The sequence below is a fragment of the Diprion similis genome, chromosome 4 (genome assembly GCF_021155765.1).
Source record: "Diprion similis isolate iyDipSimi1 chromosome 4, iyDipSimi1.1, whole genome shotgun sequence".
In the NCBI taxonomy this organism is placed as follows: Eukaryota; Metazoa; Arthropoda; class Insecta; order Hymenoptera; family Diprionidae; genus Diprion; species Diprion similis.
In genome coordinates this window covers 21,519,724-21,638,937 of record NC_060108.1, presented here as the reverse complement: position 1 = coordinate 21,638,937, position 119,214 = coordinate 21,519,724, and the positions used below count along the sequence as shown (strand labels likewise).

Sequence of the window (119,214 nt, the reverse complement as noted above, 5' to 3'; positions counted from 1 at the left end):
GCGTATAGTAATATGTTTCTCCCGGGATGCATTCGCGAAATATTTAATAATGCGTATCAATCTGCGCCAGAGATGGAAATTGATCCTTGGCCACAGTTTGATGTTGTCGGCTGCAGTTTTGACCATATTAACTTGCAAATCGTACAAAAAGAAAAGAATCGCCTCAAATTATTCGCATGTGAGGTTATACGAGAACAATACATATATATTGCCCTCATAGAGGGTAAAACTGCTTGGTGAGTGCGACATTGTTACGAGAGATGTAAAGCGAATCGCCTCGGTGGATATTACGAGTCCCTAAAACGAAATGCGAAATAATAAACATTCAAAAGTTTTTGAGTTTGATCACCGAGCTTTGGCACCCTAATTTCTACGCCCGTTACACGTACAGAACTTGGAGAAACAGTCACTAATTCTCTCACTCTCTCTCCATCTCTCTCCCTTGTTACCACGCTTCATTGGAATAAAAAGAAAAGGAAATAATTATCAATTACATCCAATATCATGAAAATTCTAGTATTTAACTTTCGCAACACGTGCCTTTGATTTTACGGCTTTGAAAATTCGAATCCTCATACCTCTCGAGCCGAAATATCTAATGTAAAAAACCGCCGAATTAATAAATGTTAATTAATGTCATGTGAACTGAAATGGAATAATGAAAAATTAGAATCAGAAAACTTTAATTAATTCGTATCCAGAGGGTCTATTTTTTCAGCATTGTTCCGTTATTTGATTGCAAAATTTTTGAACATTGACAATTGCGATGATTTTTTGAAAATTGAAAAAAAAGTAGTACTAAAATTATTAAAAATCTATTACATTCGTTTGATTCGTATTTTATTGGAAAGAAAAAGGATCTAAAATTTCTTCATTGTTTCGAAGAGAATCTCTTGAGTATCTAGAGTAAAACGAATCTCAGAACATTAGAATCGGATCACAAACACCACCAATTATTGTAAATGAATTTGATCGTTCTCATTGTAAAATCTATTCTTAAATTATTCATAACATGCATCTTGTGTTATTAAAATTCTGCCTCAGACTCTGTGTCCCTGCACTCATCTTAAATTGAAGCGGGATGCGATGCTGTTCATGTTTTCTAATGAAATCCACCCTGCACTCGCTGCAGCCTCGTGGAGTACGAGGTCGCGGATCCGACGAGCAGCGGGAAATCAATCGGTGAACAAGTTTCCGTTCCCCTTGAAGGTCTTACGTGACTTTACAGCCTCTTCAAGCATCCGCGCCGTTCTGCATCGGTCTTTAAATGCAGTCAAGGTCTCTCAGAGCTCTGGAATAAAACAAGGACCATTCTCAAGCAAACTCGAACCTACGGTAGAATAGTTTTTTAGCTCGTCATTAACAAGCAGGGTCTCATCTTCTTACTGATCAACCTTTCAGCTTCTCGTCTGCAAGTACAAGAACTTTCGTCTCGTCTCCGTTCCGGCTCTCTTTCTCTCTCTCTCTTATTCTTTTCTTTGCCCTTTTTTCTACCCCTGGCATCGTTTCGGCGCCGTGGGCGTTGCGACGTCACTTTAAAACCAGCCTCGGTCGCTTTTAAAGATGCGAAAGTGATCTTCTCTCTGAAGTAGGTAGGTACTCGAATGACAATGAATTGCAATCATAAAAGTGTCTAGATATTATATATATATATATATATATATATATATATATATATATATACCATTATTTCGTTTCACTTGAAATTCCATTATTGTGTTGAATTGTGCACAGAGTAAGAGCAACTTTAGTACTGACGTTACATAACGAATTAAGCTTTAACCATAACACTTACCGTCTCGGCAAGTGCCCGCCCAAGATATCATGAGATTGCCAACAGCTTTGGTAAACTAACGAAGCCTGAAGTGCTTTTGGAATCATTTTCCACCTCTTTTAGGTCTGATGTGAAACCTCAGGTATTTGAAAAAGTTTAAGGCCGAAAAAGATCGGCTCATTGATAATTGATTCGTCGACAGTTTTGCCACCCGTGGAGGGTGAACACCGAAAGAAGGTGACTCGATGAATGAATTCCATTGGTCAAGTTATCGCACGTACATACGTATATATATAAGGTACTTATACGGATAGACGATAGAAAAAGTTTGGCTGATTGATCTTCACACAAATTTTCATACAACGTGTTAAAAACATTCAAGATCACCCCAATTCCGATGCTATGTCCCACGTACCTTCTTCCAACATGGGTAGGTATAGTAATAACGAAATACGCCTGATGGATTTGTTTTCAGCGATTGATGATCGATGGCAACCTTGAGGTCCGTCGATCGTTACTCATAACAATTATGCGCGATTATTTTTCGGTTTTAGGACAGGCTACACATGGCATACATAAACCATAATAAGTGGCATCGATCAGTCGTAACCATTCGCCTCTAACCGGATGCCACTCGACACTAATCGCTAAACTATTCGTCGATGGATGAGACTTACTGTTTCAAACTTATACATTGGATCATGTAGTCGACCATGAATGCGATGTAAAAAGTAACTCGTCTCCTGTAACGCAGGACTAAATGGCTTGTAAAGTTGATGGGTTTTTAACGGTGGTTCTTCGCATGGCACCTACCAAGTGCAGTTGTTGTGCCTCAATCCCGGGTTTGCAGTAAGCAACTTACTTACTTCCAACTCGGACATTGGCGCGCCGAGAGAGCTCTACAAGGTCGCTTATTGATCTATGACCACCGAAGATGGTTGGTTGGTTGGTTGCTTGGTGGGTGGGTGGGTATACCTACATCCACGTATGGCGTCTGTGACGTCGCCGCACATTTCCTACCCTGCATCCTGGTAAAGGTAGTAGCTTAAAATTGCATTCGCATAGAGATACGGCACCGCCTCTTGGTCGAGTGTTTTCGAAATTTTTAGGTCACCACACTTACGTGGATCAGAGAGATAAAGAGAGAGAGAGAAAGATTCACCTTCGGGTATTTTCCGAGGTCTGTGTTTGACACCTTTGGCTGTAGCTGCACATCCACTCTCCCACGGGAAATACGAGGAACGGTTCATTTCTCAATTCATAATTTTTTAGCGCACTGCAGTTTGCAAAGACAAAAAAGTGGATGCTGATTGATAGAATAACGATATTTTATAATACAAAATGTAAAATGCACGAAGCGTGGGACGTTGAGTTGCGACTGAAGAGACTGATCATTAGTCACTTCATGGGGCACGTAAAGCGAAAGGTATATATGTATGTATGTAGATATAAGGTGAGTTGGGTTCGGTGAGTGAAGAGTGAAACGTTGATAGAGTAGCTGAAATTCAAGGGTGAGAAACCCGTTTCAGGGGACTGTTTTACTTCGCTATTATACCCAAAGAGCTACGTTGAAGATCTTCTGTTCACATGTTTTTCTTTTGTGAGTAAAAATTTTCATCCTCAATCGATTTAGGACGTTAACCGTCAAAGATAAAATAAAATATATTACAATTAGTGAATTTTTAGGGGTGGATCTCTCTCTCTCTCTTTGATACTGTGACGCTGTCACTGGACGTATTGAATTTACGTAAAACTATGTAGGATAATTAGTCGGCATTCATTCCTCATTCGGATAATTATGGACCCTGTAGTCCTCCTCGTCAATCGCCGTTTGGATTCCCCATTGCACGCAGAAGCTGGTTGTTGGACGGGTGAGCAAACGAATTGCTAGACAAGGATCGCATTGAACAGATTGCCCATTCATGTCAAGTCCAGTACACCCCCGGTCTGGCACTCGTTCCTAATGCGACTAGCGAATCGCTGATTCTGCAGGCGTTCTTCATTGCAGCGAGGACTCGGCGAATAACGATTAATCGCAATCGAACGATCAAATCTGTTCGGAAATTCGGGGTGATTGCGGTTTTCGAACAGCGTTACGTTTCTTATCACGCGATTTTTACCCCCAATTTTTTGTAACGCTGTCACTTTTTTCATTCCGAATTTCGGGAAGATGGCTTCGTCGATTCGGATGAAAGTTGGGTGAACAATAAAGCAAGTATCGAGTGGAGATGATCCGTGAAAGTTTCCGAGTTTCTACCGAGTTTCGGTTATCGAATAGCGAATTTTTCAACCTTTCAAGAGTTACTTCGTGCATCTTAAGATACTAGGTTTTAGTGATAAATTTAGAGTTTCATTTAACGAACAGAAATGCGATCGTCCCGTCGTTCCCATTGCAATGAAATAGAGCTTTTTTGTTAATTCGACTAGTCTTTCAGCTTTTTACTTCAGGATAAGTTTCTTGGAGCAAAGTCTCGACACGATTGTGATATATAGATTTTCAATTAAGGTAGAAAGTCGGCGAGCGGACAGTTGTCTTTTCAAATCCTGTTAAATTTCTTCACCTTGCGTTATATTCGCTGCTCGAGAACAAACAGCCTTAATTAATTGAGTTTTCCGAGCTTCCTACCGTCTCGCCATTGAAGTTTTCCATTCATTTTGAGGTTGAAAAGTGTGAGATAGAAGAAGATTATATAGGAAAAAGGAAATGACTTGGAAAAACGGCGTACCTTTGAAAACAATGGACAGAATACAATAATGCCAGAAAAGTTCAAGACTGCTTCTCCATCTTTGAATACTCTTATATACCTAAATTTCTAAAATATATACTTCAAACATTTTCATACAGTTATGTTTCAGTTCGCCATCTTTGTCACGAAGAATCAGGAAATATTAGGATGAATGTTCACTCGATGCAAGTAGAAAAAGAAGATTACAAAACACTGAAAAGAAATTCGACCTGTACAGGTAAAATTTTCTTACAGCTACTTAATTGACAGGCACGTCAGTTGCACGATTTCTATAAGTCTTTAGAGTGGCGGAATAATTTGCGTTAGAATTTGTTTTGCTTGGTGAATTTTTCGCGTTAAGCTAGCTACGCAAAGCACGCTGGTGCGGTATTTTATTCGTATTATCGTAAGCGTAAAAAATATGGATGAGAACAAAAGGCATTTGCTGCTGCTGCTGATGCTGCTGCTGTACAGCAAGGACGCGACATCGTTGACGTGATCCTGCAGTAATCTGAAATTTTTATCTAGCGATTGATCGGCGCCGGTATAACGAACGAGTCATGCAGCAATTTATCACCCCATTAAGTCTTCCGGCGGTGGAGCGTATAAAGGATTTATCGTCACACCCCGTTGCTGCTGCAGCGTTGTTGCACTAGGGTGAACGGGCTTGCGTATAATGATGGAAAGATATATTCGTTGCAGTCTGTATGTGCTAAGAGCCGATCCACCAACTTTCGGACACCTTTTTACTTTGGGACTTACCGTTTTCGGTACCTTTGTCTTCGATTTTTCAGCGCTTCCTGTCGTTGGAAAAAAATATCATTCAACGTGTTTTTGCATAACGAAGTTTCATCTCTACGGACACATGTAAAATCTGTATTAAAGTATAGGATCTCACGAAAATACACGTGATTTATTCGTTATTTTCGGTCCCGCGTATGTGGGGGATCCGAAAATAAATTTCTTTCATTTTTTGTGTGAAAACGTTAACACTTTGAAGTGTACCCTGAAATTTTTAGAGTGGAATGATAATGGAAGCATAATTGAATTGGTCCAAATATTGCAGGGATACAGAGTATATTAAAAAATACTCGCAACCCCTGGAATATTTATACAATGAATTTTAACGATGATCCTATTTGATAAAAAAATAATGCATTTGTTCGTCCTTCGCGTACACAGGATTGATAATAATTATTGTGAAGAAATTTGTTTTTTGGTGGTTCCTAAGAATCTACCTTAAAATGGATTTCGTAGTCGGAAAGATCGGACGTTTTTGGAAAAAAACAAAAACCATTGGATGATATTTTTTAACAAAAGAACTTGCTGAAATTTTAATACAAAGGTTTAATTCAAAAATATGGTAAAATTTATCACCGTGTTTCTCGTAGATGGTAAGTATCGAAGGCTGAAAAACTGGAAAATATTCATGCCTTAGACTTATTGAATGACTTAATTGTTGTCAGAAATAAATTTGAGTCTAAAAAAGAAAGCAAAAAAAAAAAATTAAACTGATATAGTTTTGTTCCGGCAATCAGTGCATTAGGATAAATTTAGCGACTGACATGCTGTGCAATTTTTCAAGGATCAAATTGAGCACCTTGAACGATATTGCAAAATATGATATTCGATACTCTACGGTATAAAGGATACAAGTGAAGTCATACATTTCCGAAGGCCATGGAGTTTCCTGCTGCATCCTTGCAGCTGTTATACTGCAAGATGCAGGTTGTATTAGTCTACGTGTTTGCTAAAAATAAAACTCATCGGAGTTCACTCGTATAATTGCAAGGATTTTTTGCAATAGGTAGGTATCGGTCTATTCGAGCCGTGAGACCCTTTTTATTTGTCCAAGGGGTCTTATTATGTAGTATGCTAGACAAAATTAATTAGCCCCAAGGTTACAATTCCTACTTGTATTGCAGAGCCTTCTCGAGGGAGCGGAGAAAAGCCATTTTCCAATACATCCTGAACCGAACACCACGTTCTAGCTAACTGGTGTCCTTTTCCTTACTTTCTACGCGACCTGGAAACGGGAGGGAAAAAAATGATAAACAAATAAACACTAATGGCTGCAGTGCATCTTGGCTTGGAAGAAAATTTACCTATAACTCGGCTTTTTTTGCGCAAAACCTGATCATTTCCACTTCCAAGGCTTCTCCTTATCGTATAACGGATACTGTTTCATCGCGCACAATTTTCTCGCTATTCTGCCAATGGGAAAAAAGAAAAATAAACAAAACTGAAAAGAAGACGTACAACTCCGACTCTAATAAAATTCTAATTTTTCTTTTTCATTTTTCTCATTATCGCTATACTGCTTCCTCTTTCTTTCTTTCTCTCTCTCCCCCTCTCTCTCTTTCGACGCCGTCAACGTCACGTTTTTCATCTCCTTTTCTTCTCGGCTTTATACAACAACGTATAACGCGCAAGTCTCTTTTACTACGGTCTTTCACAGTTTTCGAAATCACTACGGATAACCACCCAAATCTCAAGCGATTAGTTCGAAGTTAGGGACGTGGAATGGCATTAAGGAACAACTTAAGCCCTCGTGTAGATGGATAGATATATATATAGATATATTTACATGGGGCGCAAGTGTAATAATCCTCAGTCTACAGATTACAGTTGACAATACTTACCGTTTGAATTTACGACTTGACGCCGATTATCATTACTATGATTATTATTATTGTTATTATCATTCCTTACTTAGAGCCGGTTAATCATCTCAAATCAGGATTACACAAGAACGATCTGAAAATGAATACAAATAATTGTGGAAAAAAAAAATACCAATAAACTTTTTTAACTAAATAGACAAATGTCGGTGAATCTGTTAAAATAGCGAGCATTTTCATTATTATTGTGCATCGGATATTAATTTGTGCATATTAGAGCCAAGAACAATATTTTTCGGTGGTGTTTGGTACTCTCCTAATTGTCTGCATTGTCTTCTCTGCACATTTCTACAGAACAGTATTGCGACTCGCCGTTGAGGAAAGTCGTTTTTGCAAAAAATCTACCGAGGCCATTGTGTCGTCTTATTGTTTCATTTCGAGCTGCAATATCTCAAAACGTCTGTTCGTCTCATGATTTGCAAATTTTGCAGACAATAATAATTGCGCTACGTCATTCGGCGGATTGAATTCTGGACCGTGGCTCACTACCGACAAAATTTTACGATCGCGAAAAAAATCTGTTTCATTGAATTTGTAGAAAATAGTCTTCTGCAAGAAATTATCTATGGTAGAATGAAATCCAACGAATCTACTGTATTTTCTACCAGTTTCAAACGATTCGAAACAGTTTATTATATAATTCTAGTATTTCATATTTTTGAATACTCGTATTACAATTATTAAAAAGTATCGATGATTGGTCGGCGCATTAAGAATAATCTGGAGCTTTCATCCCGAGAGGGGCTGATGATTCGGAGAAAATACGGCCGGTACATATTTTAATATGAGATCTATAATTCGGGCGTTATATTTTTACGAGGGAAGATATTCACGCGCAAAATGGGGCGAGGAGTGAACGAATGTGTAAAAAGAGATTAAAAAAATAACTGACCGACTCGCAGGGTAAAAAATGTATTCAGCTACTTTAGTCCTTTGTCGTGGACGTGCTGCTGGGAAGTTCACTCTGCATTTTCCAAGCACCCGCAGTCTCGCTATAAACTTCGGCCATAATTCCGTCTGAACGAGAAACTCGGCGAAACAAAAACCTCGGTTCTTGTTAGACACTCAGAAGGGTTGTATTCGAGCAGTGAATTATCGCTGATATAACTATAGTTGAAAAAAAATGTCTGAGCCGAAGAGAAATTTTTAATCCCAAAAATCGCGATTAAATACAATTTCTTTTTTCAATTTGCCAAAAAAATTTCCAAGCACATTAATTTCGAAAGAAAATTCACGCCGTTTAGGTCACGTGACTTTCACCCTATACTTATTTATAGGAAAATACCGTTTATTTTAACTTTGCATGATGCATGATTGATTTTTGACAAAATGTTTGATTATTTTCGATACCATATCCAAACACAAAAGATTCCTGATAGTCTTGGGAAATATATATATATTGCTGTATGGAATTTCACGCCGCGTTATTATACGATCCATAATAATGATAATAAATCCGCAGATCACACTTTGCGAATACATTGTCGACGGCTGCATATCCACCGATAATATTTACGGTGTGCATTATACATCCGGTACGTAAATACCTGCAACGAATATATTGTTCGCAGCGGAAAAATGCTTGCGCATTATACGTATTGTAGATATGAATAGGAAATCACTGCAGTTGGGGTAAAATTTTAGAGCCTCTTCGAATCGTCGTAATAAGCAAATCGCGTTATTCAATCAACGCCAATTCGAACGACTGGCAATTTCAATTGACGCGGATATTTTCACGATGGCATTGATCACAGGATCCGTATCACATAATGTTCATCCTAGATTGCTAATCGCGTATGACGTATCATCGCCGCTCCATGGGTGAAAATTGAGTAAAAATCTACCTGCGCCAGATTATTATAACAAGTATTACGTATCTGAGAACATGACCAGCATCAAGAATAATTCAATTAACTCTGCGCCATGATAGCGGCTCATTTTATTACTGACACGGACTCGACTGACTGACCTTTAGAACTGACCTACACTTCATTGCAGTCTTAACTCTGAAATATGTGCTCAGAATTATTTTCCTTGAACGCCTCTTTTTTTATAGACGCAGTTACGATTTTTTCAAACTTAACAAGTCCGTTTTGAGATTTTTTTAAAACGATCTTTAAAGTTCTGTGGGAAGTATTGATAATTTGGAAGTATTATATCTTCAGTTAAGTGGAATTAACTTTGACTTACGTTTGTTGAGACAGGTTGATGAATATTTCATGCACTAATTTAATCTGCAGTAAATTCTGTTTTTTTTTTTTTTATATATATATAGCATCGGGATTTATAACCTACTGACAATTCATCTCTCATACGAATTAGGTACATACATGAAATTTCTGTCCATTGTTTTCACCCGTTCACGCACATAATCTAAACAATCATAAGCCCCGTTCGCTAACTCGCTCTTCAGTTGGACAATAGGCATCCACACCTACGGCCGAATTAAACTTTTCGCAAAGTCAGTGGAGCGGAATTCTCGCAATGACACGGAGCTGGGCTAATTATGCTTTGTTTGAGGATCCATTTTCCTATTTTGATTTCAGGGCTTAGGGTAATAATGTAGAATGATCAGAAATTAGAAGCTGCACAGTATCGAATTTCCAAATATTCGCTAATATATTTTGAAGATTTTTCAACATATAGCAAGTCAAAATATTTATTCGAAATTCAAAATATCGGTAAACAAAATACGGTAACACAAGATACAAAATCGTCAGAATTCAACCGCATTATTATTCGTAATGTGGTATAATTTCGGCTTTATTCATTTGGAAATTCACTTATAAATAGACATTCCACGTCTTTAAAAATGAAATAGAGCTTATTTATATGTATTAAAGATATCTTTTTTTATTTATTTATTTTCTTTATCATCAGTCGATCGCTTTCGTCGATTTCCGTTTCTTCTTCCTTCTCGCCGTGTCTTCTTCGCTGCAGTATTCTGCGCGAAGAATGATCGAGACGCAGGTGACTCAACCCAACTTGCAACGACCCATGGAATCCGGCATAATCGGGTGAATTCATGAGGGGAAGAACTGACGGTGAGACGAGAACAACTCACCATTGGGATACAAAATCGTAGCACGGCCTGTTCCTGGTAAGTGGCAACAAACTGCGATAGTTCCCCTGGGATAGGGGGAAACCCTTTCACCGGGAGCCAATGACGACGCTACGACGACGATGTGAGTGGAAACTTTAAGGGTTGCAGTAGAAAAGGATACAAGAATGAACCGATCTGGTGTGGAAAGTGGGAAAAGGGGAAGAGAAGACGGAAGGAAGCGATAGTCGTTTGCTAAAAACAATCGATGCGTCGATTAATCAATTCCTATAAATAGTCGAACGAAGATTATTTCGTATTTTTTTTTTTAACGGTGGATATGAAACCAAAAATTCGTAAATTTTAGTGTGTAGTTTTAACAGCTGAAAATTTTTTGGATGATTTATATTATCGTTCAAAATGTATTTCAATTTTAGGTTAAAATATTCATTTATCTTTCACTAATTATATCACATAGGTATAATTAGTAAATAAGACAATAATAATACTTTATATTTTAATCAGATAAATTAATATTTTATTGCATCATTCATGGGAGTAAAAAAACAAAAACCGATTGCAAAGAAAAATAATCGAGTCGATCGGTTAATCGAGTTTCAAAAATAATCGATGATACTTGATTAATAGTGAAAATTTTTGTCACTTTTAGAAAGCGTCGCGTCGTCTGCAGCACTACTTTTGCCTGTCTGGCGGAATTAAAATTTTTTTTTTCTTTCCTCTCTACCTTCTTTTCACTGCTCCACTTTGACGAGAAATCTAGTTATATGGGACTTCTTTTCAAAGTTACCAGCAACTCATGTGTACCAGTAGCGATGATCGACAACCCTCCGTTATTTAATTTGCGTCATGATCGTAACGTTGGTATATATATATCGGTGAAAAGCATGCCGTAAAGCTTCGCCACGTGTGCTCTGGAGAATTTGTATTATATTATACATGTACAGGAATTACCATGCGAAGAAGTTTTTCGACTTTTTATTTATTTGAAAATAAAATCCCTATTCCCGTCGAATCTGTTTCTGGGTAAATACACCTACTTTGACATTTTCCGCCTGTAACTAGATTAGACGGCTCGATGCTCGCTATCGGTTTTTCACCCCCCTCCAAGCTTTTTCCCTGATATTAAACCGTTGCGAATACAACAGAATCGCTACGGGAAAAACAGTTCGCTAGACTCTTTTGGATTACGACAATACATTTTTCTTTTTTTTCAAAAAAGGTACCTTACAGTACAAGAATTTTATACATTTAAGTAGCATTTACTTATTAAAAAAAAAAACTCACGCACACACACACTTATCTCCGTTGTTTAGCTGAAGTTTTTAAAATAATTGCAAGTACGCATCGCTGTCTTTTGTGGATATAACCATGTAGATACTTTCGCAATCTCCAAAAATGTTAAGACAGCTTTTTTTACGTTAGACAGTAACTAGAGACCAAATTTCATAAAAATCAGTACTTCTTGTACCTTTTTTTTTTCAAAAGAGCGGATAAAAAACGACGTTCCATGGCCTTCGAAAACAAATAAGGTATCATATTATTCAAATCGAAATGAAGCCTGCAGTCCAATTGATAAAGCGTACTACATGATTATTTTGGAAAAACTCCCAGGATGAGACTCGATCGAAAATAATCCCTTCCGACACCTAATATAACGGCGAAAGAGTCGCAATATAATATAATGAGATACATCTTATCAGATTTGTGCAAAAAATCTTTACGTACTTCGGAAGAATTTTTAATTCAACGAAAGAAAAAGAAAAAGAGAAAAAAAAAATACATTTCGAATAATGTCATAATTCTAATTGAACAAATTAACTAAACTCCAGTGTCTATACGTATTTATACGCTTCGATAGAGTATCCGTGCAACGCGTCGTACTTTTCATCAATTGGTGATATCTGGCACATTGACTTTGGTAATAATTTATTCAAACAACGAGATAATTTTACACTTGACGAGTTTCAGATAGAGAATCACCGCTATTCCTGGATTCGAATTTAATCATCGCATGAATAATTCTGAGAGTGTGCTTCGTCGCTATATTAGAATCCTCGGGAGGTTTTATTCCCTGAGAAAACACCAGCTCGAGGTTCTAATTCTAAACGAGTTTACGGCTACGCCAAAGCCAGCCGGATGGAAAATACCGAGTAGAAGTCAGTCTTCCTTTGGATTCTTTGAATCAGCTCGAGGTGAAAGGTGTAATGAAATGATATCGTTCACAAATCGTAGGTATACTCGTGCAGATATATGATAATATTATGAGTATAAACAGAAGTATATACAAACAGCATTTCTTTCCACTGCTAATTGGCATTTTGTGGAATGGAAAATAAACAAATAATACATAAACAATATGATATCTTGAATGATAAATATATATTGTGATTAGCAAACGGTTGACTTCTGCAAACGCGAGATAAGCAGAATTTGTTCCTATTTCGCAAAATTTTGTTCTCTACCTTGTTCCATTTTTTTTTCTCTCTCTCTCTCTCTCTTATACTTCTTATTTTTGTTTCACATTATTCTTATTTCGCCCGCGACAACAAAATCGTCGTATTACAGCCCCTTTTCCATTTTCATTCTTTTATTCAACCGCCGACTTGAGACGTGAGATGTTTTTAAGCAGCTGTCTCATTCAAGGTTTCGTATAATCTTTATAAAATATGCGCATTATATATATATATATAAAATGTATATGTACACCCTATTCAATGCACGACGGAAACACTCTTTGGCAATCAAAATGTAAATCAAGCAATGCAATTTTAGCAAATGTAGGTTAAATTTTTTTTCACATAAAGGAAAATAAAAAAAGAAAAGAAACAAAAAATACACAAAGGAAAAATAAAGTTGACTTGAGGATTGAAATGTTTCTTTTATAATAATCTGAAAAAAGTTTGCGTGGGTGGTTATGCGAAACGTAAAAAATTTCCCAAAGTGAAGCCAAATGTCGATGACCGTGATTTTAAAAAATCTAGGAACATCGATGTTCGGATTCGAAGTACAGAGTTTCAAATTCGTCGACTCCGTTTCTCGATAATCCATAGAGATATAACGCGACATCAAACTCATCCGCGCCTCCGGTCCGATAAAAAGAAAATCCAATATCATAAAAACAGTAAGCTGAAAGTCCCTCCAGATGATAATAAAAATCTATAATAAAACGTGAGTGAAACGGGCGGCAGGATGAAGTCGAGTAGATAGTTTGTCTTATCGTGTGACGCAAATTTTTTACGGAATTGCAACTGGCAAAGGTATTAATGACTGGCTAGTAATTATTGAAGAAAAAATCTAGAAATCCGCACTTAAGGAACAGCTCTAAGTAGGTACGCAGCTGCTGCTGCTGTCATTGTCAGAAATTCATCCGAGCTACCTTTTGAATTTCAAGAGAGACTCACGTCAGGCTAAAGGAAAACTTGCACACCTTGAGAGAAGGTTCGATTAGAAATTCTGAGGTAACCGAAGGTTGGGCAGAACTTGGCCCTCTGCAAAGACTTGGGAATAACTTATTTTCCTTTCGCAGTACGTCAAGTTGGGATCCCTGCCTCTTGGGTAGACCGTGTAAACAGGTGGAGTATAACACCCGTGTTGCCGAAGCTGTTTGGCAAGTAATTTACCTCCAAATTTCACTAATTTTCCCTCCCATTTGCGAAACTTTCGGAAAATATGTACACGGACGTGTTTGATTTCCTTCCAAAATGAAAAATAACTTTACACAGTTTTCTTTTTTCAACTTTCCAACGAGTGACTTGAGTTGACTGAAATTTTGAAAATTAATACTTTTCTTAACTACGTATCGTCCAACGTTCAGCGAATGTCGAAACGTTGAGACGTTGATCATTGTAATCTGTCGCCAAGATGATCTCTAGCAACACGGAGAATCAGAAAGCGCTGCTAGTGTTACAAGGAACTGGTTGAATATTGATTAGGAGAGGAGCGGAATGAATGAGTGAAAATGCGAGCTATTGATGCCCCCCCCCCCCCCTCTTCGCCCCTGAAAAACTTGATCCTCGAAAGCTCTAAATTAATCTCGAATCCCTGATTGTTCTGCTGTAAACGGTTCGTCGTCTGTGCTTGTGCGGTGTTGGCGCTCGTTTTCCATTCCATTTTTCTCTCGTTTCATTATTTCGAGCGTGTATAATGTGTTGCCCGTTGAGGGAAAGAGAAATCATATATTTATATCGAGAGGCAAATCTTTGCCCGTGGGTTGGATTTAGGCTGGGATTTTATTGTTAGTCAACACCCAAGAGTGGAGAGAAAAAAATGAGTCGGGTTTAAAGATGAATGGGGCGCAATTTGTTTGAACCGTAAGTTAGGAAAAGAGAAAACAAAAAACGGTTGAAAAATCTATCTCAAGGGTTTTTTTTCTTTGTTGTTTTTTATTATTTTTTTTTTTTTACGCCAGTGATAGCGAACGAGAATTAAACAACATCCGTAAGATGTGATAAAAATGAATATGGACAAAATTCGAATAACATGTTAAGCTTATTTGAATAGTATCGTGTATCATGTCTCGGAACTCTGGTATTTTTTATTCGTTTTTTATGTTTTTAGGCTTATTTTGTTCAACATATACATATATAAAGATTTTCATACACGGCCTGAAAAAAAATTTCACCAACAGTTATTTCCAGAATGGATTGACATATATTTGTGCAAATGAGGCAAACACATATGTTCGGTGACAATTCCATTTGTTACGATAATGTTACAAACATTCCTCAATGCCTTCGTGCGGACACTTTGTATGAAGGATCTAGTCAGCGAAGAAAATGAGTCGAAAAACAGTATAATCGAATGAAAAACACGAGGTTTTTATGATTTTTAACGTTCCAATTACAAAACCTTTTCCCAAATTGTTGATTCCTTAGCCTGTGTCATCCGAATTTGCTTAGCTTCATTTCCATCACATGGTATGGGGATGTGGTTTCATCCGTGGTCAAATATAACAAACCGTACGGCGATTTTTTAAATTGTCTTGTATTCTCTTTCCTAATTTTCGATTCAGAAAGTGGATGCCGTTAATCCGTGAAAAGGTAGACTCGAATTGCACCCTGCAGTTTTGTCGGGACGTGATCCTGCAGCTTGAGTAACACCGAACGTGATCGTCTCCTCTTCTTATCTCGTTTCAAGGTATGTGTGATGCTGGCGACGTGGTGGCGTCGCCAATCCCAAGTCTGGCCCTGGTCCTGGAGGTGGATGCTGGGACAAGAAGATCAACCACGGAACAACTCGCGGCGAAGAACCTCGTGACCCATGTGGACCTACATGATGGCCGCTGCGAGCGCTGACCCCTTGGCAGCACACACGAGACGCCTCGCAGCCTCTCACAGACCCCATCGTGAACCCCCGAGTCAAACCTCCATCAGCAATCATGTGCCTCCCAGCGAATCCTGCAGCCAAACCACGCAGGTAAAATCAACCTTAAAAATGCTACGTTATTCCTACATTTGGAAGGTAGTTGGATTTTGCTTGTCCTTCAAAAGTCCTGCTAACTATCCTTGAATTTGTTATCGTGTCCTGGAAATATTCTATTTTCAATGTCCTTTTTGAGTAACCTGAAAGTGTGCTGGAAGCGTCCTTGAATTTGTTGCGGATTTTTTTATCGGATACCATGAATTGCCTACAGAACTTACCAAAAACGAATTAAGGAGGAAAAAATCTGCATTCTCGTTCATTCGTATCGTCAATTTCTGTACGTTCTCACGGCTGGAAAGGGAAATGTTAATCACAGTCAATCAAGTTAGCTGCAGCTGCATGGGAAATAAATTTCCATCCAAGGACAGAGCTGAGATACCTACCACCGTGCATGCACTATGGACTGATTAGATTCCGAGAACCTCGAGGAACGTGCATCTATTTATATTGTATATACATATCTATTTTCTCACAATAGAAAACTCGTTTCCGAGTCACGTGCCATCCCTCCTTTCTCCAGCTTTTATTTCCCGTCACCCATACCACCTGGAAGAGTAAACAGAGAATATCATGGCGTTTCACAAACGATGAGGGAAAAAGAAAAATAATATCATTCTTGTATCGAATTACATCGCGGATTTGAGAGGGCTGTTGAGGAAATTCGACGAACGTTATTGTTCCTTGGTGATTCGGTGCGCTGATAAGGCGACGAGATGATTATTTAAATATACCTGCTATCAAGTCAGGTTACGTTCAATATAATTATCGCTTTGTCAATTAACGCGGAGGTAGTATTGGATTATGTGCCCGTTAGATGTGTGTAACGACTCTCATCGACGTTGAAGCTGCTGGGCTTTCAGCTTGATTAAAACTTCCGAAGGGGATAAATTCTCTGCTCAATCCAAAGCCGTGTGCTTGCCTTAATATCTGCGCGCGTGTTGCTTTGTACGGAGTATTTCATGTTAAATCGCCTAATTTTTATGCACAATATTTTTAACTTTGCTAAAATTTTTATACAGGTGACAGCTCGAAATAAAAATTTCTTTAGGAAATCACTTTTGACCTATATAGACATTCAAATCTTGTCAAATATCCGACTATTTAAAAATTCACATTTTATACAACTTTCACTTGCTTTCCATAGAGTACGAAAATGTTTAAGAATTATTTTGAGATTTTGAATACATTAAACATTGATTTCTGTCAACCAAAATATCGTCAAATCAATAGATAATAAACGTCATTCCGTCATAAAATCCATCCCAAAATGATTCGCAAAAAAATAACTTTTCTCCAACTTGTCGGAAATTTAAAAATGTGACTTGACGCGGATTTGAAAATCTGTAACTCGAAAGCGGCAGAAATCGAAACAATTAAAAAAAGTACGTTCACGCTGATCTCGGAGATACAATTCCATCGTTTGAAAATGTTGAAAAAAAAAAAAAAACTGAATTTACCCAGCACCAAAATTGATCGATTTGGCATAGAATACCCCATACATACTTATACTGCAAATGTGTTGACTGTGAGAGTAGGGATCGTGCAGGGTAAAAAGTTTTGTCCGTGAAAAAATTTATACTAAAACTGCCGTGACGTGTGTCAAAGCTGGTTGAAATACTTTTGAGTGAAATATTGACCTCGTCTTGTGAATTTTCACCCTTTATCATCATTCCAGTTGGACATTCCCAGGCAAGATGGCGGGATCGCCCGACTTTCTGGCACGGAACGGTGCCCGGATACCGAATTATCGGAAGTCATTCGGATCTTTGATCCATCTCGCACCGATCAGGTAAGTCCAATGTTCCCAGTTTCGCTGTTTTTACTGTCAGTCGTTGAAAACGCACCTAAATTTTGATACACGGCCTGTCACTTACCAACTGACAATGACAAAAAAATTCCGAAACTTCAACAATTTCAGATAAATTTATCCGACATATTTTTACCTGTTGCATGTAATCATTTGTGTTTTCTGATTTCTTCATCGAGTGAAAAATCTTGATTCATAGATCTTTTTCTTTCTGTATTATAATTTCCTCGCAACGAGGGATTATATCGAAGAAAACTATCGGAATTGTCGAAAAATTTTCCGAAAAATATTTCCGCCAGTAAATTACTGATTATAAGACAGATAAACGAAAAAATTTAATAAAATAAGTTTCGCCTTCTGTCTTTTCCCTGTCTTGATACCGTTGTAAAGCCTCGTCTATATCGAAACGGAGTTCTCTTATATTTGCTGTAAAATTTGGAGGTAAGAAATTGTTTTCTTTTTTCTTTCTTTTTCTGTTTTTCACACTTTCCGCCGTGTTCGCGCGGTGAAAAACTGCGAAAATTGCGCTACTAAAAGCACGAGCCCCGTACGTGTTCGGTTAATAATTGGGCCGATGGGAAATGCCCTCTTGACCGATCGGCCGCTCGATCAATCAGTCCAGCCATCTAGAGCGATGGCCAAGACCAACGGAGCTTGGCGAAGAAGCGTTCAGGCGAAAGCGATAAGCCCCGTCTGAAACTCGGCGAGGCATTGAACGACGACATCGTCTCTTCTTCAAACGACGTCGCCTTTCTTTTGCTTTCATCATTTTTCCGCTCTCTTCCAGCCTCCGAATACGCGGAGATTATTACTCTGTACCTTGATGGGAACCGCGGGCTATCAACAAACACACCTCATCGTGTCTCTTTCAGGCGAATAGGGATCAGATTAACCCAAATTATAAGAATATTGGAGAAGAACTCCTGCTACGGGATTAGAATTTCTGTAAGATAGTAGAGAGAGACGGGGCGGCAGTGGGGGGGGGGGGGGGGGGGGGGAGAGTGAGAAGGGTCAGAATAGAAGAGAATAGAATATTATTTTTATTTGGATACATAACAATATTGCACAAACTTAGAAGTTAGGTAGAAAAGAATGAGTGGAATTAATAGAAGATGGTAGATAGATAGATAGATGGATAGGTAAGGATTATTATGCCCGTGGCAATGTTAAATATATAGAGAAGTTAAAATAAAAAGAGATGAAACTACATGTAGACGTATAAAGTTATAAAGAAAAATAGAATGACAGTAACGTGCAAGACGACGTCTACGTATGTCTAGAATAAAGTAAACCTAAAATATATGAAAAAAAAAAAACAAAAACAAATAACTAACAGAGAGAGAGAGAGAGAGAGAGAGAGAGAGAAATGTTCGACGAAATTTCCATATTTTCTCGTTGTTATGTATTTTCGTCGCGTAGCGCGTGGCTTCGTGGACGTATTTTTAACGAGGGTAATTTCCGCGATAAGACCACTGCGAAGGTTAAGGGTCACGGCTGAATGAGTGAGTGAATAGAACCGGGTTTAAGTTTTGGATGTTTAACCATGAGAAGGGAGCACCGATGTGCCGAATTTGAAAAGAAGTTCCTAAGTTAACTCTGCGGGATTGTTAATGCAGGCTATAAATTATATAATTGAATATTTGCATAAAATTTGGTTTTATTTGCATTATATATACATACATTATATTGTACATATATATAGGAAAAGTGAGAAATCGGATTATTGTTTGAAGATATATATTGCACGTGTCTTGTGCTGTATACCTACTGGTTTTTCGTGAACGTGCAAGTTCGTTTTTTTCTTTCCATCGTTTTCGACGAATCGACGATACATTATAACTAAGGATAGAAATTTCCTGGTGTATTCCAGGAGGTCGGTGCTATGGAGGATTCCTGCGACAGCATCCGGAATTCAGAGAAGCTGCATCGCCGCCTCCATCGTCTTACCAATCGTCTTCAGGTAATTGCGCACCGCATCCAATGGTTTTCCACCATTACCCACGAGTTTCCGTCCTGATTGATCGGTTCCTCTCAATTCGGGTTATTACCCTAAAATTAACCCCCGGCAACGGCAGCGGGTTGAGGGGTGTCGAATTTCATTCCCGATCATAAACCGCGATCATCGCAATTTCCGGGAGAGACCGACCAGCAGATGCCCTGCGCCTGCAGGGTTATAAATCGATTAAAACGAGGCGAAATTCCCCTCATCCATCCCGAAAAAAAAATACGGAAACCGGGTTTCGCCAAAAAAGGATCACCTACACATACAATTTCTGAAATATGAATTCAGAGCTCGTCAGAAAATTTACATGGTCAAATAAAGCTTTGTTTGATGGTAAATTTTGTATAAACTTAAATCCCGAACAAATTTATGTTTGAATGAAATCTGTCTGTTCCTAACTAAACTAAAAAAACAATGTAATAACGTAACAATATTTCGTCACCAACTGCACGTTGTATTTGAATCAAATAAAATTTCTCTAGAAACTTTCTTATTTAAATATCGAAGAGGTAATCGAAAGTCATATATCTTTTACCTCTTGAAACATTCGATTTTAATTTTACTTCAAAGAGAATTTTATTTCCTGTCGCAAAGGGAAGTAGGGTGGGGAGAGTTACGTGACGAGGTTGCGAAATTCGAAGAGAATAAGGTGGTGGTAATCAATTTGTTTTTTGGTTTACAGGGGATGTGGAAATGCCGGCCAAGGAAACGAAAAAAAGACCGGGAACCGGACGGTTTCCTAGCGAAGTTTCAGGGCAGCGGGGCCTCAGCATCCCCTGAACACAGCGCCACGTGCTGCTGGGGACATCGCCTCGCCATTGACCCAACCCTCCCGTTTCACTACAGAGTGAGTACCGGGCCATTATTTTCTTTAGCTCTTTGTCGCTTCCCATTACTTCCTATTCCCTCATCTCCGGCTTTTTTATCTCCCCAGCTTTCTGCTATCCCTCATTGACGACCTTCATTATTCTCACTCCCGTTATCATCGTTTGCCTGCACTTTTTATTCTCGTATACTTTTCCCATATTCTTTTGTAATTTTTTGGTATATCGTTTTAGTTTGGGGAAACACGAATGTCTCGATAACACGCGGAAAGTATCGTTGGAATTGAAGTATAACGAAAAATATATGCTCTCGTTTAACGTATTGCAATTTACTCGCCCACGTGCGTTACAAATTGTTTCTGTCACCGCCAACGGGCTGGACGAAATATTGGACGGACACTGTACGTCAGCCGATCAATGCCTATAGATCATTCGCACTCGACCCTTGTGAGAAGCGTGAGTCTTTATATATAATTCGACCAGAATTTCAGTCGAGGGGAGAAACGATAATGGCTAACATCGAAAATACGAGAACGAGGCGACGTAATATCATCACGGACAAAAAAGGGTGCGAAGATGGTTCGTTCATTCATTCATTGATTCGGGTGTTTGTTCTTCACATTTTCGGAACAGTTTTGACGGCGGGTAACGAATATCGCGGGAATGAGATGCAATTCCCTTAAATCATCCCCGGTCCGCTTATAAGACACTCCATACTACGTGTCTACGTTGCGATGACGTGGATGGAGATGATGATGAAATTCCTTGGAAAAGAGAGAATGTGTTTATTAATCCGTGAAGAATAGCTGCGAGTATATATATGGCGGTTCCAAAAGCGGCCGTTTTAATTATGGCCGCTTGAGTTTCGAAATTTCAAATACATCAAGCGCCGGGGATTAATTTTCCTTTGTTATACAACGCGCATTGAAATTAGTCTGTTCTCTTTGACGGTGCAGTTGAAATTTGTTGATTCATGGTTTTACTAGAATCTAGAAGAACTCAATATTGTACAAATAAAGCCAGCATTTTTTAATAAAAGCTGCACGTGTAATCCCGCGGCGAATTCGGAAATAATGAGCTTGCGAAACTCTCTTTTTCTCAAAGCTTTGATAAACCGTATCCGGGTTCAAAACGAAACCGTATGGCACGAGTGTAATCTACGGGTAATGATTAATCGCCCCCCCCCCCCCCCCCCCCGAGCTTATCTAAGAATTGAAAAAACAGATCATTCCAATTAACTGACTGATCTATACGTACGTATAAAAGAAAAAAATAATAAAAAATGCTGCATCAACGTCCTTTGTCTTTGTTCGGCTTTGACTTACCGCCGCTTATATATTTGACCTTTTTGTTCGAAATGACGATGATCATTTTGAGCGCATAATCTTCGACCTTGCGTAACACCGCTGAATCCTTTTTCTCTGGATCGATACAGCACGATTACCAAAATTCCCTCTCGGTCAGTTATCGCGGAGTTTATTTTGTCGCGGAGACTCGACAAGGGGATGAAACGTGACGTTATAATGAGGGGGCAAATGAATCGAAGAACCCTGAAATCAGAAGTCGATTCCCCGGCGTCGTCGACGTGCTCTATTTCCGCTGAACCTGCGTTTAGGAACCTCGTTGCTCGCGCCCACGCTTCTTCGAATTTCCACCCACGTATCTACGATAATCCATCGCCTTAATTCAAGTTCTGGAATCTTCTTCCTCCCAGTTGTATACATAAAATATTGTCCTTGTGCTCGATCCCTACCCTACATTTTCTCACGTAAGCTTAAGGTGTTTTAAACTATTTACATATCGAGACACCTTGATCCGGAAATCGTTGCTACTTCATCCTTGACATGAAATGATCATGCATGGTTGATAATAATGATGTGTTTGATTTTTGACGAAGGATGCTTCGAACGAAATTGTGTTACATATGTATATTAAATTATGTGACGTGTGGTACTGCGAATTAAATTGCGCAGAATTCTACCTCGTTTCTTATTTAATCTTTTGAGTTTTGTCGGATCAGATAAGATTTCATGAATCGATTTGCCTTCATTTTCCGACAAAGAAATTCACGCTCTCCAATTAGGTAAGAATCGAGATTCTTGACCGTTGATTCGTCCGCTGAGGTTTTCTTTACAAGCTTTGAACTTTTACCAATCAGTCGGAACGCCAAGTAATTTCAATTAACTTCTTGCAAAAATAAACCACGGGGTTTACATTGGCACGGATCGTATCCAGTTTCAATTTGACGATTCGTCAAAGTTGCATTGTTGTAATTGATTCAATGAAAATTGAGATACATGTTCTCCTGTAGGGGCTCGTAATAACTCTTATATACAATAACTTTTTGCCATTATACGGTGGTGTGTTTCTGGTAAATCTGGCGAAGCAAGAAAGGCGGCATGGCAATTGGAATACCCAAATGTTGGTTTAACGGTTGAACTTGATTTATTTACGAGGTAAGATAACGCAATTTAGTCCCCTCTCCAGACCAGAAGGGGTGCAAAGTCTATTCCTAACTTTGCGTAAATTTACTCTGAATATCGTAAGTAGATCTTATTAAGGACAAGAGTAATTGCGGCGGTGTAAAATATAGTCTATACCTTTAAGTTCTAGATACTGGAGTGAACTTTTCACCTTTTCAGTCTCGTCGCACGTCTGAACTTGCAAATCTCGAGATGAGTGAGAATTACCTCAAGTTTCCGGAAAACAGTCATACCTTGATTGCAAAAAATGTGTTACTTTTCCTCGCGGAAAACAACCGCAGTGGAAAATTTTAGCGAGGTTTCAAAATAATCTAGAAACCGACCATGAAGGATGATCTATGATAGATAACTCGGGTCGACTTTCTCCGCAGTGCTCTTGGAGTTTTTGCAACACTTTGTTGAACGGTTCCGGCATTCAGCGACGTGCACCTTTATAAATTGAAGCCCGAGTTTCAAAGCGTGGCTCGGCTACTTGGATCCGTTGATATTGAGCTCTCTAGATCTCCCAGCGGTAAACAAACTTCAATATCACCTTATTGCTGCTTTGGGCTAAAAATCGGTTTGACGGCACTCGGGTCGGAACGTGGACGCGGCACCAAATCCCTTCCATAAGTCAGGAAGAACGCCTCTGAGTATTGCTAAAAGATTTTAGATTTTCACCCCGCGTAGAAGGTTCTTTTGTAGGTTACTCAGATTATCGATTATGGGGTTGACTGCGGGGGCTGTGTGGGAGCGAAATTATCGCAAGTTGTCAAGTTACGAGGGACGGAGTTTTCGCGAATTGAACCAGCACTGCTTTTTGCCAGGAATAACGAGACGTCATTTCCAGGAAATCCTACTAACTAAAAATTTATTTCGTTAATTTTTGCTTCTCGTCAGCTCTATATGTGCACGCACTTGATGGGCGGCTAATTCCTCTTCCCCTACAAAGTGATTGATTACAGCTGGTCGGAAAAAAATTGGTAAACAAATAGCCATAGTTGGGGGGAAAAGGTTTTCAGAAATATATAAACACCGGCTTTCCCATTCACGTCAATTTCACCCTACATCCAGAATAGGCACATTGAAAATCAACCGCCAACTGGACCTTCACTGCTGCTACGGATTCAGTTCTCGATCAATGCAGGCATGGGTTTGATCGACGGTAAGGTAGAATGAAAAATAATTCGGAGAATTAGTCTTGGTCAAAAATTGGAACGTGGCGTCGGTTTTTTTTTTTTTTAATTTTTCTTATTTCTGGAATATTTGAATCATGTTAATTTTTGTCTGTCTATTAACGTAAGGGATGAACGCGACAGCTGCTGGACAACCAAGAAAAAAAGTTTCATTTAGAAAATGAATTAATAAAATAATTTTTGACGGCTAAAAGTTGTAACTTTTCACCGATATATCAAAAAATTTTTCGTATAAAAATGTTTAAACGGGGATATATATTCGATTCTATGGTTGTTCGTGATAATTTTCCGTGACAAATCATCCTCGGAGAATTTACTGCAGTTGCCCTTACGACCTTCCCTTAAGAGGAAAAGGTCAAGCCTCTTAAGCATAATGATAAAACGATTTCAATTGGTTATTGCAGTGGCTGCTGGTCGTTTCGCTGGCTGTGCTGTACAATCTGGTGTTTGTCGTTGGTCGCGCTGTTTTCTGGGAGCTGAACAACGCCGTCCCCGGAGTTTGGTACCTCCTAGACTACGTCTGCGATGCCATTTACCTTCTGGATATTATCGTTCACGCTCACGAAGGTAATTATCTAATTAATGTCACTACGATTCTGAGCCCTGGCCTAGAGGCTCATTAATTTATATTTTACGGCTGACTGCGTGTTTAGCTCGACTTAAAATCTATCATAGTTCATATATACGTATTACATGTATTATATCGATGTATATAAATTTTCCCCCATTGTATATAGGTACCTATGCTTTTGCCTCATTATATGATCGCACGGATTTGCCATGCTCCTATTTCCATTACACGAGTGTCCTGTTCAGATAAGATTTAAGGACTGCGGAGGCGGCGTGGGTCGCCATTTACAATAATACCGTTCAATTAAAATTCAAGGGCTCCGGGGAGAATATTGAAAATTAACAATCAGTGGAGAAGCTCGATACCCGGTACAATCGGCAGGAAATATGTTCTCGATTCTTGAGCATAAATTGATGCCTTTCATCTCCCATTACCATGTCCTTTCTCGTGAACTGCGCCTTTCAATTATTACTTTTTCTCTCGCTGTCCCCGTTAATACACAATTACATGTGTATCATATATTTTACTTTTTAGATTCACTAGTCTGTGGTTCGTTTAAAGCTCACTGAAAATACTCGCCTTATAACCACGCGGACGAATTAAATAGCAGTAAAAAGATATTTTTGAAAATTAGATTAATATTCTTTTATCGTAGCTTAAATTAAATTAGATTTTACACTTCCAGTTCTATTTTAGCTCAGATATGCACGGGCTGAGATATAATATAGTTATTAACCTGAGCGGCAGAAAAACAAAAAGAAGAAAAAGTACATTAGAAAATTTTATTCGCCTTTTATTTGGTACGAGGAGAATTTTTTCACGAAAGGATCTCCTCACTCGCTTAATAACGTCGTTTGTTTTCAAGCCCAAATTTTACTACCCCAACCGAATTCACGAGCACGGAAGTGTTGACGGCTCTTTCATGACCCGTTTATAAATTTCTTTTGCGTAAGGAGAAAAATGTACCAACTGGAACCTATCGTTATACCCACAGTCGTCGGAGTCCTTCTGCGAAGAAAGAAGATTTTGTAGGTATGAATTGCAGAATCAAGAAGACGCGACGTCACGTGACGGTGAAAAGTGAAGGGGCTGAAAATGCGGGGTTGTAGCAATTGTCCTTCTGCGGCGTGAAAATAAATTACCGGGAAAATTGGCTAACTCGGAGGTGATTTACAGACGAACTAAACGAACTTCGGGTAGATTTGTGCGAAGAAAGAAAAGGCGGTTAGAAAGTTGTAAGAAAAAATGCATCTTTTTTTTTGTTTTTTAACAAACTGGTGAAAATTTTCTCTACAAATTTGTCTATTATGTGATCACTCTTGTACGTCAAATCTAATATCCTGTAAATCGGAATAAGATACATATGCCGTACGTCGAAATCCGCAGAGAAAAAAAACGGGCGTAACCTTTTTGCAGAGTATTTTATACAAGTTGGATGGAAGAAATAACGTGTAATACTGCAGCGAGATTGAACAAAGTATATTCAAATAACTTGGAAAATCCTCGGCATGAACCGTTCTTAGGTAAAACCAAAGCAAGCATAGATTTGAAAAGTCAAGAGTTTCGGTTCACCAACGGAGGTTGGAGTGGTTGAGACAGAGATTGCGTTTCAGAAATTTTTGTGGCACATACCAGAGACCGAAAGAGGCATATTTTCTACGTACGAATGTCGGTATCTCGGATGCCTGAATGAGATTTCATTCATTTCTTTTAATCACGTTTTCAAATTCGAGAAGAGAGGAAACTCCGTTTCATATTCTACACTCGGGGAAAAAAGATATGCTCGAAGTTTGGCGATAGATTTGAAGGTGTTATTTTTTCCCGATTAAAACGCAACATCCGTGAACCCGCCTCGATGTAAGCCTAAACACTCTTGATTCTCAACGAGTTCGACGTAACTTTCAAGGAGACTCAAGGTCTGTCCTTCTCCAACCCATTTTCACGGAAGTCCGGGTCAGCCACGTGGATTAGGGTGAGCCAATGGGACCAAGAACGATCAACGCAAGTCCCGATCTACACTAGAAAGCAAAAGGGTTGTTGGTCCTGGGGGTTTCGGTAAATCCGTAGCATTTCAATAGTTACAGCACAACAAAAGTTTACAAACATGGGAGAAGATGAGGTTTTGTTTGTACATATTCTTGGAAATTACGATCGCAAGTATCTTGCAATATGGGCTGTAAACGAATATATTTGTAAAAATGCAGTCGCGAATCCTTGATGTCGCGATAAAATGTGACTTATGTATTATCGCAATTGATCGCGTGTTCAAGGATTGAGATACGAGGTCAGTCTGGACGGACGACAAAACGTTGCATGCAAGAACAATTACCGACCAATTTTCCCCCGGGTGTCATGAAAGGCTCTGCGTTTACCCTAATTGTATTGTTCCTTAATTACTTCGACGATCGCTAATGCTTAGAGTATACTGTACAACGTTTTCTCTCGCGTAGTGATCAATAAGTAACATAGTGGAGTACATGCAGACGCGAAGTAGCGAGCTGGTGGAATTACGTCTTGAGCTCGAGGGAGTTGGTAGGTAATTTAACTTGTACACGCACGCACACACACACAGACACGCAGAGACACTCCGAAGATCGATCAGCGCTATCAATTTCCTCGACACGTTCTTAACGCGGTTTACCATATGCACCATGATAATCGAAAAAGTTACAGCGACTGCACCCCGCAATCTCAACAGCAACAGCAACAGCAGCGGTCTGCAAATGTCGCAAATTTAAACAGCGTTTAATCCGTCAAGCTAATAGATTTTCCGCCACCCCCTTATCGTCCCAGGGCGAGGCTTTGAGGGCGCGATGAAAGGAGCGACCGGTGGTGTAATTGGTATTCGCACTATCGTCTTGGCTAAATTGCTTTTGAGCAAACAATTATTCATAATAGATAATGAAACGTAGTCGAGTCCCGGAGCCGGAGCGTTTCGTTTTTTTCCACCCTCTCCGCCCTCTTCGCCACGCCAAATGACAGACGTTTCTATCCCCGTTGATACTGTATTTTCCTTTATTGGATCTTTGACCCGACCTGACGTCGCGGAGGGTTCGTGTTCACCGGCAACACGTGTGTCTTTAAACTAACGAAATATTGCACGGGATGACGGAGACGGACAAGAAAAGGTTAGACGGGCGGCTGGCGCTGGGTTCGAAGGTACTCGGGAACTCCGTTTTCCTCCGCCTTATCCGCGGCTGGAAATTCTCCAGGAAATATGCATGTAACACCGGCGGAAGAGAACAGTTGGGAAGCTCGACGCGTCCCTCGGGAAGTACGAAACTTAAATCGGCTCGATTCTCGGCAGAGTGACTTCGCTCTCGGAGACGAAGGATGAAAAAGATGGAACGAAATGAAATTCTATTTCGAATTCTGCTCTCGGGATTGTTCGTTGAGCTGATCTATTTGTCTGATTTGCAATATTTTTCACTCGAAATGCTTTTTTTTTTTTTTCTATTGTTGCTGGCAAATATTCGGTGTTTTCATTAGTTTCGCAACGACGAATGGTCGACATTGGGACAGAGTTATGGCAGAAACAAGATACGAAATTCACATATACATATTATTATAACATACAAGGTATGTACTTAACGGCAAAGGCGAAAAGAAGCGGATCCTTGAAACTTTGATAAACGTTGAAAGCTCGGCTTTGTGTCGTACTACTCTACTTCCGTATTTCTGCAACATCGTGTAACCCTAAACAATCCATCAACCGGTTAAGCAACCTTCGCGCATAGCGGATATCATTTCCGCAGGTTGGGTTACCTACAACTGATAGAATTCCAGAAACGTTGAACGAGGGGGAAACCTGTTAGATCCGAATCCATACTGCCTCTGGATTACAGTTGGTATTTCGTTTGTTTGCGGAACTCCAATCCATCAATATGTATGATAGCTGGATGACCACTCCAGGCATCAAGGAGAGTGACCGCGAGTATGGCTTAAGCCTGCACGTAAGGGTCCTAATTGGGGTTCAGGACCGTGCGAGATGGATATGTGCAGCGATCCATATCCAACTGATTGTGAGGAAAGGAACCTCGAGAGGCTTTACGATTGGAGGGGGGGGGGGGGGGCAGAAGCGGGAGGCTTGCGAGCTGTGGCGTGATAATTTTTATTTCTTTCAGGGTACCTGGAGCAGGGATTGATGGTAAGGGATGCGAAACGGCTCAGACAGCATTACTTCAAGACTGCTAGATGGCGGCTGGATTTCCTCGCTATTTTTCCCACGGATCTCGCCTACTTTTGGTGGAGTCCAAGCTCCTGCCAAGTACAGGTAACCATTTGCCAGAGTATCTCCTTTTCTTCTTTCTCGTATTATCGGCATTGGAAACTCTTCGTAACGTCCTTAATGCCGATAGTCGCAGGACATTGATGAAGCTGGAACGGGAAAATCGGGGACTCGTACGAACGTTGGGTATCCATCGATATATTATTTCAAAGGAGCATTATTACATTTCGGGTCACGAAATTCGCGAGGCAATAACACTGCCGTAGTCACCCGATAACGTGGAGAGTGGATCTCTGCTTCTGACACGACTTAAGAACAAAAAGGTTGATTTTATCGAGACATCTGGCAGTTGTCTTGATTCCACCGACTACGCGGGCATGTACCTTGAGACCAGAATCAGGGGATATGCTGCTGCGATAGAAAATGGTACAAAAATATCGATAGTAGGCTTACGCACTGGATGGATGGGCGTACTTACGTCGATGGTTATAGGTCATGCTGCTCGAACATTTGTCTCTGGGTCGAGTAACATTGGCTCCGACATGACGGTGGTTATCCAGAATTAAACCACGAACTGCATCGTCTTGTTGACTCGGGGTTGAGCCAAATACCGATAAGCGGATGAATGGCAGAGAACCGTTTATATCACGTAAAGCCACGAATATCCTTCAGACTTCAAGACAAGCTTTTTGTCCGAGATTCTAATTTGTCGTTGTTAAAGTACCATTTCTCGCGTCTCTCGCTTAGCTTCGCAAGATCGCAGCCATAAATCAAGGGTCGCACTTTTTACAGAACTGTGCAGCCTGAGATTGTTACCGCGAAAGAAGTAAAGAAATTGAGGAGAGAAGGCGTTGCCTTCGGTATAAGTTCGACCATGTTGAAAGGCCGCAAAATTATTCCGGGAATTGAGAGCGAATCGTGTTTGCAAATCTTCATCGATTCAGAGCATTGCGTCGAATGTGTTTCAGGTACCTTGTCCCGTGATCGTAAGGACCAATCGATTACTGAAGTTGTCCCGAATGTGGCAATACTTCGAAAAGACTGAAACCCGAACCGGATACCCGAATGCCTTTAGGATATGCAAGGTAGGTGCGGCTACATGGATAAATTGACGACGAAATGGAGCCGAGGATGAAGAATCGATGTCGGAGGGTGTGAACGGGTTCTGGTTCCCTTGTTACAGGTGGTTCTCGCCATCCTAGTCCTCATCCACTGGAATGCATGTCTGTACTTTGCGATCAGCTACGTGGTGGGATTTGGCTCTGACAATTGGGTTTACAACCTGAATGGAGCCAGGAACGCCTCCCTCGCCCGACAATATATCTACAGCTTCTACTGGAGCACGCTTACCCTGACAACAATTGGTGAGTCCTCGAGAGTCTGGCTATGTTCCAACGAGTAGTTCATACGATATCTGCAGAAGCCGCGGGTAGAATCTTTACCTTGCCTTTAACCCCCGTTTAATTGCCCTGAAACCATTACACCGAGCGACTTTTGTGTACGTAACTTTGAAACTCGGGACAACTAACGCACTCGTGTACTTCTAACCGTCGGTTATCTGCTAGGTAATTTTTTGTTACAGAATGCGGGAAAAAATATTTATTCCTAGTTGCAGAGAGGAAGAAAATAAAGAGCGATAGCCGTGAGAGCAAGCACAGGAGAATATTCGCTTTCGTTAATATACAGCGCTGCGTGCGTACTTCGTTCAGTTCTAGTTTTATTTTGCATGAATAAAATCAGGCACAGTGTTGATCGAACCGATGCGACAACGAGAGAACAGCAGCAGTGAATCGCGATGAGCTTGATTGAAAATAGAACATAATCTCACAAGTTTAAAAAAAAAAAAAACTCTCGGAATCGGATCAGGGGGAAATAAATAAAATTTTGATCCGTCGGTGTACAAACTTGAATGAAAAATGAAAAAAAAAAAAAAAAAAAATCCGTTCTATTGGTATTACGTGCATGGAAAAGTTCCTTTGAGATCGATCGAGACAAACGAGAAGCCTGAACAAGTTGTTAGGTGCAGGAACGACGTTCAGAACCATGGTAAATTGGTTTTGACGTCAAGTAGCTCAGGAATAAAGTTCGTTGAAAGAGTTTTCAAGTAATATGGTATGAAAATCAGAGCAAAGGAAGGAAGAGGACTACATCCTCTTTAAATTTAGGAGCTTGTAGGTATACCTACGTCCCTACCTCGTGTACGAAAATTATAGAAGTTTGAAGCACCCAGGCCAAGTTGGAAGAACCGAATGGTAGGGGATAAATCGCGGATAAGAAATTTGTCAGGCTCATCGCGTGTGAAATGGTGATTTTTATAACCACCCTTTACGAGCGGTCTACGATTCTTCAGAAAATCGTGGAAATCCCGACGGTGGACGACCTTGAATTAATTAGCGAGGGTTGTTCGCTCAGCCATGATGGAGAACGCGACCTAAAGCCCGTAAAGAAACTTGCTGGCATGGCGGTCCTTCGAACCGAAACAATACGGCGGTACCTTATTGCATTTGACACCCAGCTGTTGCCATGCGGAATGCGGATCAGAACCTCTGTGTACGTACATAGATTCATCCACCCAGGCAGCTAGCTGGTTACGTACTACGTGCATACCTACATACATACTTACGTCCAACAAGTACATCCATAGGCGAGCAGCAGCCGTGCGAATCCATCCACGTGCATAAATATACACACGCACATCGAGAGTTTCTTGGTGGATGGAATAGTGGACAGATGGATACAATATACAATATACAATAGGTGAAATTGTACGAATAGATACGTATGCATGGCGGGTATTAGATCATCCGTTTCAAACGTAGTCGACAAATCAAATTGTCTTGTGATAGCAAAATCACCAAAGTTTCAGATTACACGATTTTCTCTGTGTAATCATTCTAACTCGGAGACTGCAGCAGCGATAACGAAAACCAATTAAACTTCGTCTGCCTTTCTCTCTCTCTCTCTCTATCTCTTTCTCTCTTTCTTCCTCTCTTTCTCGTAAAAAAATCTTCGTAGCAGAATTCGTAATAGGGTATCTTTTTGCGAAATACAAAACATAGTCCCAATGTTACTAGAGACCTTCACGTCGGTCTAGAGTCTGAAACATAACACGACACGACATTCGCGCACAGTTTTTTTTTCCTCACTGGTAACAGTAGGTGTTTTTGAAATTGTAAAAAAAAAAGGAGGAAAATCAATGTCATCTTAGGTAACGTGAAAAACTTTTTGCGATTGCAAAAGAAAATCAACGATGTAGGCAAAAGTTCGGTCCCATTCTATTCGAGTCATGACCAGCATAATTATTATTTTTTTTTTATAATCTCAAAAATGGCAACTTCCTCTTTCTTATCCTACGTATTATAATTGTGTAGCCGATATAATCGCACGTCTGTTGATGGAGAAACCATAACGACTATCCTAAAGACTTGGACCTTAATTGATATCGCTGACTTTCATCGTCGTACTTCAATCAGTTATCTTGTTTGAGAAAATGATCACGACGTGACTCGACCTTTATTGTTTTCATCTCTGAAGGGTGACTCCGGCTGGTTTTCTTAGCTGCCACCTTTCACCGTCGACTATTTACCGAAGAGAGAAATATCGGGCGGGATCAATTTGCCGGAACCTTCAATCTTCAACAGCGTTCAGTATTTTTTCCTCTTCTTCTACTTCTTCTTCTGCTTCTTTCTTTTTTTATCCGATATGTTTTATAGCGGTTTCGTATATCTACCTTGGGGGCAGAGAAACGTTTTGGGTAGACGGTTGTAATATGTATCGAAGTGCTTACATCTTCAGCCGTATCTGCGGAACACGCGGTAAACTTTCTTCAACGTGAATATATATAATATAGACACGAGGGGTAAAGGAAAAAGGGTCGGTAAACGCAACGCGATCTTTTATGGCGCCCGTTGGTTTTATACTTACCCCGTAGAATCCATCACGAACAAACGAGTATAACCGCGCGAACGTAAACGAAGTAATCGGTTATCCTTCATTTCTTTTCAACTCCCCTCATGACCGGAGATAATAATAACACTCGAATGTCTACGCCGATATAAAGCTCTGAGGTACTCGTTGGAATTTGTTTATTTTCTTTTTTTTTTTCCATTTTCTACTCGAAAATTTCACCTAATCTATACACGTCGTTGGTGTTGCAAAGTTGAGTTTGACCGGAATTTCTACTGCCGCAGGGGAAACACCGCAGCCGGAAAATGACGCCGAGTACCTTTTCGTCGTCGCTGACTTTCTGGCTGGAGTTTTGATATTCGCAACGATCGTTGGAAACATCGGTAGCATGATAAGCAACATGAACGTCGCTAGAGTTGAATTTCAGAATCGCATGGACGGCGTCAAGCAATACATGCAATTTCGGAAGGTTTCCACGGAGCTGGAGGCCAGAGTGATAAGGTGGTTCGCTTACACCTGGGCGAACAAACAGGTGAGCAGATTATTATACCCCCGAGACGAGTCGCCGACGCCAATATGGCACATCGGCCATTGTCATCCGGGAATTATTGCCGTCGCGAAAGTGTTAAGTAAGCTGATACGCGGACGAGAGTCGTTAAGTAAATGTCAAACGGGGGTGTGTCGAAGTGCTTTTAAAGTAGCGAAAGTCGAGGGAGGCTTTTCGCTACAATTCACATTTTGCGACTCTCGACCACGCCGCGAGGCGGAAGGCGTCTTCTATGGGGATGAACGATAGTATCGGAGGAAAATCGTCGCCGTAAGTTTTTCACTAGTTTTCAGCAAATTCTCGATATCTGAACATCGGCTATCCTTTTGTGTTCTTACCCCCTTTCCGTAAGATTACATTGAACGATGCCCGCTGTTCCACGAAGCAGACAAGTGGGCGACGGATTTATCTCCGAATGTGTCTTACGCGATCCTCTGTAACGATCCTGTATAACGTTTTCAAATTTTTAGCAGCAGCTTTCTTCGAGAGATGCAGTTTTTTTTTTTTTTTTTTCTTTTTTCACTAGAAGTAAGAATTTTGTCAAAGACTTTTTATCCGCACCCTTCGTAATACGGAACGTCGAATTGTCGATGGAGCAAAAGATCCTAGACCTCCACGATCGTGATCCGTTTTCTTTTCGAATATTACAGATCGAATTCTCTGATTTTCCAAGCCAATCTCTTTCTCGAGCTCAGACTTAAGTCTCTTCATCTACATTCTGCAGTAAGAAAAAAAACCTCAATTTCTTCATCCTGTTTCGGTGTCTGCAGGCTCTGGACGAGGAACGTGTACTCGGAGCTCTTCCCGATAAGCTCAAAGCGGAAATTGCAATTCACGTTCACCTGGACACCTTGAAACAGGTTCGAATATTCCAAGACTGCGAGCCTGGATTGCTGGAAGAATTGGTGCTCAAGCTTCGCCTTCAGGTGATTTAAATAAACTCAACAATAGTACATGTTTCGAGTCCATCGATCCGTGCTCCATTTTACTTTTCCTCTTCCTAAATATAAGTTCTTTCGTTCATCTGTTCCCAAATCGCAAAGAAAAAAAAAGATAATCCTCGGGGTGACTTGATAAAAAAAATTGATCATTATTTTTCAAATATAAGCTATGAACTTATCTGAAATCGTGATTGAAAAACAAATACCTTCGTCGTTTGTTGAAAGAATTTAAAAAATCCTCGAACCATATTCCGACCTCAAAAACGCGACGCGGTTATAATTTCAGTAAAACGTAATACAAATTTCTTGCGTTTCCATCGAAAATCCGGGAGCAGGTGTTCAGCCCTGGGGATTACATATGCCGCAAAGGAGACGTGGGCAAGGAGATGTACATAGTGAAGAGGGGGCGTCTGATAGTGGTGGCTGACGACGGTAAAACAGTCCTAGCGACTCTCGGGGCAGGAAGTGTCTTCGGCGAAGTGAGCGTCCTCGAGATAGCTGGTAATAGAACGGGGAACAGAAGAACGGCGAACGTGAGATCATTGGGTGAGTAAATCTCTCTAGCTGAGTTATCGAGGAGCCTCGCGGCTGCTGCAGGAGTATAAAATGTACGTCACGTAACAGGGAATCTACTTTGTACCTTGGCGCACGCTGTTACTCAGCATCGGCATTAACTCCGCCCTGCAGGATGTACACGTAAACCTGTTTCCCCTTATATACCTGCAACATTAACCCCGTCGTCGAAAGCTCACCGATTACATCCATATTTTTAACCTTCTTGGACAAATTCTTTTCCTCCAGGCTACTCCGATCTATTTTGCCTCGCAAAAAGGGACCTTTGGGAAGCCCTCGCTGATTACCCGGATGCCAGACACTCCCTCACGGAACGAGGGTGCCAACTTCTCAGAAAAGACGGTCTTCTTGACGAGGATGTTTTCCAGGGTGCCAAGCAGGCGAAGGACTCCATCGCCGACAAGATTGACCGACTTGGTGAGTTAATGTCTAGTCTTTGGATATCTCAAGCGCTCTTCAATCGAATTCAATTTTCCAATCTTTCACTGAATATGTTAGTGTTAGTGTTAGAAATCTTTGAATCAATTTTCTTAATCATTTTCGTGATTTATAGAACTTTTGAGCATTCAGGTCTTGCCAATGGTTGTTACCTTCATTTATTCATTGCATATCGATCCAAAAAAAAAAAAAAAAAAACTTACATGATCATTAGATATTTTATCACCTGTGTCGGAAACTCGTCGTAACGTTAACGAATTTTAGTTTTCACCAATGTAACGAAATGCAAACGACGAATCTCGGTGAAAATGGGGACAAATCGGTTGCATAAAAAATGCCAAGTAGGCGGTACGTGTTTGGAAGTTATAAGGCAGGGAGTTGCCCAAGTTTAATACTAATCTTGAAAGAAAGAAAAGTGAATGAAGAAATGGTTGAAAAAAAGAGACGGAAATAACGGGCTAGCCGTAAAAAGTCGATATCTTGACATTCGAAGGGGAATTTGGGGGCGGGGGACTTTACGAGAAGGTTTACTATAGCAACGAGATTCGTAAAGTGGGTTTCAATACCCCAGATACGATGCCACCCAGCTATCGTATAAAGTTATTGTAGTTTGGACGAAAACACTGGGATCAGTGAGAACGAGGCATCGTGAATCACGCATCTGCCGGTGGATTGATTGCGTGTATATATTGTACAGAAGAGAAAAATGCGATCGATCGTCGGTATGCCTCACTCTCGCAAATAACAGCACCAATTAGTCAAAGGTTACGAAGAAACCAGAGCCGCAGAAAAGCATTGTCTGTCGTCTTGGGGCCGCGCTTTTCGAACCCCTCGTTATAATACAGAATCATCGGAGCGAATTTAGCCTGCAAATGGCAAGTTTTCCATTTTATGAAACCTTTGACTTCGTGGGGTATGTCCATGAATGTTTAAACGCGTATCGGGTATTTGGAAGAAAAGTTTTTTAGTATTCCAAGAAATTTTTTTCTCCCTGTAATAGGTTCATTTCCTCCGAGGGGTGTATGTAATCTATCTCCTCGGTTCAAGTCACAATTTTCATCCATCCTTGCAACAAACGATCAAAGCCAAAGAAGGAGATCAATACGTGTGAACTTTAAAAAATTCGTGCTATACAGACTCGGCCATACTTCGAAAAAGAATCCTTTATACAGCATGAACTGAAATTTTTTTAATACATTTTTGTGTTTTAATGTACATTTTCAATTAAATTTTCAACATTTTTTATTCAAATTTTGCTTATGAATATTTTCTTTGTCATTAGAATGATAATTATAACACAGGGAAAAATGAAAATTAGACGAATAGTCAACATTGAATTGTGGACCAAGAACTTGATTTTGTATTAATTTCCAGTTCCAAAAATCAATTTGTCAGATGATTTATTCTACTCATAGGTACATTTGTCGAAGTTAGAATCCAGAACGATAATTTACGCGTACCAACAGTCGAAGACGTCGAGCTCGAACGATATAATTTATGGAATTCGGACCGCAACGTCAATAAATGTGATTTGGGAAGCTGTCGTCGAGTTCGTATATGTAATGTCAGAAGTGATTGGCGACCCGCGTCTCACCCTACGAGCTGTGGAATCTGACGATGGTTTGCTAATCGGAAGAAAGTATTTCGGGATCGAAGCTTCTAGCGTAAAAATTTCCATAGAATATATATCTATACGTTCTAAATCAATTTAAACAGTATTTTCGACGTGTTAAATTCCGAAACTCGATTTGTTCCTGCAACTTTCCATTGCACACAGAAACTGCATTGCGGAGGGTTGAAAAGACCAATTAAACGCCCCAAGTTCAAAGTCCTTTTGAATAATGAGTAAATTGGATTCCAAAATCCCAATAAAATTCCTCCTTACCCCACCGAGTCAAACTCTGCGTTGATAAATGCTCATCGATGCTCTTATTGATGGATCAATAAAGGACCACCGTCGTCGCAACCAAGTGCCGAGGGTCAATGTAAACAAGCAAAATTCCATCGTCACCCCGAAGCAGCTGGCTCGTGATATTTATCCAAAAATTATCCGAAGAGCGCAAACAACCCAAACTATCACCTAATCCTCTCGCTTCAGCCGCCGAATCGATAGCCTGCAGGATACAATTAAGAATTATAATCATTCCGCGAATATTTTCCGATGGAACAGAAAGACCTCATATTTTCCCCTGAGATTCGTGGAGGGTGATTTCCGTACGGTAAAAGCGAGAAATGTTTCGAATTTGAACTCCTTGCGTCGCGTTTGCCGATCTCATACACCGAAGGAATTTGTGTAATTCCGAGGTATCAGAGTAATTAAATTTTCAAACGTTCAATAATTCGTGCAACGCTCATATCAGACACCATTAACAACTGGTACTTATATAAAGCTCCGGTTACGCAAAACGACGACGCGACACCGATTTGGCTTCGATACTGCTGTTTATTAATTCACGACCACGTTGTTGGTCCCTCGTAATTATTAATTGACAAACTGTGATTACTATCAGTCGGCAAGGTGGACGTGAGAGAATGCGAGGCGGATGAAAGTTCCACTTTCGTGAAGGGAATTTTGTTTCAATCGTATCCCGAAAGACGAAATGAAATAGTAAATTCATGTGAATTTAATTCTTGTGCGCAATTTTAGGCCAGATATAAAAATTCATAAAGGTTTCGCATTTTTATCTGGACTGTTGACGCGAGTTGTCGCTACCACCAACAATTTGCAAATTTTGGTGAATTAAGGTATCAAAACCGTAATCCCACCAATTTGTTGGTCAAAGAACGTACGAAATTATCGTGTAGGTATCCATATAGTAGGCAAGAGTGAAATATGTGTCAACATTGCTGTTGGTGATCGTGAATCGGAAATCTGGATTACTCAACACGGTGAAATTAACATTGTATTTATTCGCTTATTCATTATTCACAATTGGTTGATCCCGAATGGTCTTTGAGTAGTGAAATTCTACGGGAAATTGGTTGTTGGATTAAACGGCGCACAATCAGCTTCGTTTTCTCCAGTCAACAAGCAATTTCAACTTCGAACAATAGACAAGGATATAACGGAAGAACAATTTGCAATCATCACTCAGGAGTATCGGTTCGGGACAAGTTGCGTTGTTCTGCTTACATAATGGAAGCGATATTCCGTATAATCGACGTATAATCGAGTCCTTAATTTGAGTATAATCAAATGGATTAAGGAAGGTCCTCGGTTTCACTACTGAATGATTACACTCTTTGAATTTACTTCCGTTATACTAATCGCGAGAAGGTCGTATCGCAACTTTGTCTTGGTTTCGACTTCTTTGTCTCTCTCATCAAATTAAAAAACAAAAATAAAAAAAAATAAAAATGTGACTCGCGAGAAGAGGTTTCTTTCAAAAATAACAAAATCTCCGGCCGTATAACGTACGAAATACAAGCTGCTAAAATTTTTTCACGATAGCGTTCATGCTCGCGAGAGATAGAGGGAGAAATTTCAGGGAGCTGTGACAGGCTCTCGCCGAAGGGACTCGGAGGGGTTCCCACGGAAAACTCCTTTATTTCGAAGAAATAAATTTCCTGCTATCATGCAATAAATGGAGAATTTACTGGGAACTCACGACGCGACTCCATATCTCGCTTTGAGGAATGAGACCGAATACCGCAATAGAGGAAAATGCAGCAAGTAGGTACCTACTGAGTCCATTCAAACGTGCAGTTTATTCCGGTTAGTAGCACTCGGTGATAAAATTTCAAAAATTTACACTCTTTTCTGGCTCTAAACATCATACTTTACGTGGACACCTAAATAAGGAATGAAAGTGTTTTAAATCAAAAAAAAACACGTCGTTACATATTAATCCAGACCCTGCTGAAAAATTTGTTATAATCTGCCACAGATATTTTTCACATCACATAATTGTCACCTTTCGTTACATTCCAACGAATTTGTTACAAAGAACGCATTTTTACTTATCTCGTTTCTTTCCCCCTCTTTTGTGCCCTTAAAAGCATACGCCGATCATGGAGTGAGTTTTTTCTTCCTGTCTCTCTCTTTTAGCAAAAAAATATAGATTGTACACGTATTATATATACTGCAACAAAAAAATACCAAGAAGGCGCCCTTGGGTCGTAATCTGAAACCGGGAATCCAGACTATATACCTACTGCTTTCGTCCGAATGATTGATTCGTGGGGAAAGACACTCGTTTAAGGTTGATAGAGATTGATCTCGAGTCAAATGACGTGCCTCGCTGAGCTCGCTAAGCGACGAGTAATCCAGCCCAGAAATCGCAATCAAAAACTGTAATCTTACGGCGTGGAAATTTCATTGGAAAAATTTGTTCGACGTACGTCGGTATGTACGAGAATTCAACCCTGTAGCGTTCTAAAAGCTTTTCACTTCTGTTATAGTTTACATTAATCCGATCAAATCGAATAATCAATTACGCAACTGGCCCTTTACCACAGTCTGAACCTTTTGATAAGGCTTAGTCTTGTATTTTGAGGGTGTTTGCAATGGCCGGCTCAAACGGCTTCGGTGTTTATGTAACATTCCTGCTCGACGAGGAGCTCAGTCGCCATCTTCCCTTCTGTCTATTCAGGGGAAATTAGTTATTTGATCGAATCCTACAGGCACTCAGAGCCGGCTTTTTTTTGTCTCCTCGCAGAGGGATGATCGGGCGAAAGATGAAACGGGAGTATGGAGCAACGGGTGTAATCGATGTACAGAGCTTGACTGTAAGCTGATGATATAACGCAGCACTTCCGGCAAATGGTTACTCCGAGCCCAGCTCTGTTCGGCCTGATTCATCGGTTTTTCTTTTCCAACTTCATTCAAGAGTCTTCAGCCTCGAAATTTATCCAGGAAATTTCCTCCGAGAGAATCTTTTATCGAACGCGTATAAGAGTATTTCCTCAAAAACGATCGAGCTATTCATCACTCGGATATGCGGGACCCATTTTTTCACAAAGGACACGCGTATTATTGGATCAAGATATATCTTGACCTAGTGATATTTGAGAAAAAAAATTAACATCGATTCTGTACACATGAGTTTTGCATATTATAGGCTTTAACAAATTTTGGATTCTGGATTTCGGTGCTCTTAGTCTCGTTTTCGTTGAATTTAAATCCAGAACTTTTCGCGTGTATTCATTTCTTTATCGACGCGACGTATAGTTAAACCGGAAGTGAAAGAATGAGAAGACATATGATTTATGGCCTTCAACGGTGAAGCGATACGTGACGTAGTGAAAAGCGAGGCGTTATCATGTAGCCAAAAGATAGTTTGAAGAACTATCGCAGAGTCGGCGAGGAGAACTTCCTCGTTTTCAACGGCGTCAAGATCGTTTGACGTCAAGTAGAAAAGTTCATCAAAATATCGCTACGTCATCCTGACGATTCAGGACATAAGCCTCGGTGCTCCCGTTTTTCTAAGCCTACGGGATGCAGCTCGGGGAGCAGAAAGTACTAAATCACCATCACCGCGTTATATCTCTCGGCTCTGATGATGGTAATTTCGAATATATTATAACAGTCTCTGGTAGTTCGGGCCTAAATGGATTACATCATTTTAACAGTGCAGCGGCCGGCGAAAGCCTCCAGACAAAATTAAAAATTTTGCACCATAGCCACGAGGTGTACCATCAAATTTTTCCAACGATTCATACCCATTTTTGATAATTAATATCTTTGCTTCAGAAAATACCGTCGACAACCTTCAAACCCGACTCGCCCGACTTCTCGCCGAGTATTCGAGCAGCCATGCAAAGATGAAGCAGCGTCTTGCCCGAGTCGAACGTCGAGAATCATCGTAAGTTACCATTCACATGGCTATAAACTGTGCAACGACTAGATATTGTCTCGCCTGCATTCACGGTGCACTTCCTTATAGTCTGTGAATACGTATTTCTGATGTCACAGACCATTTCAGGAGGTTTCAGGGTGTCTGCACACCCTTAAGTGCTCCGGACAATTTAACGACGCGAATGATTACGACGGACACACTCGTGATTCAGATTTTGTGTCTACTAGAAATTCGTTAACGCATAGAAACGTGGGTACCGTTTTGCGAACCGTTTAGTGCAGAGGTCCAGCGATAATTTTTAAGATAAATGAAAAACGTTTTTTTTTTCGTCCATTTCAAAGCGAAAATTTGTAATGTAGCTATCAAATGGATTTTGTTTTGTTCTATTCTGTTCATTAGTCTAGCCGCAATGAAACAATGAAATAATCATTTTCTACTGCTTTGAAATTTAAATCGGAATGCTGGAGGATCGAGGCGGGACGAGATATAGAAATAAATATAAAATGAAATATAAATCGCGAAGTGATGAAAAGGAGGAAAGTGTCAGGTCGTGTTTTTGCACTGTAGATATCCAAGCGACAGCTGCAGCGAGCTGGAACTGGAACTGGACGAGGAACAGGGTGCGGCTGGAGGCGCTGGCATATCCGTTAATCAACTTCGCCGTAGCTTCCAGCGGGCAAGGAGAAATAATTGTGCCAGAAGATACAAGCAAAACACGGTTTAGTCTCAACTTTGCTTGTTAGATCTCCGCTCGGAAAAGATTTCCTCGGTATAATTTGTCCGCGGAGCTTTTCTGCACGAGGACGATCGCTGAGTCGATTGTGAGCTTGTGATATTATACGGATTGCAAAGTGTATCGCTGCTGCTTTCCCTCGTTAGTTTTGACACTTTTTTGTATCCTCCTTTCCGTTTCAGGATATTTTCTTATACTCGCAAGCTCGACAAGCACGGCGGACGAAGTATACAAACAATTAAATATCTTGTAGATAATTTGAAAGAGGATTTTATTTTCGTCGATTTGAAGTATCTTGAATAATGTGCACATATACAGGTAATTTTTGCATTATCGAAATAACTGACATAAACTAAGATAAAAAATAAGATAACCTAGAGTATAATATACACGTATGGCCTAAAAAGAAAAAGAGGAAAACAACAAAGACGCAATTAAAATAATAAAAAAAATTGTTAAAACTCGAGGATTAAACCGCGGAATCGTAAAGTGCGCGATATAATTACGGATAATTTTTTGTGTACTCGTATTTATATACGAGGTGCGTGCGGAGCGTTAAAATATTATGCTATTGTTTAACTAACAATAAAATCGATCGAGCAGGTGCTAAAATATTTTGAACCGATCGGTAGCTCCGACGTACTTTAACTATGTGTTACTAAACACCTGTCAATAGGTGTTTACGTACCTGCAACAGAATTTTCTTTTCCACAAACTGTCACTCGAACGGAACACCAGCAAGTGGCAACTGTATTTTAATTACAGTTTCGTTGCGACTGACTACAGCTGTTTTGCTGATTCGAATAATTTTTGTTTCCGTTTTTCCCTTATTTTTACCTCTTGTAATATAAGACACATGCAAGGGGAAGAAAATTGCGGTACGCCGAAGAAAGACCGAAGAAACCGTCTTCATACTTCATTCGCGCCAGCAATCCATCTAACTCGCGAGTAGATGAAGCGAAAAATAAGTCTTCGAGAAAACGAAAGTCCGTGATTTGCGGTCAGGCCATTCCGCCTTTTGAAAAATGATTCAAACAACCTCGCCGTTCTGTTCGCGCTGAGTTGATTACGCACTCCAATATTTCCCAAACCCGCTGCCGCAAACGTCTGCGGAATTAGGCTGGGTACAGCGGAAATAGCCAGAGGATTTTAAAGTCTCGATGTCACGATTTATCGTAACGGAAATAAGATAACATCCTAATTCGGAGCATTTGCTACATTTACTCCGCTCACGCCAATGACTCAAATTATCTGCGTTGTAATATGTGACTTGCGAAGGCGAAGAAACCGCGAATCGAGAGATAGTCACGAAATAATTATCGCCGAGCGATTCCGTACAGTAGTTATTGTGAAAAGGAAAGAAAAAAAAAAAGGAAAATAAACGGAAATACGCCGGCGGATATGCGATTAAAATAACGACAAGTATAAGCGATCATAATACGCAATTGAAAACATAAATATTGAACGGTTAAAGAAATACATATGTATATGTACATATTAGATATTAAAATGTACACAAGGATACACCGTATTTTATAATAATAATAAGAATAGAAAGAATAAAAATAATAATAGTAATAATAATAATAACAATAATAATAATATATAGAGATATATATCTGGATAAGCGAATAGGTACCAATAATCCGCGTCTAAAACGGCATCAAATGTTTTTTCGAAAGATGATTACGCAAACATTGTGACTAGTTACATATCTATTTTCGTATGTTATACCGCCGTAAGGAGCGGCGATGTAAATGAATGTTGATGATTACATAGAAGATTTTTGTATTGGGCACTGTAATATAAAAAAAAGAAAAATCAATAAATATTAATATTAAATTGTATATCGTCGAAGTCGAACATTAAGTAATACGCGTCACGCGGTTCGGTGTATTCGATAAACGCAAACAATTTTAGCAATAAGTACGTGCAGGTCGATTAGACGACCAATTATTTTCTAATCTATTAAAAGAAAGAAGAAGTTTTCTCTAGGGTGTTTCCCAAGTTCATTGACCGTGGAATATTTAAGAAGCAGAAGACGGCGAAGACTGTATCGTACTTTTCCGAGAGGCCAATGAACCGCTAAAATTGAGCTACGAAGAAATTCCCATAGGATAGGTCTATGGGTATACATATATATAACGTATGTATAATTTTTTTTTTTTTTTTGGCGTTCTTATTCCCTGCTGAATCCTCGGGTATATTCACGTACAAAACCGAATTTATCAACCCTACAATGTGACGTCAATACACCCGTACGTATACGTATCAAATCGATATTTACTATCTACAAAAGTCACTGACAATAAAGAGCCTTCCAGGGGCAATTCCTTTGCTGATACTGTCAGCGCAGACCGCGAGGAAGCTGTGTGAGGATCGTGGATCTGGAGGAATTAGAAAAGGGCTTTGCCGAACCGAGAAGACAACCTATAATCGATCAGCACTGGAGCAGAAACGGGTTCCAATAATTCTTTTATATCGTTAAATGCGCTCGGACAAAGATGGCCGATAAATTTTTCCGATTATTGTTTGAACAACTGTTACAAGGTATATGGAATTGTCACATCGCTTATTATAGTATCAGAATCTATTGATAATTCCTTCAATTTGTTCACCGTATAAGACTTTTATCTCTATATATGGATTATTGTGTAACACGTCACGAATGGATCGATCAATTTCAGTTGTCAAAGAAATCTTACGGAATTAAAGAAAAGTTGCGATTAATTCTTTCTCTTCTCAACTATCCTCCTTAAAATTTAGCGGCATTTCCGTTATCCAGACTTTTCAAATTTATCACTAAATTCAGCTTCACCGTAATTCACTTCGATGACTGCGAGGATGATTTAATTTTTGCGTCAAAAAACCAAGGCGCCCACTTTAACTCGCAGACTCTCGAACCCCGGGGGCAACTTTGTTGTGACAATTTTTTATCGGGTAATAATCAGACAGTTATTTATTGTCTGCCTCTGCTGCAGCTGGCTGTGTGTCAAAAGTAACGAATTGCCGGGGGTCTTCGGCGCTGTGTGTAGCGTGTATGGCTCTATACATATATCTATATACATACCACACATGCGTGTGCGTATGTACATATAAATATATACTTGACTATAAAGAACCTACGCCACGAAGGAGTTTAACGGTGTCGGAGAATTCTAGCTACGTCTAACTTCTGCGATTCGTTCTGCAGCCTCTCGTGGTCGGGAATGAAAATCGTGCAGAGAATATCGTGCCCACGGTTATGATAAGAAAAAGTGAGACTTTCGCGATATTATTCACCGTATTCAATACCTGAATTATCACCAATCACATTACCTCGAGACGGGTTCCATCGAACGTCGTGGATAGTGATAATGGAGAGAGAAGATATCGTTTAACTTCAAACTATATACACACAGTGTACCGTCAATGCTCGACATTATTCGCGGTTCAACGGCGAGTTTATTGACGAATATCCTCACAGCGTATACCTACAACGCGGCTTTGACGCGAACGGGGCTGAAGGCAATAAAGAATTTACATCGAATCTAAATTCATCCACCACTAGAGCCGCATGCATGAGATATCCAACTAAAACGGAATCTCGCCGTAAACTCCAGACTCCGAATCGGTTCTAGTAATAAAAGCATTATATAACGTGGCTAAGAGATTTCGTTGACATCGCATATTGCGCCTGTGGTTGAAACCGTCATCTTTCGGACCTCTGACCTATGACCGGAAATTACTCAACAGCAGCTTCCCGTTTCACACCGCATATCTATCAGGATGAATTCCGAGCCTCCAGGTTTTTACCCTATCAATGTTGTTCATCCCGTTCTCGAAGTTCTTGAAAGGCCGAACCAGACGTGAGTAACGTCGCGCAATTTCGAAGCATTATGACAAAATTTTCAGAAAAGTTTTACATTTTTCTTGAAACCATCGTGAGTTATTAGACTTGTACGCGAGTTGGGAAAATACGTAATCGCAACTGTGCAGTATTGGAAAATCGAACTGGCAAATATTTGCAGCAGTTTGAAGCGTGGAAGTAGTTGAACTCGCTTGAGTTTTTCTTTTCTATTTTTATTACAATAAACAAACATGTTTGCTTCTGCAGATGGTGAACAAATCGTGTATTCAGACGTCTCTACTCTCCCATACATCGGAATAGTCGAAAACAGCTGCTGGTTAAGGGCGTGACGAAGTGTTCTTCTTTACGCTTGACTTCCTCGAGGCTACGCCCAAAGCTGAGATAAATCTTGATACAATTTTGGGGAGTTTTCCATATTAACGACCGAATCCCTGCAGGTGCTACTGCGTGCCAGGATTGCCATGATCTGAAATCGAGGATCGATCGTCGTAGGTATCCATTGAAACGCCTGTTTCGTGTCGCGTTTTTTAATGCCCAATAAATTAGTAACGTTCTCCTGCATCTCGTTGTTTGCGCAGCTGTCACACGACGGGGTGATTCTTGTGCAAACTTGATACGTTTTACCGTAAAAACGTTGAGAATGTGGACCAGAAAATCCATGACTACGCGCAAGTACGACACCATTTTTTAATCGTCGTATGTATAATTACAGGCTGAAAGGACTTTTTCCTCTTGATAGAAAGATTTTCTTTAAAAGTAATCCGATCACCGCGAATCTCATATACTCAGCATTTTTCTGAGAACGGGATGATCTAGAAGAGAGAATATAAGAGACAGAGAGAGAGAGAGAGAGAGAGAAGAAAGAAGAATAGATGGCACAGGGTTAAACGAGCGTTTGGACGAAATCGTCTGGTAGCATCCCGACAATTCAGTGTAAATTATTCTCACCCTGCCCGGTGGAATGACCAGTAGTTATATCCCAACTTTGGGAAATGATATCCTGCGTCCCAGTTCCACGAGTTACCGAGCGCAAAAGCGTCTGCCGATGAAATTAGGACATCCCTCATTTAGTTTGTGGTTACCTTATCCACCAGAAGTACCTACGACCGTTCACGTGAAAATAATTATTGTGCCATTATTCTTCAAGTCTTTTATTCTCACTAAGTAACATTTATTTCGTAAGTAATTATAATATATTTATATTAAGATTGGATTGGGTATTGAATCGTAAGTGTGTTGATGCGATAATTTAATGTATTTTAGCATTGGAACTGATCGACGAACCACTAAAAGAAAATGACTAATTATATCTAGTCAATATCCTGCAATTGGGATCAGGATCAGTGATGCAATGAAATTGTATCGCTCGTTTTTTGAGTTGACTATTTAGAGCCACTTTATCCGTGGTCAGAAAAGAAGGTTTTTGAGTGAAGCGAGGATTCACGAAATAATCATAAACCTAATTAAAGATCTATTCATCCAGTATAATCATTCGTTCGCGGATTTGTCACGACAGCATTCCATGCCGTTGATTCCTTTGGCAAAACAAGTACCCAAATAAACGTCACACATGGGACAGTAGTGTTCGGCGTTTCGAAAATATGGTGTGCAGTAGGGGAAAAGGCACAAACTGTAACAGAAGAGAATACCGAAGATTTAACGACTGACGTTGACTGACTAGGGTGGATTGCGATCGAATGATGTTCGGGGCTTTGGAAGGGTGAATAAATCCCTCGGGGGTATAAATTAATGAGCTGTAATACTTCTCCCCTGAAAACAATGGACTAAGGGCTAGTTTTTAAACTCTGCAGCGTTGATCGTGGTAGCCAAATATCTCTGGATTGGATCTGGCCCTTAAATTCTCTTCGCTTAACTTCCGGTCAAATCACAATCCTTACAAATAATAAATAAGTCCTGACCCTAAAGGAAATAGGCAGACCGCAACCAAGTGAGTTTGACTAGTTTCGACGTATCGGACAGCGGTTTGAATGGCCATAAGACAATTTGGGCAAGTCATTGTGGCCAGTCGTGGCCCAAGGGTTGTATGCTCTGAAAACAGGAAATTGAACGTACGGTTCACCCTTTGTACTCAGGATCCAATCTGGAAGAAAGTTCGTAATCAGGACGTTATTATTATTACCGTGCAAATATTTCCAGGACGAACGTGTTGAGAATTTCTTAAACCTCAGGTCGCCAGTCGAGGTATCGTTGTCGTTAATCGGTACAAATCCTTCGACGATCGTTTGACCGCCGCTCGAACTGTCAGCAGTTCCGGTTTCGGTCAGACTTCCCATCTCCTTGATCGTTTCCGCGGATGAGTCTTCTTCGGAGGACAGAAATTATCCAGAGAAAATGTTGTTAATTTTCTTTTCCGTACGTTTGTTTTTTTACCTTTCCACAATGCTAATCACAAGTTAACAACCATTCTGCATTCGCCGCACTCAGCCGTACACAAACATTGCTAATCACTGTGATCGAACATCATTTCTGGATATCACGCTTGGGTTTACAATTCTTTATCTAGATTATGCCAGCCTTGAATTTATACGCACGATAGCTGCTACCGCTTGGACGTACTTCCTCGGGTGTTACTTGTGACTTCATATCGCTGGAGGTCCAACTCGTCCGTCTTATTTACAGTCGCTATTGAATTATTTATGTCACGAGTTATAAATGACAGGCCCGTTTGCGGCTTCTTTGCAAATCGACGAAAAGTCGGAAGTGTGAAAATACCCTGAAGGGTGCCGCAAGTCGCAGAAAAATCTGTCGGGTTACGTCAACGCTGTTCTCACAGATTTCAGTGACACTAAATTCTCGTGGCAATGACTTCAGCATCGAGATGCAGACGTCTCGACACGTCTGAATAACCAAAGATAAATTCGAAATTAATTTAAAAACGTCCAGACACTGATTACACAGTTTCGAAATCATAAAATATAAATTAAAAATAAAAACACTTTCTTATCCTGTGACCAAGTACTAGAATCCTTCCAAATTCTTCGAAACTCTTCCGGGCTAAACAGGTTGGTTTCAATTCCTTTTACCTAAAATCTATACTGCTTTGAAATTTCCACCACACACACACACACACACACACATATATACGTATACATGTATATATATCTATATTTCCCGATCTACGGCATTATGCTATATCGGATATTCATATTGGGTCGAAATATGACATCCCTTGTCAATTACGTCATATAGTTTCCGTCAAGTTTCAGCTGCATTTCTATTGTCCTTTGGGGAATTGGCCACACACGTACCTCAAGAGTACATACATACCTATTAAAGCAGTGGTTTTCACGCTATAACAAATGGGAGACGCTGAGCAAAGTTCCGCTACGGGAAGTTCCTAGTTAATATTGAGTACTGGAAGGCAATATGGCGCAATTAGAACCATTCGATCGAAAATACTACGACTATTCCCAAGACAAGAATAAGAGGCGTGATTGCGACGAGTATCACGACAGATGCAGCTTGTGCGACGGAGAGCCAGGTAATCCATCGGAAGAATGGATATACAGCGACGAAAACTCTGAGAGTCTAGAAGATCTCGACAACTATAATCGGCACAGGGACGTAAACGATTGTAAGAACGTTTACTGGGAGGATAAATATTCTCCGGATAATGTGACAAATCGGCATATCAACGGTGCAACCTCCGCTGCAATACTTTGCCCACACTGCAATTATTATGTACATGCAGCAGCGGACCCAGGGCCAAAATGGTACATGTCCTTGCTCAGCACCGTTCTTCTACCATGTTGGTAAGCATGTTGATCTCTACTTTACCGTATATTCCTGCGTAGCTGGATGTCTGATAAGTTTACTCTCAAACCCATTGGCGGACGTAATGGAAACGGTGAATTTCCAAAAAGACAAAATTAACGTTAACCCAGTGTGAAGTGTAGCCTACAATCTGGTATTACATACATATACGTTATTCGTTGGTTGGATTCCTGAAATTTGGCCCCTGTGTGTTTGAGTTTGAACGATAGGAGCACCTCGTGAATACCAAATGACAATCACGTACTGACGTTGTCGCAGCTTATGTTTGTTACCACGTTTCACAAACGTGTTGAGAACTCCGAGGCACAGGTGTCCGATCTGTTCTCGTGTTATCCTCGTTGGCAGAACTTCGCCGTACGTAGCCCAGAGGCAGAATCACCCCTAGAACTACCCTAATGCAAACGTACAATTGGACTGCACACCAACTTGATCATCTTTAGCAGGTTACGTATACCATCAGTTTCTGAATCTGACACATATTCCAAGCATTTGTTATCGTTGATCTCATCAAACAGACTTTTTTTTCAAAATTTTATATAGTTTCGCGTACATCCGTTCAGCATGGTATCGTCCTGTCCAGATAATAGACTTGTTAAAATTCAACTTTCAATTCTGGAAGGCTAGAAATGAGTCGATCAAATACTTGTATTAAAAATGGGAATACTCCTGAAATTCATGCCCTCGTCCTACCGACCAATTGTGGTAGTTTGCCCTGTTTGTGAGGAGAAAATCATGACTATTGTTACGTATGGGTCATCCTCGTTCACCTATATCATGAGCAGGCTTCTGTGTCCATTTTGGTTATTACCTTCTTACGTTCTAATAACCGTTCCCTCGTTCCAAGCCTTTAATTTGATCTCTTTTTCTCATAATCGCCTAACTCTATGCCAATCTTTACACCTTTTCACAGTTTGTGTTTCATCCCGCATTTCACCGTGCTCGGCAAAAATCCGATACACAAGTGCCCTCTTTGCCTGATGACAATCCCACCTGAGATACTGACGGGTTCCGATTGCAACAAATTTTTGAGGCACAGGAAATGTTACAGGACAATTGCCTCGACTAAACTCCATCATCTAGCTGTTCGCAAAGTTCCTCCTGCAAACCACAATACCTGCATTCGGCAATGAATTGAAACCCGTATAAATACTTATGGAGGCCAATCAGGAACCCAGCGCCTCTAACAATGGCTCCGCGATTACCCAAGACTGCAACGAATTCTGTAACGCTGAAGCAACGGGTACTATAATAAAGTAAAGTAAACTGCTAGACGCACCGTGTGATGTAGCTGACGGCGTTAATTTCCAGGTTCAACGTCCACGCCTCCGACAAGTCGCAACTTCGATGCGGTGCAAAAAGTTCCTGAATCGTTAGAAGCGGTAATCAAGTACCCTATGAATCCTTCGCCAGGAACTTTCAAGCACACTGTACGCGGCACGCAGACACCATTGACGTTGATAGGGGTTACGATGTCCAAATCTAACGAGGAGAATCAAAAACCCCCGTTAGAAGTACCGGAAATATTGGAAGCTGAAATTCCTTCCAGAACGATAGAAGGTCCCGAACCTTCCACAAGTGTAGTTAAATCTGTATTCTCGCAGTTTAGAGTCGAGGCGGTAAGTCTTTGTTATCTTTTGTTCTGTTCCTGTAGATGATTCTTCCAGCATTTTCAATTCTTACAGGTGACTGTGAAGTTCAGCCACGAAGCCGCCACGCAGGCGACGCCCCCGCACCCCTCTTTGACATCGACCAGGTCCTCGACGCTCCCTATGAATGTCATGCAGATCGCTACCTCTGTCTCTTCCAACCGCTCTGGACCAAAAAGTGAAGTATTGACCGTGACCACTGACTATGGCACTCGGACTCCGGATGCCAGAAGTCTGCTGCTGGACGTCATTGAGCAGGAACATCCCATTCGCTACATCAATGTTGAACCGAGTAAAGATTTTCTTATGCAAATTTTTACTTCGGGGAAAACCGCCTGAATTTCACTGTCGCTGTATTACTTGAAAAATGGCAACGAATTAATTTAGATTGGTTATTTAGCAGTTGTTAGATGTTCAGAAGAGGCGAGTGTGAAAGGTTTTTGAGGTATTTTGAAAACGTTCAAATAGATTTAGGAAATGACCGAATCGCTGGAATCCAATCACGTTTATTGAAGGTGGTAACATTTAATATTGTGTTGACCTAATTAGTTGATACAGTTGGTGGTATTCGTTTTGTCCGGAATCAACCCCAAAAGCGCATCAACAGTCTATTCATCGTCGTTATTCCAAAGATGCAAAAATCCTCGATAGGTGAAATTTAGACGGTGTTCCCGTGTTAAGCGTATGGGGCAAATTGCGTATAATTAATCAACAGGTACTTCGGCAATTGCCGTGACAAGTTCGTCTCCTGTGACGACACCCGGCTTACCAAATTTTACAATGTCACCACCTTCAATTAACAGCCAAAGAAGCTTGCTGAATTTACAACGAAGGAGGCCAGAGAATCGATGGAGCTGTGGAAATTGCTTCCGACGAAACATCCCTCAGGGAGAAGAGGTATGGAGTAGATGGAATTAAAACGAGACTCGGGAGTATTCCTTGTTATTGTTTCTTCTTTTCTTCTTTTCCTCGTTCCTCATCCCGCAGCCGGATCTGATACCCTACACCATGGGACCACCACCAACGTATTCGGGAATATTTAGAGAGCAGAGATCGCTCTACACCGAATCAAGCATCCCACTACCACCAAGACTCTCCAACGACACGGTCACCTCATTCGTAGCACCAATACCTCCGCCTAGTTATGCCCAAGCCCAAGGTCTCTGCGTGTCTCCGTATTCGATGGAACAGATTATTTCAGTGACTCGTAATACACCACATTAATCTTCTCATTTTCTCATCACATATATTCGTAAAGCTTCAGGAACGTCAGACTCGTTGGAATCCGGGCATTTTTCTTTTCAATTTTTCCGTTTTGCTTTCCATTATTCCGACTTGGCAAACTCGCTTTCAGAAATGATATGAAAGTCCTGGTTCCAGCGAACAGGGGTGCCTGGCCGCCGAGGCCCACCGCAACCATTTGCCCAAGATGTGCGACAGTCGTTGTCACCGCAATCGAAGCTCGACGATCGGCCATCACCCATATCTCGGCATTGGTACTTTTTCTATGCGGGTAAAGTTGAACGCCCTTATTCTAACATTTTCAGTCAGTACCCGGACCATTAAGCCTACAAACACGGAACACCTGGTGTGAAAATTTGACGGCATATAAGGTTATAACGAGTCCGGTAAATTATAACGATTCGCAGATGCTGGCCGTGTTGTTTGATCCCGTACTGCATCGATTCCTGCAAGAGTACGCATCACCATTGCCCGATTTGTCGAACTTACCTGGGAACTTACACGCCTTGGTGATGCGGAAGAGGAGAGCCAACGACATGGACTCCTCATTTGGTGGAAAAAATAAACCTGAACGTTGAAAGTGGGAGCAGGAAATTGAATAAAATTTATCTGATCACACGCCAGGGCGGAAAATTACTCGTGTCATTTTGCCTTAGATTTATCCTTAGATTGTAACTCTCGTCAAGTCGAATAAAGGGACAGCTTCTAGTCCCTTAATGAAAAGTCTGCGTAGAGACGAGTATACAACTGGAACAGCTTTATTGCAGTCTCAGATATGTATAATGGTGTCTATAAATCAAAAGTGCCGACGTGCCTTGGCAGATGGATGGCATTTTCCTTAGTGCAAAACTTCCAGGATAGAGTTGTGAGATGCCAAATGAGTATCGCATTCCGGGCAGTAATGCTTTGCGGTGACGAAGCACATCGAGAAATACGGAAGAAGACAGCATCCGAGGAAACAGCTGCGATTATAGATGAAAAATTGTATCAATTGACGAAAGAGGATATTGGATCCCATCAGCACTTACCCAAAAATAACACAAAGGACGCAAGTAATGTGTGCAATCTTCGAATAAGATATTTTCACTTCGGTGATAACGTTCTTCCTACACGTTGGGCAGTACGCTATACTCGGACTATGGTGATTACCTGAAAAAAATCCAGGTAAAATCAAGGGTCGAATGATAACTGGTCAGATCGGTGATATAACAAACTTACGAGCCTCATTCCCAGTTGTGGATTGAGGTGAGGATCGATTTGGTGTGGACATGGCAACTCATCGTTCAATATGGTCATGGATATAGCTTATTTTGTAAACATTCATGAAGTACGTGAATTTCCTTTGGTGAAAAAACTAAAAAAATTGAGCCGAGCTTCACACGACGCGTTGAATATCCATGCAAAATCAATAAATAGTTTTGTAGAAAAGATCGAGCTGACAATTCTGTCCAATTAGGGTATAACGAATAGAATTTCGGTTCTACTGGTGAACATTAGGCGGATGCAAAACATCTTCGACTAGTTTATCACTGCTCGAATCAAACCCCAGGTTCATTTTCATAATGGCAGATAACCCTTGTCATGGATGCTCTACTGGGATGTCTACAGCCGCAGAATTACTGTCAAAGAAATAACGTGGGTCGATCCCAAATCGTCTCTATTCGCAGGGGAAGAAAAAAGAGAAAAGAAATTCAACAAAAAGAACGTTCCCGTTTCACAACAGCCGAGCGCAACGTAGCAATCTCAAAAGAAATTCAATACCAATTGTGGCCTCGAATTCAAGGGAAAAGTGACATACCGTCGTGGAGATGGTGGTATGTTACCATTTATCGTAAAAACAGGGTGTTAAATTCATTAACTTTTGGGAAACGATCTCTTTGAATAATAAATGTTCAAATTATTCGAGTAAGTTTCTTGAGCATCATATTCAAATTTTTCATCCGAACTTTTCAATTTCTCCAAGCTGGTGCGGTATGGTAAAACTGTAATCTCACAACCAGCAGGTAAATTCTGGTTGGCAGGAATTCACAATGTTTAGGTCGATACCAACAGATGGCACCATGTGGATGCAATTTTTGGGCTCTGCGAGCAACAAGTTGCTAAGCTCGAAGTGAGGAAACGGCTAATGTTGACTTGACGTGAATTGTTGATGAGACTCTTAACTCACTGTTGCAACAGTTGCGGAAAGCAAGATATCCTACCCAGTCATTCTGTAAATAGACCGTGAAATTAAACTTTATGCGGGTATTTGTATGAGTAATTATCCTACCAAAGACGGCGGTGAATGTAACAAGGTAATGTTACTATTCAGGTCACGTTCCACGCGGGCCTTTGATATGAAATATGACTCGCGTATTTTTGAAGAGGAATTACTGCGTCCAAGTTTATGGTAACTTTGCTATATCGTTCCAAATTCACGATCAGAATAGAGGAAGCCTTGAATGCGAACGGCTGAAAAACAAATAAATTGGAAACGGGGGTAGAATGTCTATACATACCAGGGTTACGGAATTTTTTAAACCTGTCTTATATATTCTATTATTAACTTCTTACGGTTCAGAATATCTGCAAACTTTTGTTACCTTTGAATAGCTCTAAATTATCAACTTGCAGCGTAGTTGAATTTAAATATTGGACTAGATCCAGCGATATTGTAGTAAAATACAGATAGTTATGATTGCAGAATCTGAATCTGACTCAGAATCAGCTGGGTATTATAAATAACCATATTATTCATTATAACCAGTTTGTTTGTCAATTGTTCAGTACAGTCGTTGCTGCGTTTTCACGTTTCATTAGTTTTTTTCATCGTCGGAATAGAAACGAATCAAACGATCCGATTAAATCGGGTTGATTTGAACACGATCAAATTTCATCGTACCATTTTATCTGCTGCTTCGATCGAACGAATAAGATAAAATAATGCGAAAGAAGCTTCGCTCGGTTATCTTAAAATGAGTCACTGCACTGACCAGGGAATCACCCGCAGTAATGTTTATATAAGCATTACAAGTAATTTCATTTTCAAACACAATTCCCACTTGAGAAACACGTGCGTGGGATATTGTGAAATGACCATTTGAAATACCGTGATTCAAAGTACTTATTGTATAACCGATGCACGTCGTCGTGAACGACATTCATCGGTGAGTCATTCTGATGGAAATAATCAGAGTCATGAGATTGTGAATAATTATCTTTCCAGAACTGAATATTTTTCCTTAATCAATTAATCTTAATCGATGCAACGAGAACGCGTGAATGCTTTTCTTCAATTGAATTTACTCTAATAGCAACAATTAAATGACCATATAAGGTGCGATGACATTGTTATCATCTCGGTCTTTAATCCTTCCTATCTTCGACCATTGACTAGACAGAAATCATCACTGAATTTGGCATGGAATTAAGTTTCATAGATTAGTTCCTCGCCCAACGTAATGAGATAACGTTATCTTGATATGGTTGAATTTTCACACCGCGAACGATCCAGTTCGCAACAACCATTCGTTCTTCGAACTTCGTGCAGCATTTGCATCGTCGAAAAAAATTCAAGGTACACGTCAAACATTCACAGTAATGGACAAGGAACCGCCTCCTCCTGGATTTATCAACCAGCAGCCACCCCCATATTCTCCACCGATGGGACAGACGACGGGAACCTCGGTACCGCTTTCTACGTTACCCCCGTATACTGAACAACCCCAATATCATCCTCACGGCGCAAACGTGACGTCACACGTCATCACCCAGCAGCCAGGTACTCACAATCAGCGTCGATTTTGTTAAATTTTTCAAGTGAAATGAATTTTTCAAGTAATATGTACACAGTATAACGACCATAGCAAAGGTACTTTGATGGCGGAAAAGTTATAGATGTGGATAACGGAACGGATGTAGGTATTGATCTTGGTTTCAAGGTCCATGAGATTTACAAACCGATTACCTACTACTCATGCCAAGGTGGCAAGCTCCTTTAGCATATAGTACTTGCAGAAATCTGGGTGAAACGAAATTTTTGTAAAATGACTTGTGGGTTTAGCTCAATTCTCGTAGGTTCATGACGAGAAATTCTAGAAATCAATGTTATCAATTATATTTCGATAAGTATTTTAATCAGATGACAAAGAATTATCGTCGACTAAGCGGATCTGTTTTTAATCCTCGATTAATCGTGAATGAAAATTAAACCCCGGTTGCAAAAATATTGAAAATAATAAGAGGTGTTGTTTTTTCAAATGATCAGAGTTACAAAAATTTCAAAATTATGTTCATTTCCGTCTCGTCATTTTCCAGGGACAACAGTTCATGTCATTACTAATGTATCCCCATTTGGACCGGAACCAATAACGATGACTTGTTTCAAGTGCAATCGCACGGTCAGCAGCGTAGTCATTAAGCAGCCGACTACTAGAACGCACTTGTGGGCATGCTTTTTATGCATGTTCGGGTAAGATGCGCTACTTGTTAAGATCACGTCAACATCTAATTTTTAATTAACATTATAGTGTCTTATTTTAATTGCCATATTTATCTCATCAAATCGCTCATAACTCTTTGACTCGTAGTTCGAAAGTACAAAGCATCCATTATCCATCTCCGAAATTTCTCCTTTAAACAGTCGTCAGGAGAATTATGCAAAAATTTTCATCCTCGTCCGTATTTCAGCTGCTGGCCCTGCGCTCCTATCGTCTACTGCACGGAATCCTGTCTCGACACTGCACACTACTGTCCCAGCTGTAAATCCTATCAAGGAAAGTATATACGTTAAGTAACGACTGAGGAGGACATTGAGATCGATGATCAACGGACCCAATCTAAGACTACGCATGGAAATGATTTTCGGACGTAAAATAAGGCTGATATTAAAATCAGTCCAAGTCTCAGACTGCAGACTACGTCTTAATTTAGTGTTTAATTTATGTTGTGCTATAAGATACTTCGACTTATTCTCGTTTATAAGACTAAACGTATATCCTATGTAGTATTTATTTTTATTGTTTCAAACCATGTGTCCCCTACTCGTGATTCTGCAAGCAAGGACAAAAGTAAAAAGAATTGAGGAAACAAACAGCAAATTACGCATAAAAAAAACCGCCAACTTCACAAGGACGCTTATCTTTACCGCGTGGTGCACGATGCAAGTAAAACAAATTAAAATTTGTTGATAAAACACGATGTGAACCAGAGACTCCTCCTTTGACATCGGAAGCGTTTCTACCTCGCGGCTGTCACAAAAAGCACGATTTTTTCGAAGATCGGCCTTTCGTAAACCTCGAGGTAAACTGCAAAAGTAAACAAACGATCGCGATAGTACAACTGATCTGTGATCGCAGTGCGGAACGTCCTCGACCGACATATCATTCGCACTCTGATTTACGCTGTCCTACAAAGTCGCTGAATCGGATCGGCATCAGTACCGATCAGAGCTAAAAGTTTATCAAAAAGTAACCGCAGACTGTTCATACGGCGCGAAATTCAATCACCTTGAAACACTAAACAAAAACTTTACAGCTCTATGCGTTAAAACTTGGCACGATCTTGTGCTGCCCGACGACGTCTCAACGGTTTTAACGTTAACACCGAAAGCCTCGAATAGTTGCAATCGTGAGCTGCATAGAAATAAAAAATAACCATGACGTACGTCATAAACCGAATAGCAAACGAAGAACAAATCGTCATATATCTAATCATACGAAGTGACGTCGAGGACATCGACGATCCGGAAAAGGTATAATAACGATTCCGCGATACCAGTACAAGCGGAGAGTGCCGTCGAGCGGCCGAAAGGCCTGTGAACAGCACCTCGTTACAACACCATTGCCAAAATGTAATCACGTGAATCTCCGGTTGAAAATCGATAATTTTTTGAGATAACAGAGTCTAATTCGCCGCGGCGCGGGGCGTCACGACGCGACGGAATGTTTTCCAACGAACGCTATCGCGTAGGCCGCGGTCTTGCCGCGCCGCGCCGCGACTCGTTGTCGCCAGTCAGTGTTGGCACTTTGGATCGTCGACGTCCGTTCATCCGTCCGTCGAGCAGCTCCTGCATACCGTTCGTGACTGCAGTTAACGACGCGTCGTCATGTACTCCGGGAATAACAATTACCAGTACAATCCGCAGTACGGCAATCAGCCGCCTCCGCCTCAAGGCTATCCGATGTACGGTCCTCCGCCGCCTTACGGTGCCCCGCCAATTACGCAGCAGCCACCCCCAGGTATCGTAATTTCGAGTAAATGGTGTTTGCACCAGGTCGATGGTCATTGATTGATTTCAAGTCCGTGCCGCGTGTCTACTATAATTTTTGCCCATGACAGGTACGACGGTTTACGTGGTTCCCGCCCAGGAACAGCAACGGTCAACGGGAATGAGTGCGGAGTCGGCACTTTGCTGCGGGTGTTGTTTAGGGTGGGTTGAAATTTTGGCGATTTTTACTCCGATTTTTATCTTGCTTTTATTTATTCATTCTTTTACCTGTATGAGCTTGAACCGTTTTATTTATTTTACTTTTCATCGATTCCAGACTCTGTCTAGGGTGCGGACCTTGCGACCTCTGTTGCTGCTAGTTCCAAATCAACGGGGGTAACAAGTGGTTGCCAACGACACAGTCTGTGCGATGATTATACCGATTTGTAATAACCGACGATGGATTTATCGACGCCTTGGGAAAAACGGAGCGGATGTTGACTAATTACCTTGCCATGTAGGGAAAATGTTGTCAAGAACAGTTGTGGACTCTTGTCAGTGTGTGAGAATGGGTGTCAGTGTGGGTGATTGTGCGCAGAGATAATGGATTCTTAAGATATGTGAAACCTGTTGTATAGATAAAAGAAATAAAATTTTCAACCTCGAGTCTGGCGCGATGATGCGCAGTCCGGGCTAATCGTGAATAACAAGACGCTTAAGTGGTTGGGTACGTCGGTAAAGTAATTAAATATCATAATTGTGTAAATATTAGGTAACGGTTAAAGGTGTTCAGTAAAAGAATTAACAGATACATGTGCCAGTTACACTTTAATTTATTTATTTCTCTCTCTCTTTGGATCCTACAAATACATGCAATTCTAAAATATAATATGACATCATCCTGACTCAACTGCGTTGAAATGCGGCCTTTATTCGATTATATTAACGTTTTTCGTCTTTATCTCACTCTTTGTGTAGTGCAGAAAATTTTGGTTTATGTTCAATTGCAAAACAGGATACCATACAGCAGTTTATTGTTATTGTAGAAGCAACGTGTGAATTAAAAATTAGTACTTCAGTCACGAAGAGGTTCTTACGCCATTGTTTGTATACCTACGCGAAATTGTTACAAAAGATAGTGTTCGCTCATGAGTTATTGTATCACCAACGACTTCGCTGCGTTAATGTACAATATTCAAAATTCTGAGAGCTTGATGGCGGCTGAATTTGAGCGACGATAACAAATCGCGATAATGATTGATAGCATCGGTTCAAAAGACAGTATCACAGGCCTTGCGATCCGATATTTTATACTCCTCTTACTGGTACGTCACTGACTGAGATACGAAACACATGTTGTCACACACTTGCTGCACGGAACTCACGGATTCCGCAGTAGACGATAAAACCTTGGCCGGTGAACACTGGCTGGCAATTTATTTTCGAACATAGGAGAACCGGAAACTGACTACCACCCCCTATACTTTGACTACACAGCAACTCTCGTTATGATCAACAAGGAGAAAGAGGCAACGGCAACGGCTGGCAGTTCTGCACCAAATCGTGAAAATCTTACGGACGATCCGCCACCACCTTACACCCTCTACAAACCGACAATGGCGGACGAACCACCTCCGCCGCCCCTCGAGCCTCCAGCTTTGACTTCGGGAAATCCTCCAGGTTGGCGTAACGACAGATCAACTTTATGATATTCAGAAAATCTAATACTCGTACCGACTAATTTTCCGGATCATTATTCCGATCCTACTCAGCTGTAACAACCCAAGTCATAACTGGTCCTGGTCCACAAATTTCGGAGAACTCTCCGAACTACCACTTGACGTCGGGAGAAAGCATCAAGGCTGCCTGTTGTATAGTGTAAGTCGTATTTCAGGTTTCGTCAATATCAGCCGTTGTAAATTTGGTAGTAAACTTTTTGGTGAAGTAAATTTTTTAGCATTTTATATACCTGTTTTAAAAGGTTTCAATTTTATTCAGGTTGTGCTGGTTCTGGATACCGTTCGCCTTCTGCATCGACTGTTGCTCCAGAAGTTACCCACAGTTGAGGCCCAAACGATATCGGTAGAGAAAACGCTTCCTGTTGCCTGGACTCGAATTTAAAAGGACGAATCGCAACTTTCAAGATGCCCAGCTCGTTTTCAAGAACCAAGTGAACCAGGACAAAACCTAGGCGTCAAACTCTGTTCCTGGTTTGGCCAAAATACGCGTGCGTGTGATTGGGACCATGTGAAAGCGATCGCTGCAAGTTTACAGTGACAACTATAGTACTACATAAATGCAGGCGAATTTGCTCTACGTTAAATTGTCCGTGAAGCAATTCCACGAAATAATCGTGGCTCAAGTCGACCGGTGTAATTTTAAAAATTGGGAGCAAAACAATTTTGCTTTTAACGTCGTAACTATTTTTTGAAGAAGTCAATTTCTTACGCTCCGTTAGACTTGTATCAGTTCATTGATCACCAGCAATTCGAACGTTCTATAATCATGTAGAACTGAACAAGTGACAATTTTTCAGTTGAATAATTTGCCACTGTCAGTAGGCAGGTTTGAAGTAGTTGGAATATATCGATCGTTCTGAAAATATTATGAAACTCTGACATTTGAAGTGAAATCGAAGATCGATCTTGAAGTTTTACGGTAGCTGGAATATGGTGCCAAGAAGAAAAATATTATTCTTTATTTTTATGTAACGATAATGAATTTTTGCTGATGAGTAAATTCAAATGATTTATCAGAAATTCTTCTCATAATTCGTTTCGTACAGTAAGCAGCTGAATCCGTTTTCTCTCCACTTACCAGCATTATCTCGTATTTATACCGGTCCCCTTGAGAACGTTTCAATAGTTTTATCTTAATCTTAGTTTGCAATTTTTATGGTCTATATACCTCAACTGTTAACTGCGGCTGATTAGACCTGACATATTTTACCGTACTATAGACACACATAAGTATAATCATACCCTTAGTCACATGTTCTAATCAACAAGACATTTATAATTGCTGTTTTCGTTCAATACGACCATCGCTATTTCCATTTATAATGTATGAGTATATGTCACTGAAAAAACTAAGACACAGGTCAGCTAGTACTGTGTGGGGAAAAAAACTGAATAGCAAAGGTGAACCCTTACAGGGTATTCATGGCGTACCAAGACGTCGTTACTTATACTTGTCACGTCGTGAAGCATGACATCCCATAAATGCGAATCATATCCGGGCCTCGCTTCCGCACAACGATTGACTTATTGAGGCCCTACAGTTTCTTTTTTTTATATACATTATCACGCTGTGCCATGTGTGTATCAATATGAATTCAATTTCAATACGTAAGGGTCTGCGGCTGCTTATGCTATAAATAATTCTAAATGACATCATGCAGTGGTTCGAAAACGTTGCGATTTCGTTCGTCACTTTGTAATTTCCAATCAATAATCGAAACTTCAATCCTTTATATATGATAAAAATCGACAAATAAACAAAAGTTGCCAAATTTACCGGCTTCATATATGTCTTCTATATATATATGTAATGGCAAAAATCACACACCACGTCGGAAATTTCGAATTATTGTCACGTGTGATCGATATCAGACTTGCATTGATATTAATTATAAGATACAGATGACAATTCTACAGATGGCTTCAAGGAAATTTCTTGCCGCACTAAAAGTTAAATATCGGGCTCAAAAATAAAGATAATCAAATTTCGCAAGCGCCTTTTCAGGAGGACAAATTTACCTTCATTTTGCTTTTTTAGAAAATACTACACCATTTTTTTTTCTCTGGCTCCGGTACGTATTTTTGAACATTGCCGTTTATAGGCTATTTTTTAGCCGACGAAAATTAACCACAAAGCTAAGAGAAGATTTTTTCTCCGTTTTTCTACGATAAACTTAGAAAGGATATCAAAACCTACATTTTCATTTTCTAGGAAGTTTCGTACGATTTTTTTCGCCCCGGTATTGCATTTTTAGATCAAAAAGATATGTTAAAAAAGAAGGCGTAATCCAATAACTATGGGGTTTTATAGGAAATGTCAAGACGGTAATAAGTCCAGTTGTTGTGTCTCGAGAATTATCGGATTTAAGACAAGATATTAATAAGAAAAAATGTAATACTAGGGCAAAAAAAAAATCGTACGAAACTTTTTAAAAATCGTAAATCTAGATTTACCTATCCTTTTTAAGTTCACCATAGAAATAACGGAGGAAAATTGTTTCCCTAAGCTATGGGGTGAATTTTCGATGACTAAAAAATAGCCGAAAACAGCCATGTTCAGAAGTAAAATCGCAGAGAATTTTCTAAAAAAGAAAAATACAGGTAAATCTGTCTCCTTTATAATACCGCTTGGAAAATTTGATTATCTTTATTTTTGAGTCAGCCGTCTAACTTTTAATGCGGCAAGAAATTTCGATCGGTGTACCCAAACTTTTGGCCGAGAGTGTATAATTATGAAAAGGTGTAAAATCGGTATAGACAGGTATATACGAGCGTTCAAAGCGTGGAGTTTTTCCCGCACTAGAGGAACCTTCTATCCCCTCTATCCTTCCGCTTTTTCACCTTCCTCTCGAAATTCCCCCTCCCTCCTCACATTACTCACCTGTGTGACCGCCATGACGGTGCTCCTCCGATTCGCCGGTTGCCACGAGTGTCTGCAGCGTTAATCGTGCGCAAGTTTCTGTGTGTAACTGATTGCAGAGACAACAGGTGAACATAGTTCGAAACGTCAAGTGGTGCGTCGGGAGGATCAGGGGAAAAGCTTTCCCGGTTCATCGAATTTTCAACTTTAAAATTAATTAAATTCGCAACATGCATCATCAAGAGAATGCGTCGCCTTACAATCCCACGACTGAGCCGATCCCTCAACCAGGTGGTGGAGTCGCCTACACGCCGGCACAACCAGTCAACATTCAACCAGGTGAAACGCTTTATAATCTATAGTGGAAATATTTTCTTCACTTTAGGTGATATTCCACGATCGAATTTTGCTTCAGAAATTTCAGGTGATTTGAGGTGAGTGTACCAGTTATGGACCCTGTTCCAATGATTGACCTTTTTTGGTTACAAAGGTTTGATCCTTGTTTCTAAGATTACCAAAAAATAAATTTCCAGTGTCCAACCCTCCAGCAGTTGGTCTTTGTTATCGAGAAATTCACAATTTTCGACGTAAATTTATAATATTGGAAAATGAAAGGTTCAATAATTGGGTCTAAAGGTGACAATAACTGGTACACTTGGTTTAGGAGTTTGTATTATTTTTATGTATTATACGGCAGATCGTGTGCCGAATTGTTTTGAATTTTGAAACAACGAAACGGTTGTGGCGCTACCGTGAAGAAAGTAATCTGCACACTCATTTTTTACATTCACTTTAATTGTGAAACGACCAGTTTTTCCCCATCTGTGGTTGAGGAAAATAGTGTAAAAAAAAGATATTCCTACACGAGTCAGTTATACGATTCGAGAGCGTTAATTTCATTATTTATTCGCGGCTCATGGTATATTTTTTATTCACTTGGAAAAGATTGAGCGTATTTTCGAAACGGTATTCATTTCTGAAAGCCCAAGCGTAAATTGTTATCTAAAGTAAACCAGCGATAAGATAAAAATGCGGTATCTAACCGTGTTGTTTAATATCCTGATGTAAGTGTTGCATGACCGTAGTATTGTTTTCGAAATACTACCTACATCATTAATCGGCCCTGACGCGTCGATCGATGCCCTAGATCAGAGTGCTCGAAATATAGTCCACCCCAACAATGTATATTCTGCATATAATGGGTGTTTGGATTTTCCGAAATGCCCGGAAGCGATGTTGTGCCATTATATAAATCACGTACTTGTTTACCTACCGATGGAGGAAAATATTTCCAAACAATTTCGGCTAAATGACTAGGAAATGCTTAAGTGTCTTCTTGCCCAGCTCATTGTCAGTCTGAATCATGCCAATGGTATGTGGCATCTCAATAATAAACTGGGAGGATTGTATAGGCTGTACTTAAAATCAAGTGATAACTCATACGACTGACCAAAAATAATCGATTGTTGGATTAAATCAAATGACAAATGAATTTTTTCACCTGAAATTAAAAAATATTTTGAATGAAACCATAATTCAACAAAAAAAAATTTCCGCTATTAAGACTAAATACTGAAATGTACGAGACTTGGGTTTCACGTGCACCGTTTCATAAAAATACGAAATAATCGATTAATTTATACCGATTCAATTGAGTTATGTTCGATTATTTTTTTGGACTCGATTATTCTATGCACTGTGTAACTCATGCTGATAATTATTTTCTGTCGACGCGGTAGTAAATTGTTTTTTCGTGTTCCAATGGCGGAAGTCAGAGGTACGAATGAAGGAACAGGCTGCTCGAATTTCATCATCGATGATTTTGATTCTCCATCAGATTTTCGCCGCTAGAATGTGACAGATATCATCCTGTGATCGAGAAAAATGTCACACCAACTAATTTAAGACAATTTTTATACGCAGGTGCTTCTGTACACGTGTTCACCACCACTCCAAACGTGGGTCCTGATCCTTGCATGGTTACCTGTCACGTGTGCGGCCAGAAGGGTGTCACCAGAACGGAGAGAGGAGCTAGTGGCAGGACACACTTGATGGCCCTTGTCCTTTGCCTAGTTGGGTAAGCAATTTCTGTTAAAACCCTCTTAAGAATCTCCAAGATTCAATTTTTTTTTCTCTAAAGAAACGGATCAAAATGTATTCGACGAAACTCGGAAGCTGTGTTTCACGCCCACAAGCGGGAGTAATAACAACAGACCAATTATCGACAAAATATATATTTATCCAGCGTATATTTAACATTTGAAGATCCTGTTATGGGGCAGTACATGGGGTGTGAAAAACAAATATTATAGTTTGTACAATGCGTCAGAAAATTCTCATGAAACATACACGTATCGAAGTTCGTGCGGTCGACTTAAATTTCAATGAATTCACTGTATCATGTTATATTTATGAGTTCATATCTAATCATATTCGTAATTTTCAGATGCTGGTGCTGCGCGCCGTGTGTCTACTGCGCGAACAGCTGTCTGGCAACAAAACACTTTTGCCACAAATGTAACTCTTTCGTTGGAGTATACAACGAGCAGCTCTTTTAAGCGACATTTTGAGCCAAGATTTTCTTTTCTGTATATATTTATTTCGTATTCAAGGAGTAACGGGTGAGAATAAATTTACCTACGAGACCAGCAGGTTTTATTATATACACATACCGTCACTGTCTGGTTGAGTTTTCGACCGATTATGAAATTACAATGATATCAAACTATCATTTGACTTCGTTCCCGTTTATACGTACTGTCTGTGTATAAATTACATACATGTAAAATGTAACTGTCATACGTACGGGTACGTGAATTCGAAAACATCTGCTAATGAAAATTGTAAATACGGTTCATATCTATTTGTATATCGTTAACGCTCTTTGTGCTGTCTATTTGTTGACCAAAATACGATACTGACATATATGTATAAAGTGCCATAGTCTTATTAGGATTACGTATTGTGCAGCACATGCATTTTACACACAAAGTATGTATTATTAATGCAGAGGAGTTGTGGAATGTTAGGCTGCCCCAATTAAAGTAACCAGTTCATGCTTTAGACAGTATAACTGACTTTTGTTTGATATTTTTAAATAAAAACACCCTACGTATAGTTCGTATTATACGTATTATATACTACGTGTTAGGAACTTAAAAAAATAAGTGCATAGGCAGAAAATTGAAGGTATGCATTCCTATTCTGTATGTTATCACGTCAGATTTGTATTGTCTACTCATATCTCACGGACGTAAGAATAGTTTTGTGTTTAACGGTCAACCGCTTGCGATTAGCTTGTGGCGTACACCCAGCTATACATATATATCGTATGGGAGAAGACAGAAATGTGTCTAATAGGAAAATGTCACAAGTAATGGCGAAAAAGAGAGAACATCGCGTTGTTAAGGAGGTTCACGCAACTAATGGTGATTCCAAGAATTCCAAATTGGAGGCTTGAAATTTACAGCGTTATCGAAAAATGTGTCATACATCGATAGATGTATCCATAGACTATAGATAGGTAGGTTCTTATGGCAGAAGCCAAGAAGAATACTCCAGGTAGCGATGATTCGTATTTGTTTAACATCGATCTTTCCAACTTTTGATAAGTTTCTTTGGGTTTAAAGAAAGATTCTTTCAAAAAATAAGAGTTCTAAGATGGCGCTGATTCAATTTTTCGCTTTTTTCATATTTCTTTCAATTTTTAACGGGTTTCCGTCTCAATATGCACTGAAACGTACGCAGCCTTATTATTTTCCACATGGCAACACGCGGCAAAGGAGAGTGACCACCTCGTCCAAAAACATTGACCGTCAGAACAGAAGGCTGGTAGTGGTGTAAACTGTAAAGCTGATGTTTACAGATAAAATGATATTTGTAAATAATATCTAAATTCGAAGCTGCAAAAATCGGCGTCACAGCTTACGTCATGACCAGTCTTCTGCTCTGACAGTCAATGTTTTTGGACGAAGTAATATGATCATATGATAGATGAAAGAACGCTGTTGCCACATTTTATTTTTCGATTCTACTATAAGCAAGTTATAATTCAAATACTTTCAACGTTTTAACCATCAATTAATCTACACTAATAAGTTAGACATAATTTGAATAACACTCCCAAGACTTTTTAATAATGTCTAACGCAATAGAACTATGACTAATTAATATTCCACGAAGATATAATCTCGCGGATGCCACGACGGAACAACGGAAGTGACAAACCGCGATAAGCCACATCGTGACGGAATGCACCTCACTGATTGTGAAATTGAAATGAAATTATATTTCGATTCTCACTTGGATTTAAAGCATACCAAAGTCTCAGCGAAAAATCACTCAAACAAAAATTTTCCATAGTTAATCCTTAATTTAGGAAATGTAAAAATCAGTCAATTTCAACCATGAAATTTTATTTGCTAATTTGAAATAAAAGAAAATATTTTTATGAAATATCCAAAATGTGCGTAATTTGTTAAATAATTGCGTTTTATAATAGTAAAAGCAACTTATTTTAATTAGAAAGTGTTGAAATTTAAATAATAAAAAAAATAACGCTGATTTAAAAAAGTTTTAGGTTGTAAAAATTAGAGAAACAAGTAATTTCGGCTATAAATTATATCCCAAAGATTTGGGACTGAAAAATTTATACAAATTTTAGACATTTTTTTTTCTCGATACAAATTATTCGATGGTCATTGGTCAAAACCGTAAGTATTGAACTTAAAATTTGAAAATCGCCAGTGGATTAAAATAGTGATATTATGGTGATACCAGAGTGAATTTTCCGAGCGTAATTTTTGTAAAATCGCAGTAGAATACAGGAATTCGATTGATAAAGCTCAAACATTTTTATATACAACAGAAGATTTTTCAGAAATATCAGATTTTTAAATTGGCATTCATAAATATAATAACTTTTAAAATTTATAGCTGATTCAAAGTTTCTTAAGATCAATTTTATTATCAATTGGAAAAATTTCAAAACAATTCAAATGGAAAAAAAAATCACACAGAAAATCGCGAGCCAAATTGGAGAGGTCAAGGGTCAAAATCAGGTCGAGTTAGCATGGAATACTCTTTACATATTTTCAAGAATATCGAAGTTCGTGTAAAAAAAAGCGAACTGGCGACGTGGTTTACTCAAAGCCGTCGCGGCTTTATTGCAATTACGCCCATGTGCATTTGACCGTCCCAAGGTCGATTCGAGTTGAATGTATAACCTTAAAAAACAATAATAACAACGGCTCTGGCCGCGAGCCATCTCCTTGACCTTAAACAAACAGCAACGTGTAAGGAAGATCCGGGGACACGTTCGATCGCGTTGTTACCTCTACTACTAATAGAATCAATAAAATTAACAAAAATCCCCCCCCCCCCCCCCCCCCCCTACTGATTGTGAGCGTTATCGGTGCGATGATTCAATCAAACGTAGAATGTTACTGTATTTCAGTAACGAACAGACGTAATTTCCGACTGTCCGATCTCACGTATCCGGTGGCTCTTAGATAAGGGCTATCAGAAAATAAAATGCACGAGATCACGCAACTAGTAACGTCTATCATCTAGTCAGAGTGCATAAATAGACTTGAATAGTCATAAAACTTTCCTCGCAGTACATCGCTGATAAGAAAAAATTTACGATTGATATCAAAACGTGAACGAGTGTCTGACTTATGTTTATACGTAAGTATATTCATGTAATCATCAAATCCGCTATAATAATCATAGTTCGATCATCTCCATGGTAAAAGTTTATAGCGAAGAATATAAAAAATTATTTCGTCGTTGATCAAATACTCGCGAAATCCATCAACAATCCAACAGCGTTCTTAAAAGAAAGAAAAATGAGCCATTCACGATTTCTGAATGTGAAATTTCGTCTCTCTTTAGCTTAGATGATAAAAAGCATCGGATCGATGCTTGGCGTCAGCGCGCACGCTGGCTTCGTAATAGCTGATTCCGGAGTTCACAGGAGTTGCCAAATTTCCTCTGGAACCATGGCAACGATCTATAAGAGAGTGGCGCCACAATGGGGCACCAGATTTTCCCTTCGTCTAGGGTTCAGAGTGAGGAAAAACGGAGATAACACTACGTAGTTTCTCTTTCTATTCCTCTACCTGCCTATTCAGGGCCGAGTCATAGGTTGATCGTGCCTGTAGGCTGACACATTTCACAGGGTCTTGTTTCATATATTCCTTAATTGTGTTAATTGGCAGTGAAAATGAATTGGGTTTCACAACGACACGCTTGTTTTCGTATTTCTATTGCACCAAACATACGTGATCTAATTTTTTCGAAGTTCTAACTCTCTATCACTTTCGTTTGGGAACATCTGTCGGAATTGTAAGATTTTTTTAATGCAAAATTCTTATCTATTCAAATTTAACGTCATTGGTTGAAACCGCATACCTACTCAATTTTCTTTTTGTGGAATGCTTTTACGTTTAGCGTTAAAAAATTGTGATACCATCATTCTTATGTAGAAAAGAATCAAGTGACTCCTAATCGACGGCCGTAGACACTTCGTGATCCCGGAAAAAAGTTTTCATTTTAGTAAATAAAAATTCACTGAAGTTACAACTTTGTGATAAAACGCTGCCGAGATTTTAGTCTCAAGAAAACTAAACTCATCCCATATACTAGATCATCACCATACAAGATTTTATTCAATGTCTATTTATTGATGTTATTTTTGTTTTCATATGACCAAAATTATTCACTAAGAAATACAATTAGTTTGAAATAATTTTAAAAATATTCAACTAAAGAAGCAAATGAGGCCCTCTGGGCTGGGGCCCATAGACCGTCACCCAGTCCGCTCAGTTCATAAGCCGCTCCTGTTCTTGTCCCCCAAATCCCTAGTAAAAAATATGGGACTGTAATGTCATGCCGATGTTTCTCAAAATATGCCCGTATCTATGAGTCACTCCAGAGTAACATCGTCTGCATGAAATACTTTCGAATTGAATATCGTACCGAAAAAAAGTGTGAATAAAAATTGTACATCGGCGACTAGCTTCGGCATCATTGAATACAATTTGCATAAATAATTAAGAGCCAACGTATATGTATAATAACGGTCAAATGACGCAACGGAAGGACGATTAGATAATAACACATTCAAGGAAACGCAATTTGATTTTTTTTTAAACTGTAAGTTGTGCGGGTCTATAAACTTCCAGCCTTTAAACTCATTTCAATCTAAACTAATAATAACCTGAATGATAATGATAAGAATGTCACTATCTCATTCGAACTTTGCTAGCCGAATGTCGAGTTCACGATCAGCGACCCAAATAACCTTTAAGCATTGAATACTCGAAATCAAAATTCTAGAAATCTGATTATACATTCGCGATCAGTGAGTAAAAAACCTCAAAAAAAGTACCAATTTTCATTCAAATCCATTCATTCATTCTCAAGATGACATAATTTTTCTTCGAATGTTTGTAATTTCGCACTGAACAATTCAAAGCAAGACTTTCAAGATTGGAGAAACCGCGTAGGTTAGGACCAAAATCACAAAAATCCGGCAACACAACGACCTTGAACTAAGCTGAGAGGAAAAAAAGGAAACAGAAGAAACGGGACGTCAAAAATTCTGGGAATCATTGAAAGCCGGTTGCGTAGAAACAAAATTTCCCAAAGACGGTACTGGTGGCGATATTATCTAGCTCTGGTATCCCCACCATCCCGAGGAGGGGGGAGGACGACCAGCATCGAAGCAAACTCGCTTCATAGCCGAGCGTCGTCTCTACGATCGCCGCAACAGTCACTTGCAAGAACTACGCCGGTACGCACAGCTTTCGAGCGAAGTATTCCAAACAATTGTCCCAGGTTAGTGAAGACAAAGAAATCACTCGTATAACGAACGGCCTGCGAATTGCCTTCGGGCGCTAATAATAATAATAATAATAATAATAATAATGAGAAAAAAAAGAATCCCAAGTGTCTTTCATATCGTTTTTATTCTTCGAACATATAATTGCTACGCAGGACGGTAAAAATTCTTTCTTCAGCTAGGAAAGTGCCATCAAGATGAGCCTGCGAGTCGACGATCTTGTCTGTATACCGCATTGCACGGATAACGGTACGCGATTCGGGCAGAATTTGTTTCGGTACTCGGTATAAACAACTTTTAGAAATGCCAGCTGGCCGGCCGGCTTCGTTGACATTACGGCTTATGTGCATACAGAAATGCACCGCGGCTTTGCTGCGCTGGAATTTCCTTATCTCGTGCACGCTTACGACGACTGTAGAGAAGTAACTCGATGAGTCTCTCTTTGCCGAAGCACAACTGCTCCGGGATTGTGACGTTTGCTGGCGTACCTGCGGATGTATTTATTACGTGCGTAGCACAGTCTGTGTCACTTTACAAATTTTTCTCTTCAGTTGCCTCTCAAAGTTTCACTCGTCAAAGGCAACGTGCTTTTTTGTATGCACAGGGTTGTGGAGAAATTTTTAAAAGCTGTTCACATCGAGTACGAGAAACTTGGTCCAAAGTAGGTCTCGTTGACCATGCGGGACAACACGGGCGTCGGTTAAAATTATATAGATATGCAACTACATATGTACATTTGCAGAGGCATTGGTAGAACACTGGATATTCAATCATAGAGTGAGAAATAGATATATGATAGATAGATAGATACATAGATACATAGATAGATCAGTTTTATTTATCCATAACAATGCTGGATAAGGATATCCTTTCTTGATTTACAAAAAGAGGGAGACAGAGAGAGAAAAATGCTCAAATGCCGGTTTCGGGTGAAATCCCCTGCATTAGTGGCACTCGTTGACAGTATTCGATCATTGACCCGAAACCTAATATTATCCTAGATGAAAAATGATGATAAGAGATAGAAGTGGATTGAGAATGTTTTTCTCAATCGGAAACAGAATTGGGCCATCGATAACGGTATAATTTTCCTCACTATCTTTCTTTCGTCTTTTATACTTCTATGTGTTAATCCCTGCAACAATTTCGTCGGGGAAAATCGAGTTTTGAATGAAATCGATGCGTCTTGCTGAACGATGTTCATGCGTGCGCCTTCGCTCGCTTCGCGCTTACGTAAACAGCCGTTGTATTATTTTTAGCATCAGGTTGCCACGCCATGAGTTTTCGAACGCTACGCTTAGCAGTCGTTGGTTTCATACATTCGGTGGAACAGTTTTGAATTGCGATACACTTGTCGACTGTTGATTAGGTTGATTATGTAACCTGAGATGAACTGTCCGGAATATTTTCCGAGACTGTCAATTGTTTCCCTATAATTAATTGCTTCGTGAATAGTATACAGTTTGATCGTTTATTCGCCCCCTGCCGCGTGTGGATTACAACACACAACCGGGGTATGGGATCTATAGGCTGACAATGAATAATGAGCGACAACAAACGCGGGATGATTCATTTTCACAACATACGATCATCGACTAATTGTCAGAGTCTGTGCCGGCTCTCGGATAAAAGATATAAAATAGCGATAATTTCATCGTTTATCTAATGCATTTCTCCGAATCTTTGTACGTCACCTAATTTCTACGTATGTACTGTCATCGATTAAAATTAACAGGCATATAATGCGTGTAACGTTTGCGCTCGCGCGAAATATTCGATCATTCCAATGGTGGACTCACGAAACACGATGTTACCGGTAGTCGACGCGTGTTCAAGTAGGGCGGAAAAATTAAGGGAGTGCCCTCGACTATTTCGACGTTTACGTATATATCTCCAAACATCCATCTCCACGTATCTCGAACGCAAGAAAGGGCTTGACAGCCTCACCCCGTAAGCATTTCTAAAGGAAAACACTCCCAATACATTTTCGTTTGATGATACAGAAATGAAGAAATGAAGAAATGACAGGAATTCTACGAATTTGTTAATGCAATTCCGTAGAATCCTTGCGATTTCTTTATTTCTGCGTCAAATGAAAATGAAGTGGGGTGTTTTTCTTTATAATTGCGTATAGAACGGGGCTGTTGAGCCTTTTTTCGCGATTGAGATCGTGGACTTTGGTATTTGGATGCATATACGTCAACGTCGAAATCGACCAACGCACTCGTCATGTATCGTATGAACTGATTTCGGAAACCATTGGACAGACTGTCCTTGTGCTTATTATGAATTATCAAGTCGACTCAACGGAATGCCTCAGGGTTCTCCATGATTCCTATACATTTTAAACTCGCTGGTTTGTTGGTGGGAATGTATAGACAAATACGTGGCTCGACGGGATCATTGACATTAAGGCGTATATAGAATACCTAGTCGTGGACTAATCCGAGGATCTCAAACCTCACCTAGAACGTAATGAGTATTTAGATTTGCGGTTTTCCATTGGCAAGCCAAAATTCTGAACGTCCTGAGGGAGCTGCAGTTTTATTTTGCAAATTTAGCGGTGCTCAAGCTACTGACTTTTCCGACTTGGTAACCACCGACGTGGCTGTCGTCGTGCTTTCACATATCGACACGCATTTGTCACGTGTCATTCGTCGAACCCACATACACGCAGATTGATGACTGTAAATGAAAGCCAAGAAACGTTGGCGGCGCTGCAACCTAGTTATTTAAAACGGGAAGAATATACATTTGGTCAGATTAAACCATGGGCGGTTCTTGATAGGCCGAAAAGCGAAGTTCGATGATACAGCTACAGATGCTGTACCACGTGATCTCAGGCTGTACGGCAGATGAAATGTTGGAATGACGCATCGACCCCAATCCAGCAGGGTGAAAAATGCGCGAGGAATAAATACCAAGCGTCGAAGGAAACTGTTGATAGTTAGAATTCTTTCAAGATAAGACTGCAGGTACCCGAGTATCTCGTTGCCAACCACTGGTTGGCCCAAGATGGCCGAACAAGTCGGAGGTCACCATCGCCACGTGCACACGGCGGTGCGAGAGGAATTAAAAATAAAGCAAGCATTCGTGATTGGGAGAACACGCCCGCTGCGTAGAAACGAACGGAGCGATCCAAGCCGGCCTTGCCGAGCCGGAAAGATCGGGGATTCCATCTTAAAGTCGCCGCATGCAATGCGCGCGCATCGCGCAGAGTTTGGAATTCTTTCACTTCACTGATATCTCAGCATGTATGCATGTACGAAGCGCGGCTGAAATACGAGTAAACTGAGAGAGAGAGAGAGAAAGAGAGAGAGAGAGAGAGAGAGAGAGAGAGAGAGAGAGAGAGAGAGAGAGAGAGAGAGAGAGAGAGAAGGATAAAACCCGGCCGGGTAGCTCTTCTAAAACAGGTTTCTCCGTAACACTAGACAATATTCCTATATGCGGTTTAACTTGGTGTATACGACATTTGTATGTATGACACGAAATGCCCGAGCAGAGGTGTATACATATATATAGATAGACACGCACACAGCCTCGACAAAATATTGTATTCACGTGATATTTGTGTAGTGTGCATTATCGTATACAGTTGTACCTATGATACAACGTCTCGAAGCTACAGTAAACGAAAAAAAGAAAAGAAAAAAAAAGAAACTGTTGCGGCGGTGACGCAAGCGGCGGGACGTACAGGCGCCATCGCATCGCCATCATAACGAAGGTGTATGCCTCCACTATTTTGCCATACAGCAACCAATTCACAAGCTGATTAAATCGACGAATCCTTTTGACGAATATGTAAACCCCTACACCCGCCTAGTAATGTCAACTTTTCACACATACGTGTGTTTGATTTGAGAAATTTGTCGTTTATACTACGAGGCTAAAGCTGACTGCAGAATAGTAGGTCGTGAAGTTGGAATATGAAAATTTGGTGGAATTATGAGGGTAAAATTGAACTACATTTTTTTATTTCTAAAAATTTTAACACGTTTGCCTGCCAACTCTGGCTCCTGGCTCTGGCTCTTCAGCTTCATGTTTATTATACTCTGTGCTTTCGACATATGAGGAAAGATGCATTTTCACATGCATATATTTTTTATACATACGGTTAATAAAACGAGGATTAAAATTCGATCAGATTTATAGCTAAAGCTATATTTAACTGGCAAGAAATTTTGAAGAGATCAAACCATGTCACGTATATTTAAAAGTCACTCAAGTTAGGAAAAAATTTTTAACACTTAACATCAATCCTTTTCGTACTGAATTGGATTACCATTTTCGTCGAAAGACTCTTAACTTTAAATAAATTTCGTGACACTTTTGCAGTCTAGGCGCATTATTCTCATCCGAGTCGATTTTATTGGTTTTAAACGAATTGATCTTTGGAATATTTGAAGGTCGTACTAAACATTTCTTAACGAGTATCCAAGATTTATATTTATCAAACAGACTGAGAAGCGTTGCAGCACCCAAGTTTAATAATAAATGCATTAAAAATTGATGTAGGAGAAGAGCTATACATTTGTCTCTAACAATACAATAACAATTCGATCTGCCCAAGCTTCACATAATAAACATAACATCCAGTCAAACATCAGCGTGTTGAATGAGGCTAAGATTTTTTTTGTAAAAAGTAAAACCGGTAAATTAGATACAAATAATTGTTATTTTTTTTATTTTTCTTCACTTACATCAATACCTGACGACAATGCGAAGTACACACGTGTTGCGTATCTATAGTGATTTAAAACTGTAACTGGGTGAAAGTTTCTGGGACACCTGTTGAAGATTGCACGCGGCTAATATATTATAAGTATATAGGTATATAATAATACGTATGTGATTACAGGCTTTCGCTAACCCTTTACGTCGAAAAACAGTTTGGAATAAAGGCAAAGGTTTTTTGTACGGTCCTTCGTTAATCAGTTCAGAAATCAATACATTATTTTATTTTTCAATAAAAAATGTCTAATTTCAAATATTTCTACTAGAATGAATTTCACACTCCCGCGCTCGGGGATAGAAAACCTTCGTTAAGAATTGATTATAGACTGCATTAACATGAACTTTTGTCCCGCAACGAAGCGATACGATCTGTAATTATAACGACTCAGAATTTTATTTTTGCCCCAGGCCACTGCAAGGTATGCGACGATATTATCTATTGCAGTATTGCTTTTACTCTCCTACCGCGATTTATCCGTAGATGTTCGGGCTTATCGCATTTTTCCAAACCGTGATACTGCATCGCCGTGGGGACTGATTAGTTATAATCGCTGCAATGTCGAATGTAAAACAGAATAATAAAGGAAGAATCACTGCAAAATTGCGACAGACCGTGTATTGAAAATTTTATGTTCTATATGTTTGTGCAGGGGATTAATTTTTTGTCGGTAAATCCTACACTGTAAAATTGTCTTCTCTTTTCTGATAAACTTGCGCGATACGTTGTCGAAATTTTTCGTTTTCTTGTTTTTTTTTTTTTTTTTTGCCCTATGCATGATATACGTTGACGTAAGTTCTCATTAAATATATTAACACTTGTTTCAGATTCTGCGCGAATATTTTATCTATTATAATTATGCGTACACAACATGTAACGTATATGTATACGTACTTATATACATAGCACCGGTGTTCGCAAAACAAATCAGCGCGAAGCTTTATCTTTGGAAAAGATAAATCGCATGAATCAACAAATATAAACAGAGACAAAACTCCTTGGAGTGGTTATAATTTTTTTTGTACCGTATCTCTGTTTGCCGTATTTGCGTAGTATGTTCGACAAATCGCTTAGCTGTAAGCAGAATAAGCTGTGGTTTTAGTTATAATCGTTTTGATATCTTTTCGGTCCCGCACTGGAAACTAAATGGAAATTGCAAACGAGGGATATGAAAAAATGCAGAGAATTATTTGAAGTAATTCTTTTATTCGGTTGGAAAAATATAAATAACGAAATTATTGACAATCAAGTAACCGAGACTTTTAAATTTACTATACAACAGTTGTATTGCACGCTATCAAACTGGACAACCTTCATGCTTCTCTCGACATTTGCATAACGTGTCCATCATACGTACATACCAATAAGCACACCAAATACGCATAAGAATTTTATTCCCGAATCAATCGTAACTTTAACTTTTTTCACCTAAAAAGCGGGACGAATGTAGCATATTATTCCATCTTTAAAAGAAACTTAAGATCATGTTTCCCGCAAATCAAACTTATCAGAGAAAATCAAATCACATTTCCCGCAAATTATGTTTTCAGTATTCTTTCCATGTTTCTTTCTTCCCTTTCTTTTCTTCCTTTCTGTTTCTCTCTATTATATACTTCCCACAGTATAAAGATAATTATATAGGGATTGTCGAATCCATTTAAAATATGTAGTATAATTCTTGTTATTTTCATCAGTATTTCGCGTTACGTAATTCTGTCGTTTAAATTCTGCGTAAATACCAGACTTATATAATTTTTCTAATAATCTAAACTGTTTTAATCTTTAACCTCTCCGTACTGTTAAGAGCAAAGAAGAAATTTGTTTACTGATATAAAGGTTACGCGGTTCACTCTGACTGTATTTAACATACAGTTAGAATTTTCATGAAGCAACTACTCATCAACTAATAATCGAACCGGTCACATCCGCTTACAAAATATTCACGTTCGCTTGAGTGCAGTGTGGAAGATTGAATCGATGTGAAAACGGACGTGTAGTGATCGTATTATCAATCCTTGTCTGACACATTTCTGTGGAATTACACACTAAACACACTCGTGTCGTTTGTACCCCAGCGACAAAAATCATTATGAAAAATCAACTATTAAACATTATGATTTGAAATTTTTTTATAATGTTCTTGAAAAGTCACGTTTTCAAATTATATAGGTTATATGACAAAATATGAAAACTGCTAGATGGCGCTACAGACTAGATTTTTTTTAGATTTAGGTACTTTAAATTAACGAAAAAAAATTTTGGGGTCGTTTCTACCCCAGGGTGTAATTTTATATGTCTTAAAACTACGCCAGCGTGTAATTTTCACCAGTTTACTAGGTCACATGCCTACACGAATATGTATTCCACGAAGACGAAGAGACATTATCGAGTTCCAAAGTTCAATATCGTGCGATATTGTCGTCATCGAGTAATTCCCGAATTATTATTTTATTCAAATATACGTTTTCCCCGTTTGCTTCATAGTGTGATAAGCTGATACACGAGCAATCCATGCACGTAGAATTCTCGGTAAATCGATCGCCAGGAACTAAAGTGCAAACGTACTTGTATTTATACTTATACTGTATACGTGTGTATACATAGTATAACAATAACGCTCTGACCACAATGGCAATGGATTTGGCGTTGAAATTATATTTAATATTTTAATAATATTTTTTTTTTCTTTAGTGTAACCGAGATATGAATTGTGACCGCAATGACTGAAAAACGAGCTTTTTCCTGCCATATACCGTAGAATCGAGACTGCAGGTGTGCTCACGGTTTACCTTATCGCTATCGAAGAAATACGTATAGGTACATTCTCCAGCGTAGAAACGGGAAACCTGTAATTCAAAGCAAAGAATATACATCTATAGAAAAGCATTCTCTGCCCGAATGTTATATCTTGCGGATATTATTTCTCGAAGAGATTTATCCTTCTCGTTATTCCGACTAGGCATTCAACAATCACAAACGCGCGCGCTTTTATATCCTCTATATATGTATTATTCGAATGTATATGTACATCTGTACTGTACATGCAGGTGTTGAAAATTCAACTACATGAGAGGTATAACTGCGCGTATAAGGTTGCATTCTATTTTGAAGCAGTATTTTTGTCGGAAAGCGTTTGAAAAGTTCGATAAGCCTGTAGTGTCGGTCGCTTACCTGAAACTCAATCGCGTCGTTACGATGTCTAATTAAATATCCATTTGGAAGAATTTTACGGTGTAAGATTTTTTCCATTCTCATAAACACATTAATGAACTTCTAACCTTGCACGCATTCCATTCAAAAGTTGTTCTACGGATAGATTGTCTAGTAGACGATATCATATCTACACCGTAATCACTTGCTTATCTTTTATCAGAAGAAATTACGTGCTGATTTGTTTGCCTGTCAGATTACAGTAAATATCATTCAATATCTCTCGTTTTGAATTTTCATTACAATATCTATTTTGCTGGTTGTCTCCTGATGTGCGATGGTATAAATCAAGGATTTCCCACTCAATTGATCATGGTGTCAATATCATTCGAAATAATTTAGTAATCTCGGAAATCACAAAAAAAGTCATTAATATTAAAACAGAATTCTGTCCTAGTAGTCATTGGTAGTCACGAGCAATGATTTAGGAATAGACAAATCTTTCAATAATCTTAAGAAATAATAGGAAATCTAAAAAATCGTGAGAAATCACCTGATGAAAGTAAAATTATTTGCCAAGTAACCTCTCGTAATAACTATAAAATATAAGTAATCGTGAACTATGCAATCATGGTGTTAACTTTTGCTTCAATGAAACACCTCTTGGTTGAGGTAAATAATTGATAAATTTATTCACACGACGTGACATTCTATTATCATGACGAGATCATCGCCGACATTTTTATGGGGGCAGGATAGTCTGCACGTCAAATATATTATTTATTAGCTCACTGACTAAACCGCGTGAATAGAATAAAAAATTAAGCATCGAATCATTATTGATTTCACAACTCGAGAAGCAGGCGTGCAGTTGGGATTGCCCAGAAAAACAGAATGGCTTCATTTTTTACAGCCACATTTGAACCAAATTAACAACCTGTGAATAGAAACTTTAATTTCAATTCGATTTTTTCCAATAAGGTAAACGCCACTTATCCTGTATAATGCTTGATTTCATCCGTGATCTGAACAAGGTTACTCTTTTCAATCCTCAAAATCGTAGTTTCGAACAATTCGAACAACTCGAGTTGTAACAGCTTCTGAGGTTTCAATGGAATCGTGTGACGCATTTTGAATTTCAACAAATCAAAGGAAGGCTGTACTAATTGAGAATCACTGCATTATTAATCGTTTTTTCCATGATATTTGAGGAATAGAATTATCTTAGCATTTCAATTTTCCAGGCGTTACACATTTGTCAAAATATTCAAATTGCCATCTAACAATAAAATCAATTCGAACTAATCACGGTTGAGGAATTTTTTTATCACACTGTTCAAATTTTTTGTATGGAACTTCCTACACTGAATTGGAAGTTTTATTCGGATACGGAACACTGAATTCACCATACGGTCATCGTTTGTTCAATTTACAAATACAATAAATTTACTACTCAAATTAGTAAATTAAAATTACTTTTTTGTGATTTTGACATAAATTCAAGTGAAATCAAACATTTTTACTGTAAATTTAGAACAACTACATAGTAATTTACATCGCCCCACCGAATTTGTAAATTTGCAATCTAATTTTGTAATTCGACAACTATTTTACACGGTAAATGTATAGAAAATTCACAATCATTTTTAACAGTGTAATCAAATTCTTATCGTTCTCATTTTCTTCATCATACATTTTAGTTCTAAAAACATCTTGAATAGCTGCCGGGCCGTTTTCGGATGTACAACGTGATCTAAAGCAGACTCTGAAACACCCCTCGGTATTTTAGCTTGCTGTTTCGATGTAGAAGCTTAAAAATAACACTCGAATAGAGTACAGCGTTACACACAATATTGTACATACGTTAAACGTTTGAAAGGATAGAAAAGGAAAGAAGAAGAAGAAGAGAAGAGGGACGAGGAAAGAAATTTATATGTATATTTATAGCGTCTTACGCAATTTGCTGACCGCCGTACAACGGACTTTATTCTCGCAGAATTCTTATACGGGCATTTGATACAGTTCGCCGTAAAGCTGTTAGCATAATATACGAAGCTGCCGGGTCAATCGCGATAAACCATAGACCCAGCTGCCACGCCCTGTAACGAAAACCGTGAGATCGTTGCGAGTCCATCATGACACAATTACGCCACCCTCTACGTATAAAAAAAGTAGGGAAAATGTCCGCTGGCACGAAGGTCTCTTCCCATAATTGATTTTGTAGGTCAGAATGACGGCGCTGGGTGTGACCTTTGAACCCCGCGCCCAAATAATGTCTGCCATGGTTTAATTCGAATGGAAATATGGAGAATAATAAGTCAAAACATTCACGAAAATAATTTATTATTACATAACGTACATTACGTGTCTAGTGTTATCGACTTTATTCGAGTGAATTAATTATATAATTTAACTTGAATACATAAGTTCTATGGAATAATACGTCTGCGTAAAATGAATTTCTAGCTCGAGTTTCTGTTCCACCGTGATCTTATGTTGACCTAAAATTCTTGTACTAAATAGGTCGATCTATGAATTCTTAATATCACGTGTTTAATTTTTCTTACAGGCAATTTTCCTTGAACAATGGACAAAAACCAGATGCCTCCACCCGGTTTCGTGCCGCCACCCGCTTACGGCCCCCCACCGTCGACTCAACCCTGTAAGTAATTGGACATTATAACTAATTGCTCGTTGCTTTTCGTTTCTCAAATAAAAACGCAGTTGAAACGATTTTCTGCGGTACGAAGCACCGAATTGTTCAAAATTAATTTCGTCCATTATTGATGTAAGATTTAAAGTTGTTAAATGAATGCTTCTTCAAATTTCAGCCGTGGTCATCGTCCAGACACCGGCTTTGGGGCCCGATTCTGTATCTATGACATGCCCGAACTGCCGTGCCAATATTGCGACCCGCGTTGAACAGACTTCATCAACGAAAACCCACATAATCGCTCTACTTCTCTGCATATTCGGGTGAGATTTTCGATAATTCATTTTTTCCAATTATATTTCAGTGGAAGTCATAGCACAGGCATAACCGTTTGAAAAATTTTGCATTTAATTTCAGCTGTTGGCCGTGTGCTCCTTGCCCATACTGCATCGATAGCTGCTTGTCCAAGAAGCATTACTGCCCAGGCTGCAATGCATACATTGGAGAATACAACAATTAATCGCGTCAAAAGTCAAATTACTTTTCTATATCAAAAGTATCGCAGTGGATATTTCTGCTGAATCAACAAAAGAGAAAAACAAAAAATAAAAAAAAAAAACAGTTCAAAAATAATTAAATTACCTCTAGATTTATGTTATATATATGCCGTGTATATTTATATACGAATACAAAGCGCGTATAAATAATACACGAGCCAACACGCACACGCACATGCTTGCATATATACATTGAAACTTATATCTGTACATTAAGCCAACATAAAATCTTACGGAAAAACGGGATAATAATAAACAAATGTTACAAGTCAATTTTTGAGATATTAAGAGAAAAAATCAATATACTTATATTATATTATATCATATACAAACGTAATCAATTTTTGGTAAAACTTGATGAGATATTGCAGATTGCGCGTAACTAAAATATAAAAAATTATCTCGCATTTAGCAACTTCGATCGATTGATCTGTTCCATTTTTGTAAAGGTTTACAAAGTCATTATACGCATAACTATTTTGGGAAATTTCTTTATTTCCTACTTCAAGACTAATGTAATGAGCTTTTCATTAAAAAAATATCACAACTGCCTAGCTGTTGAAGGATTGTTCTTTTTACGTTTATTATTAAAACTATACTTGATATAAAAGAAACAGTGCAAATGGGCTTGTAATCTTATTTTCTTAACTATTGTTATTGCATTACAGCGTATATAGAAGAAGTAAAATTCAATCAAACCAATCTGACCAACAAAAGCATTTGCTTACTGTAATCGACGAATTTTAGTTTTTAGAATTTTTATACAATACATAAGACATAATAATTGTTAAACGTAAACAAGATTGAAAAAAATATTTTTATTCATCGTCCAATAATGAACATTCAGCAAATGAATTATGAAACCACATTTAGGTGTAATAAAATATCTATCGTCGCGTCGTCATTGCAATTTTTTACCACGGTCTACTTATAAGTAAAGCATTTGACATTCGACCCACTGGCTAGAAGGAAAATTTTAAGGCTGCTATATTATGCGGCGCAACGTGGAGATGAAATAGCCAAGTAATAGCTTTCGGTAATTATTTAAATAAAAAAAATAAAAAAACTGATATGAAAATCCGATGAGAGTCACAAATTGTAGATCGACCAAGGACACCTTTATTAACTGATTGACCACATTCAACTAATAAGTATTAATCTGACAATTTTATCAATTATGTGACCTTGAAAATGAAAATTTTTTCACGTGGGGTGGTTACAATATGCACAGTAATCATGAATCAACTTATTGTTTTGCAATCGAATCAGATTGATGTACTTATTTCACGTGAATAAATTTTGTTGGCATTCTTACAAAGCACTTCGTTCTATTGTATGTCCGTATCTCATATAAACGATGCAATATATACAATATAAATATATTTTATTATACTACTCCAGTATACATATACATACGGTCACGTATAATGACATTTCGGGATTCCTTGAGTGCAGAGGTAAGAGAAATCCAAAATTTTTTTGTAATTTGAATACCTATGTATAAACATTCATACAAGACTTATGCACTCTATTCATACGAAATCCATGATCCATTTTAATTTACGGTGAAAAGTAATCTCTAGGGCTAAATAATGGCGCTAACATTTGATAACGCTGCTATGAAAAATAACTAAAAATAGAAATGATGAAATAACGAATCAAAGTGTCCTGTTATACTGCCATTTTATATATGACAGCCTTATAAAGATTTATACATGTATAGTCAGTAAGCAGTTGGTTATAGTGCAAACCGTCTATAATTAATTCCGTTAATGTCAGTTAACGGTATTCGTATTTTATCGCGTTTGGTGTATTTCGTATTTAGCGACCATATATCCCAATTGCTGCATGAACTTCTATAAGAGAGAAACTTGAAGCATTTATTCTGTACAAGGTGTAGTGTATTCCATTAATATGTAATTATTGAGACACACTATTGTGTCTACATTACATTTAACTCAATGTCAATGACCAGAATCAAAATTCAAGCTGCAAAATATTTACATTCTGAACCTGCGCTTGAGAATTTCAATATCGGTTTTTTTTCGCCCGGATTAATTATGATGTTTGGAACTTGAAACGACATTTCAATGATCTTTGCGTAAGTCGTTTGGATTAAAAATAAGCGTGACGATGGTAAACTAAAGGTTTAAATAAGATGATGTTGAATATTTCTGACAAACTACAGACTGTAGCTATGTCTTTATATATTATATATATGTAACATATGTTACTTTTTATTCTCTACGGAAATATATTTAAAAATTGGAAAATGTTTTCCATGCAGACAGCATATTGTAATATTATTATCAGATGCGTCGTATGAATAAATATTTTCACGCTTGCCTAAATTTACACGTAGACAAATTCTTAATTCATCACAATCCCTTCAGACCGATAGAACAAAAGTATTTCGAAAATCAAATTGTTTATAAAACTAAGTAGGGTCAGTCGAAACGTGACTAAATTTTGAAATCTAACTTTAGTCTATCGAATTAGACACTCTCTTTGTCTGACCTACCTGCTCACTGGATTTGTGTAGATCCAAATGAAGTGCGCATGAATGGATATCATAGCAAAAAGTATATACTACTACGATCGTAATACCGTATCAATCAATATAAGTGTGACTGAAGATCCATATAGTCAACGATATGATTGAATCAACGGCGCATCGATCATCTGTTGATCGGTTCATTCAAATTATGCGCGCCCATTCTTATTCATCGAGTTCGATCTCTCGATTTTTTCGATTTATATCGCCATCTAACGGCTTGAATTGCGAAACACATGGAGAGTTGTCACTAGTGTAGATCGTGTAGATTTAGCACGCCGGCTGTGCGCGGTAAATTCTGGATATAAAAATGTCAGACTCGTCAGTGTTGTATCGTGTTGGCGCTTGTTAAATGTTCGTTCGTTGAATTCGGCATCGTATCATGTCAGTTGTCTATGTTGTATCGTGTGCAAACTAATAACGTTTCCAATCATGTGGTACCTAAAGAGCCTTAAAGGTAATTCCCTTCCTTTTCCCTTTTGTCGTTGTATAACCTACAGAATGACAGAATGTAATCATGCGCCATAACTATGTTTTTAGGTGATATTATTTATTTAAAACCGAACAAATTGATGATCGTTAGCAGAAAGGAAGGGTATGAAATTCTTCTCAAAGACGATGCCTCCATCAGTAAACTTCATGCTACCGTTACTGTCAGACCGAAAGTTAATTTCAAGGTTGTGCTTTGATCACTTACTTATCTACAAATTTTCATTTACAATTAGTATTATGATCATTTACAACAAGTGACAAGGCTCGTCGCTTGCTGCATCTACAATCGGATCCTTGTAACGGCATTATTTTATATTTCAGAATAATGAACCGAGCTCTACAGTGATTGTCCAAGACACCAACTCCAAGTATGGAACCTTTGTAATAAACAGCGAGAATCAACAGCGCAAACTTACACCAGGGGATCACGTTCTCAATGAAAAAGACAGAATCAAATTTGGCCTGCAGCAACACATATTCACGTGAATATTCATATCCTATGTATCGTACACAAAAATATGTCTTTTGTTTCTTGTAAAATATTTAACTACACGATTTAATAATATTTCAGGCTTCACTATATACCTCTCATAATATCGACATCGACTCTAAATTCTGAGGAAAAAGTAGAACTACAAAATATTGTTGAAACACTGGACGGCGTGATTGTTGAAAAATGGAAAGAATATTGCACGCATCTTACTGTGTCGAATGCCACACTTACTGCTCAGGTTAGATGGTATTGTACTTAAAATTATTGTGTAGAACCAAACTTATGCAGTACCCTGTCCAATACTATTTCCTATTTGCAAACATGTAGGTTGTGCAAGCCTTGGCTTTTGGTACTCAAATTGTTAGTATGGCATATTGGCGAGCAGTTATTCGTAGTGTGGAGAATAAGAAAGAGCTACCAGGAGTAAAAAATTATTTGCCCTCAATAAAAGAAGGATTGATTGACAGTGAATGTGTATCTATAGAAACAAACACCAGTCGCAAAGTTCTATTCAGAAATCTCTGCTTCGTGTGCTTATCAGCTTCTCAATGTGGACTGAAAGATATAGTTCAATGTGCAGGTAAATACTGAACCACAATTTCTTCTCTCATTCTTCACATGGTAATTAGGTATAATACGATGTATATTCCAGGGGGCAAATTGGAACTGTTCATTGAGGGGCAAAGGGATGTAAAGCAACTTTCGTCGGAAAATTTTATCGTCTTACAACTCGAGAACAGCACTTCACAGCCTTTGCACATCTCCCAAGCTTCGTATGATGAAATTCGTAAGTCTTCTCTTCACCAGCTTCCTTCGATAAGTCATTACTATTGTTCCATTTGTAACCACTCATTGTTTTTTTTTTATAGAAAGTACTTTGGAAAAAAAGAAACTAAGGTTGATTCCAGAATCTGAAATATCGCTGGCAATATTGTATTGCTCCACTGAGAAATACTGTAATCCGAAATTTAACTTTAAGCGATTGCTAGGTGTTGGTAGGCGAAATAAAAATGTTCAACTATCCAGCACTATTCTAGCACCCGACACGGAAGATATGCTGTCAACCATTCCTCGCCAAACAGACGTTATAATCAATGAATCTTTTACACCTTCGGAACAAATAGAAGAGGCAGGAAACTCAAGAAAAGGAATACCATTACTCGGAACAAAACAGGCCGATGCAGAAAATGTAAAAGATTCATCTCCGCTTCCAATAGTGTATAAAAAATCCACAGAAAGACCATCTTTTGGATCCGAAGAATCATCTAGAGATGGATATTTGATTATAGATGAAATAGGATCTGATTTTGAGTCTGATAGTAATGACACAAATGCTAAAAAAAGTGATGTCAATGAATTTGACAATGTGCTGAGTAAGTCTAAGGTTCTTACGAACCCAATAGTTGGCCAACGTATTACTCGTCAGCTGAAGTCACAACTGTCAGACAGATCTAAAACGAAAAATGTTCACGAAACATATGCACATGGTTCCTCAAGAAAATCTGGTGGTAATTTTCTTTCCAGTCCATCAACCTCAAAAGATAAGTCATGGAAAAAAGCGGCCCCTAATGATTTTGAAGATGAAGAAAATTTCTCTTTAAGGAAGCCCGAAAGCATTACAGGTAAACTCGGCAATAACTTTTCTTCTCAATTACACATCGGTAATAAAATGATGTACATCTGTAGATCAGCAGTCTAGGGAGGAAAATCCGAGGGGTGAAAAAATTTTGAGTAAAAAATTAGATCCAGATACCAAAATGTCCAATTCAGCCCATATAAGCGATAAAAGAAAATCACGTAAGCAAACCGACATGGATAATGACGATATGTTTGGATTTGTAAACGAGGGAGCAAGGAAAAAAAGGAACGTTATAAAAGTGGAAAATAACGAATTATTCGAATTACTCGAAGATCCAACCACTACAAATTCACCACAGGAAGACAATATATTTCAACAAGAACTTCAAAAAACGAAATGCAGAAACATTCAAAAAAGAAAACGCTCTGTGTCTCTGACCAGCAACAATTCATCCATTGATGAAGAAAAACCCGAAATTAAAATTGAGGCGATGGATACGGACGAGGAAATGATCCGTGCACCTTTAGTACTCTGCAAGAAGGAAGACATCTCGGTAAGATGTGATACCTTTGTTGCAACAGCTCACCCACATTGTCATATGAGACTAAAATATTAAATAGAAAATTTATTGTCAATCGTTTTGGCATATTATTACATATACGTATACATCCAACCGTATATTAGGTCATGTACATCATAAAACGGATTTATTTCATTATAGATTGATGAGACGTGTAATTCAACAGTTGTACCTCTACTTCGTACAGACATCGATGTCTCCCTGAACGCCACACTAGGCAATTACAAAACTTTTATTAAGGTACCCCTTGATCTTCGACATGGACCATGTTATTTTTACACGAATGTATTTTTTTTTTTATTATTTCATGTGTTTAGTTGGACTCCTACTAAAATCCCCCATTTTCCAGATGTATACATTAACTCCAAAAGAAAGAGTGAAGATTAAGAATATGTACGTATATGAGTCTGAAGACGACTCTATCAGCAAATCCAAGGTTTGTGAAGAAGAGATAAGCTCGAGTGAAGACGAGAACGACGACTTCAGATTTCACAGTAAACAAGTAGAAAAGAAAGTGAGAGCAAGAAGGTAGTCCCAAGTAAATGAAAGTTCTCCTTTTCGACTCTGTATATCATAAACAAACTATAAAACATCGTTGAAGTTTGTATTGTAAAGTTCTAGTACCAACATCGAAATACACGTCAACAACTGTCTTATCGAATAATATAGACAAACCGTGTTTATTGCAAAAAAAAAAAAAATAATAAACACTTATTCTCATTTTCTCTATAACATGGTAGTCAATCTTTTTCAGGAATTCCCCTGAACTATATTTACAGGATTACATCTGAAACTTGAGCAAAATCAGCGTATTTAATTAGTCAAATATCCACTGAGATCGTCGTCCGAATGTTTGCTATCTGTGATATGGCCGCAACTGTGAACCGAGTGCGGAGTTCGATCTTTTGGACTAGTTCCAGATCTAGGGCTATCTCTTGCACTTATCGATACTTCTTCCAAGACTCTTCCATACTGAATATTTTTGCCCTCTATCATTTCATCTGTGCTGTCTCTGCTCTTGGCAAACATCATTTCCAAGCTGCAGATTACATTAACTAACTCTTCTTCTAGTTGAGGGTCGCAAGAAAATGACACCATACCAGGCTCACACCCTGGAGCACCTGATAAAAAAATTTGAGTAGACAATTTATGGAGTTCATGGTATTATTAGAAGGCATGACTATCCTTTTTTTTTTATCTAATCAAAGATATGAACCTTGGGTATCCTGAACGTTTTCCCACCGGATTAGGGCTTCTCGAAGAGGTTTATAAAGTTGGCGACGACTGGGATTATACCAAGTACAAACTCTAGAATCTAGTTGAGATCTTTCTTCAGTGCTAAGTAGACTCCAGCTCAAGAATAACTGCTTCAACCGTGGGACTACCAAATGGGCATAATATGAATGTATAATAGGAGTTACATACATGACTAATCATGGGAGTCCATTACCCTCAGGTATCAACATAAATATTGCATCACAGATTTGTTCAAATACAACTTTATCCATCTTCTTTGCCCCAAGAGGCTCACCGTTGTCAGTAGAAGTGGATTTTGACTGCATTTTACATTTTACCCATAAAGATTTCTCTTGATTATACAGAAACAAACGACTATAGAAAAAAGCAATGAGGAAGGAAAAGTCAACTGCCAAGTTAATGAAATTCGGGCTGTATTCACACGTTTAATTAGCCAACTGCAAGGTATTTGTAAAAATTGTTTAAAGGGATATTTAACCTCTGGAATAATTAAACAGATAATATTTTTTATGGTATGGATTTATTTCGAAAGGTTGTACAATTATTTCTTTTCGGGTTTCTTGGCTGCAGGCTTCTTTGCGCCAGGTTTAGGTGCCGTAACGGCAGCCTTAGTTCCTTTCCTTGACTTTTTCTTAATCTTCAAGAACGCATGTGTCCTCAACTTATTTCTGACCTGCCTAGCTTTGCGCAGCTTGAATCGGTCGAAGTCACTAAGGGCAGCTCGCTGTGAAGTTATTATTAAATCACTTTAATTTGGAGAGTCGGTATTGTGACACAAGCATGGTCAATTTTAAATCAAATCAGACAAATAATGGCTTCATTTATGTGTCAGCCGGCAATTCCTATCAAGAATATAGGTTCATCATACAAACAAAATTAGCGGGCCAAAAGATTTTCAAAGTAATCTCCCATACCTTTTTCTTGGCTTCTACTTTTTGTGCCCACATGGACTCGCTCCATTTCTCATCAATTTTCCCATCAGACCATGCCTTGCGTACAACGCGAGTCGAGCCAGTGAATGGGAAACGTAGACGGAATTTTGTCAGGTGTAATTGGCTAAGGCGCATCTGACCTCTGGGAATATTTGCAGCCGGTCCATCAACCAACACCTGGAAATACAAGATTAAATTCAGAGCCGAACATTCCCACACAATGTTATTGTTTGGTGGATCAGAGTGTTTTCAGAAAAAGTGTGATATCTTCAATTATGTATCAGCCGGCAATTCCTATCAAGAATTTGGGATCATCATTAAGAATATTGACCAGACAAACAAAGGATTACAGTGAGAGCATCTTGATTTCGAGAAATACAATTCATAAATATTAATTGAAATTATTCAAATCAAGCGACCGGTTTCTTGCTTCAATGTAACCTCGGTTCTAATCATCAAGTCAAAAATCGTATAATTTGATTACAAACTAAAGAATCTTACCCTGTTTTGATCAATTATGTCAACAATTGTGACAAGTTTGCCTTCATGGGGCCCATCGCTGACATAGGCGACGCGGCCCGTTTCAACGAACCTCTTGAACGGCTGTAAATAACAATGAATGGTAAATAAGACTAACAATTGTGCGAGAACATGTAAAACGTTTACACAGAGTTTAAGTTTCGATCAAGAAATCTGTGGGTCGAATCGGGCTAATTGGATTGGAACAAACCGAGACTTTGGAATCGGTCTCAAATTATGGTTGAGATCATTTGGATTTGCGGCTAAACGTGTACGAAATAGTGGCGTATGCCATGTGGCTGGTGATGAGCCGCATTGTAAAAAGGTTATATTCCCATCAATAAACTGTTCTCCTCTTACACTCGGAACACAAATTCATTTTCACGGTTTACCCGATTACATTCGTGTTAGAATAATAGGGAAATTGAATAATATTCGATACTTTTATTGAGAAAACTGACGTTATAACAAGAGCCACAGCATGCTTACCATGGTTAACCGGAAGCGAAAGACCTGAAAAACTGAAATGGGAACTTGCCGGACATTCGCCCAGAGAAAAGTAGTCAAGCTCATGACTGTCTAATCAACACATTTACCTAATTCCGCAATCTCTCGAAAAGGAAAATGAAGAAAAAATCATTCAAATTTCAATTTTATAGAATGTATCCGCATTAAGTTACCATTAATCAATTATCAGAATAAAAAAAAAAAAAAAAAAAAAAATAGCCTGACAAGTCACAGTAACGGGAAAGTTTGTGCGTTCAAGACTAGATGGCGCTAATAGAGTTTTAAGTTGGGCCAAAGCTTATTTCATTGACAAGGCTTCAAATCTCATCATCGATTGGCTTATGAGGTGCTTATGACGCTTGAAAATGATTTGTTTAGACATGGCCGCGATAGTTTCGAGTCTGTGGTGAAACATTTATGAGCTAGTGAGCATATTATATTCGACGATATCCGCTGATTTGCAAATATGGTAATGTTGAATTTTCAGTAACAATCTTAATAAGTAAAATAAGTCCGTCTCATGTTTTCGACACTTGTGTATAAAATGGAAAAAAAATACACATCACCCAGCAACTGGGCTAGTCAATGCATAATTTTAGTAGATAGTAAATCATGCAATTAAAAATTTATTCACAGATACTATCCAGAGCTAAACCTGTCGTAACAGATGGCACCAAGAAAAGCGCCTCGAGAAAGGAGATCCCTAAGTTGGAGGAATTCCTTGAAAAGCGAGACTATACAGGAGCGTTGACGTTGTTGGAGTACAATGGAAATGAAAAAAATTCGATAAATACAGATTTATGGATTGGTTACTGCGCCTTTCACCTCGGCGATTATAAAAGAGCTGCCAAAGTATATGAGAATATGAGAAAGAAAGGAAATACTTCTGTAGATCTCGCTACAAATTTGGCATGTTGTTATTTTTACCTTGGTATGTACCCAGAAGCGTTGAACGTTGTAGAAGAATCCCCTGACAGCCGTTTGAAAATCAGGATTCTCTTTCACCTGTCTCACAAAATGGGTGATGAGAAAAAACTCATGGAATACCACCAAATGCTAGAGGATGTTATTGAGGATCAACTGTGTCTCGCTTCTATCCATTATCTCAGGGCTCACTATCAGGAGGCCATCGATATATACAAGAGAATATTACTGGAAAACAGGTTAGTTTTCAACTGACAAAAATAATCACATCATACAATTGAACGGAAGCCTACAATTAGCAAAGCAGCATGTTGTTGTAATCAAACATTGCCAGAGTTTCTTCTAAATTAAGTTGAAAGAAACGAGTTACTCATTTATTCTAGTAAACCGATTAATTTGAAGAACGAATCCTCGATGAGTGGCAAAGAATCCGAAGTATACTTGATAGCTGAACTCTTAAAGAATACCAGGTACCCCATCCATATTCCCACTATCCTTATGTCCCGCTTTCAAATCTTTGATTTTCCTGCATACCTAAAAAATTAAGCAAGTTATGCCAAATTAAATGACTAATGTGTTTTTGCTCATATTTTCATTAGGGACTACTTAGCCTTAAACGTGTATGTAGCTCTATGCTACTACAAACTGGATTATTACGACGTCGCTCAAGAAGTTCTTCAAGTTTATTTGCAAAAGCATCCAGACAGCGCAATCGCGATCAACCTGAAAGCTTGCAATCACTTCAGATTGTACAATGGCAGTGCTGCGCAGGCAGAGATGAAACAACTTATGGAACAAACATCAAGCTCTTTCAGCTTTGGGCATGATCTAATACGACATAATATAGTAGTACGTATTTAATACAAGTGAAAGATTAAAATTTTCAATAATTCCACTCCTTAATTATCTCGTTTCTGCATCGTTTCAGGTATTCAGAGGTGGCGAAGGTGCTCTTCAAGTATTGCCTAGCTTGGTAGATGTAATACCAGAAGCTAGATTAAATCTCGTTATATATTACTTGAAACAAAACGAAGTAAGAGAAGCTTTTGAACTCATTAAAGACCTTGAGCCAGCCGTACCCCAGGAATATATACTGAAGGGAGTAGTTAATGCCGCCATTGGTCAAGAAACAGGCTCTGTAAGTTTATCCACATTATGCAACCTGTGGATAAAATATTTGGAAAATATCATTTTTTATTTGTCATGGATAGATGTGCTATTTATTTATTGATTGCGTTTTTATTTTTTGGCTGGTTGTGAGTTTTTTACTTTCTTCATTTATTTTTAGTTTTCTTCACCTTCAATTTACCGTCAAACTGAGGGTGAAATATTTTTAGAGGGAGAACATAAAGACAGCCCAGCAGTATTTTCAACTAGTCGGATCATCAGTGTCAGAATGTGACACAATTCCAGGTCGTCAGTGCATGGCTTCGTGTTTCTTTCTGTTCAGGCAATTCGAAGAAGTCTTAGTCTATCTACACTCGATAAAGAGCTACTATTTCAATGAAGATGTATTCAATTTCAATTATGGCCAAGCTAAAACAGCTGCTGGGTATTTCAAGGAAGCTGAAGATGCCTTTCTCATGATTCGGAATGAGAGATACAAGAATGACTATGTCTACATCAGCTTACTTTCTTACTGTTGTAAGTATTCGTTTCTTTGAGAGAAATGTTGTATCTTTTTCATATGTGTTTTGTCACCTTTAAATGCCAAGTCTTGATCATTAACGCCATCCTCGAAAACATTCATGTCGAACTATGTCTACAGCAGATAAGTGTAGACAACTACAAGGAACAGCAGTGCTATCTCTGAAAAAACTGTAGATCTACATTTTTGGGGGATTTTCACAGGCAGCACAATGAGTCCTACTGGTCTAGAACTAGGTAGCAAAATACCGCGGCTGCATTTTGATGTCCGTAAAAATCCAGCCATATATTTCCTGTCACAAAATATGCACCTTTATGAGATATGAAGCCTTTACTAATGAAATTCTTGTGTTAATGACTGGTTTGGGGAAACCATTATCATTTTAATTAACTACCCAGAAAATCACTGTACTGCTCTGTATCCGCATAATCAAGGCTAATCACATCACCTCAATTTCGAAACTAAATTCTCCGTCCATAATATTTAAAAATAACATCATGTTGTGTATATTTAGATATAATGAACAAGAAAGCTCAGTTAGCCTGGGAGCTTTACCTAAAAATGGAAACATCCAATGAATCTTTCAACCTTTTGCAATTAATTGCAAATACCTGCTACAAAGTTGGGGAGTTTTGGCATGCGGCTAAAGCATTTGATATGCTGGAGAGAATGGACCCAAGTCCTGAGCACTGGGAGGGCAAGAGAGGAGCATGCTGCGGGACCTTTCAGTACATTGTAGCAGGAAAACAGCCAAAGTAAGTATATTAAAAAAAAAAGAAGTAATACGAAAAAGACGCACATAGGAAAACTGTAATAATTTAAAAATTGTGTTCTTGAGAAGTCGTCATTAGGTTAGTCACTAACCAGAAAAATTCCGAGACTCTTGTTTGCAATCCAGAATTTAGTTCACCAGAGAAGCAAAATGTTCACAAAAATTGATAATTTGTCGGAAATTTTATCCTTGATGCGGTAACTTTTAACTTTTAGTATTATTTTCCTGTATAGGGAAAGTTTCACCTAGTACGGTCTTACATCACTGATTTTGTTAGACAACTTTTCCCAAAAATTTGAAGTGACAATTGCATTTTATCAATCATTCTGTATAGTTTTCCAATTCACTAACCATAGTCACTATGGGATTAAAAGATTTCTCAGGTGTGGAAGAAAAATTTGATACATGTAATGTATAAGGACGAATTTATGCTTGCCATATAAAACGTAGCAAAAATGATGAGATCTAAAAAGTGACAGCTTACAATTACCCTGATACAAAGAACGGCATCCTGTGATGATGCGTGTTTATAACAGTTATTTATTCTCGTGTACAGAGAACTGTTGCCGGACGTAATTCAACTGCTAAGAAATACGAATAACTCACAGGTAGAACAGATATCGCGAGTTATGCGAAAGTGGGGTAAAGACAACAGGATAAACTTCTAAGGAATTGAACATTCAACTCCAATTAAACTGACGCACGTCAGTTACCTGCATAATTATCTGCAAAATGCTGCCGCGGCTGTTTCTCTCTAAAGTCAATCAGCCATTCGTTAAATTTCTTACACTTGATATCTTATCGCATCACGCGCTTATCGTTGGATACAATGTATACTTTTGACCTCGACACTTTAGAGAGAAAAATACCGATGCGGTACGTGAAAATATGAAATTACTCTACATTTCGCGTGAGTATGTGCGTTTGTGTATTATATACGTGTTGTATGTATATTTACAGGGATTTAAGTTATGAAACCAGTCCGTCCATGTATTGTGGCTTTATTTATAAAACGTCGATATGAATAATAAGATATACTAACGATATGGATAAGGAAAAGAGTAATTTTCACCACAATCCTATACTTTCCATGAAATATGGCACACAAAAAGATTCATGTGTTTTGCGTTATGTGGAAACATAAAAAACCAAGCACTAATATGTCTCGTAAACAATTTGCAACTTTCCGGTCAGATCTCTTCCCGGTAATAATTTCCTTTAATCCGAATTACAGTGTACACCTTTAATTTTCCAACCTGACTAATGCTCATGTGACAGTGAGAAACTAACACGCATTGAGCAGCTAACACAAGTCATGTAACACGTAGAACTTGTGCCTTATACCTACATCGTGGACATGTATCCAAGAAATCAATCTTAACTACATTGCACCGATGCCGTACGAATACGACGTTGTTAATCATCGTAACGTCCGTCGAATATAAAATCTGTCAAATGTCTGCCCTCCTCTCAGAGGTCACCGTGGTTTCGCCGAAGAACATTATCTCCGAGACGAGGAGGAGGAGGAGGAGGAGGGGGAGAAGGGAGGGGTGGTTGGCACTTATCATTTGTAATAACACGTTCCCGCATCAGAATCGTTATTCGTTCCTGGAAAGCCCGCAGGGTGCAAAGGCGAGCGCAAACGCATGCTGCAACTACTTATACTACTACTTCCCGTGGATATACTACTTCGAGGATGCATCGGGTTCTCGGAGTGCAGCCGGGGTGCATGCGGACCCTCGTCGCCTGAGGATGAGACGTAGAGCCGAAATCGAAGCGTCGGAAATCCTGAGTGGAGGGTGAGACGAGCAGAGAGGGCCGAAGACGCGACGCAGTCTCGCGCGGTGCATGTTATACGGCTATACGCCGTTCTAGGAATACCTACGTGGATCAATTTTAGCATTCCTCCGGGCTCGATGCGTCGGGTATAGACTGGTATTTTAAACATAGCCTTCGAACGCTCCAAGGCGACGTGACACTCCGTGTCTGAGTCACGCTTCGAGAAATAGGGAAAATAAACAAACACTGGGTGAATAATAACGATATTATAACGAAGAAACCTTTGAGATTCGATTAAATATATATATATATACGAGTATATAAATATAAAGAAAATTCAGCTCAATTACAGCAATATCGTAATAACGAGAATAAAAATGAGCTGGCATACTTGTCGATTGATTATTACATACATATTATCCTGTGAAGGAAGTTCCTCTTCTAAAAATATATGGTTACGTGTATAATATGTAAATATAGCTATCCTGTAAATTATAAACTCGAGAGGGTTTTTTTTTTATAGGGAATCGTTTGTATTTTAAGAAACGATATATCATCGGTTTTCTTCAAATGAAATAAAAAATCGCCGAGGTATACCAGAGCTGCGGGACAAATAGGTGCTCATCATGTATATGCATGTTAAGAACTGACGTGGCGTAGGGTTGGGCCCGTGTATCATGCCTACCTCCATCATCGTGATACCTCCGTTCGATAAGTTCCTCGAAGAAGAGTTCAGCGTTGTGGGACCCATGCAAGGCAGGCCTACAGGGAATCGTGATACTCTTCGTTACATTTACAAGACCTGACCAGCGTCCGCTATCCTCGTCCTTTTTGTCCCCTATACCGAGAATAACGCGATAATCTCTATCGCTTTGTCGGCAGAGAGAGGCTCCTGTTTTAAATAACAGAATATAATGACCTTTTCCTCAGCTTGAAAGTAATCATCATCGTCTCCATCGGACGTTGCATCGTCCGTTTATGGAAACGCTTGATCATATTCTCATAAAAATGATCTAGCTGAAATTCTAAAAAAAACGTGACATTCCGCCTGTACTGAGTTGTTATATCCCTGAAAAGCATACGAAAAGGGGGTGAAATTGAGGAAGAGAAACTTCCGGGTAAATATTACTGGTAGTACGCGAGGTTTGAATCGCCAATGTGTACCATTGACTAATTTGCAATTCTATCTTCCACCATCATATTCCAGAAATACTATTCTCATACATCCGCAATTTCCGTTTCAAGAACCGTTCAGGATATCCCAGTGAAATTACATCGTGTCCTTTTAGAGTCGTGTTTGCCAATCGCATGACGCGGGTGCCTAACACGAATCGTTTGAAAGCGGAATTCTTTAAACTATAATAAATGGAACATCGACTTTAAAAAACTCTAAAAAAGTTATTCAATATTGGCTTGGATTTATAAATGTGGAAGTATATTCCATACACATTGTAGAAGGTTTTATAAATATTCAGCAAAACCTGTTTCAATTTAAAGCAAAAGTTCGTGAACGAGAACTCAATCGATTAATCAATCATTGTGTGGTTGTTCAACTCGCACATCTACGACATTAAAACCGTAAAATAAAAGAGTATATAGAAAATTGTCTAGATTTAACATATCTTGCTAAATATAAATCAGTCTCCAAAAATTTATACTTCTTAGACTCTTTTAACTCTGCAATACGATATACAAAACTGTTAAATTCCTAAAGTCGTTTATTGTATTCGCTCAGGAGTTTCTGATTATAGCGTGTGGGTATGAATATAAAAAGTTCCAATCGACCAACAGTCGTTAACTTTAAATTTTGAATGAAATGGGGTAAGTTACAAATAAATACAGGATTCATTAGTTCATACGGTACGAGGATGCGTAAAATTATACACTCACGAATAAAATTAGAGACTGTTAAGAACGAAAGTCTCGCGGCGTTGTACATACATATGTACACACATAACACGGAAATGTCAAATGCAGGGCACCGCAGAGTGCTCCGTTTTTATCCGCAATACGTCACCGCCTTATCGGTTATGTTTTACTACTATATCATAATACGGAATATACCAACGCCGGCTGAAAATCTCGAATGTATTATTATCATCATACACATCGGCGTTGGGTGCTTTCTGTGCACCGCAACAATGACTAATCTCTCGACGTCGATGATCACATTCGGGTTACAATGTATGTATGTACATACATACATATGCCTACAGGTATCTCACACGTTGTGCGTACGTCATGTTCTTACAGTTCGGATACCGCGTGGACGATCGGGATGACTAATGCAGAAAATTTTCAACTATCTAACCCCAACTGGTGTGCAACCTTTACCGCGAAATGGTACTGGACATATTTGGCGGAATTGAATTATGACTTATCGCCATTTCCTGAAACAATGCAACCGTCTCGTAACCGTTGAACCAAATAACCTAGATACCGGGCCTACCTGGTGCCGGGGTAGTTTTTAGTTTTTTTCCATTCTCGTGTCCATCGTCTTACGCTGGTGTAATACAAAGATTTGATAGCGTGGGCAAAAGTATCCATTGTAAAAACTGATTTTTTTCATCAATTTCGTCGAGATGCTTCGCACTCGTTTCGAAGCCTAACACTTTAATCCGCTTATCGCGCCAACTTCGGCAGAAATACTCGAAGATACCGCATTCCTGAGCAGATAAAGCGACCCCTGGAACAGCTGCAGCGCCGAGTCAATAAGTGCCTTTTTTCTTTGACTGAGAAAGAAATATCTTGAAAAGTATAAATCAGGTTTTCGGTATAGGAGATCGAATACCCCATTAGAATCGTGAAAAGAATCCCTTACCGAGTTCTCTGAATTTCGATATTACAAACGTGCAGGGTATAGATAACGCAAATAACCGAGAAACAGAGCTGCGAACAACCCGTGTGAAAATCTCTCGGTTTTCATCTTGGCCGAACGGAATTCCGGTTCAGTCTGACATCTGATCTCAACCTGAGCTGACATTTCCGCGCTCTTTGCTCGCGCTGGTATACAAATAATACGAACACGCATGTATGTATTCATATACTTCCTTATGAATACCTTTGCATATGGGCAATGCGCGTGTATAATGCCGGAAGTATTCGTGGGCTCGTTGCATAGTCTGGGAAATTGCGCAATTTGTCCAACGAGTTGCATATCAGCGGGAATGAATTGTCCCGGATTTCTGCGAAAGGGGGGAAAAAGTAGTCATGACAACCAGCGAAAAACGTGCAAATAACGGGGATAACTGGTGCGGCGAAACGCGCAAATTACCGGTTGATCAATTAAACTTGCGAATAAACGCAAACGTATTTCTCGAGTTTATACTTTCTATGTTCCAGTCCTAAATACGGAATTCATTCCGCAAACTTCAAATCGGTATTTTGAGTTTCTTCCAATTTGCAAAGCCAATTTCTAGAAAGTCATTCTAGAATTGCGCAGAACGATTTGTTCTCTGACGTTTCGTTACGTTAACGTTACTAATTCTACAGTCTCGTAAAATTTCGTAAGTAAGACGAGCTTTTCCACGATTCCATCGACGTTCAATTTCGCAAACAAGTTTTCTCGGTATTTTTCAAATATATTATTCAACGGCGGAATCGATTCACCCAAAAAAAAATTTCAGAATACCACAAAATTGTTTTAACGCCACGGCGTATAACGCAGGTGCTAAAAGTAACGAAACTCTCTAGTTCCGAGTAACTAACGGTGCACAACGATCTCAGAAGCTGTTCACCTCGCTGCAAGTGTTACACGCGTATAATGGTTGTGCCGTTTTTGGTGCGGCGTAAAACACTTTCGCTGTGGAATATTTTGCACAACTAGCGAACGAACGAGCGACGCTAAAAGTTCCTTTTTGATTTTTACACCGGAGTTTAATTAGTTCTGGGCATTCGGAAACAATACTCTTCGCTGGATCTGGTTTATAAAAAGCTGTTCACACAAGGATCGAAGACCTCAAGAATTTTGCAAAAATTTTATCAAGCCACTGTATGCCGAGTGCAAGACAACAGCCGGTAAGTATCACACTTCGCGTGTGTGACACGCATTAATTAAGATTTTTATTTTATCTTACTTGCATTCAACGTTGTTATAAATAGCTCGATATTGTAAAGTGCTTTATTGCCGCGCCGGATTTACCATCTTGCGGAAGAACTTCGCGAAGCACAGACACACGCAACACACACATTTCTTATACACACGTGACCCACTGAGGAAGACTCGGATCTGGATTAGCACATAAGAAGTCACGCGTTTCGTGCAGCGTTAATCGTGGAATGCTATTTTAGGAAGGTGGAAAGTTTATTTCGAGAAATGATTCACGGACGGTGATCGTGGGCGAGCTAAGCGCGGGGGTTGGCCATAATCCGAAAGTTGAATTATGGGACTTCGGAGAAGTTGCTGTTAGCTGTCGGTTGAAAACAGCCTCAAAACAATTCTTCAAATACGATTTTCAAACGTCGAACAAAGACCGAGGCTAGACGCTCGCGTTCCTTCGAGATGAGTAAAGCGGTGTTCTGGTCTGGACGACGAGCGACGCCAAAGTGTCTTTCTTTTCTTTTTTTTTTTTTTTTTTTTTTTTTGAAAAAAAAGATGAATAACAATAATATTTCTTGTTGTTGTTATTATTATTATTGATAATTGATGACACGGGATGGCGTCACTGCAGCGAAATTAACAAAAAAGAAGCTCAATACAAGAAAGAGGAGGAATGTGAGAAATGGAGAGAATGAAAATAGAAAACAGCGCTGCAAAACAGTTTTAAATATTCCACGAACTGTCTATCCGGCGAATCTACACGACCTCTTGACGTCATGTAAGCATCACTGGCCGTCAAGACGCTATTTTCACTTTGGCTCCTCCGTTCCTTTTATCCGATGCTAGTGACGTCGACGATGAAACGCGTCGGGATGTTTACGAACAGGCTTGACGACATATTTAGTCGTTGACGGAAAACTGAGACAGGTGTTGCTAAAAATATGTTAAAGTGGCGCCAACGATTTTGCCACTACAATTGCGCGTTGCTGTACCTACGCAACGCGTTCACGCTAGTTTTTTTGCCTTTTGCCAATCGACGCTTTCTCGCCGCCACCGCACATTTACGTACACCCTCATCACCTATGTTTCGCTGAAAATCTACTACGTCGCACATTTGGCCAACTGTCGATCGGATTTTCGACTATTTTTATTTATTATTGTACAGTCTAGACGGTCACAGGATAGCGGAGGCAGAATCGACAGTCTTCTCATGTATATATATGTATATATGTATGTGATACAACATTCCTCAATCGCGTGAGTGCACTCAACCCTTTGAGTGACAAATGCCATTATAGTGGCAACCTTGTTCATTTTTATGCAAAATCCTGGATTTTTTTGCATTCTTTATTCAGTTCCTTTGCGATTGACGAAAAAAATCCAATTTACAGATTATAAACTTTCGATTAAACAAGAAATACGTTATTCTTAATCACAATTTGATCTAGACGATCTGTGGAAAATTGATTTATTAATAAAATTAGTTTAATAGTAGAATAATGAGATTTCTATGATGTCGTTAACGTAATGAGATGTTTGTAATTGAATTACAGTATTTTAACACTTTCTCCTCCATCACGGGAACTCTTACAGTCGCATGGATTACCTTCAGTGACAATATACTTAAAGCTCTGTCTCATCGCGTTATTGTTTCATTATTTTTTCAACCGAACTGTAGACTCCATACAGCTTTAAGAAAGAAAAAATCACCGTCTCAACATCATTGCAGGTGCAACATCCGTCGAAAAATTGTCCCGACAAGGACAAATACTAGAATAATTTCGGAGAATTTTCACATTTTTATGTAAATTAAGTAGCCGATAGTTTATGCAAATGTTTACATACGGTATTCGCATATTAACCTTGATATGCGCGGCTCGTTATAAACGCTACAAGAAGGTCGGATATCTCGAAATGCGGAAACAGGACTTTCTCTGAGTATAAAAACGGAATCTAGTTCGAACTCGCTGTCTGTCACCGCGATAATTGCGGTTTTCGTCGAATCGCATAATTTCGTATCGCGAATCGCGATCCAAGGTCGCTTCCTCGTTTTCGATCAAACTACTGTGCGCATGCGGTGCCGCATTCTTGCAGTGCGTTTACGTAATGTTCGTTTCACTTTTTCGCAAATTCCTGTCATACGCCCGGCTATTCTGCGAATCTAATTCTGCAAATGCTGAATGTTGTACACATTATACAGGGAATACCGTATGAAATATCAGAAGCGATCGTATCCTGGAATTAACTGACCTTTGGATTAACATTTATCACGCACTGTATCCTACAATAATTCCTGGAAACAAAAGACGATCTCCATAGAGATCAGTGTAATTAGTATATTCGCGAATCGTAATTAAAAGGACGAAAAAAAATCGCGGGATAACAAATTCCGGTTAATATCTGTTTATTACAGATATTACAGATAGAAAACCGTACCCGATAATTATAGCACTTCCGGCAAGGCGTATAAATTCCGCGTAATTTAGCGGGAAATTTTTTGCACATTCTCTGTTACCAAGAGATACAATCTTTATTTCTACACCTGTTAATATATCAAATCTGATTATTATCTACCATTAATTATCGACGATAATCTACGTTTCTACAACTCGAGATAGGCTCATAATTTTTGATCGCTGTTCCAGTGCCGTAAAAATCCTGAACGGTTCATGTTGTGAACAACCGATGTGTATATATAAAATCATTATGTACTGTTAGAAAAAAACCCAACGGCTACTTCTTCATCTATGCAAATCAACGCAGAGTTACCTACAATTAAGCAAAGGCTTCTGTGGTAACGAAAACACAGTTTCCGGTGATTAGAGTCGTTCATACGAATCGTTACGTGCAGAATTGACGGAAGTATACCCGAAGTAATAACTTCTCTGCGATCAAGGTGCAGGTGAAAGAAAAAACAAAACAAAAAATTATTGACGTCAAATTTTATTACCACAAGAATATTAACAGATTACAGTACAGGTATACTGCCCTAGCATCTATGTATTTCTTGTACATTGGATTAAAAAATTTGCGATTGATGAGCCATATGTCGCTGACAAATTATAACTGCGCGTTAGCGGATGTTATCTCTGAACGCTTTATTCTTAGTACCCGCTTAATTGTAATTATTTGCGCGATATCCAGTGCTACAAAAAAAAAAAAAAAAAAAAAAAAAAAAAAAAAAAAAATCAAATAAAAGAAAACAAAAATCGAATTCCAAGTAGTGTGTCAGGTGCCAGAATCCTTCATCAGACTGTGTAAAATTTGTTTACGGCAGCTGAGCTCGACCACGTGAAACGATCTCAAATTTTGCAAGAGTGGTGTAGGTTTTTATGTATATTATATACATATATATATACGCACATCTATGTCTTATATAGCGAAGAAATAGTCGACCGAGTTTATTCTTTACAGCCATAAAACCGCCGCGAGGTATTTATTCTTTAGTGTACTTTTTCGCCAAATTACACATTCTTCGCCTTTGAAATTGTAAATTCAATCGTACCGTATAATGTAAAAACGGTGTTCTACATTGGCAGTTGAAATTCGGGGAAATTCATGTGAGATATAGAGATTATTTGAGTTGGCTGTAACGCAGATTCTCGAAAATAATTTTCGTGCATAATTATACACATGGGACCGATCGGAATTAACGAGGATATGCTCGCTCGGCAACCTCGCGGTTGAGTCTAGACCCCGAGATAAATATCTGCGGGGTATGAAATTTTGTTGTAAAAAAAAAAAAAAAAAAAAAAATTCCTCGCAATATACCTACTTGCGTTCTGCAACGTTCGCACATACCTCCAAAACTGTTGAGTATATAGACAGCAAATATGCGTACGCACGTAATGCGTGTGCGAGTTTAAGCTTCCTGTCTGCACATTCAGAGACTTTTTTTTTTACTCGCAATAACAGGTTCCCATGGATAGAGCTCAATTATATTGCCAACTTTTGCAGGAATGTTATATTATTGTATAATTGCAGTTCGAATGGAAGCGGGATATACATATATTACATGTATGTATAGATATTTAAATTAGTAAAGTAAAATATTGTAGCATTTATTTTTAGACAACCTATAAAACATTTTATATTCTTTATCGATAAACTATCGTTACGTAACGACCATATCAAGTCCCTCCTCCTCATGTAATACATTTCATGATACTGTTATAGCTTTTAGCAAATCACTATGAAAGGAAGAAAAATTGAATTAATTTTTCATCAGTTAGAAATAATTCGTAAGCTGACATAATAATTTGACAGCAAGGCGGTGGGATCTAGGTTTAATCACTAAGCTTGGGTTGTAGGAATTTGCAAATTTTTCAAATGCGTAATACATGTGAAATACACACAGGCGGAATAGGTATATATTATTTTGCGCACCTGCCAAGACCCGAGAATAGTAGGCATTGTTGGTAATTGAACAGTGTAAGATTTATACTGGAAAGTGTTTTATCCGTCGTTTGAAGGTTCTGATACCGATCAGACCCGAGTATCGGTATCAATCTGTTGCGAAACTTTCAGCATTAGTTTTTTAGATCTAATCGCGGGCTAGAATTCAGGCAAAAATATATATATATATATATGTATACATATATAGTGTATAGAGCACGACGGGTAGGGGTAAAAATCTAGAACAGCTGATTAATAGAAGACCCAAATTTTCACAGACGCAAAAATTAAATTTTTAAAATTGTGAAAATATAGAAAGTACAAGTACCTATAGAAAATTTAGAATCAGAAGTACGAACGACAAAAGATGAAATATAAAAAAATGAAAACACACAAAGGCAAAATCTTTAATCTGTATACCATTCTATATCATCGAGACAAATTTCGACGATTCTACATTTCGGTATTCTATATTCTGACCTTTCCATATAGATTCGATTCTCCATACTTAGACTTTCTACGTTTTTAAATTCTTAAAATTGAATTTTCGCTTTTTCAAACGCTCGATGTTCACAGCTCATCTATTTTTCATTCTATATCCTCACGGCTCACCCCCACCCATAGAGTCACGACGGTATCTCATCTCTCTGATACACGAGGTGCGTATGATGTATACATGTATATACATGACAGGCACTCATGATCGAACCACGGCTACGCAGAAGCATAAGCTGCTGGCTGTCTATAAGCTGGCGTTTTATTTTCTCTGTCAAGTAATTTATCCAACATACCTATATCACAGTATATCAACTTCCGAGAAAACTATGTACGCGGGATCAGATCATAATGGTCTAGTAAACACTTCAAGGAAATCTAAAGCCGTACCCAGCACAGCTCTTTCCGATGCGCAAAAGTCTTCCGCGGCTTCTCGAATCTAATTGTGTGTCTTCGTTAGTCCGCTGCACGCCTGCGAACGTCTGTAACATCTTTCGCATTTTTGCACGCACACACCGACTTATACCTTAGATATACTTGAACGCGTGTTGCGATTTCCAATATCTCGACGGCACGCGTTTTACTGTAACATATGTCAAGTTTTTATCTTGACGGTTTGCCAAGATCTGCATTCGGAGAGGAGATCCCCGCTCGATTTGCACATATTTGCAAACAAGCGCGTACCTACAGCTAACTAAGTAAACTCGATCGTTTGTAATGACGTGATTACGTCGGGCAACGGGAGTCGCAAATGCGGTCTCTTCTACTAACTCGAATCCGCGGAATCGCGAAAATAGAGTCAGTTCGCAAAATCTGGGTCAAATTTCGTAGCCTGGTTACTGCCAGCTGTAGATATAAAGAGTAGAAATGAATTTTGCGTAACGAAAAAATTAACAACAGGCGAATAGCAGTAAGGGGCCATTCGTTAATTACGTAAGGGTTTCAAGGGGAGGGGGGGGGGGGGGGGGGGGAGGGCGAAAAAATCTATACATAACCTTATCTCGGTAAAAGTAATTCTTACGTAATATTTTACAAGTCGGAATGTGCATAATAAACATTTTCCTTTGAAAAAAAAATGTCCGTACAGCAATGTCTCAGGAAAGAAAAATCGTAAAGAAAATTAAAGGGCAGTTTGAAAAGCTACAAAAATTTTTTATTTAGACGTTCCACAAACTATGAGATCTATTTTTTCATTTTTAATATATAATTTCATTTATATATTGTTATTGTAAAAAATTTTATTTCGTAATAAGTTTTTAAAATCGTAAATATGTTCATATTTACACACTTTGAAGCTTATAAATGAAAACTTTAGGTAAAATCTTATGTAAGAAGTGGGTAGGGGGGTTGAAGATGGCTAAAATCATTCTTACGTAATTAATGAATGGCTCCTAATTAGAAATTTCCAATTTTGCAACTTTTCGTCTAATTTCTTCCTCAAGGATCGCATATTTACCTTTTAACCTTCGTAGGATATGTGCCTGGTATAATTACTGTACAGCTGCAATGCATAAGAATGATAATCAGAGTGTAATTCACTCTGTTTAATTCCGCTCGTTTATCAATTAAATTCCTGTCACGGCTACGTCTCGAAGATATATTTTGCGGTATTAATAAGGGAAACTTAATTCGAAGATATCGACCATTTGCTTTCCTTCGATACCGACGTCGTTTGCCCCCGCGATTTTTATCATGGAAACAATGAGTTTCAAGGCTCGAACATGAAGATGGATCACGCAACGAAAATAACGCTATTAAACCTGTGTTGATATTATACGTTCGTAGAAGATTTCTCGGTACTTGTTTTCAAGCGTTTTTTTACAGTCTATTTTCCTCTTACGCTTCATTTGCTCACTTGATCTAGTTTTGGATAAAAACAACTTCGGTACAAGATTCTCCTCCTTTCGTCTCCCGCGAAGTATATTTGAGAGGGTGATCTAGCCGATTTCGACGTTGATGTAGGTATACATATCGAAATGTCTAAGTCCACGTATCGCAAACGTGAAAAAAGCTCAACAACTTCATTTTATCTGTAATTCTGAACAAAAAACACTCAAACACATTTTCATTTGACGCAGGAATAAATAAATGGCATGAATTCTACGAATTTACTGTAATTACCATTTCGTATAATTTGTGACATTTCTTTACTTCTGCGTCAAAGAAAAATTTTATTGCAGTGGTTTTCTTCAGAATTGCGTGTAGAATGGGCTTGTTGAGCCCTTTTTCCCGTTTGCGCTACACTGACTTCGATATTTGGAGATATATGCGCTAACGTCGAGATCGGCAAGAGCACTTCGTTATGGAGTAAACTGGTCGATTACCTCCTTCGAACAATCGTAAATTTGTATTTACCGTTTACCTGCAGTTGTTTAGATAATCCGTGTATAGGAGAGGGTGAAGCACAACGACCCTCCTAAGCCGGTCATTACTTTTTGTGGCTTTTTACCATCAAATTAATATATTTTGCTTCTACTTTGACCAAATTCACCAAATTTATACCAAAATTCTAAAAAACGTAGGAAAATAAATTTGATATAAATATTTTTTTTTTTAAACGTCCATTTTTCCCAGGATATGGTAAATTGGCTTGAAATAGCCCAAGTGGATGAATACCCTAAATTTGCAACCATGAAAAAGAAAATAAAAAAAATTTCGACCCAATTTTTTTGGGCGGTCCATTGCGCCCCGGATATTTCACATTGGCCTAAAAATGAGTACCTAAATACATGAAATTCACGATAATTTGGTAGAAAACCAAGAAAAAATTTCGTTGGCCAAATTTTTTATTACTTACTTGCGTATGAGTCTCTCATAGAAATTGACTAACAATAATAAACGTCAAAGCCAGTTCACAATCGGAACGCGAATAAGATACCTCAGCTAATCACGCACCGGAAATATTTCGTCAATTGTAGCATGAAAAATGACGGAATTTTTATTGTTGGATGTAAAATTGCAGCCAGGCTCACCCATTTTGCAGACAGCTTTAATACAGTATAATAATATATATATATATACACCACCACATTCAGCCTGTGAATATTTTAAGACAAATGGAGTCGACGTCTGTGCCTTCCGCGGGTCACCTTGATCGATATTAACACCTGCTTAACCAACAGCTCTGATTGCGAAACTATATTTACATAGATATGATGTGTGAACATGTGTTCCACGTCGCAAAATACTTTGCGAAATGATGGACGTATATACCTATATTTGACATTTAAAATTTAATGTGCTCCGAGGTATAAAAATGTGCGGCGTGTTGATACACTTTTATCACTTTACGTGTGTAAGAAGGATATTTCCATGAAATTCTGTTAATTTTATACAACGACGAAAGAAATTACCCAGCAGCGGTCAGATTATATGTAATAAACATTTTGCCTCCGCGTGATACACGCGTATATAAAACTTTAATGTATAATCATTCGCCGACTCTGATATAATAATTGATTCCGAAGAACGAACGAGTAGAAAATAATAATGAGAATAATCCAGATAACGATAAAAAAAATCATATTCACACACACACACGTATAGGTATAGGTATGTGTTCAAGCAAATACCGTTATCCTTGCCTCCGTATTTACACTTGCGTAAGGTCATCGTACATATTTGCGTGAAAAATTTTCCACCAGTCAGACCGTTTACCTTGAGAAACGGTAATATTTCGAATATAATGCCGCCATTGACACAGGTGTAGATATGGTAGAGATATTCGTTTACAATATATCGTGACGATAAAACTGAAATTTGTCATTGACTGTGGTTTAAATAATAATAATAATAATAATAATAACAAAAAAAGAACTAATTTTCATCATACGTTCCGTCGATAAACTTTATATGTAATTAGATTATCTGTAAGTATTACATCACACCAATCGTGAGTCGAGAGATTCAGAGCAAATCTTACTATGACTTGTAATTTGGACATGAAAATCTATGAAATCAGCAAGCCTCGATAACTTTTGTTTTTATTGCATGGAAATTAGCTAGCTTCCTACGTGGAAATCCTGTTATGGCTTATCAATTGTTAGACAGTGTGAAGTATAAGTAATTTTGATTTTGCAAAATGTTTGATATAATATTAAAAATTCTTATCACAAATCAAATGGTGAAGAAAGTAAAATTTTTACTCAAATTTCGATATTAATATTTCTGCTTGTTGGCACTTGATGATTATATGGCTGTAGATAAAATATCCCTATTCAGTTTAACATGGAAGCAAAATCGCAGGTAATTTCCTGTGTTACACCAGGGTGGTCACAAATTTGTGGGACAAAAAATTTCATGACATTTCCAGTTTTTCCAGGATCTAAAACCTAGTTTTCCCTGACATTTTCCCAGTTTTAGTAAGTTACTAAAAATCTAAATCATTCAGCTTACTAACTCTATATTCGGTTAAAATTCAATTTGAATTTAGAAAAAATATAACGCTAAAAAAAGTCAGTTTGGGCCAATTTTTTTTCTCGATAAAAAAAAGTAAACTTATTACCTCAAAAAAACATTTCTAATTCCCATGATAAAAAAGTGACATTTTCAGTTTTCTCCACGACCAAATTGAAAATCCCCTCACATTTCCACGTTTTCTAGATTTCCCAAGGGTGTGGCCACCCTGTACACGTACCACGATTGTTCTCCCTGTAATTAATACGGGTACCATATCGGGTGGCAACAACCAGATAAAGGTAAATTGACGTGCGAGAAGATGAGATCGAGTGTCTGCGGAGAGAGAGGCGGAGATTAAGTACAAGGTGGAGGGAAAATTGTAAAAAGAAAGAAAAGGAGAGATACGTGGAGTAAAAAGGGGAAGAAGAAGAAGAAGAAGAAGTTAATGACGTTACGACTTAAGTCTCGAAATGAGATTTTAACTTCCAAATTCTCGGTAAGACGCGTTCCGGAAATTCCACCTTGTTTGGCCACAGCTTAGACGGCTTCTGCTTCTCCAGCTTCTCAACAGTACCTAATTGAAATCTCACGAGGGATAAAAAAAATAATGGCCAGAATTCGCGGAACCCGGTGAAATAACTCGGGAGATCGCAGGACGCCTGCGTCTTGCTGTCGACGAGCAACGTTGTGCAGCTAGGTTGTGGTTATCCTATGCTTGTAAATTGTACCACATACTCATCATCGTCCAATTATTTTTATACGATGCAGATTATACACTTTTTTTGCCACTTTTATTCGCGAAGCTTGATCATCGCTCAAAACGAGACCCAACATTTCCAGGGGAGCGATTTATTAACCGCCAATTCCTGCAACCTCTAGAGGTCTTTCACTAAAAATGTCTGAAATTTGAAGGTTTCCTTATTTTTTTATCATATTTAATCGGAAAAAATATTATTGTAGAAATATTATAATATAATACAATAATCGTGTGGATATTTATATCGCGAAGAGCAAGTATTTATAAGTATTTTTACATGGCGGCATAGTCATATAAAATATGTCAAATCATTTCACATTTATCTTCTACAAACGGAACAAAAAATAAGATAAACAAAACAACAGTTTCTTATTCGTAGCAGCCACGGAATAATTACCACATATTTCAACTCGTTAGAAGACTACATTCGAATCAACATGGCGTAAATTTATAACGAGTTTACGTTATTATTAGGTTATCTGACGGCCTGTGGACGGCTGTTTTGTTTCAGAAACTTTCTCGCGAAAAAAGTAGCTCGACGATAGCAAAACCTTGCATTACAATAATTTCTAGACTTTGTATTATACTGCTCGCGATCAGCTAAATTTTATTCAAGTCCAATTACGTCTGTATGCTTAGTGTGGTGAAGAAGTTGGGTATTTTTCGTGTCAGTAACCTAAATCGCTTTCAATATCTTCCCCTTGGGGTGGTCGAAAATTAAAAACAAACAGACCGTTTATTTGTCGTAAGATGATGTCAAACAACTTTAAATGCAATCGAAAGTAAACAAGAAATAAAGGTCATTTCATACCCATAATTACTGATGGCGAGAATTGTATTCGCTATAAGTCATATTAGTTTCTTAGCTTCCGATAGAGTGCTGATATTGACCGTAAACAATGAAGAAAAACCGAGGAAAAAAGCGTAATTAACAGATAAATTATTGCTCGGCGTGGTTAAGAAACGTACGTTATCATAATTTGATAAAACAAAACTGGTTACAGGCGGATAGAAGACCAAGAATAAACCTCCACAAACCTCCAATTAAATTGTTGCGATTTCCCAGAAGTAACTCGGTATGAAGAATGCGTACAAAGCGATAACGGAAGAATATTTCTCTAAAAAAGAACAAACTCGTCGACTGGCAGTCGTTAACTTATGCGTATATTTAAAAAGTAAAAAAACGTCTGATATACGAGCCGAAACGTTCTTCAGTGAATGCTTTTTTTTAAGCAGAATTATTTATACCGCTGGTTAATTGCAAGTGTGTAATTAAAACATTACGAGGTCTGCTGAACTCGTTCTTAATACTTAAAAACTTGAGCATCCCGCGCTGGTTACTCGGAAACGGTTCCATAATTCGTTTCAGCGGGACGCTAACAGGCGTTTAAAAACGATGCGACACCTCGAGCCATCTTTTCTCAATCTTTACATATAATAAAAAGGAAAAAAATAAAAAATAAAAAAAATAAAAAATAGAAGAGAAAAAACAACTTTTCTCATCCGACGAACGAGGGTGAGGATGGGACTGACTGAGTTATCACACTTTCTGGAGCTCAAAAGCGAGCCTCTTTAGCTCAGTGGTAGAGCACTGGTCTCGTAAACCAGGGGTCGTGAGTTCAAACCTCACAGGAGGCAGAGGATATTTTGCCAAGGTTCGCACTGTTGGTTGGGTCGAGCGTTCTTCGCGCAGCTTCCTGCTTCCTGGAATATGCCGGATTTTTTTTTCTCTAAACTTTTTCTTTCCTCGTTCCGTCTTTCATCCTTTTTTCCTCAACGCGCGAACCGAGCTGAGCGTGACTTATTTAAATTGTACCGAGAAACCGATCAATTTCATTACGTATTCGCTCTCCTGTCTCTATTTTACAACGCGGGGCAGGCGAGGGCGGACTCGGTCAGCTATGGATGCTTCCGCTTCGAAGACAGTAATTTTCTCATCAATACCCTGCATCGCTTGTCAGGGAAAAAGCTGTAAATTAGTTTTTTACTCTGCTCTTAAGGGACGCCCGGAAGAGAGTTTGTAAAAACAAGAATGCAGGGGAGATTAGAAGATGAGTGACTAATTTTTAGCCCAAATTTTTAAGGATGTTGCTCAACTAGCTCCTCTTTTCGTCAAAAAGATATGTCGAGATTTCTTGGTAAGCGGTTTACTCGTCGGAGGATTAAATTGAAGCAAGAAGAAGGTTTGGATGAGTTTCTGTTGGAGTTGAAACGAAATTCTTAAATCGGTCTTATTTTCGAGTTTCCGTAGGTTTTGAATGAGCTTTTGAAAATTCTCCTTTTCTTTTCATTGCAAATTTTCTTACCATCTTTCAGTAATGAATCGAATACCCTTGAAAAATTGATTTTATGTTTATCAACTAGCCAAGGAAAGAAAAATATTGTACATTTTATATCTCCTCTGGTGAATATGTGGAAAACAATTTTTTACTGTTAAATCCACAGCAATTGTGGCAAGATCAGGTAGACATTCACCACGGGAGATGTAAAATTTACATTAAATTTTTTTCCGTGGCACTTTCTTTTTTTTAAACGCTTGAATAAAATATTTTCTCAATGTTTTTAGACAGAAGCCTTAGAAAAAGTAAGCCGCGAGCATTTTGTGTAGGTATTACGATGTAGAAAGTGTGCCTGCAGAAATTAGCACGAAACTTAGCGATTGATCTGCTTTATAAAGAGTTTCCAAGAGGCAAATCTCAACTTGTGCACACAGTCGATTAAACAAATGTTGACAGCCGTGTAGTTGCATGTATGGGGAAATACGCCTTACGATTAGTATGGATCTAGGTTGCCTTCCACTGATTTTCACTTGCCGGATGTAAAACAAATTTTCTCAGATCAAAGTGCAGGTTCCAAACGTTACGTGTATAATTAATACGAGTTATCTCCTGCGATGCACGACAGATTAATACCTATTACAGGTTCGTAACTTTGAAAATATTACTATGTTAGTATACAGCGTCATTAAAATTAAATTTTGGTAGAAAATTTAAACTAGTGGAAAAAACAAAAGAAGAATGAGAAATGAAAAAAGACTCTGCTTTCTTACACCAGGCTTATTAGGCACTAACAGGTGTTTTTGTTTCGCGTCCATTAACCCGCTTACAACTAATTAATCTGTTATAGATACGTTTATCATATGAATTGGTGCTGCGTATATTACCTATACAAATACGTTCGAGTATCCTTTCCGAGTATGATTAGTTCTTGATATTTGAACGACGATTTATCGATTTCTCAGAACGAGTTAATGTACAAGATTTTTTTTTCACATTCTCATCGTTTAATATCATACATTGATCCGGCAGTTTATTCGTTTTATGTGTAATTTCATGAGATTGTAAAAAATTCCCCCCCCGCCAAATATTTCAGTTTTTCAGACATTTTAGATACTTTGGTCATTTGTTGCAAAATAATACAATTTTAAAAGAATTCTCGCGCATCTCCGTCTGCGAAATCGTAAAAACTTTAATTCGACACTATAAATTATACGTACTCGAATGGCCGCAATGTTATATATCGGACCATATCTTTATGTGGCGTCGACAAAAAGGAAAAAAACAAAAAAACGATTTATAATTTAAATCTGAAAGTGTACATTTAAATACTTTGAAAAAATCGACAATAAGTCCTTCTGAAAAGTAATTAATAAATTATACAGTACTAGCGTCGATCCGATCGTTGAATAATGGAATCAATTAACGCGTACAATCACATATGGCCACAATGAAACTGTTATAGAAATATCGAAGTAACACACGGCTAAGCACGTCGACGGGATCATAAAAACACGTTGCATAACGACTAACATCGGCCGTCTAAAACGTATGCGAGTATCGACCCAGTAAAGCTCTCATCATCGTCGTCAGCATCATCATCATCATCATCCTAAGAGACTGCTCGCGAGTACGAACAGAAAAGACGCGTCGAGGATGATACGGTTGAACGGAATCCGTACTATCGGCTCGCCATTTTATGAGGGGCAGAGAGCGGCCTGGCCGCACGTTTTGCTGCAGTTCTCGCAAGTCGTTACACCGTATCACCGATAGTGACTTTAACGAGTTTTAAAGAAAGATGGGCCGCGGATGAACGGCAGATCCGCAATAACGCGGCAAGCGGCAAATCGAACTTCTCACAATTCCCAACGGCGTTTGACTCGGTCGTTACGACGCGACGGGTGACTGCCGTTAGAAACGATCGTCGAAAATTCACCGCGACAAAGAAGAATCGAGAAGAAACCTCTGTGCTATTGGGAACGAATTTTGCAGCTCCGTGAATAACAATAACAATAACAATAACAATAACAATAAAGTAAATGCAACATGGCGCCGAGAACTGCCGGCTGGTGACAGACGAAGCAGGTTTCAGGTCAAATACGCGAATAGAAAAGTACAGTAGAGCTTCGTGCAAGCTGTGAGGCTTCAGTTTCGTCACGTGGAATCGATGTACTGCGAAAAACATGACGAAATAGATGGTTTAAAATTAAATATGGTCCAGTCGGAGCAACGAATTTTTTCCCCGCCAGATGTCTCAGCGTCGCATAATTAGCGATGCCAACTAAGCTGTAAATAATCGATGCATCTGATTCGGTCCGAAAAAATAATCGAACACGACTCGATTGAATCGGTAAAATCGATTACCTAATAGACTATTCAATTATTTCGTATTTTTTTGAAACGATGTATATGGAAATTTTGTAAATTTTAGTAATAACGAAAAAAATTTTTCAGGATTTATTGTTTCATTGAAAATATTTTTCGATCTCTGGTGAAAATATTCATTTATCTTTCACTACTTACATCAAATAGGTACATACGTAGTAGTTAAGACAATGATAATATTTTGTACTCTAATCGCATAAATTAATATTGTACTGCGTCGTACGTGGTGGTAAAAAACAAAAACCATTTCTGAGGAACAATAATCGATTATCCTCGATTAACCATGAAAAAATAATCGATTCAATCAATATTCGATTCTTTTTGTCATTCTTACTCGGCATGATCGATTCCAGGGTGGGACGGAAAGCTCATATCCCTCCTCGCTATACGGGCTTTCGAAGACGTACGAAAACTTTTTTTCCTACGCGAGGTTATGATGAAATAAATTGTTCGGAAGGAGAAGCCGTAGTACTGCAGACCTCAAGTTGACTGCTGCTACCGGACGTCGAACGGTTGGCCAGCTGGGCTTCAACGACTTCCCCTAACGGCTAACTCGCAGAGAACGAGAGGTCTTCTGGTGGCCAACCGCATCCGCTGTCCGGAGAACTCGTCTTGCTTCGTCTATAACCGACCGCAAAATTCATCCGAACTTAAACTTGTCCTGTAGCTGGGATCCCAGAGGCGTTTTGCCTCGTGGTCTTATCAACACGGATCCTACGCGCTCTGAGTTTCGCGGAATGGTAATCTTGTTTCTTCCATTTTTCCCTTTTCGTAATCACATACCGCTTACGTATATGACGAACGTCAAGAACGTAAGTAGACTTTTCTGGTGCGTAATTTATTTACCTTATTAAACTTCCTGTCTAGATTATTGTACGTCCTGGAATTATAATCAGATGCGGATCTACGTATTTGACACAAACAACGTCGATGTCAGACCTTTGTTTTCTCGAAAAAGCTTTCAACCTCTGTGTATAACAATCCTCTACGGCGTATGTTTTTCGTCCTTTCTTCTTTTCCTTTTCTCTTCTTTTTTTTTTTCTTCCTACAAAGCCATGTACAACCGCGGTGTTCCGGGAAGAGATTTATTGCTCGGTAACAATACCAAGAATCGCGTGGGAGGATGTATTTAATGAAGGGACATTATTGAACGACGTAAGAGGGTGGTTATGTGGATCCTTATATTATTTTGGGCAGCCAACCGCGTATCTGAACGTGAGTATAACATGAGTATTGCAGATTGAAGGAAAATTTCAGGCTTTGGCGTTTAATTTCTCACTTATGATTAATTTTCTGGGATTGAATCAAAGATACATCCACAACAAAGTGACTTGCTCCTGAATCGTGGACTGCAGTCTCCATTATTTCCATATTTTTTATATCTTGGAAAAAAAAGAGGCAAGAGATGGAAAAGAAACCCATCGTTGGGGTGATTTCTTTTCACGTAGACGCTTAAAGCCATTAAGACTTTCATTTCGCGTGGGTAGCGTATATCCTGTACATATTATACACGAGTTGAGTAAATTGGTTTGTTTGCTTCATTTATACGGGATGCGGATCAGTTTCTCCGAAAATTCAAATATCAAGAACAAGGTTGACTTCAGTCGTGTAATTGCAATCGTAGAATCGCGTTTGCAGTTTCTATCGTGCCGCACCGTTAATGATAATAGTATAATAATAAAAGTATATGGTGAATATTTTACAAGACAGTTGAAGCTGTTTAAGAAAGGAGAGAAGGTAATGTGACATGATTCTACGAAGGCGTTCTATAAATAGCCAGGTAACAGGATCAGACGAATGCTTTGGCTACCTGGAAACTTGTAACTGAAGTTTTAGACGAGCAGTATTACGTCATCAGCTAGTCTGCAACAGTCAGATGTTTCAATCCCTGACATCACCCAAGAAAACGAAGAAAGTTCAACCTACGGGCTTTATACAGATTAATAAAGTCACCGATCGGAGGACATCTGTCGGGTTGCATGTCCTTCGATCACACGTGATGCATATTCACCTCGTTGCGATCGATCGTCTGTGATTGTGCGCTGCTTCTGAGTCATGATCGATCATCATTTCCACGCGATCGGTATTCCTCCGCCGATAATACGAATCCCGACGTTGTACAGACACTCACGCGGTGATTAATCGCGACGACCTTGATGCATTGTATGGAAAAAATCTGCACAAGTCTACCTGAGCGTACGCCGGATCTTTTATTACCGTTACAGCCTTATCTTGTACATACATATACCCACAGTGACGAAGTCAAGATACGATCGTGAATCATTTTACGTCCTACGATTTTCTTTCGATCAAATCTAATCGTCCCACTCGAAAACACCGAATGACGTAGACGGAGGCGGGACTCGATGACGATGTAATTTGCACCGATTTTAATTTGCAATTCATTTGCTAGGAGTGTGAGGTGTTTTTCTTTTTTCCTTTTGTTTTTTTCATTCCTGCTTAATTTTTTAAGGGCAATTTAGAACAGCTCTGCTAATTGTCATCTCCAACGGCTGAACTTAGGTATATAAAAAGTATGAATTGACGTTACGAGTAATCTGTATTTTTTATTTATTTTTTTTTTTAAACTATATAGTCAAGATCGCGGTACATGATTTGCTGCAAACGTTTTGTGCAGGGGTATTACGATTCGGAATTAATGGTCAACTTAAATTTAGAACTCTAAATGCGAGTCCCGCATTCGAAGAAGGAGGAATAAATGGGCTCAGAGGTCAGTTTATGTGAAAGGCTTCGCCTCGAGTAGCTGTCTTTTTACTATGCCTGCAGAGTTCTCGAAGTGTATGTACATACGTGTACCCACCTCGTTTTGCAACCGCTTGTATACGGCGAGGAAGTTTATTACAGGTACCTACAGTCGATAATGATAACAGCATGGTTTTCGCTAATAGATCTGATCGTACCGGGCAAATTGCGTCGGATGCGACTCTCTTCTATCGTGTAAATGGGCGCTGGATGACACCGGGAGATATGTAGACGGTATGCATATAAGGTATACCTACTTGGAATATGTCGAGGCGTCAGAAAGGACTTCTTAGAAAACGCTCAGGATGGGTTTCACACGTGTAACCAAGTGCTGTGAACACTACAGCTCGGCGCGATTCTGTATCTATGGTGACGTCCTAATCGGGTAGATCAATAACCATCACTTGTGGTGTACGTATGTATTTTTTCGTGTACAGTACAGCACGTACTCATACGTGTGTTACTGTACATGCGTACTCGAGGGTGAAAAAAAAATAAAAAATAAAAATAAACACCACCCTTCATGCGTACATACATTTTTATATCGACGATCGTGTATATCGCGCACAAGTTCTACGGAGCTTTTATAATACGGTTCACGGCTTACACAAAAGGCTTCTCGGTAAAACAACGTCGACGAATTATTGTATTATATACCGTAAGGTAGTCGACCCTGAGGGTAAATGATTGGAAATTTCTGTTACACCTTCTGCTCCGCATTTATTCAAGAACTTTACTACGAAGGGAATTTATAGTTGATGTACATAGTTGAGAAATTTTTATGTGTGTATATTAGATCGAATAAAAAAAAAATCGGCAACTTTTTTTTTTTTTTTTTGTCAAATTTTGTTCCAAATGACGGAAAGAAGATGCTATCCAAGTATGGACTCTTGATTTTAATATTTAGAGTTGAGTCATCGCGATTTTCTATTTCACATTTGAATGACGTGGGAATATATTTTTGTATATAACTATGGAATTTCATAACTCGTCAACGCATTAGTGTACTTAGAAGACCAGAACGTATTTTTGTAGAGAATTGAACGTTCTACAAAACAGGTTTCTTATCATTTTATGACAAATCTACTTTTTCAAAATTTCGAAAGAGCAGATTTTTCCACGTTATTCAAATGCGAAACAGAAAATCGTGACGACATTTTTTTCGTCGTTTGGCACAATATCTTCAAGTTAAATTTTGAAAAAAAAAAATAATCCATTTTTCTGATACGGTGACTAGTCTACACACATGTACGTCGCGTATAATTCGAGGCAGAAACGGAAATACGAGTTCCGTGAATCGAAGTTTGACGCCCGGCTTTATCGACGATCGCGATGGAGGCGAAATTTATTAGAGGAACGGCTCGGTTAATCGAGGGCAGCTGCGGTACGGAGAAGAGGCGACGTCGAGGGTCCCAGAAGAAGTAAAGCGGGTCCAAGGCCCCGAACCGCCCCACCTGCGCCTCCTCGACAGCCGCAGTGTGCACCGGGTGCTGCAAGAGAGCCTTTCGCGTCGTCTCCGAGAACCACGCGTGCCCCTCACCACCGACACAACAAAGACACGACATCGCCCTCGGCGCAGATCCGAGGAATCATTTGAATAATGCTTTTCATTGTGATTTCAGCTTCCGAGAAATCGCTTGATTATAAGCTTTTAACTGATGGGGCGAAGGCTCACTTGGAATAATAACCCGCATACCAAGTGCGTGTAACTGAACGTTTTTTGT

The 119,214-nt window shown here is 38.9% G+C and overlaps 13 protein-coding genes and 1 non-coding gene across 17 annotated transcripts; 11 read left to right on the top strand and 3 right to left on the bottom strand.

Annotated features, from left to right (window-relative positions):
- Positions 1-2,118: 2,118 nt before the first annotated feature.
- Positions 2,119-41,842, top strand: LOC124405724 (cyclic nucleotide-gated cation channel subunit A). Of its 2 annotated transcripts, XM_046880876.1 has the most exons (15): positions 2,119-2,138; positions 15,379-15,657; positions 17,339-17,452; positions 19,341-19,430; positions 20,155-20,319; positions 24,359-24,521; positions 28,650-28,798; positions 29,722-29,838; positions 29,937-30,117; positions 32,944-33,191; positions 33,977-34,132; positions 34,483-34,693; positions 34,949-35,137; positions 40,851-40,962; positions 41,524-41,842. In XM_046880876.1, the coding sequence occupies exons 2-15, from the start codon at positions 15,502-15,504 to the stop codon at positions 41,678-41,680; spliced, it is 2,208 nt and encodes a 735-aa protein (XP_046736832.1). In that variant the 5' UTR covers positions 2,119-2,138; positions 15,379-15,501; the 3' UTR covers positions 41,681-41,842. The 2 variants fall into 2 exon arrangements, with proteins under 2 accessions (XP_046736832.1, XP_046736833.1); XM_046880877.1 differs by lacking the exon at positions 19,341-19,430 and having other exon boundaries at positions 2,120-2,138.
- A 7,398-nt stretch (positions 41,843-49,240) lies between these two features.
- LOC124405728 lies at positions 49,241-52,268 on the top strand. Its single transcript, XM_046880883.1, has 5 exons — positions 49,241-49,312; positions 49,593-50,574; positions 50,643-50,950; positions 51,017-51,272; positions 51,696-52,268. The coding sequence occupies exons 2-5, from the start codon at positions 50,487-50,489 to the stop codon at positions 51,896-51,898; spliced, it is 855 nt and encodes a 284-aa protein (XP_046736839.1). The 5' UTR covers positions 49,241-49,312; positions 49,593-50,486; the 3' UTR covers positions 51,899-52,268.
- LOC124405927 (lipopolysaccharide-induced tumor necrosis factor-alpha factor homolog) lies at positions 51,989-52,840 on the top strand. Its single transcript, XM_046881198.1, has 3 exons — positions 51,989-52,155; positions 52,335-52,493; positions 52,630-52,840. The coding sequence occupies exons 1-3, from the start codon at positions 51,989-51,991 to the stop codon at positions 52,733-52,735; spliced, it is 432 nt and encodes a 143-aa protein (XP_046737154.1). The 3' UTR covers positions 52,736-52,840.
- A 173-nt stretch (positions 52,841-53,013) lies between these two features.
- Positions 53,014-63,186, bottom strand: LOC124405926 (lipopolysaccharide-induced tumor necrosis factor-alpha factor homolog; the record flags this gene model as incomplete). The annotated part of the gene is made up of 3 exons (XM_046881197.1): positions 53,014-53,184; positions 53,251-53,371; positions 63,030-63,186. Coding segments are annotated over 3 exons (402 nt in total), but the record flags the coding sequence as incomplete, so codon positions are not given.
- LOC124405732 (lipopolysaccharide-induced tumor necrosis factor-alpha factor-like) lies at positions 54,386-57,036 on the top strand. 2 transcript variants are annotated; one of them, XM_046880888.1, is made up of 4 exons: positions 54,386-54,434; positions 55,634-55,982; positions 56,519-56,672; positions 56,891-57,036. In XM_046880888.1, the coding sequence occupies exons 2-4, from the start codon at positions 55,802-55,804 to the stop codon at positions 56,991-56,993; spliced, it is 438 nt and encodes a 145-aa protein (XP_046736844.1). In that variant the 5' UTR covers positions 54,386-54,434; positions 55,634-55,801; the 3' UTR covers positions 56,994-57,036. The 2 variants fall into 2 exon arrangements, with proteins under 2 accessions (XP_046736844.1, XP_046736843.1); XM_046880887.1 differs by lacking the exon at positions 54,386-54,434 and having other exon boundaries at positions 55,530-55,982.
- On the top strand, positions 58,206-59,220 carry LOC124405736 (cysteine-rich and transmembrane domain-containing protein 1-like). The gene is made up of 3 exons (XM_046880893.1): positions 58,206-58,440; positions 58,541-58,631; positions 58,747-59,220. Exons 1-3 carry the CDS (start codon positions 58,308-58,310, stop codon positions 58,787-58,789), a joined length of 267 nt encoding a protein of 88 aa, XP_046736849.1. The 5' UTR covers positions 58,206-58,307; the 3' UTR covers positions 58,790-59,220.
- Positions 59,480-61,682, top strand: LOC124405734. The gene is made up of 3 exons (XM_046880891.1): positions 59,480-60,089; positions 60,182-60,287; positions 60,408-61,682. The coding sequence occupies exons 1-3, from the start codon at positions 59,918-59,920 to the stop codon at positions 60,493-60,495; spliced, it is 366 nt and encodes a 121-aa protein (XP_046736847.1). The 5' UTR covers positions 59,480-59,917; the 3' UTR covers positions 60,496-61,682.
- LOC124405733 (lipopolysaccharide-induced tumor necrosis factor-alpha factor homolog) lies at positions 63,000-65,873 on the top strand. The gene is made up of 3 exons (XM_046880889.1): positions 63,000-63,347; positions 64,932-65,085; positions 65,455-65,873. The coding sequence occupies exons 1-3, from the start codon at positions 63,239-63,241 to the stop codon at positions 65,564-65,566; spliced, it is 375 nt and encodes a 124-aa protein (XP_046736845.1). The 5' UTR covers positions 63,000-63,238; the 3' UTR covers positions 65,567-65,873.
- A 4,880-nt stretch (positions 65,874-70,753) lies between these two features.
- LOC124405735 (lipopolysaccharide-induced tumor necrosis factor-alpha factor homolog) lies at positions 70,754-83,260 on the top strand. The gene is made up of 4 exons (XM_046880892.1): positions 70,754-70,850; positions 81,306-81,398; positions 81,568-81,712; positions 81,807-83,260. Exons 2-4 carry the CDS (start codon positions 81,323-81,325, stop codon positions 81,907-81,909), a joined length of 324 nt encoding a protein of 107 aa, XP_046736848.1. The 5' UTR covers positions 70,754-70,850; positions 81,306-81,322; the 3' UTR covers positions 81,910-83,260.
- A 1,532-nt stretch (positions 83,261-84,792) lies between these two features.
- LOC124405723 lies at positions 84,793-88,358 on the top strand. Its single transcript, XM_046880875.1, has 10 exons — positions 84,793-84,957; positions 85,041-85,177; positions 85,314-85,474; positions 85,564-85,723; positions 85,813-86,065; positions 86,138-86,272; positions 86,355-87,107; positions 87,172-87,617; positions 87,786-87,884; positions 87,994-88,358. The coding sequence occupies exons 1-10, from the start codon at positions 84,933-84,935 to the stop codon at positions 88,174-88,176; spliced, it is 2,352 nt and encodes a 783-aa protein (XP_046736831.1). The 5' UTR covers positions 84,793-84,932; the 3' UTR covers positions 88,177-88,358.
- Positions 88,277-89,290, bottom strand: LOC124405731. Its single transcript, XM_046880886.1, has 2 exons — positions 88,861-89,290; positions 88,277-88,765 (listed from the first exon to the last, which is right to left on the bottom strand). The coding sequence occupies exons 1-2, from the start codon at positions 89,069-89,071 to the stop codon at positions 88,458-88,460; spliced, it is 519 nt and encodes a 172-aa protein (XP_046736842.1). The 5' UTR covers positions 89,072-89,290; the 3' UTR covers positions 88,277-88,457.
- A 106-nt stretch (positions 89,291-89,396) lies between these two features.
- LOC124405730 (60S ribosomal protein L14) lies at positions 89,397-90,940 on the bottom strand. The gene is made up of 4 exons (XM_046880885.1): positions 90,842-90,940; positions 90,335-90,436; positions 89,816-90,010; positions 89,397-89,625 (listed from the first exon to the last, which is right to left on the bottom strand). The coding sequence occupies exons 1-4, from the start codon at positions 90,923-90,925 to the stop codon at positions 89,443-89,445; spliced, it is 564 nt and encodes a 187-aa protein (XP_046736841.1). The 5' UTR covers positions 90,926-90,940; the 3' UTR covers positions 89,397-89,442.
- Positions 90,941-91,217: 277 nt separating this feature from the next.
- Positions 91,218-95,029, top strand: LOC124405725 (intraflagellar transport protein 56). Of its 2 annotated transcripts, none has more exons than XM_046880879.1 (7): positions 91,218-91,328; positions 91,496-92,022; positions 92,530-92,632; positions 92,712-92,921; positions 93,121-93,427; positions 93,946-94,186; positions 94,760-95,029. In XM_046880879.1, the coding sequence occupies exons 1-7, from the start codon at positions 91,326-91,328 to the stop codon at positions 94,869-94,871; spliced, it is 1,503 nt and encodes a 500-aa protein (XP_046736835.1). In that variant the 5' UTR covers positions 91,218-91,325; the 3' UTR covers positions 94,872-95,029. The 2 variants fall into 2 exon arrangements, with proteins under 2 accessions (XP_046736835.1, XP_046736834.1); XM_046880878.1 differs by having other exon boundaries at positions 92,383-92,632.
- Positions 95,030-111,632: 16,603 nt separating this feature from the next.
- Positions 111,633-111,704, top strand: Trnat-cgu. The gene has a single exon. It is a non-coding gene; the product is annotated as a tRNA-Thr (tRNA).
- Positions 111,705-119,214: the final 7,510 nt, after the last annotated feature.

What these genes read in the sequence shown, in the direction of transcription:
- LOC124405724 (XM_046880876.1), top strand. Translation starts at nt 15,502, where the DNA reads ATGTGGACCTACATGATGGCCGCTGCGAGCGCTGACCCCTTGGCAGCA. An exon ending in ATCCATCTCGCACCGATCAG is followed by an intron (nt 17,453 to 19,340) that starts GTAAGTCCAATG and finishes GGTGTATTCCAG; the next exon opens with GAGGTCGGTGCTATGGAGGA. An exon ending in GTCGAACGTCGAGAATCATC is followed by an intron (nt 40,963 to 41,523) that starts GTAAGTTACCAT and finishes TTTGCACTGTAG; the next exon opens with ATATCCAAGCGACAGCTGCA.
- LOC124405728 (XM_046880883.1), top strand. Translation starts at nt 50,487, where the DNA reads ATGGAGGCCAATCAGGAACCCAGCGCCTCTAACAATGGCTCCGCGATT. An exon ending in CTGTAACGCTGAAGCAACGG is followed by an intron (nt 50,575 to 50,642) that starts GTACTATAATAA and finishes GTTAATTTCCAG; the next exon opens with GTTCAACGTCCACGCCTCCG. An exon ending in CGCAGTTTAGAGTCGAGGCG is followed by an intron (nt 50,951 to 51,016) that starts GTAAGTCTTTGT and finishes CAATTCTTACAG; the next exon opens with GTGACTGTGAAGTTCAGCCA.
- LOC124405927 (XM_046881198.1), top strand. Translation starts at nt 51,989, where the DNA reads ATGGGACCACCACCAACGTATTCGGGAATATTTAGAGAGCAGAGATCG. An exon ending in CAAGGTCTCTGCGTGTCTCC is followed by an intron (nt 52,156 to 52,334) that starts GTATTCGATGGA and finishes ACTCGCTTTCAG; the next exon opens with AAATGATATGAAAGTCCTGG. An exon ending in TTGGTACTTTTTCTATGCGG is followed by an intron (nt 52,494 to 52,629) that starts GTAAAGTTGAAC and finishes AACGATTCGCAG; the next exon opens with ATGCTGGCCGTGTTGTTTGA.
- LOC124405732 (XM_046880888.1), top strand. Translation starts at nt 55,802, where the DNA reads ATGGACAAGGAACCGCCTCCTCCTGGATTTATCAACCAGCAGCCACCC. An exon ending in CGTCATCACCCAGCAGCCAG is followed by an intron (nt 55,983 to 56,518) that starts GTACTCACAATC and finishes GTCATTTTCCAG; the next exon opens with GGACAACAGTTCATGTCATT. An exon ending in TGCTTTTTATGCATGTTCGG is followed by an intron (nt 56,673 to 56,890) that starts GTAAGATGCGCT and finishes TCCGTATTTCAG; the next exon opens with CTGCTGGCCCTGCGCTCCTA.
- LOC124405736 (XM_046880893.1), top strand. Translation starts at nt 58,308, where the DNA reads ATGTACTCCGGGAATAACAATTACCAGTACAATCCGCAGTACGGCAAT. An exon ending in TACGCAGCAGCCACCCCCAG is followed by an intron (nt 58,441 to 58,540) that starts GTATCGTAATTT and finishes TGCCCATGACAG; the next exon opens with GTACGACGGTTTACGTGGTT. An exon ending in TGCTGCGGGTGTTGTTTAGG is followed by an intron (nt 58,632 to 58,746) that starts GTGGGTTGAAAT and finishes CATCGATTCCAG; the next exon opens with ACTCTGTCTAGGGTGCGGAC.
- LOC124405734 (XM_046880891.1), top strand. Translation starts at nt 59,918, where the DNA reads ATGATCAACAAGGAGAAAGAGGCAACGGCAACGGCTGGCAGTTCTGCA. An exon ending in GACTTCGGGAAATCCTCCAG is followed by an intron (nt 60,090 to 60,181) that starts GTTGGCGTAACG and finishes GATCCTACTCAG; the next exon opens with CTGTAACAACCCAAGTCATA. An exon ending in AAGGCTGCCTGTTGTATAGT is followed by an intron (nt 60,288 to 60,407) that starts GTAAGTCGTATT and finishes AATTTTATTCAG; the next exon opens with GTTGTGCTGGTTCTGGATAC.
- LOC124405733 (XM_046880889.1), top strand. Translation starts at nt 63,239, where the DNA reads ATGCATCATCAAGAGAATGCGTCGCCTTACAATCCCACGACTGAGCCG. An exon ending in ACCAGTCAACATTCAACCAG is followed by an intron (nt 63,348 to 64,931) that starts GTGAAACGCTTT and finishes TTTTATACGCAG; the next exon opens with GTGCTTCTGTACACGTGTTC. An exon ending in CTTGTCCTTTGCCTAGTTGG is followed by an intron (nt 65,086 to 65,454) that starts GTAAGCAATTTC and finishes CGTAATTTTCAG; the next exon opens with ATGCTGGTGCTGCGCGCCGT.
- LOC124405735 (XM_046880892.1), top strand. Translation starts at nt 81,323, where the DNA reads ATGGACAAAAACCAGATGCCTCCACCCGGTTTCGTGCCGCCACCCGCT. An exon ending in CCCACCGTCGACTCAACCCT is followed by an intron (nt 81,399 to 81,567) that starts GTAAGTAATTGG and finishes TTCAAATTTCAG; the next exon opens with CCGTGGTCATCGTCCAGACA. An exon ending in CTACTTCTCTGCATATTCGG is followed by an intron (nt 81,713 to 81,806) that starts GTGAGATTTTCG and finishes ATTTAATTTCAG; the next exon opens with CTGTTGGCCGTGTGCTCCTT.
- LOC124405723 (XM_046880875.1), top strand. Translation starts at nt 84,933, where the DNA reads ATGTGGTACCTAAAGAGCCTTAAAG. An exon ending in GTACCTAAAGAGCCTTAAAG is followed by an intron (nt 84,958 to 85,040) that starts GTAATTCCCTTC and finishes CTATGTTTTTAG; the next exon opens with GTGATATTATTTATTTAAAA. An exon ending in AGATATAGTTCAATGTGCAG is followed by an intron (nt 86,066 to 86,137) that starts GTAAATACTGAA and finishes TGTATATTCCAG; the next exon opens with GGGGCAAATTGGAACTGTTC.
- LOC124405731 (XM_046880886.1), bottom strand. Translation starts at nt 89,071, where the DNA reads ATGTATGTAACTCCTATTATACATTCATATTATGCCCATTTGGTAGTC. An exon ending in AAACGTTCAGGATACCCAAG is followed by an intron (nt 88,766 to 88,860) that starts GTTCATATCTTT and finishes TTTTTTTATCAG; the next exon opens with GTGCTCCAGGGTGTGAGCCT.
- LOC124405730 (XM_046880885.1), bottom strand. Translation starts at nt 90,925, where the DNA reads ATGAGCTTGACTACTTTTCTCTGGGCGAATGTCCGGCAAGTTCCCATT. An exon ending in TTCGCTTCCGGTTAACCATG is followed by an intron (nt 90,437 to 90,841) that starts GTAAGCATGCTG and finishes TGTTATTTACAG; the next exon opens with CCGTTCAAGAGGTTCGTTGA. An exon ending in AAGTAGAAGCCAAGAAAAAG is followed by an intron (nt 89,626 to 89,815) that starts GTATGGGAGATT and finishes ATAACTTCACAG; the next exon opens with CGAGCTGCCCTTAGTGACTT.
- LOC124405725 (XM_046880878.1), top strand. An exon ending in TAATACGACATAATATAGTA is followed by an intron (nt 92,633 to 92,711) that starts GTACGTATTTAA and finishes GCATCGTTTCAG; the next exon opens with GTATTCAGAGGTGGCGAAGG. An exon ending in TTGGTCAAGAAACAGGCTCT is followed by an intron (nt 92,922 to 93,120) that starts GTAAGTTTATCC and finishes AAATATTTTTAG; the next exon opens with AGGGAGAACATAAAGACAGC.